General features: G+C 42.5%; 1 protein-coding gene, 1 long non-coding RNA gene, 1 other non-coding gene and 1 pseudogene across 13 annotated transcripts in view; 2 read left to right on the forward strand and 2 right to left on the reverse strand.

The window, feature by feature from the left end:
- Positions 1-4971, reverse strand: part of Gm9603 — a 7344-nt gene extending 2373 nt beyond the window's left edge. Inside the window, exons 1-4 of the transcript XR_001781353.1 lie at positions 4842-4971; positions 3945-4107; positions 2853-2984; positions 1996-2178 (exon numbers count right to left, since the gene is read on the reverse strand). This is a non-coding gene — a transcript (predicted gene 9603). The remainder of the gene's footprint in view (positions 1-1995; positions 2179-2852; positions 2985-3944; positions 4108-4841) is intronic.
- Positions 4972-14345: 9374 nt separating this feature from the next.
- On the forward strand, positions 14346-96977 carry Gm36476. The gene is made up of 3 exons (XR_874112.2): positions 14346-14423; positions 78872-79065; positions 96232-96977. It is a non-coding gene; the product is annotated as a predicted gene, 36476 (long non-coding RNA).
- On the reverse strand, positions 36062-59840 carry Gm3373 (predicted gene 3373). 11 transcript variants are annotated; one of them, XM_030248144.1, is made up of 8 exons: positions 57592-58012; positions 53301-53451; positions 46834-46931; positions 43408-43539; positions 42513-42675; positions 41431-41562; positions 40573-40755; positions 36062-37072 (listed from the first exon to the last, which is right to left on the reverse strand). In XM_030248144.1, exons 3-8 carry the CDS (start codon positions 46925-46927, stop codon positions 37063-37065), a joined length of 714 nt encoding a protein of 237 aa, XP_030104004.1. In that variant the 5' UTR covers positions 46928-46931; positions 53301-53451; positions 57592-58012; the 3' UTR covers positions 36062-37062. The 11 variants fall into 11 exon arrangements, with proteins under 11 accessions (XP_030104004.1, XP_030104005.1, XP_030104001.1 ...); XM_030248145.1 differs by lacking the exons at positions 36062-37072; positions 40573-40755; positions 41431-41562; positions 43408-43539; positions 46834-46931 and adding an exon at positions 59087-59531 and having other exon boundaries at positions 42653-42675; positions 57592-57705; XM_030248149.1 differs by lacking the exons at positions 36062-37072; positions 40573-40755; positions 41431-41562; positions 42513-42675; positions 46834-46931 and adding an exon at positions 59087-59531 and having other exon boundaries at positions 43472-43517; positions 57592-57705.
- On the forward strand, positions 55908-56901 carry Gm3170 (predicted gene 3170; annotated as a pseudogene).
- Positions 96978-106599: the final 9622 nt, after the last annotated feature.

Here is a 106599-nt window from a genome sequence, read left to right on the forward strand (position 1 = left end):
GAGACACACAAACACATATCAATGAAAATATTACTGTTGCCCAGCACATTTCCTGTTGCATGAGCACCTACTAGGACCTCTGATGTGTACGTGTGTAAGGTTCTTAGACTCAGGTAGTCTTTGAGGCCCTCATCTGTAATTAACTCCTCTTCAGAAACTTTTTTCATGCAGATACTTTCTGGTCCTACAAGGAAGTTACAAGCTCTGCACAGATAACCTGGACAACACAATACCAAATTCCCAAGAAAGAGATTCCTAAGAAAAGCCCACAGCAAGCCCCATGTTGACTCTCTTGGTCCCCTCACTATACCTACACTGGTTCCTTGGTAGCATCTGAGGAAGTCAGTGACTTTTGGTCACTACCCAGGAACTTTTCAACCTATTACAATTCATGTGATATTAAATCTTCCTCAGTATCAGTCAGAAGAAAGCTGGTTGAATGACGTGCTGTGACCTTTATAAAATGCAGCACTGTGCCAACTATGAGGGGGAATCTAACCTGAAACAAAGCCATGCCCACGATATAGTTAGCAAAAACAATGTTAGCAGAGTTATGCAGGGTAGGATTCTGTGCATGTTCATGGTGGAGCCAATAAGACAAAACCAAGTTGCCCAGGGAGATAACTCTATGCAGGGAAAGTGAAGAAATCTAACACTTATTTTTAAAATAGCTGTGTCGTTTATCAATTTGTTAAAATAAATAAGAGAGGGGTGCTACCTGATAGTGGACAGAAGATGCAAAGACTACTGTACAGAACAGAACAGTAAATGTCATGTTTATTGAGAGACCAAGGCTCAAAGAAGTAATATAGAGAATGACTGGACAATTCAGATGACATTGACTGGCCTCCCAACATACCGAGAGAGACACAGGTCGGAAAAGCCATGCAAACACAAAAAGAAACACACAGACACACAGTCACAGACACAGACACACACACTCAAGCACACACAGACTTATTCACATAAAATCAAAACTGAGTAGAAAACAATGAGGTATCTGTTATGGTTCAGGACCAAGATAATTCAGACTATGCAGAGGAGTTGTTTCAAGGAAGACCCAACGACTCTGTGATTATTTATAGGAATAAAAGCCACTAGAGTTGCCGGTTCATAGTGGCACACTCCTTTAATCCCAGCACTTGGGAGGCAGAGGCAGGCAGATTTATGAGTTTGAGGCCAGCCTGATCTACAGAGTGAGTTCCAGGACAGCCAGGGCTGCACAGAGAATCCCTGTCACAGGGGGTGGAAAAAAAAAAACATCTAACCAAAATCACTAGAGTACACTCTTCTTTGTCAGAATTGGGGCCATATATTAAGAAATTTTTTCATAAAGCCTCAGATCTCACACCAAACCTCAGCCTGTGAGAAGCCTTTCTGTCATCTCTGGTCATCCAGCCAACACCAGACTCTCAGGCCGGGAAAGATCACTCCAACAACACTGAAAGAAAATAGGACTGACAAGCTGCTACTCAGGCTCTGTCAATGTGAACCAAGATATATGAAGCCTGAAGAGACCATTTTGAGATAGAGGGGGAAAAGGGGGAATAGAGAAGCCGCCAAAAGACAGCAATGAAATCCACTTATTTGTCAATTACACTAGGTGTCATCCCTGCAAACTATTTCCTACCTAGAATCTCACAGGATCCCTGTAAAGCAAATGAGCTACAGGCCTTTACTTCTTCCTTCAAAGCTCTTGCTATTCTCAACAAGGGCTCCAACACAGCACCCTTCAAACTTAAGGCATATAGTGTTGTGATGTGTAATCAACCTATCTCCCTTAGTGATTCTAGCAGAGCAGGAACATTTGCATGCCAAACATGCAGTTTCTTGAACCAGGCTACCTCCACAGAGAGCCCTGTAGATGATCACATAAACAAACACTTGGAGGAAACATAGGTGAGTGCCTGGAGAAGTTGGTGGACTGTGATATTGGATTGTCTATGTTTATGGTTAGAAATGAGGGCAATCTGTCTCTGATACACATCATCCTACCTGCTGTTCCTTTGCACTTGAGGCACAGATGTTCTTGCTGGCCTCCTCAGAGAACCTCTTTCTTCCTCACAGGACACTTGCGTTCCAGCCTGCTCCACCAGCAGCTTTCTGTTCTCATTCAGTAATATCCTTACTTTTTCGTTGAGTTGAGTGCACTCACGGAGGAGGTGGTCCTCCTTAATGCTGATCCACAAAGAAAAATTGGTGATTCCCAGCCAGATTCCATTGGTTTGCCACTCCTACAAGTCCTATGATCCCTGCAAGGGCCCTGATTCCCAGACAGCCCCAGAAGAGTCCACAGTTACATAGAAGCACCAAACAAAGGCAGGTCATATCAAGATACCAGCCATATTCCACAGGACTCAACAAAATTCTAAAAACCCTGACACCAAGAGTGCACCATATACATCACAGAAGAGGAAAAGTTCCTCATGGTTGATTATAGGTCTGTGGTACCATAAAACCTTCAGCAGCGAGAGGGCTTATCCCCTCTGAGAGTTGTAGAAGACCCAAAAGGTGTACACTCTTTTCATTTTTGTCGGGAATCCTATATATTTTAATCTGTGGTCAGAAACCTAGAGGTTCAGGGTGTCTGGATATTCCCAGCAACGTGGAAAAGTTTTCAATGTACAGGATCTTGAATTTGGAAGAATAAAGATTGGAGGGTCTTGGACACTCTTCACACTTAGGACGACTGAGTCCAAGAGGTACAAATCCAAGATCCTTGCCTCAAGGCAGGGTTCCTGGATAAAAAACAGATAGCATAGAACCAGAGCCCTTGCTTTTGTTCAAAGTCCTAAAAGGATAGAAGCATTCCTTGCCTAGTTCTGGGGGTCTCAGTTGTGTCACTGACTCACCTGTAGGAATAGTTATCTTCTATCAGTTCCTTGGAGTACTGCATGGAACCAATTATGGACTGGATCATTTTATTCATATCCAACATTGTCTTCTCATGTTGTGATTTAATGATGTTGAATTCAGTGTTCATCCTGTGTTAGGCCATGACCCAAGAAGCAAATAATCTGCTGAATTAAGGATTCAATAATCATGTGCCAACAGGTTATGTCATGGACTAACAAGCCGAGTGCATGCCAAATCCTGGCTCATTCAAACTGGGTCCCCTTGGTGCTAATTAAACTTACTATCCTGGGTAGAGGACAGCAGAACCAGGGGACCAAATGGAGCTAGCTGACCTTCAAGGGCTTCCTGGACAAGCATGAAGGAATAGACTACTTCTATGACAATTTTCCACAACACTGTGCCACAGGCATGGGTCCAGTAGATATCTGTAATGACTTTCCTCTTGTTTTTAAAGCAGGGATTATCATTCCTTGGTTCCTGTTGTTATTTGAATTCCCAGAGGACACAACTAGTATTTACAGGAGAAAGGCTTTATCACACCTCCTCCCCCAGAAGATTCCTGTGTGACACCAAGGAAACACCAGGAGCAAACTTCCCTGGTGATCACTTTGGACCTCTATGGACTCAACACTATCAGGACCTGAAAACTGTGCTTCACACAAATCCTCAGACCCCATCAAAGGTCCCAGAGCCCCAGTCCTGAACAAAACACACAAACATCTACATTCACACACACAGACACAATTAGAATGCCAAATAAATCCTGTGAGGTGCCATCTCTCAGAATATAATAAACAATATCAGAGTAAAGCCATGATAGCCTGCAGGCATTGCATTCACACACTGAAAGACAGTAAGTGTGAGCAGGTCCTTCCAGCTGTTTACAGCAACAATCAGATTGCAAGCACCCCAAGGTCAAGTACAAAAGAAGATGATAATAAACACACAGCACCTTGTTTATCCAACAATTAAACACAGGTCAAGGCTACTTAATTGAATGATCGGAGATGACACACTCCATTCATGGAAGGAAATTGGGGTAACAGATGGCAGAATGCAATCAATAGGGTACTGGTCATAGTTCCTACCTGTAGTTTAAATCCTCATACATGTAAACATTCAGGATTCCACACATTTCCTTCCTCTCATTGCTGGTCTTCCTTATATGCAATTTCAGTTCTTCTACTTTATTTATATTTGATATCTGATTTGTGATGTTGGAATTTTGGGTTGAAGTATTTCTAGCAGACCCTGCAGATAGATAAACACAAATGAATTTGCATACTTAATGGCCCAGTGGCAGGGGAGACCATTCAGAGTCCCAAGAAGAAGACTGAGGGAGAGAAAAGTTAAAGACAGGGTGAATCCCTAAAAGAGCAGCAAAGCTATCTTCTAGCTGGTTTGCTAAGCTATGTTCCTCTTCCTAACCACCATTGTCAGACATATGCCACACTCCCTGTTACAGGCCCCCTTGCCCTGAAATCTATAAGCTGCCTCAAACATAAAGATATGGGGAACATTGTCAGGTCATATCAGATGTGATGCAGGGAAATCCTGGAGTTCATAGTGCTTAGCACTATCAAGCCCTAATTAATCATGTGTCTTCAAATCCAAAGTGTCTGAGTCCTCACCACATGACATGACCAGGGGAGCATCCTTCTCTGTTCTTTTCATCAGAGACTCAAGTTACCTACAGTAATCTGGAAGATGAAGTGCTTCAACTCCCTTCCATGAAAGGACACACTGTTATTCTCATAGTGCCCACTCCTGGCATTCTTTGCCACTCAAAATGAAATTAAATAGCTCCCAGAAAAGTAGCTGCAGGTTTGTCAATTCCTGGCTCTGTTAAACTAATTATCAGAAATTCTTGACTCTTTTTCTGACATTGACAAAGTCCAAGGCTTCAGCTTGTAAGACCTACTCCTGGAAGGCCCAGCTCAAGCCTACCTCTACCAGGAATTTCCCCAACCTTGCCCAGGACTCACTGTGCCTTCTCCAGAATGATTTCCTTCTTCCTTTTTCATGAGAAAGGATTCCCTCTTCCTTCTTTTTTGGTCTTGTCTCTCCTTCATCGCCATTCTCTTTCTGACATAGCCTGAGCAGCCTGGAAAACATTCCTGCTGGTGAACCCAGAGCAAACAGAAGGGATGAAACACAGGCAGTTGCTGTCACCACAACACAGGTGACAACACAGAAGATTCTAGTTCTATCCTAGATACAAGAGATTCTCCAAGGAAGGCATTACTGATGATGTCACTAGCAACTGCCATGATCTACCTGCTAACTAGTTCTGCCCAGCTTGGTCCTTTTCTGGGGTGCCTCTCCTGGAACCTCTCATGGATCCGTGGGATCCCCTTTGGCAACCTCTCCTTCCAAAGCTGGAGAATTCTACTGCTTCATTAGATGTCATGTGCTTTTGAGGGGGAACGTTGGTTAGGACTCTGACATGCTTAAGAGATTTTGTTAGCACCCAAATCTCTAGGGACTGTGGATGTAGTAGATGTTTCACAAAAATAAATATGCCATCTGAGTCAATTCATGTGACATACACTCCAATTTCCCAGGGTTTTCCTGTCTCACAGAGGCAAATATCTTTTTTCTATATGTTTAATTGTATAAAACCTGGATAAAATTTTCTAACTGTGCATTCCTTTATAGTGTGCATTTTTCCATATATATATATATATATATATATATATATATATATATATATATATATATATATATATATTCATGGGTTTCACAAAATCTCTTATTTACAATCCTATCTTTTACAAGGAAAACTCCCTTTTCTTTGAAACATAGGGGATCAACTCCAGGGCAAATATAAATGGTAAACTTGCTGTCCCATCTTCAAAACATTATCTTGCACATGGTCCTGTTCTCAAATACAACCAGACAATTTAAGTGGGCATCAGAGAGCAAAGGTCATCCCTGACTTTACATTACTACATTGTAGCCTCATTGCAATAACTTCTCCAATATCTGTCTTCCGGAATTGAGAAGTTGAGCAATAAGGATGTTGCTGGTTGTACCATGATACTGTACTTACAGCAAAAATAAGACTCAGGAGGTAGGGCAGGGAGTGCAATGGCCTGAGTTGAGATGAAACCTCAATTTTAATGTGTCTATAAGTTCAGGATGTTGTCCCTTGGCATTATCATCTCTGGCTTCTGTGTTCTTATGCTGGGCCTGCTGAATCTGTGCTATAATGCCCGCTAACCTCACAGATAAAGAGTGAAAAATCATGTATGTCTTCTTTGGGAAACCATCTGAATTTCACTACCTTCTTGAGCCACACAATATCAATATGCAGAGCTAAAAAATCAAGGGGAGATAGGTGATAGATTCAAAGTTGAGGGCTTTTTCTTCCAATTAGGGCGCATATTTTTTTCAATGTCATTTTTCCTTTTCTCTTTCACTGAGGGTAGCTTGTGTGTTTGCTGGCCTAACAGGTCCTGGATCCAACAACAAGGGGCTCACTCTGTACAGGATCAATTTTACCAAGAATAGGATTGTTGCAGAATCATGCCATGGCACCAACAAGTCAACTACACTGTCTTAGGTCGAGCTGACCTGGTATAGGACAGAAGACCTGAGCTATCTGGGGAAAGGAAGCAGCATGCAGTGTCACACAGCTCTCTCTGATGCAGCTGCTAGAACTAGAATAGGGATGTTTGTTTGTTTGTTTGTTTGTTTGTTTATTATTAATTCATTAAAAATAGGGTAGAGTTGTTACATGGCTCTAATCCCAGCACTCAGAAGGTTTTTAAACAATTGTTTTTGTTAGTATTCATGTTGTTTCTATTGGTTTTGTTTTGAACTCTCCCAGCTATTTGCACTGGACCCAGAAAATTAAGTCCATTCTCTGTACAGTCCTATCACTCATTTTAATCAGCGATTTTACTCTTAGCAACCACTCCTCAGATGATCTAATTTCTCATTTTCAAATAAGTAAAACAGTCATAAAGACATTTGTTAACTTGTATGTTCTCATGTAACCAATTCATCATGACTGTAGTGTGGCATTCCAATCTTTGGAATACCCAAGCTTCTATTTTTGAAATGACAGGCCTCTGTGGAAGACTCCATTAACTGGCAGAGGGCCTGGAATGGCTGCTGCCTGAAGGCCAAGGCTGTCCCTCCAGTGTCTCTGGAACCTGAGGCAGAGCTCATCCAACAACACAGGAACACTTGGCCACAGCTGGTTCAGTACTGTATTTTGGATGGGACCTGAGACCTGGATGAACAGAGGTCTCTAGAGTCCTGGTGAAGGTGAGCACAAACACTTAGACTTGAGGAGAATAATGGATCTTTGGGATGCACGTCTTTCTTTTTTATTTATCTTTGCTATGTTCATAGTTTATGTCAATAAAAAAGGCATCCTACTTTACAACATCTAGTCTCTCTGTGTGTTAAAGTGATTCCATTGAATACACACTAGAATTACTAGAACAATACATTTTGTCCCATTTTGTTAAATAATTAATTATTTTTGTATTAATATATTTTTACTTATTCACTTTACACTCTGCTTTTTGCCCCCTGACACCCATATTCTTTCCCCAATATTGCTGGCCGCTTCTTTTCTGAAGGAATATGGAGCAGCTATCTCAGGTCATCCCTTCTCTTACCAAAGCTAAGTGACCCTGTCCTGGAGAAAGGTGCTGAGCGTGGTGGTAATGAATGACTTCTGCTTGGATTTCTTCTTGCTCCACTTGGCTGGCTTTGAGTAGTTCTTGCAGAACTGTCCTTGAACTTGGTACTTTGTCCTGATGGCCCATATGAAGCACTTGTTTTATTAATGTTCTTGAGAGTATTTTTCCATCAAACCTACTCCCACTAGTATACTAACAATGACAAAGAAAATGAGATATGAGACATCTATTCCAGGAGTTTCCAATTGTTCTCATGCCAGCAGTAGAGAAGCCCACAAAGCTGGCAAAGGTAAGTGAGGTCACACAGGTACCTTAGAGCATACTGCTGTTTTCCTGCTGCTTTCCGAAAGAATGTTCTAGAGGATTATCATATCTAGACTCCCATAGATTCGTGTGCACTGGACACCAAAGAGCTCAACATACTTTGCTTTTGTCACTCAGCTTCCTCAAGTATAAAAAGTCCCCCAATTTAGAGGGATTTGAAGGTATAAATAAGTCCCAGTGGCTAGAGGTTCCTCAAAAAATTTGTGAGAACAGAGAACTGCTTGAGAATCAGAGAGACCAAATGCTTACCAAGAGCAAAATCATAGCTCAATAAATAAGAAAATCTGAGTAATAAACCATCAAGTGAAAAAGGAAAGTTGCACGCCATTCACCAGTAAGGTTGGTACATGGCCTTCAGGTAGATCTATTTGGGAATATCTGAGGAACCTCCATATTGATTTCCATAGTTGTCATAGCAGTTTGCAGTCCTACCAGAAATGGAAGAATGTTCCTGTTTCTTTAAATTCTGACCATGTGTTTTCACAGAAGTTTTTGATCTTGGCATTCTTCACTAGAAAGTATACTGCTGGACACCAACCTCAGGGTCATTTTGGTTTTATTCCCTGAAGATTAAGGACGTTGCACACTTCTTCAGTGCTCTCAGCCATTCAAGATTCATTGTGAATTTTTTGTGTAGTTCTATACCCCATTTTTAGATGGTGTTCTTAGCTCTTATGGTGGCTAGCTACTTGAATTCTTTATATATTTTGTATATTAGCCGTGCATTGGATGGGGAGTTGGTAAACATTATTTCCGAATATGTAGCTTGCCAATTTGTCCTATTGGCTATGCCCTTTGTCTTACAGAAGCTTTTCAGTTTCTTGTGGTCCATTTATAAATTTTGATGTTAGAACCTGAGCTATTGGAGTTCGTTTATGATATTTATCTCCATTCCCATGAGTTTGAGGCTCTTTCCTGCTTTCTCTTCCATTAGATTCAGTGGGGATTTGGCTGCACTGATGAATCTGCCTTTAGTTTTAGCTTCAATAGCTGCTTGGCTGGACTTTTTGGTCCTGGAGTTCATAAGCCTTCTGCTTTGGTGTGGAAATTCTGGAGTTGCTTGAGACCATTCTGATCATCACCCCTAAAAGAGAGAGAAGCCTTGCATATTATCAGGTTTATTCTGGCCAAAATGCAGAAGAGTATATTTCTCTTGTCCTATTTTGAAAGGACAGCTGACTATCTCTCTGATGCTTATTTTCTGGATGGAAAGACTTCCTATGCAATAGGTCTGCAGTGTCAAAGACATATAGGTTAAAATACTCATAGATGTTTTTTGTTTCACCAGGCAACCAAGGCATACTATGCTTTCTCTTCTCTCTTCTGTCTTCTCTCTCCTCTCTTCTTTCTCCTCTCTCCTCCCTCCTCCCTTCTCCCTTCTTCCCTTCTCCCTTCCCTTATTCTCATTCTCTCTCTCTCTCTCTCTCTCTCTCTCTCTCTCTCTCTCTCTCTCTCTCTTTCTTTCTTCCTCTATCTCCCTCTCTCCCTCTCTCCTGATGGAGCCTAAACTTTGATGGCCTGATTTCTCCTATTCAGAGAGAAAAACAAAAGATTCCTTGGAGATTCATGTGGAGAAAAGGGATTTTCTGGGACTTCCTGCCATTCTCTCTGTGAGGGAGTGAAATTAAGTTAATCAGATACATTTGGATACATATTAGCTTTATTTAGCGTTATTCTGGCTAAGTCTTGAGCCTAAAGGAGATACTTGCTAGCAGAGTAAGTTTCTTGGTTTTCTTTCTTGCTAGCTTTGGAATATAGTCCAGTGTTAGTGAATATAGGCATAATTTAAATTTTAGCCCAAAAAGTATTTGGGGAATTGGGTGTGGTGCTGCACACCTGTATTCACAACAACTAGGTGAGGAAAGAGGGCCCAGATTGGGGAGCCAGCATAAGCTACATATTGAGACTCTGGATCCACAGACAGAAGAAAAAAATGGGGGCTGGGATGTAGATCTGGGACAGAGCATATGCCAGTGCAAGGCTTGCCCTAGCATCACTAAAGTAAATAAGTAAGTAGAATCAAAGTGTTTTGCTGTTGAGAATGAGTGATTGGAAGATATTTAGCAAAGCAGTCCTTAATCTTGGGTGGGAGTGGGTAGCAGATAGGTAGTTAGAATTCGAGCTCAGTTTAAAAATGTGGGAGTATTTACAAAATACCTTAAGTGGAGAGAGGCTTGACTATACGTCATTGCCTAAAATTGGTTTTTATTTTCAAATGGTTCTGTACCTGTTGGCATTAACTGATGGCAGTATACCAGTTAATAGTCCAGAATTAATGGACACTTAGAAAGAGAAGTGTTTCAAAGCAAAAAGGCCACAATACAAGCTAGAGGTTGTACAGTTCCACATTCTGCCTGGATGGTGAGTCTTTGCCCTGGTGGGCTAGGACCACAGAAGTTCCTGTAATCGACAGCACTGTTGCTCACGGAATGTTTTGTTATCGGCGTAACAACTAAGAAAATTGACCCAGGGCAAACGTTTTGAATGTTAAGTTCTGACTATGGAATACATAGTGATTGCTGAGTCAGTTCCATATTGCTGCCAGGGCAGCCTTCCAGTCTGTGCTGGTTCCATCTGTAGTCCTTTGTTTCTGGACTGATCAGGAACATGAGCCCTGCACCATGGCTTCTCAAGTACCCACTCATGGTTTTCAAGATATGACACATAACTCTTAAGTTCTATCACAATTGAAGGTAAAACCGTAGGACATGGGATTAGACACTTTAAGTGTAGGAAGCCGCCCTCACATTCGCTGTTGCAAGATGGCGCTGACATCCTGTGTTCTAAGTGGTAAAAAAATAATCTGCGCATGTGCCAAGGGTAGTTTTCCACTACATGTGCTCTGCCTTCCCCGTGACGACAACTCGGCCGATGGGCTGCAGCCAATCAGGGAGTAATACGTCCTAGGCGGAGAATAATTCTCCTAAAAGGGGACGGGGTTTCGCCATTCTCTCTCTTGCTCTCTTGCTCTGGCTCTTGCTTCTTGCTCCTGAAGATGTAAGCAATAAAGCTCTTGTGCTCTTGCGCTCTTGCTCTTGCACTCTTGCTCCTGAAGATGTAAGCAATAAAGTTTTGCCGCAGAAGATTCTGGTTTGCTGCGTCTTTCCTGGCCGGTCGCGAGAACGCGGGTAAGATTTAAGTGACTCATGATTCTGCTTGTGAGCAATTGATTAGTTCAAAATACCTGTAAGTAGTAATAGAGTGTTCATAAAGTTTTAATCATCTTTGGCTTATGTCTCTTGTACTTTGGGAGTGATGGTATGGCACCTTATTAAGAAGAAAACTGACTGGGGGTTCAGATTTACTCCTTTCTGTTTAACCCTGACGGTAGCATCTATACACTGTATGGCCAAGACTCTTTCTTGCTTTTGTTTGTTTGTTTGTTTGTTTGTTTGAAACAAGATCTTGCTGTGTAGCCCTTGCGGGCCTGTTACAATGTAGCCCAGACTGGCTTCCAGCTCTTGGGAGCACTCATACCTTAAACTCCAACATGCAAGCTTTCAACAAGATTAGTGATATGTTCTACATGGAAGTTTTATTGTATAGCCCAGGCTGGCTTCACATTTTAGAGGCTTGCTGGCATCTGCCTCTGGAATTCTGCAACCAAAGGTGTGCACTACAATGGCTCACCAATGAAGATCTCAAAGTAACAGTAATAAAAGGGAATTCGTGAGCAGCAGGGGAGAAATTATTTGAAAATCTAAAACACTAAAGAAAGTCAAGGAACTTTTTATAAACCAAATGAGACAATATGCCATGTATTTGAAATGGTAGTAGCCATTTCGAGAAATAGAGTTTGATGCTGGAGACCTGCCATAAATGCCAAGTCAGATTGGGCCTGAGGTGTGCTAGGGGACTCCCTCAAAACAAAGAAACAAACTGAACAAAGAAAACGCAAGTGCATGTCCCTTAGGTCAGAGAACCACTGTGAAAGCTTTTAACTAGGAGAAGCAGTTAGTAGGTCAGAAACTATTTTAAATTGGGGATTCCTTGAAAGTTTCTCAGAAGCAATGGGCTTCCACCAGGCTTTTCCCCTGAGCTGCCTTTAGTGGGAAATGAGGCAGCTTTCCTTTCTTTGCCTACACAGTATTTTCAGCCATCCTGGGTTTCCTCTACAGCTGCAGATGCTGTTGAGTTGCAGTCATTTACTTAGCAGGAACCAGCTTAGACTGGCTTTGCTTTTCAAAGTTACAGGCCTTAGGAGCTGGCTACTGAATTCTGTGTTGATCAGAGTGGGCTGCAAGGCTAGGTTTTTATAAGTAACAGATGCCTGCACTTTGAGGAATTAATTGCCTGGCTCCTGGATGTGAAGCTGTGCAATGTGTCTCTAAGCAATCATCATCCTTTCAAAGAGTAAGAAATGGAACCCGTCTTCTTTCCCAAATAGGCATGGACCTTAGACCACCTTTCACTTCAGTCACCCTTGACTGGATTCTGGGAAATGTTGCTATATAAAACCTGAAAGTTTAATGTGTAGGTTGAAATACAGGATAGCTGCCAAAGTGACCTTTCACTATATAGAGTGTGGGGAAGAGAACATTAGAATCATAATCACATTTTGGTCCCAGCTTGTGCCCTCTGTCTTCTTTACATTAAAAGGAAAAGTCTGAACTGTGTTAGGCCTTTTACTAGGGGTCTTTGTCTTGACTTGTCTGTGACCAAATAGTCAGACTAAGACAAAGGTCAATAAAAGGGCATTGTTTTGTTTTTGGCTGTGTATAGGCTTTCTGTACTCTAGGCACTGATCTGGATCTCCGACCAAGGCCATTTAATGCTATTGTTTCTTAGAAAGTTCTCGGCAGTGTGTACTTGTAGGTACAGAAGTTCATATTATAGGGCCAGAAGGACTTTTGAAGTCCATTTTACCCCATGTTTTCCCTCGCTAAAGGGAATAACTGAAGCACAAGAGAGGCTGTCTCTGTGTTTGAGAAACATGGCAGCACTCTCTTGCTGAATGACCTAAAGGGATTTCACGTTTTCAGTGTAGTTAAAATCTCTTAGAGCTGGCAGGGGATCATTGCTGGGCTTAAGGTTGCACCTGAAACCTGAAAGAATCAAAACCCCAAATCTTAGTTTCCAGGAATTTTCAAGGTCAAGGCTAAGTGACAAACTAAAGGAGGAACCTGAAGGGCTAAAAGAATTGATCTACTGAAGAGAGCACCCGCCCCCAAGTCAGTAGAGAATTCACCATTGGAAAATCACTAACAGCACTGTGAAGTTTTCTAAGGTGAACAGCAGGAAGCCTGTCCTTTTCCTACCCTCTCCCTCAGCCCCTCTTCCCCCACCTGTGTAGGATTTTGAGGTCGAATGTGCATTGTGCACTGCTGCTGCAAGGTAGCTCTTCCCTGTGGCTGTGCTGAAGCAGCTGGCCAGGGAAGCCTGGGAGCTGAGGCTCCAGCCTGTGGATTCTCTTTCCTCAGACTTTAGTCTGGAACAGGGAGAGGTGTTCTCTCCTGTGGATGTGTGTATATATATTCTTTGCTTTGTACTTTGTTCACGTAGTTCAATGCATTCTTCCAGGCATTCTGGATGGGCGCTTTAGCCTAGACATTTATTTCGGCATGTTGTCATCTTGGGCTGCATGCATGTCCTCTCTTGTTTCTGAGTCCTCACCATGCCCTTCCCAGCTTCCTGTTAGCCAAAGGGAATCACTCTTTCTGAACCAAAAGCTCTCAGAGCAGAGCTGAACCTCCCAGAAAATGCTCTTCTCTACCTAATGCGCCAGATGGGGGTGGGCCCAAAGCTAAACAGCACTGTAGAGGTGGCCTAAAGGCCCCGAACCCCCAGGCAGAGGTGCGGAGGTAAGGTCCTAGCAATGGTGCTGAGTGAGGGTCCATGAGACCGAGTTCTTCTCCCGGGCAGAGGGAACTTTTACTTAGCTGGAGTTGTACTTTGTGGTCCGAGTATGTGGAGGGATTCGGGGTCCAGAGTGCACCCCAGAACATAGGAGATAGCTCCATGTCCCCCTTTCCCTCAGGAGCCTTCTCCTCACTCCTGCTGCCTAGAACAAGGGGAGGAGGATCTCCTCTGCCTGGCCTGCTGCATCATGCCCCTTCCTATCTCTACTCTATTTCCTCTGAGCCCTCCAGACCCTAGGAGGAGTGAGAGGGAGGTCCTTCGAGGTATATCTCGACATCTGTCATCTCATTCTGGTGCTGGTCATATCCTGGGTCAGCAACACCAGAACATCCCAAGGCTGGGTACCCAGGCGTGAAGTGCACAGAGGACCCAAGAGGTCTAGGCAGGGGAGGCTTGTGATCCAGGGTCCCGGGTCCAGGGTGCTGCGCGGAGGGGATCGCAGAAGATGGTGCTAGCTAGGGGCAGGGCTCAGACTTTCGGGCAGAGCCCAGCAGCTGACCACAGCCCCTGGGGCACTGCTGTGTCCCTGCAGGAATCAGAGAGGATGCCTGGGCCTGCAGCCAGCACCACCCTCAGGGCTTCACAGGAGGAGCTGTCCCTGAGGCCAGTGTGGTTTGCCCCACTGCTGCAGGACCTGGAGAAGATTCATCCTACAGTGAATTGGAACAGGAGGGGCCCCAGAAGCTGATCCATAAAGTGTCCACCTCTGAACAGATGGGGACCAAGGTAAGGCTTGGCCGTGGACCTGTGAGAGGGCTGTGGGCAGAGGGAATGCTCTGGGAGATCCCTGGAAGTGGTATCCAGAAGAGTGGTGCAGGGGGGCGGGGGGCGGCCTGGATGGGGCGTGGCCTGGCGCAGAGGACTGGAAGGTGCTCTAGGGATTCAAGAGGTGTGTTGAAGAGATATCTACGGTGTGTTCTGGAACACTTGTCTAGCCATCATAGCAAGCATCTTGAAGCATGGTTAGAGCCGGGTGGCGAGATCCCACCTAGGAAACTTAAAGGGAGTTTGGTTGTTCACCCATGAGCTGCATGCTATGGAAGCCCTGCTGGAAGCTGTATTCTGCCAGCCACTGTGCTTTCCCACCCACAGCAAGCTGAGCAGCTTGAGTCTCTCAGTCAGTTTCCCTGGTGTGCTGTGCCCACAGGCTGCCCAGGCTTCTGTGTTGCAGGTTCCCTCAAAGTGTAGGGCTCAGACATCCATGGTGGTTCATCACAAATTAATTTCTTTAGGGTATTTCAGGGTGTGGTAGTGCTTTTGTGGCATTTTTGTGCTGATTAGTCTCAAAGTTGAGCTTTCCTTTAATAATGAAGGCAGAGGCTACTGGATGTTAAGGGACTTAGATATTTTAACATTCTTCTTAGTTTAGAAGTCTTCAACACCTAGACTGTCGTTGGTGGAGGAGTTAAAGCAAGATTTTGAGGAGGGAAATGATTAAATTAGTGGATGCTCCCTCTAGTAACAGATTTGCAAAAGCAATTCATCCACACTCATTTCATGACAATTAACTGCCTAAGGCTTATGGGAGTCTTACATGGAAACAATTTTGATTAGTGTTTGTTTGAGCATGTGCTGGCATGTAAAATTCAGTAGATGTATACATGACAATGACTTCAGTTACCAGAGTCAAAGGTTGCTTCAGCCATGTTTACTCAGACATCTTGGAACTACTGTTTAATGGAGACGGATTTGAAGTTCATAGCATTTGTAATTTTTCTGAATTTCGATTTTTTGAAAACTAAAGCTAACCATACATTTAACTTGTGAAAAATTATTCAAAACAAAATAAAACAAAAACAAAAATAAACAAACCAAAAGACCCAAAACCCTGGCCGGACAGTGGTGGCACAAGCCTTTAATTCCAGCACTCCTGAGGCAGAGGCAGGCAGATTTCTGAGTTCAAGACTGGTCTACAAAGGTTGTTCCAAGACAGCCAGGACTATGCAGAGAAACCCTGTGTCATAAAAAACAAAACAAAACAAAACGAACAAACAAACCTGAAAAAGTGAGTTAAAGAGAAAAATGGCAGGTTTCAAATTTGGCACATCATATACTTATATGCAATGGTCAAAATTCCATGCCTATTAATATCAATATCGGCAAGTAAGATTCATGCCATTTGAAAAAAAATTAGGGATGGCATAAATTGAACTGAGGAAGTAAGATTGAACAAAAAATTTGATAGAGGGAACTATTAAGTTGTTGGCTTAATGAACATGAAAGATTGTAATGTTTAATTTTTGGATAAAGCATGTTTATGACGGCTACAATAAATCTAAGAAAATGTTTTTGTTTCTTTGTTTTTGTTTTGTTGTTGTTGTGGTTTTTCGAGACAGCATTTCTCTGTATAGCCCTGGCTGTCCAGGAACTCACTTTGTAGACCAGGCTTTCCTCAAAGTCAGAAATCTGTCTGCCTCTGACACCTGAGTGCTGGGATTAAAGGTGTTTGGGTTTGTTGTTGTTGTTGTTGTTTTTTTTTTTTTTTTGGACTTTCTGACAAACATTTGCCACGATTATGGCTAATTATCAAGTTTTGGAATACTGCTTCTGATATTCATATCAGAATATCAGGAAATCTGCATTTTATACTGGCTCATATGTCAGTATTTATAAAAAATGGTTTTGTGTTCAAACATCTGAAGTCACAGTAATAAGTTGCTAAGACTAATGGGCCTCTGCCTCATGGCCCACCTCCTGCAGTCCAGGCTGTAACTTGTGCTGTGGTGCCCATCACTGTGGCACTCCAGGCTGTAACTTGTGCTGTTGTGCCCATCATGGTGGCTCTTAGCTCACATACTGCTCCTGAGAGGAGAAAGTGAGGTCTCCACGAATCCAGCCCTTCAAAGGATAATAACAGAAAAAAAAAAAAACAATACAAGAACGGAAACAACGCCCTAGAAAAAACAGGAAGGTAATCCCTCAACAAACCTAAAAGAAGACAGCCACAAGAACAGAATGCCAACTTTAACAACAAAAATAACAGGAAGCAACAATTACTTTTCCTTAATATCTCTTAACATCAATGGTCTCAACTCCCCAATAAAAAGACATAGACTAACAAACTGGCTACACAAACAAGACCCAACATTTTGCTGCTTACAGGAAACACATCTCTTCTCAATGATACCTTGGTCAAGGAAGGAATAAAGAAAGAAATTAAAGACTTTTTAGAGTTTAATGAAAATGAAGCCACAACGTACCCAAACCTTTGGGACACAATGAAAGCATTTCTAAGAGGGAAACTCATAGCTCTGAGTGCCTCCAAGAAGAAACGGGAGAGAGCACATACTAGCAGCTTGACAACAAATCTAAAAGCTCTAGAAAAAAAGGAAGCAAATTCACCCAAGAGGAGTAGACGGCAGGAAATAATCAAACTCAGGGGTGAAATCAACCAAGTGGAAACAAGAAGAACTATTCAAAGAATTAACCAAACGAGGAGTTGGTTCTTTGAGAAAATCAACAAGATAGATAAACCATTAGCTAGACTCACTAGAGGGCACAGGGACAAAATCCTAATTAACAAAATCAGAACTGAAAAGGGAGACATAACAACAGATCCTGAAGAAATCCAAAACACCATCAGATCCTTCTACAAAAGGCTATACTCAACAAAACTGGAAAACCTGGACGAAATGGACAAATTTCTGGACAGGTACCAGGTACCAAAGTTGAATCAGGATCAAGTTGACCTTCTAAACAGTCCCATATCCCCTAAAGAAATAGAAGCAGTTATAAATAGTCTCCCAGCTAAAAAAAGCCCAGGACCAGACGGGTTTAGTGCAGAGTTCTATCAGACCATCAAAGAAGATCTAATTCCAGTTCTGCACAAACTTTTTCACAAGATAGAAGTAGAAGGTACTCTACCCAACTCATTTTATGAAGCCACTATTACTCTGATACCTAAACCACAGAAAGATCCAACAAAGATAGAGAACTTCAGGCCAATTTCTCTTATGAATATCGATGCAAAAATCCTCAATAAAATTCTCGCTAACTGAATCCAAGAACACATTAAAGCAATCATCCATCCTGACCAAGTAGGTTTTATTCCAGGGATGCAGCGATGGTTTAATATATGAAAATCCATCAATGTAATCCATTATATAAGCAAACTCAAAGAAAAAAACCACATGATCATCTCGTTAGATGCAGAAAAAGCATTTGACAAGATCCAACACCCATTCATGATAAAAGTTCTGGAAAGATCGGGAATTCAAGGCCCATACCTAAACATGATAAAACCAATCTACAGCAAACCAGTAGCCAACATCAAAGTAAATGGAGAGAAGCTGGAAGCAATCCCACTAAAATCAGGGACTAGACAAGGCTGCCCACTTTCTCCCTACCTTTTCAACATAGTACTTGAAGTATTAGCCGGAGCAATCTGACAACAAAAGGAGATCAAGGGGATACAAATTGGAAAAGAGGAAGTCAAAATATCACTTTTTGCAGATGATATGATAGTATATATAAGTGACCCCAAAAATTCCACCAGAGAACTCCTAAACCTGATAAACAGCTTTGGTGAAGTAGCTGGATATAAAATAAACTCAAACAAGTCAATGGCCTTTCTTTATACAAAGAATAAACAGACTGAGAAAGAAATTAGGGAAACAACACCCTTCTCAATAGTCACAAATAATATAAAATATCTCGGTGTGACTCTAACTAAGGAAGTGAAAGATCTGTATGATAAAAACTTCAAGTCTCTGAAGAAAGAAATTAAAGAAGATCTCAGAAGATGGAAGGATCTCCCATGCTCATGGATTGGCAGGATCAACATTGTAAAAATGGCTATCTTGCCAAAAGCAATCTACAGATTCAATGCAATCCCCATCAAAATTCCAACTCAATTCTTCAATGAATTAGAAGGAGCAATTTGCAAATTCATCTGGAATAACAAAAAACCTAGGATAGCAAAAACTCTTCTCAAGGATAAAAGAACCTCTGGTGGAATCACCATACCTGACCTAAAGCTTTACTACAGAGCAATTGTGATAAAAACTGCATGGTACTGGTATAGAGACAGACAAGTAGACCAATGGAATAGAATTGAAGACCCAGAAATGAACCCACACACCTATGGTCACTTGATCTTCGACAAGGGAGCTAAAACCATCCAGTGGAAGAAAGACAGCATTTTCAACAATTGGTGCTGGCACAACTGGTTGTTATCATATAGAAGAATGCAAATCGATCCATACGTATCTCCTTGTACTAAGGTCAAATCTAAGTGGATCAAGGAACTTCACATAAAACCAGAGACACTGAAACTTATAGAGGACAAAGTGGGGAAAAGCCTTGAAGATATGGGCAAAGGGGAAAAATTCCTCAACAGAACAGCAATGGCTTGTGCTGTAAGATGGAGAATTGACAAATGGGACCTAATGAAACTCCAAAGTTTCTGCAAGGCAAAAGACACCGTCAATAAGACAAAAAGACCACCAACAGATTGGGAAAGGATCTTTACCTATCCTAAATCAGATAGGGGACTAATATCCAACATATATAAAGAACTCAAGAAGGTGGACTTCAGAAAATCAAATAACCCCATTAAAAAATGGGGCTCAGAACTGAACAAAGAATTCTCACCTGAGGAATACCGAATGGCAGAGAAGCACCTGAAAAAATGCTCAACATCCTTAATCATCAGGGAAATGCAAATCAAAACAACCCTGAGATTCCACCTCACACTAGTCAGAATGGCTAAGATCAAAAATTCAGGTGACAGCAGATGCTGGTGTGGATGTGGAGAAAGAGGAACACTACTCCATTGTTGGTGGGATTGCAGGCTTGTACAACCACTCTGGAAATCAGTCTGGCAGTTCCTCAGAAAATTGGACATAGTACTACCGGAGGATCCAGCAATACCTCTCCTGGGCATATATCCAGAATATGCCCCAACTGGTAAGAAGGACACATGCTCCACTATGTTCATAGCAATAGCCAGAAGCTGGAAAGAACCAAGATGCCCCTCAACAGAGGAATGGATACAGAATATGTGGTACATCTACACAATGGAGTACTACTCAGCTATTAAAAAGAATGAATTTATGAAATTCCTAGCCAAATGGATGGACCTGGAGGGCATCATCCTGAGTGAGGTAACACATTCACAAAGGAACTCACACAATATGTACTCACTGATAAGTGGATATTAGCCCAAAACCTAGGATACCCAAGATATAAGATACAATTTCCTAAACACATGAAACTCAAGATAAATGAAGACTGAAGTGTGGACACTATGCCCCTCCTTAGAAGTGGGAACAAAACACCCTTGGAAGGAGTTACAGAGACAAAGTTTGGAGCTGAGATGAAAGAATGGACCATGTAGAGACTGCCATATCCAGGGATCCACCCCATAATCAGCATCCAAACGCTGACACCATTGCATACACTAGCAAGATTTTATCGAAAGGACCCAGATGTAGCTGTCTCTTGTGAGACTATGCCGGGGCCTAGCAAACCCAGAAGTAGATCCTCACAGTCAGCTAATGGATGAATCACAGGGCTCCCAATGGAGTAGCTAGAGAAAGTACCCAAGGAGCTAAAGGGATCTGCAACCCTATAGGTGGAACAACATTATGAACTAACCAGTACCCCGGAGCTCTTGACTCTAGAAGCATATGTATCAAAACATGGCCTAGTCGGCCATCACTGGAAAGAGAGGCCCATTGGACTTGCAAACTTTATATGCCCCAGTACAGGGGAACGCCAGGGCCAAAAAGGGGGAGTGGGTGGGTAGGGGAGTGTGGGTGGGTGGGTATGGGGGACTTTTGGTATAGCATTGGAAATGTAAATGAGCTAAATACCTAATAAAAAATTAAAAAAAAAAGAAGTGTGCTGGCACTGCCCCAGCTCAGGGCTAAGACTGTGCTTTGAAGGGCATGTAGTTTGACAGTGATCTCCTGTATATTAGTGCCCTCCTCACCTCCATCTTTTTTGATGTCTTTGGTCCATTTTGTTCATCTTCCTATTGACTAGGTACATTTTTTTCCTCTTTACTCATTCTCTGTTTTTCACTTGTATCTTTCCTCCTGTCAGCTGAGTAGGACTTCAGGTAGTTACATTTACGTTGCTATGTGATAAGCAAGATGATTTTGTGTCCAACTTAATTTCCCAAAGGCAAAAAAAATCTGCAGGCTTGAAAGAGATGTTGGCTTGAAAAAGGCAACTGGGAGCAGTAAGGTTTCCATTCTTGGTTTTCCTCTTTACCCTTCTGTATGTTCCCTGTGAGGTGGAATCCCCTTTAGACTCAGTGCTGTAGGTATTTCATATGCATTTCGTAGATATCAATGGTCTGAAAGGACATTGCTATAAACTCTGAATGTGAATAAGTCTGTTTGCGCCTTTTGTTGGCCTGTGAGTACAGTAATCTTTCATTATGCCTCAATGGCTGGAGATTGTTGCTCTACTTTCAGGCATAGTTAATGGTTGGTCATACGGTGGTACACTCGGATGAGAACTGTCTCCATGACTTTCAGCCATTGAATTATCTCAGCCTGCCTGGCAGTGGTGATGCATGCCTTTAATCCCAGCACTTGAGAGGCAGAGGCAGGCAGATTTCTGACATTGAGGCCAGCCTGGTCTACAGAGTGAGCTCCAGGACAGCCAGGGCTACATAGAGAATCCCTGTCTCAGAAAAAAAAAACCAAAATACCAAAAAAAAAAAACACCCAAACAAACAAACAAAAAGAAAAAACAAACAAACAAAACCCCCCAAAACAACAATAAAACAATTATCTCAGCCAAGGTCAGAAAACTTTGTGTGTCAAAAATGTCTCCTGAGTAAGATATGGATTTCTTATTTTGTTTGACATTCATGTATATTCATTGTTAATTCTGAATGGCTTTAAATTGTTCTCTAAATTTGGCAAAAGTGTGCTAAACACAGAACACAGTCAGCTGATGAGTACCTTGCTTTTAATTAATCATGAAAGTAGCTTTAGAGTGAGGCAATTTTGACTTCTGTTTTTCTTTCCTTTATGAGATATAGTTTAGGCAATTAAAAGATTATTATCTGATATGCTTGAGTACGACTTTAATCCCACCACTTGGGAGGCAGAGGCAGGTGGATCTTTCTGAGGTTGTAGCCATCCTGCTTTATGTTGTAAGTTCCCCGGACATCCAGGGTTACACTGACAGACCTTGTCTCAAAAAACAGAACAAAATAAAAAACCCACCACCCCCAAAACTAATAAACGGACAAACAAACAAAGCAACATTCTACCACCGTGGATTATTATTAATTTTTTAATCATGATTTATCCAGGGAGGAGACAATAGGGCATTTGGTCACTGACTTTCAAATTGTAAATCATTTTGTCTTGGGAGGTCATGGGAGTTTCTCCCTAGTGTTTTAAACAGAAACAATAAACTACAAGGTATCATTAAGAATCTCCAGCCTCTGTTTTGTGTGGAAATATTGGGATCTAGGTCCAAATAAGATGAGAAGGGAAAAGTAAGACCAAAGGTTTCCAGACAAGTTGGAGGCCAAGAGGAACATCTGCAATCATCTGGGGCAGAACTCTGCCTACTTTCCTAAAGATCAAGTTCCAAAGAATACTACCTTTGGGGCTATTAGGATTCCCTCAGAATGGCTCATCTCTGAGAATGATGGTCCAGGGAAAAAGGTAGAAGAGGGATGGAGTGATGTTTGTCAGAGGGTTCAAAATTTCTGTCAGACTGATTAAGTAAGGTCTGGAGTATAGAAAAAGTTGATTTTGACATAAACTATGTACAAAGCAAAGATAAAAAAAAAAAGAAAGACTTGGATCCCAAAGGTCCATCATTCTCCTCGAGTCTAAGTGTTTGTGCTCACCTTTACCAGAACTCTGGAGACCTGTGTTCATCCAGGTCTCAGGGCTCATCCAAAACACAGACCTGAACCAGCTGTGGCCAAGTGTTCCTGTGTTGTTGGCTGAACTCTGCCTCAACTTCAGAGACACTGGAGGGGCAGCCTTGGCCTTCAATTGCCAGACATTCCAGGTCCTCTGCCAGCTAATGGAGTCTTCCACAGAGGCCTGTCATCTCAAAAATAGAAGCTTGGGTATTCCAAAGATTGGGATGCCACTCTATAATCATGATGAGTTGGTTACGTGAGACCATACAAGTTAACTAATGTTTGTATGACTGTTTTCCTTATTTGAAAGTGAGTAATGAGATCATCTGAGGAGTGATTGCTAAGAATAAAATCACTGATTAACATGAATGATAGGTCTGTACAGAGCATGGGCTTAATTTTCTGGGTCCAGTGCAAATAGCTGGGAGAGTTCAAAACAAATCCAATACAATCAACAGGAATACTAACAACAACAATTTTTTTAAAACCTGAGTGCTGGAATCACAGGCATGTACCAACTCTGGCTAACTTTTGTATGCTTTTATAATAAACAAACAAACAAACAAACAAACATCCCTATTCCAGTTCTAGCAGTTGCCTCAGAGAGAGCTGTGTGACACTGCATGCTGCTTCCTTTCCCCAGATAGCTCAGGAGATCTTTTCCATCTTCTATGATCTTCTGCAATTTCTTTCTTCAGAGACTTGAAGTTCTCCTTTTTTCCTTTTTTTTATTTGTGATTTTCTTCATTTACATTTCCAATGCTATCCCAAAAGTCCCCCATATCCTCCCCCTACCACTCCCCTATTCACCCACTCCCACTTTTTGGCCCTGGTGTTCCCCTGTACTGAGGCATATAAAGTTTGCAAGAACAAGGGTCCTCGTCTTCCACTGATGGCCAACTAGGCCATCTTCAGATACATACTCAGACTGAGACACGAGCTCCGGCGGAGGCGGGGGGGATTGGGGGGGATGGTACTGGTTAGTTCATATTTTGTTCCACCTATAGGGTTGCAGATCCCTTTAGCTCCTTGGGTACTTTCTCTAGCTCCTCCATTGGCGGCCATGTGATCCATCCAATAGCTGACTGTGAGCATCCACTTCTATGGCAGTTTCTAGATGATACATCCTTTCTTCTCAACTCCAAATTTTGTCTCTGTAACTCTTTCCTGGGTGTTTTGTTCCCAATTATAAGAAGGGGCAAAGTGTCCACACTTCGGTCTTAGTTCTTCTTGAGTTTCTTGTGTTTTGCAAATTGTGTCTCATATCTTGGGTATTCTAAGTTTCTGGGATAATATCCACTTACCAGTGAGTACATATCATGTGAATTCTTTTGTGATTGGGTTACCTCACTCAGGATGATGCCCTCCAGGTCCATCCATTTGGCTAGGAATTTCATAAATTCATTCTTTTTAATAGCTGAGTAGTACTCCATTGTGTAAATGTACCACATTTTCTGTATCCATTCCTCTGTTGAGGGGCATCTGGGTTATTTCCAGCTTCTGGCTATAATAAATAAGGCTGCTATGAACATAGTGGAGCATGTGTCCTTCTTACCAGTTGGAACATCTTCTGGATATATGCCCAGGAGTGGTATTCTGGGATCCTCCAGTAGTCCTATGTCCAATTTTCTGAGGAACTGCCAGACTGATTTCCAGAGTGGTTGTACAAGCTTGCAATCCCACCAACAACGGAGAAATGTTCCTTTTTCTCCACATCCTTGCCAGCATCTGCTGTCACCAGAATTTTTGATCTTAGCCATTCTGACTGGTGTGAAGTAGAATCTCAGGGTTGTTTTGATTTGCATTTCCCTGATGATTAAGAATGCTGAACATTTTTCAAGTGCTTCTCTGCCATTTGGTATTCCTCAGGTGACAATTCTTTGTTTAGCTCTGAGCCCCACTTTTTAATGGTGTTATTGGATTTTCTGAAGTCCACCTTCTTGTGTTCTTTATACATATTGGTTATTAGTCCCCTATCCGATTTGGGATCGGTAAAGATCCTTTCCAAACCTATTGGTGGCCTTTTTGTCTTATTGACGGTGTCTTTTGCTTTACAGAAGCTTTGCAGTTTCATGAGGTACCATTTGTCCATTCTCAATCTTACAGCACAAGCCATTCCTGTTCTATTCAGGAACTTTCCCCCTGTGCCCATATCTTCTATGCTTTTCCCCACTTTCTCCTCTATAAGTTTCATGGTCTCTGGTTTTATGTGGAATTCCTTGATCCACTTAGATTTGACCTTAGTACAAGGAGATAGGAATGGATCAATTCCCATTCTTCTACATGTTAACCGCCAGTAGTGCCAGCACCATGGTTGATTTGCACTTCCTTGGTGCACTTCCTTGGTGCTTAGGGATAACAAACCCTTATCATAGAAATTAACATTTAGAGTCCTACTTGCTATCATGTGCCACCATACATCCTAATAGATTTATTAGTTGGTATGTTAAATGACTTTTTTTTAATTGGAATTTCTTTCTTAGAGCTGCTATTGTGGCAATATCATAACCAAAGTAACTTGGGAAGGAAAGTTTATTTGACTTATACTTCCACAATACAGCTCATCATGGAAGGAATCTGGACAGGAACTCAAACAGTATAGAAATCTGGAGACAGGAGCTGATGCAGAGGCCACTGAGAAATGCTGCTTACTGGCTTGCTCCTTATGGCTTGCTCAACCTAATTTCTTATAGAACCTAGGACCACCAGGCAAGTGACGGCCCCACCCACAATGGGCTGGGCCCACATCCATCAATCTAATTAAGAAAATGTCCTATAGGTGTACCAACAGCATGATTTTGTGTTGGAATTTTCTCCATTGAGGTTCCCTCCTCTCAGATAACTTCAGCTGGTGCCAAGTTGACATTAAGTTAGCCAGCAGAGAATTGTTATGGCCAAAAGTTCCTTTTCCAATGAAAGCAGTGATTCAGTGAGCTCATGTCCCTGGAGTTCCCTGACATCAGCAAGTTGCCATCATCAGAACCCCCTTAGCAAATGCTCTCAACAGAACATTCTTTGAATCAGTGGCCAAAGTGGTGTTCCCCTAACAGCCAGAAGACCAGGACCACCAATCTGATCTGCTTGTAGAAGTCACTCTCTAACTCACTTGCAAACATCTGCAGCTTCATAGCAATCCATGCAGCAACCTTTCCTTTGAAACCTTAAAAACCACTACAAGAACAAACCTGAGAGCTGAGATTGACCTGAATTAATCTTGTGGTGAAAAAATAAACAGAGAGTAGTACTTCCTCCATCTCTGGTCCATGAAGAGATCAGCAAGCCGCTTTAAAAGTGAACATACAATGCAAAATCAAACCTCAGGAAAGAAATCAGTTGAAACAATTTGTCCTTAGTCAGGAACTCTTTCTTGAAAGACTGGAGGACTTTTCCGGATGTCGGCTGGTCCATTTCTCCAGCTGTGAATATGTGATATTTATTGGCAGTAGATGATAGATGAGAGGCTTCATTCAATGTTTCAAAAGATTTTAAATCTCACAGATGAGAACATAGGCAAACCCAAGGATGAAGTGATATATCTTTTAAATTGATTCTTACAACTACTGCATCATAATGTCACTCTGTTGGGTTGGTTATTTATCTTGGTGCATTGGTTGTAGCTGTGTATCGTGCCGTGGTATCTTTTTCAAATATAAAAGATGAAAAACTTCTTCATTACAATCTACAGCTACAAAAACCTCCAGCAAAGTGGCTGGAGGCTCAGTGGTGGAACATTTGCCTGCCGAACATGTCCAAGGCCCCAGACTCTAGCATCAGCAACACAAACAACATCAATAACAACAATCCAACAACAAATGAACCATACAAACTACACACTGTTGGGCTGTAGAGGGAGAGAGTAAACTTAAATAATTTACTGTCACAGAAACGGTAGTTAAGCACCTCAGGTAACTATCACTGTCGTTAGATCCAAAGCACACAAAGATAATAATCAAAATATGGTTCTGAATACAATTTAATGTTTGTTATAATATTAACCGACAAGTAATACACAAATTTGGTAGATACCAGGGAACTTAATACATGTTCATCTCTTTCCTTCTCTCTACCAAAAGAATTATGAAAGAGAGAAAGAGAGAGAGAGAGAGAGAGAGAGAGAGAGAGAGAGAGAAAGAGAGAGAGAGAGAGAGAGAGAGAAAAGACATCAGCTTTTTTCCCCTGAGTTCTTCTGGGTCAGGCCAACTTGAAACTCACTGTATGCTGAGGATGAATTTCTGCTTCCCACATGTCTACCTGTAGAGTTCTGAGATTACAGACACGAGTCACCATACCTACACAGTGCTAGGAATTTAAACAAGGGCTTTGTATATACTAGCTAGGTAAACACTCCACCAACGTTGCTACATCCCAACCTGTAAAATGCCACATTTTACAGAAAAGAAAAGAAACGAAAAGGAAAGGAAAGGAAAGGAAAGGAAAGGAAAGGAAAGGAAAGGAAAGGAAAGGAAAGGAAAGGAAAGAGAAAAGGAAAGAAAAAAGAAAAGGCAGGTACATTTCTAGATAGTAGGCAACAACTTTATTACTAACCTGAGATAAGAGTTGGTATCTGGTTTTATTACCACAATTGTTGCTCCGCAAGGAGAGAAAAATAATTAGGGCTTAAAATAATATGAAAAGTGAAGCCAGCTGACAATCGTATGGAGAAGGAAGCATCTGGTTTGGACTCAGGAAAAAGCCCACTCAGATAGAGCCCCCCTTCTCCCCGCACGCCATGGGTCACCTTGGGTGAAGGAGACTGGGTTGGCTGGAGGAAGAAAAGGCCCAGGAGCTGTCTTCCTGCAGACTTCCAAGAGAACAGAAAGAAATGCCTGGATTCCAGTCAGCTTTGCTGAGTTCTTGGAGAGGACCTTCATGCCTACAAAGGAAAAGGTGAAACCTGAAGATACAGCTCCAAGTGACAAGGCTTGCTCTGAGGCTATGATAGCTGATGAAGAATTATGTTCCTCTTAAAGGCAATAAGAAAGGACCTGAAGAAAAATGAAGACTTAGGTACTCACAAAAGACTACCGCTTGCTTTCTTCCTGCTTCATTCTTAATATTGTCCAAAGATCAAGAGTGAATCACCGGGCTTGTCCACTGGGAATGTAGCAAGGAAATTGGGTGAGATGTGGTCTGAGCAGACAGCCCAAGATAGACCACCATGTGAAGAGAAGGCAGCTGAACTAAAGGAAGAATGAGATACAGGATATTGCATGCCTTGAGAGGGCAGAGGTGATGCAAGATAGAAGGGCCCTAGTGGGCCAGGAGGCTCAAGGAAGAATGAAAAGATGAAGAAGGGGAGGAAGAGGAGAAGGAGAGGAGAAGATGGAGGAGGAAGAGGAAAAGGAGGATGTAGAAGAAGAAGGAGGAGGAGGATGCTAAAGAGAGGGGAGGAGGAAGAGGAGGAGCAGGAGGAAGAGGAGAAAATGAGGCAGAGGAAAACCAAATGGTTAGTCTGCGATTCCCATGGAACTTGTGGAGGCCCAGTTACTTATTTCATTACAAATGTGAACCTTAAGTACGGCTTAACACTGGCTTCTGTATAAATATCATGCAGTTTTTTGTTTTGTACAGGATCCCTACCTACTTCAAGGCTCAGGAAACAGTATTGAAGAAGCTATGGAAAGAGTGAGTGTAAAAACCTGATGAATGGTGAGGAATACTGTGAGAGGCTGGCCTCTGAACACACCATGGCTGTTACACACACACATTCACAGCAGCTGTGTTTACCCATGCAAGCCCTTCACAAGATCCAGAGAGTTAAACTTTCCATTGTGGAGGGGGAGGGATTCTCAAAACCCCAACCCCATCCCTTGCTGAGTTGCTAATGTCAACTGATAAAAGCTAAAGGACAGAGAGCCACTTTTCTTTGAGAAAGGTGGCCATTGGCAGGTTTCCCACGCCCCTTTGTATGCCCAGCAGGCATGCACGAATACAGGCAGCACCAGTTGGACTTAGTGGGTGATTTTATTAAACAACATGAAGTTGGGAGGGATACAGGAGACTTGTTGAGGGAAGGGTGTTGATCAAAGCGTATGGAAGACAGGCTAGGGGCAGGAGGTGATGGTGGTAAGGCTAGAGGGAGTAACCAAGGAATGACTACAACTAAGATACATTGTATACACGTATGAATGGATTTTATTGAATGTTATCAGGATGTAGCTCAGTAGTGGGTGCTTGCAGTGCTAACTTAATATTCACAAGGTCCTGAGTTCAATCCCTAGTACTGTGGTAGAGAAAGAAGTTTTCAATACAGTCTGTAGCTCCCCCTCCCCCCAGGGTTTGTTTATGTGTTCATTTGTTTGTTTGAAGCAGTTTCTCTGTCATCAAGCTAGGCTTACACTCACACATATCCCCCTGCTCCTGCCTCCTTGGTGATGCAGTAATGGTTACTCCACCACCATCTGCAAGCTGGAGGTTTTTTGGAGGCTACTATATACTTAGATTTTTAAAGTTTTGATGTTGATTGTTCATAAATACTTAGTAGTTTCTTTAATGACTTGGATGTGATAACATGGCCAACTTCATAGGCATTCATACTACTAGTATCTCCTTTATAAGGATGTTTGTAATAAAATTGTGAACATTAAAATATAAAAAATATAACTAGAGACCATCATGAATAATGTACATACTAGTTTATAAACACAAGGTAAAATGTGAGGTGTGACATCACTGCTTTTCTTTGCATCCTCCACTCTTTCTCCTTGCTCTGTTCCTCCTTTATATAACCTCATAGAAGTAAGGAAGGGAAGAAAGGAAGGAGGGAGGGATGGAGAGGGGGAAAGAGGGAGTGAGAGAGGGGTGGAGGGGTGGATGGAGGAAGAGATGGAAGTAAATGGAGGAGGGAAGGGAAAGAGGAAACCCACAAACACTGTAATAACAAAAGAATTATTCAGGGGCTCATGGTATCAACACTGTTCTCACAATAATGTATTCATTGTGAAACCATCTAAACATGTTTTCAAACATTGTTATACAATAGTCTCATCATTTCCCTCCAATCTTTAAAGCCACTAAGAACTGATAGACCTCCCTTGCATTTTAACATACTGTTCAACCCAAAACATTCCAAAACTGTGGAAGTGAAAACGAAAAACAAAATAAAACACGACATAGCCTGAGTTCTGCAAGAGAACCCAGTTTAAGGAAAAGGTAATTCAAAATCCCTGATACTTATTCAGTCTGCAGAAATCAATTGAAAGGGTGGGAAGGATCAGGGGTTCAAGGCCTTTGAGAGACATTGCCTCAAAAAGCCAAAGGAATAAAAACTACTTGCACCTTTGTGCCTATGTTACCCAGAACTAATAGTGTCTCACTTGGATCCCCTGAGTGGCAGCTGTCACTCAGTTGAAATCTGAGTTTCTCTATGGGCCTTACAGGAGAGAGTGTCATCATGGTACCCCTGGGGTTGTTATGGTGGATGTGAAGAGAACATCTACTTCATCCCTCAGCAGTGCTGTGAGAATGTCAGGGAGACCACATGGTGTGCCCTTACTGAACGTATTGCCTGATCAACAAAACCTTCTTAGATAACAGTCACCTGTCCATACTTTACCAAAACAAAGCCTGAGACAGAGTGTGAAGAACATAAGAAAAAGAACAGTACACAAAATTAAACCCAGGAGAGAAATGGAGAAAGTGGGCAGAATGACACAGGCACACATTTACAAAGCACCTGCCTTGCTCTGGGAACAGACAGAGTCAGATATGATTGGCCAGAGCAGTGGTTCTCATCCTTCATAATTGTGACTCTTTCATACAGTTCCTCATGGCCTGAACCATAAAATTATTTCCATTGCTACTTCTTAACTGTAATTTTGCTACCGTTATGAGTCTTAATGTAAATATCTGATATGCAGGGTATCCTGTACAGGGGTTGTGACCCACAGGTTGAGAAAGAACCACTGACATTGTGGTTGAAAAAGCTGAGGCTTTCAGTGCATTCTAAACACGTGATATGCAAAACATTAAAATTATGAAGCTGCAGAAACTCCATGCTTACAGAGGCATTATAAGATCCTCCTCTTTAAAAAAGATTTTAAAAGTGGTGATGTGTGGTACAGAAAATGTTTTCAAAAGAATGTGATGGCCGTGGGGGTAAAACTACCATTCTAGGAGCTGAAATAAAGATGGTCACTATTTCTAAGCTCCCCTGGGCTAGCACCACCTCTCTGTCTCTGTCTCTCTCTCTGTCTCTGTCTGTCTGTCTGTCTGTCTCTCTCTCTCTCTCTCTCTTTCTCTGTCACACACACACACACACACACACACACACACACACACACACACACACCTATGCACTTATTTCTCACTCTGGGGCTTTTTGTTTTACAGATGTGGGTGTTTTTTGGGTTATTTGGGTTATTTTTATAAGGAGACAGGGTCTGTTATGTTCTTCCCACCTAATCCCTGACTTCAAACCATTATCCTGCCTCAGTTTCCTGAGTAGCTGAATCTACAGCACACACCACCACGTTTGGGCATTTCAGACAGATGAGAGTACTTTTCTACCTAGTGCTTTCTTGACAAACGTTTATTTTTATTTTTGTTTAGCTTTGCTTTTCTGAGATAGGGTTGAGCTTCATAGTCCTGACTTTGGATCAGGCAGACCTTGACATTGTTGGTGAACGTTTTTTTCCTAATGTGTAGTTTGCCAATTTGTCCTATTGGCTATGCCCTTTGTCTTATAGAAGCTTTTCAGTTTCTTGTGGCCCATTTATAAATTTTGATGTTAGAGTCTGAGCTATTGGACTTCTGTTTATGACATTTATCCCCATTCCCATGAGTTTGATGGTCTTTCCTGCTTTCTCTTCAGTTAGATTCAGTGAATCTGGTTTTATGTTGAGTTCTTTAATTCACCTGGCCTTGAGTATTGTGCCAGGTGACAAATATGCATCTACTTTCATTTTTCTACATACTTACTCCAAGTTAGACCAGCGACATTTATTGAAGATGTTTCTTTTTGCATTGCATATTCATGACTTTGTCCATGATCAACTGTCCATCAGTCTAGTTTAATTTCTCTGTCTTCAAATCATTTCTTTTTCTATTTTAAAACACTTTAATCTTACATTTCAAATGTTAGCTATTTTTCCGGTTTTCTGCCTAAAACCCACTTACCTCATGCCCCTTGAACTGCTTCTATGAGGGTGCTCCACCACACAGTGCTCTCTTGCTAGCCTAGCATTCCTATACACCGGGGCATGGAGCTTTTAAAGGACCAAAAGCCTTTCCTCCCATTGATGTCCAACAAGGCTGTCATCTGGCACACATGTGCCTAGAGCCATGGGCCAGTCCATGTGTGATTGGTGGTTTAGTCCCTGGGATATCTAGGGGATATGGTTGGTTGATATTGTTATTCTTCCTATGGTTGCAACCCCCTATAGCTCATTCAGTCCTTTCTCCAACTCTTCCACTGGGGACTCTATGCTCATTCCAAAGAGGGGCTGCAAAAATGTGCCTTGGTATTTGTCACTCTCAGGTGGAGCCTCTGAGTAGACAACTGTAGCAGGCTCCTCTCAGAAAGCACTTATTGGCATCTTCCATAGTGTCTGGCCTTGGTGTCTGTATGTGGGATGGATCTCCAGGTGGGGAAGGCTCAGGATGGCTTTAGCTTCATTCTCTGCTCCACACCTTATCTCCACATTTCCTCCTGTGTTTGCTGGCCTAAAGGGTCCTGGTACCACCAACAAGGGGCTTACTCTATAGAGGCTCAATTTTACCAAGAAAAGGATTGTTGCAGAATCATACCATGGAACCAAGAAGTTCAACTACAGTATCTTAGGTCCAGCAGACCTGGTAGAGAACTGAAGACCTGAGCTATCTGGGGAAAGGAAGCAGTATGCAGTGTCACACAGCTCTCTCTGAGGCAACTGTTAGGACTGGAATAGGGATGTTTGTTTGTTTGTTTGTTTGTTTGTTTGTTTGTTTATTATAAGGCAGAATTGGTACATGCCTGCAATCCTAGCACTCAGAAGGTTTTAAAAAAGTTGTTGTAGTTAGTATTCCTGATGTTTCTATTGGTTTTGTTTTGAAATCTCCTAGCTCTTTGCACTGGAGGCAGAAAATTAAGCCCATTCTCTGTACAGTCCTATCATTCATGTTAATCAGTGATTTTATTCTTAGCAACCACTCCTCAGATGATCTCATTACTCACTTTCAAATAAGGAAAACAGTCATACAGACATTAGTTAACTTGTATGATCTCATGTAACCAACTCATCATGACTGTAGAGTGGCATCCCAATCTTTGGAATACCCAAGCTTCTATTTTTGAGATGACAGACCTCTGTGGAAGACTCCATTAGCTGACAGAGGACCTGGAATGGCTGCCACCTGAAGGCCAAGCCTTCCCTTCCAGGGTCTCTGAAGCCTGAGGCAGAGGTCAGCCAATAACACAGGAAAACTTGGCCACAGCTGGTTCAGGTCTGTATTTTGGGTGAGACCTGAGACCTGGATGAACAGAGGTCTCCTGAGTTCTGGTAAAGGTGAGCACAAACACTTAGACTTGAGGAGAATATTGGATCTTTGGGATTTGTTAGTATTCCTGCTGTTTCTACTAATTTTAGTTTGAACTCTCCCAGCTATTTGCACTGGACCCAGAAAATTAAGCCCATACTCTGTACAGTCCTATCATTCATGTATTTATTGTAATCAACACAGTCATCAATAGTAAACTAAGTATATTGGTTCATGGTTATAGTCTACTCTACTAAAATAAATGATTTGGACTGATTAACAATTTCTAGTGATTGTGTGAGTACAGGAACACATAAGAAGATATTTAACTGAGAATTAGTAAGTAGTTGCCCCTTTTTCTTAATCCATACATTGTAATATGTAAAGACAGAGTTATTTTGAAAACAAGACCTCTGGAAAAAAAAAAAAAAACTTTCCGCGAGCACATATTCAGCAAAAGTTTAAAGTACAAACCTGAACAGAATTATGACAATGACATCTGGTCCCTACTCTTAGATCAGTCTGCTGACAAGACTTTGAAGGATATTCAACATGAGCCTAGGGAATCACAGTTTGTGCATCTTCAGGAAGTCATTTCAAAAGATTTCAAAGTAAAACTGAAGTGCTTAAGAAAGCATGGAAAAATTGTTTCCCCAAGGAAGAAATCCTACCTCACTTCTCTAAGGAAATAGCAAGATTGAAGGTAATTCTAATTTTTAAATCAGTATATGTCCTTTGAGTGCAAAGATGCATCTGTGAGCCCACATCTGCAGAGCTTAAGAATGTCTAGACAACAGGATCTCAGCGTTGAACATGTCCTGCATCTTCTTCACACCCTCAGTCCCAGCTGCATCCTTGTCCTTGATCATTAAAGCTCTAAGGATACAGGTGTAAAATTCCGGGATCCTGTGACCCTGAGATTCTGGGTGTGTCGCAGTTCCTGGTAGTCAAGTTGCCTGTGAGACTCTAAGATTCTTGTGTGACTAACTCCTGGGATTCTGGGATCCTGGGATCCTAAGATACTGGTCGTGATAGAGTGAGTGCGTGGTAGTGGAGCCTCCTCTGTGGGCTGTGGGACTGTCCACTGTGTTTGTACCTAAGGTAGACAAGTGCTAGAGTAAACATATGCAAGAAATGATGCCAGCAGTCCTGGGAGAGATGGTGACAAACTAAGACTTTTAAGTCTCATCATCCAGATCAGATGGGTAGAGGCTATGGCTCTTCTTGGTTGTTTGTCATGCCACTGAACAACCACCTCCTTATGTATTGTCCCTGATGCAGATGTTGCATGACAATCTGTAGATGCACAAGAATCTAAACTCGCTGATACTCAGTGCAATCTACAGTTGTCAGTTTTATCATTTTGTGGTATTAGGATATTTGATCTCTTTGTCTATTTTTACTTGCTGTAAAAGGAGCCTAGGGCAGCTCCTCATAACTCTCTGTGAGTGCTCAGCATAGCACATTCCTGGTTTGGTAATGTTTTAAATTGCAGGGTTAATCTGACCACTTACACTAGGATTTGTAGAGGCATATAGCACTTAACTAATAACAACCTTTCTAGGGGTCAACTGATTGCAGACTGATAACAGCCACGTTCCTCTTTTGGTCCTCTACTTAAGCTTGTCTTAAACTTGAAAAATCCTAAAAGTTACTCTCAAGACTTATTGTCCCCAAATGACAGATGAGTCTGACTTGCTGTGTCCCTTTCAAGTCAGGTAACAATGATGATTTATAGGCTATGTAGTATATAAATTGCCTTGAATCTGCACTAGCTCCATTATGTTCATAGCAGCCTTAATTATGATAGCCAGTAGCTGGAAAGAACCAAGATGTCCATCAACAGAGGAATGGATACATAAAATACGGTACATTTGTACAATGAAGAACTAGTCAGCTATTAAAAAGAATGAATTCATGATATTTTTAGACAAATGGATGGATCTGGAGGATATCATCCTGAGTAAGGTAATCCAATCACAAAAGAACACATATGACATGTACTTGCTGATAAGGGGATATTAGCCCAGAACCTTGGAATAACCAAGATACAAATAGCAAAGCATACATAACTCAAGAAAAAGGAAGACCAAAGTGAGGATACTTTGATCCTTATTAGAATGAGGAACAAAATACCCATGAAAGGAGTGACAGCAACATAATGTGAAGCAGAGACTGAAGGAATGACCATCCAGAGACTGCTTCACCTGGGGATCCATCTCATAAACAACCAGAAAAACCAGACACTACTACGGATGCCAACAAGAGATTGCTGACAAGAGCCTGATATAGCTGCCAACTGAGAGGTTCTGCCAGTGCCTGACAAATACAGAAGTACATGCTCACAGCCATCAAATGGTCAGAGCACAGGGTCCCCAGTGAAGGAGCTAGAGAGAGGACCTATGGAGCTGAAGGGTTTAGAGCCCCATAAGAGGAACAACAATATGAACTAACCAGTACCTCCAGAGATCACTTGGACTAAACCACCAAACAAAGAAAACACATGATGGAACTCATTGCTCTAGGTAAATGTGTAGAGGAGGATGGCCTGGTTGGTCATCACTGCGAGGAGAGTCCTTGGTCCTATGAATGTTCTATGCCCCAGTAGAGGAGCATGCCAAGGCCAGGATGAAGGGAGTGGGTGGGTTGGGGAGCAGGGGTTGGTGTAGTAAACAGGGGATCTTCAGAGGGGAAACTAGGAAAGGGTTTAGCATTTGAAATGTAAGTAAAGAAAATATCAAATAAAAAAGGCATTTGTTAGGATTTTATAGGATGATACCTAATTACAATCTTCATTGTTTTTGAATGATGTTTTTTGGCAGACACAGGTGAATCATAAAGTAATAAAATGAACATTGAAGGACCCCCACAGAAACCACTTGCAATTACCAGTGATTGTATATTTGAAGGAACGCAGAAGCATACACTGCTGTGTTTTCTGACAGCTTTTTATTCCCTTAGACTATGCTTTGATTTAATGAGAGCTATTACAGAAATACTGATGTATTTGCCATTAATGCGTTCAACACCATCATCCACAGGATTTTCACAGTAGCTAAATATTTGACAGCAACGATGCAGCATGGGTAAGTTTTCCATCATTAAGTTCCTATCCAGACAGTTGGACAAACTCTCCATACTGAATGTATGAAGGACTTTGTAGTTAAGTCCGGCTCAGAAGAAACTATGGAGCCCAAGTCCCATGAAGAGTGCAGAGATCCATCTGGGTCTGATATCTGTGGGATTTCATGATCACACCTGAAATAACAAGGCTCTTAGAGTGAAGAGTTGGAGATCACTGTGTTAGTCATAAGAAAAAATGCAATGTACTCAATTGTAACTGAAAGCTGACAGTCAATATGTACTGTGTATAACCTTATCAAAATATCAAATTAATTAAAAGAACAATAAATAACCAATAAATAACAAAACTTTGAATGAAAACAAGAAAAAACAAATAACTAAACTAATCAAAACTCAAACCAAAATCAAACCACAAAAATTGTGCAAAGCAAAATTCTTAGTCTGCTCATTTTGTAGCACAGACTTACAGCCTGTGGCTGTCCTTGGCAACTTAGTAGAAAAGTAGTTCCTGGAGGTAACAAACTTTGCAGGAGAAATTTAAGCAACACTCTCCTTTTGGAGTGTGGGTCTGAAGGATATGGCCTCCCAAGTCAAAGCAGAACACATGTTGTAGACTTGGATCCAAGGTTTTACAATTTTGTTGACTGATCTCCATGTAATTATTGATGATGACCCATCAGGAAAAGATAAATTTGCACTCAGATTCTTCCTGGATGCCCAGCAGATCTTGATGTGTCTCAGCGTTTCTCTGAGTCCCTTTAAATGTGCACTCTTCCTGGGCCAGAGGCTAGATGAAATTAAGGCCTGTTCATACCAAAGAAACAAAATAAAGGAGGAGCATACAGCCCATTACAGCCATGGTTATTAGGGATGAGAGGCAACAGTGGTGTATTTCCTGTGCACACTCAGTGCTCTTCCTCCAGCACTTCTCTTTGAGGGAGATCATGCCGTGGTCTGTGCCATGTTCTGCTTTCTGCTGGACTATATCACACTTAGGGAAGAAAGAAACAAAGGCCGGTTAAGCATTTGTAAATTGAGCTGTCTCTCCCAGAACAGCTCTATTCAGCTGGACAAACCAACATGTCCTATCAGCTAAGATCATAACGTGCATCCCAAGTGCCATAGAGCACCTGAGCTTGGAATTGTTTCTCACCTATTAAAAACTGCTAGAATTTCATGTGTTTAGCAAATTATATTTTATATCTTGGGTATCCTAGGTTTGGGGCTAATATCCACTTATCAGTGAGTACATATTGTGTGAGTTTCTTTGTGAATGTGTTACCTCACTCAGGATGATGCCCTCCAGGTCCATCCATTTGGTTAGGAATTTCATAAATTTATTCTTTTTAATAGCTGAGTAGTACTCCATTGTGTAGATGTACCACATTTTCTGTATCCATTCCTCTGTTGAGGGGCATCTAGGTTCTTTCCAGCTTCTGGCTATTATAAATAAGGCTGCTATGAACATAGTGTAGCATGTGTCCTAAACACATGAAACTCAAGAAGAATGAAGACTGAAGTGTGAACACTATGCCCCTCCTTAGATTTGGGAACAAAACACCCATGGAAGGAATTACAGAGACAAAGTTTGGAGCTGAGATGAAAGGATGGACCATGTAGAGACTGCCATATCCAGGGATCCACCCTATAATCAGCATCCAAACGCTGACACCATTGCATACACTAGCAAGATTTTATTGAAAGGACCCAGATGTAGCTGTCTCTTGTGAGACTATGCCGGGGCCTAGCAAACACAGAAGTGGATGTTCACAGTCAGCTAATGGATGGATCATAGGGCTCCCAATGGAGGAGCTAGAGAAAGTAGCCAAGGAGCTAAAGGGATCTGCAACCCTATAGGTGGAACAACATTATGAACTAACCAGTACCCCGGAGCTCTTGACTCTAGCTGCATATATATCAAAAGATGGCCTAGTTGGCCATCACTGGAAAGAGAGGCCCACTGGACTTGCAAACTTTATATGCCCCAGTAGAGGGGAACACCAGGGCCAAAAAGGGGGAGTGGGTGGGCAGGGGAGTGGAGGTGGGTGGATATGGGGGACTTTTGGTATAGCATTGGAAATGTAAATGAGCTAAATACCTAATAAAAAATGGAAAAAAAAACTGCTAGAAACTGAACTGTCAACTACACATTATACTGGAGTTCTAAAAAACACCACATTTCCCCAGTTGTGCGGGTACATTATATTGAGTAATAACATTGTAGCAATGTTTGAATGTGAGTTCAAGAGAGATGTGTGCTACCTAGAAACCATGTGGATTCCTTATGGGGTGGGAGCATGCCCTGAACTGAAGTGAAGGCTATGATTATTTCTCCAGTCAGGAACCTCACAGGGTTCCTCTTGTCAATCTTCTATCTGCAAATAACCAGAGACACCATACCACACAATACCCATGGGTAATTCATGGTTCCTAGAATCTGCAAGAGTGTGCTAAATAAAAATATTCCCAAGGCTGGGCAATGAACCTTAAAAGTGATGGTCATGAAGAAACAGAACAACACCCCTGTACATCTATGACTATTGCAGGGCACACTCTCAAACACACATAATATTTGTGTTTATGCAATACAAGCATATTGTTTTGCAGTGACCTTTTTAGTTTCGTGGTTAATACAAATATAAAAATCTCCCAGGATACTTTGCAGGAATAAAAAAACAAATCTTGAATGGGAAAGGTACTTAGTGGGCATAGCATATAGGCAGCGCAGTCAGTGATATGCTTTCCACTCATAAACCGGTCTGGGAATCAGGGTTCTTGTCCTATTATCCAATCTGGCTCAACAAGTTCCCAAGGCTGTGTAGAATAGGTTTGTTTCCCAGCCTAGGCTCACATGTTGGTGGTGGACCAGGCTCTTGTTCTTGTTCCCTGTTTCAGGCTTGTCCTAAAGTAAACAATTTCTTCCAATAGGATCTCCCTTTTCCATCACCTAACTGACTTGGTGTCCAAAGGCATGAGCCCAAAGTAATAGGAACTGTCTACAACCAGGATCCAAAAGAAACGTTTTCTCCCCAGAATGTGACTGTGTCAGGGCTATTTTGAGTAGGATAAGGCTGACTAGTTGAAGGACAAAAGCTTGCATGGATTATCTCACACTGAGTTCATGGAAGGGCTGTACCACACAGGGCCTTTTCATCCTTCAGCAGATGGACATCAGGATAGCTTCTGCTTCAGGGATGCTCTGAGGACCACTACAACCCTGAGCACCCTAGACTCTGTGGATAACTCCTCCTTGTTCTGGAAGCACTGGGTCAAAGTGGACTTCTTTTCCACTTTCTGAACATGGCTTCTAACAGACATAACCAGTTTTATACTACCAGAACTGTCTGAAGGTCCTCATTTCTCTCAGCCCCCACCGAGGCTGATAGAGACACAGGTCGGAAAAACCATGCATACACAAAAAGAAACACACAGACACACAGTCACAGACACACACACACAAGCACACACAGACTTATTCACATAAAATCATAACTGAGCAGAAAACAATGAGGTATCTGTTATGGTTCAGGACCAAGATAATTCAGACTTTGCAGAGGTAATATTTCAAGGGAGACCCAAGGACTCTGCGATAATTTTAGAGGAATAAAAAGCACGAGAGAAGTGGGGTCATAGTGGCACACTCCTTTAATCCCAGCACTTGGGAGGCAGAGGCAGGCAGATTTCTGAGTTTGAGGCCAGCAGGATATACAGAGTGAGTTCCAGGAGAGCCAGTGTGAACAGAGAAACCCTGTCTGGGGAGAGGGGGGGAGGGAAACATCTAACAATGGTGCAATTTGGGGGCATATATTAAGAAATTATTTCATGAAGCCTCAGAAATCACACACCAAACCTGAGCCTGTGTGAAGCCTTTCTATCATCTCTGGTCATCCAGCCAACTCCAGACTCTAAGGCCCAGGAATGACCACTCCAACAGCACTCAAAGAAAATTGAACTGACAAGCTGCTACTCAGGCTCTCTCAGTGTGAACCAAGATATATGAAGCCCGAAGAGACCATTTTGAGATAGAGCAGAAAAGGGGGGAATAGAAAAGCCGCCAAAAGACAGTAATGAAATCCACTTATTTGTCAATTAAACTAGGCTGTCATCCCTGCAAACTATTTCCTACCTAGAATCTCACAAGTTCCCTGTAAAGCAAATGAGCTACAGGCCTTTACTTCTTCCCTCAAAGCTCTTGCTATTCTCAAGAAGGGCTCCAACACAGCACCCTTCAAACTTAAGGCATATAGTGTTGTGATGTCTAATCAACCTATCTCCCTTAGTGATTATAGCAGAGCAGGAACATTTGCATGCCAAATATGCAGTTTCTTGAACCAGGCTACCTCCACAGAGAGCCCTGTAGATGATCACATAAACAAACACTTGGAGGAAACATAGGTGAGTGCCTGGAAAAGTTGGTGGACTATTACATTTGATTGTCTATGTTTATGTTTAGACATGAGGGCAATCTGCCTCTGATACACATCATCCTACCTGCTGTTCCTTGGCACTTGGGACACAGATGTACTTCCTGGCCTCCTCAGAGAACCTCTTTTCTTCCCCACAGGACACTTATGGCCAGCCTGCTCCACCAGCAGCCTTCTGTTCTCATTCAGTAATATCCTTACGTTTTCGTTGAGTTGAGTGCACTCACGGAGGAGGTGGTCCTCCTTAATGCTGATCCACAAAGAAAAATTGGTGATTCCCAGCCAGATTCCATTGGCTTGCCACTCGTACAAGTCCTATGATCCCTGCAAGGGCCCTGATTCCCAGACAGCCCCCAGAAGAGTCCACAGTTACATAGCAGCACCAAACAGAGGCAGGTCATATCAAGATACCAGCCATATTCCACAGGACTCAACAAACTTCTAAAAACCCTGACACCAAGAGTACACCATATACATCACAGAAGAGGAAATGTTCCTCATGGTTGATTATAGGTCTGTGGTACCATAAAACCTTCAGCAGGGAGAGGGCTTAGCCCCTCTGAGAGAGGTGAGACGACCAAACAGGTGTGCAATCTTTACATTTTTGTTGGGAATCCTAGATCTTTTAATCTGTGGTCAGAAACCCAGAGGTTCAGGGTTCCTGGATATTCCCAGCGTGGTGGAAAAGTTTTCTATGTAGAGGATCTTGAATTTGGAAGAATAAAGATTGGAGGGTCTTGGACACTCTTCACACTTAGGACACCTGTGTCCAAGAGGTACAAATCCAAGACCCTTGCCTCAGGGCAGGGTTCCTGGATAAAAACAGATAGCATAAAACCAGAACCCTTGCTTTTGTTCAAAGTCCTAAAATGACAGAAGCATTCCCTGCCTAGTTCTGGGGGTCTCATTTGTGTCACTAACTCACCTGTAGGAATAGTTATCTTCTATCAGTTCCTTGGAATACTGCATGGAACCAATTATGGACTGGATCATTTTATTCATATCCAACATTGTCTTCTCATGTTGTGATTTAATGATGTTGAATTCAGTGTTCATCCTGTGGCATGGCCCAAGAAGCAAATAATATGCTGAATTAAGGAATCAATAATCATGTGCAAACAGGCTATATCATGTACTACCCAAGCCAAGTGCATGCCACATCCTGGCTCATTCAAACTGGGTCCCCTAGGTGCTAATTAAACTTACTATCCTGGGCAGAGGACAGCAGAGCCAGGAGACCAAATGGAGCTAGCTGACCTTCAAGGGCTTCCCGGGCAAGCATGTAGGAATAGAGTACTTCTATGACAATTTTACACTACACTGTGCCACAGGCAAGGGTCCAGTAGATATCTGTAATGACTTTCCTCTTATTTTTAAGGCAGGGATTCTCATTCCTTGGTTTCTGTTGTTATGTGAATTCCCAGAGGACACAACTAGTATTTACAGGAGAAAGGCTTTATCACATCTCCTCCAGGAGATTCCTGTGTGACAACAAGGAAACACCAGGAGCAAACTTCCCTGGTGATCACTTTGGACCTCTATGGACTCAACACTAACAGGACCTGCAAACTGTGCATCACACAAATCCTCAGACCCCATCAAAGGTCCCAGAGCCCCAGTCCTGAACAAAACACACGCAACTATGTTCACACACACAGACCCAATTAGAATGCCAAATAAATCCAGACAGGTGCCATCTCTCAGAATATAATGAACAATATCAGAGTAAAGCCTTGAAGCCTGCAGGCATTGCATTCACACACTGAGAGACAGTAAGTGTGAGCAGGACATTCTAGCTGTTCACAGCAACAATCAGAATGCAAAAACCCCAAGGTCAAGTACAAAAGAAGATGATAATAAACACACAGCACCTTGTTTATCCAACAATTAAACACCTGTCAGGGCTACTTAATTGAATGATGGGAGATGACGCACTCCATTCATGGAAGGAAATTGGGTTAACAGATGGCACAATACAGTCAACAGGGTACTGGGCATAATTCCTACCTGTAGTTCAAATCCTCATACATGTAAAGGTTCAGGATTCCACACATTTCCTCCATGTCATTGCTGATCTTCCTCATATCCAATTTCAGTTCTTCTAGTTCATTTATTTTTGATCTCTTCTTAGTCATTTTGGAATTTTGGGTTGAAGTATTTCTAGCAGACCCTGCAGATAGGTAAACACAAAAGAATTTGCATACTTGATGGACGAGGGGCAGGGGAGACCATTCTGAGTCCCAAGAAGAAGATGGAGGGAGAAAAAAGATAAAGACAGTGAATTCCTAAAAGAGCAGAAAAGCTATCTTCCAGCTGGTTTGCTAAGCTATGTTCCTCTTCCTAACCACCATTGTCAGACATATGCCACACTCCCTGTTACAGGCCCGGTTGCCTTGAAATGTATAAGCTGCCTCAGACATAAAGATATGGGGAACATTGTCAGGTCATATCAGATGGGACGCAGGGAAATCCTGAAGTTCATAGTGCTTAGCACTATCAAGCACTAATTAATCGTGTGTCTTCAAATCCAAAGTGTCTGAGTCCTCACCACATGACATGACCAGGGGAGCATCCTTCTTTGTTCTTTTCATCAGAGACTCAAGTTACCTACAGTAATCTGGAAGATGAAGTGCTTCAACTCCCTTCCATGAAAGGACACATTGTTATTCTCATAGTGCCCACTCCTGCCATTTTTTGCCACTCAAAATGAAATTAAATAGCTCCCAGAAAAGTAGCTGCAGGTTTGTCAATTCCTGGCTCTGTCAAACTAATCATCAGAAATTCTTGACTCTTTTTCTGACATTGACAAAGTCCAAGGCTTCAGCTTGTAAGACCTACTCCTGGAAGGCCCAGCTCAAGCCTACCTCTACCAGGAAGTTCCCCAACTCTGCCCAGGACTCACTGTGCCTTCTCCAGAATGATTTCCTTCTTCCTTTTTCATGAGAAAGGATTCCCTCTTCCTTCTCTGTTGGTCTGGTCTCTCCTTCATCGCCATTCTCTTTCTGAAATAGCCTGAGCAGCCAGGAAAACATTCCTGCTGGTGAACCCAGAGCAAACAGAAGGGATGAACCACAGGCAGTTGCTGTCACCACAACACAGGTGACAACACAGAGGATTCTAGTTCTATCCTAGATACAAGAGATTCTCCAAGGAAGGCATTACTGATGATGTCACTAGCAACTGCCATGACCTACCTGTTAACTAGTTCTGCCCAGCTTGGTCCTTTTCTGGGGTGCCTCTCCTGGAGCCTCTCATGGACCCGTGGGATCCCCTTTGGCAACCTCTCCTTCCAAAGCTGGAGAATTCTACTGCTTCATTAGATGTCATGTGCTTTTGAGGGGGAACGTTGAAGGACTCTGACATGCTTAAGAGATTTTGTTAGCACCCAAATCTCTAGGGACTGTGGATGTAGTAGATGTTTCACAACAGTAAATATACCAGCTGTGTCAATTCATGTGACATACACTCCAATTTCCCAGGGTTTTCCTGTCTCACAGAGGCAAATATCTTTCTCCTATAGGTTTAATTGTACAAAACATGGACAATATTTTCTAACGGTGTATTCCTTGACAGAGGGCATTTTTTCATATATACATATATATATATATATATATATATATATGTATATATACATGAGTTTCACAAAATCTCTGGTTTACAACCCTGTCTTTTACAAAGAAAGCTCCCTACTCTTTTGAACATATGGAATCATCTACAGGGCAAATATAAATGGTTAACTTGCTGTCCCTTCTTCAAAACATTATCCTGCACATGCTCCCATTCTCAAATACAACCAGACAATTTAAGTGGGCAACAGAGAGTAGTGGTCATCCTGGACTGTACATTACTGCATTGTAGTCTCATAGCAATTACTTCTCCAATATCTGTCTTCCAGAATTGCTAAGTTGAGAAATGAGGGTGTTGCAGGTTGTAACGTCATACTGTACTCACAGCAAATATAATACTCAGAAGGTAGGGCTGGGAGTGCAATGACCTGAATTGAGATGAAACCTCAATTTTAATGTGTCTATAAGGTCAGGATGCTGTCCCTTTGGCATTATCATCTCTGGCTTTTGTGTTCTTATGCTGGCTTTGCTGAACCTGTGCCCCCTAACCTCACAGATTTAAGAGTAAAAAATCATGTATATCTTCTTTCAGAAAACATCTGAATTTCACTACCTTCTTGAGCCACACAATATCAATATGCAGAGCTCAAAAATCAGGGGGAGATAGGTGATGGCTTCAAAGATGAGTGCTTTTTCTTACAATTAGGGCGCATATTTTTTTCCAATGTGATTTTTCCTTTTCTCTTTCACTAAGGGTGGCTTGTGTGTTTGCTGGCCTAAAGGGTCCTGGTTCCAACAACATGGGGCTTACTCTATAGAGGCTCAATTTTATCAAGAAATGGATTGTTGTAGAATCATGTCGTGACAGCAAGTAGTTCAACTACACTGTCTTAGGTCCAGCTGACCTGGTATAGGACTGACGACCTGAGCTATCTGAGGAAAGGAAGCAGCATGCAGTGTCACACAGCTCTCTCTGATGCAAACTGCTGGAATTGGAATAGGGATGTTTGTTTGTTTGTATGTTTGGTTGTTAATTATAAAAACAAAAAAAAGTTAGCCACAGTTGGTACATGCCAGTAATCTCAGCACTCAAAAGGGTTTTAAACAATTGTTGTTGTTTGTATTCCTGTTGCTTTTATTGGTTTTGTTTTGAACTCTCCCAGCTATTTGCACTGGACCCAGAAAATTAAGCCCATGCTCTGTACAGTCCTATCATTTATGTTAATCAGTGATTTTATTCTTAGCAACCACTCCTCAGATGATCTCATTACTCACTTTCAAATAAAGAAAACAGTCATACAGACATTAGTTAACTTGTATGGTCTCACGTAATCAACTCATCATGACTGTAGAGTGGCATCCCAATCTTTGAAATACCCAAGCTTCTATTTTTGAGATGCCAGGCATCTGTGGAAGACTCGCTATCTGGTATGGTAGGGGACCTGGAATGGCTGCCACCTGAAGGCCAACACTGCCCCTCCAGTGCCTCTGAAGCCTGAGGCAGAGGTCAGCCAACAACACAGGAACACTTGGCCACAGCCAGTTCAGGACTGTACTTTGGATGAGCCCTGAGACCTGGATTAACAGAGGTTTCCAGAGTTCTGGTAAAAGTGAGCACAAACACTTAGACTTGAGGAGAATAATGGATCTTTGGGACAAACATCTTTCATTTTTATTTATCTTTGCTATGTTCCTAGTTTATGTCAATACCAAAGGCACCCTACTTTACAACATCTATTCTCTCTGGGTGTTAAAGTTATTGCCTGTGTATACACACTAGAGTTACTAGAACAATACATTCTGTCCAATTTTTTTAAATAATTAAATATTTTTTATTGATATCTTTTTATTTATTCACTTTACACTCTGCTTTCTGCCCCCTGACACCTATATTCTTTCCCCAATATTGCTGGCTGCTTCTTTTCTGAGGGAATATGTGGCAGCTATCTCAGGTCATCCCTTCTTCTACCAAAGCTGAGTGACCCTGTCCTGGAGAAAGGTGCTGAGGGTGCTGGGAATGAATGACTTCTGCTTGGCTTTCTTGTTGTTCCACTTGGCTGTCTTTGAGCAGTTCTTGCAGAACTGTCCTTGAACTTGGTACTTCATCCTGATGGTCCGTAAGAAGCACTGGTTTTATTAATTATTCTTGAGAGTATATTTCCATCAAACTGAATCCCATCAGTATACTAACAAGGACAAAGGAAATGAGATATGAGACATCTATTCCAGGAGTTTCCAATTGTTCTCAGACCAGCAGTAGAGAAGCCCACAAAGCTGGCAAAGGTAACTGAGGTCACACAGGGACCTGAGAGCATACTGCTGCTTTCCTAAAGAATGTTCTAGAGGATTATTATATCTAAACTCCCATAGATTCGTGTGCACTGGACACCAAAGGGCTCAACATACTTTGCTTTTGTCACTCAGCTTCTCCAAGTATTAGAAGTCCCCCAATTTAGAGGGATTTGAAGGTATAAATAAGTCCCAGTGGCTAGAGGTACCTCAAAACAATGTGTAAGAACAGAGAACTGCTTGAGAATCAGAAAGACAAGAGCAAAGTCATAGCCCAATAAGAAAATCTGAGTAACAAGCCATCAAGTGAAAACTGAAAGTAGCAGGCCATGCACCAGTAAGGTTGGTCCTTGTCTCTCAGGTAGATCTATCTGAAAATTTCTGAGGAACTCCATTTTGATTTCCAGAGTTACCATAGCACTTTGCAGTCCCACCAGAAATGGAAGAATGTTCCTCTTTCTTCAAATTCTCACCAACATATGCTTTCACATGAGTTTTTTTGATCTTAGCATTCTTCACTGGAAAGTATAACGCTGGACACCACCTCAGGGTCATTTTGATATTCATTTACCTGAAAAAAAAAGGACTTTGCACACTTCTTCAGTGCTTCTCAGCCATTCAAGATGCGTTGTTGTGAATGTTGTGTTTAGTTCTCTACCTCATTTTTAGATTGTGTTCTTAGCTCTTATGAAGGTTATCTACTTGAGTTCTTTATAACATAACAACAGAACCTGAGGAAATCCAAAACATCATCAGATCCTACTACAAAAGGCTATACTCAGGAAAACTGAAAACCTGTATGAAATAAACAACTTCCTAGACAGATACCAGATACCAAAGTTAAATCAGAATCAGATTAACGATGTAAACACTCTCATTTCCCTAAAGAAATAGAAGCAGTCATCAATAGTCTCCCAGCCCCAAAAAGTCCAGGACCTGACGGGTTTAGTGCAAAGTTCTAGCAGACCTTCGAAGAAGACCTGATTCCAACTCTCCTCAAACTATTCCACAAAATAGAAAAAGAAGGCACTCTACCCAATTCTTTCTATGAAGCCACAATTACTCTGATACCTAAACCACACAAAGATCCAAGAAAGAAAGAGAACTTCAGACCAATTTCTCTTATGACCATGGATGCAAAAATACTTAATAAAATCCTCACAAACTGAATCCAAGAACACATCAAGACAATCATCCATCATGACCAAGTAGGCTGGATCCCAGGAATGCAGGGATGGTTTAATATACGCAAATCCATCAGCGTAATTCACAATATAAACCAAATCAAAGAAAAAAACACATGATTATCTCATTAGATGCTGAGAAAGCATTTGCCAAAATCCAATACCCATTCATGATAAAAGTCTTGGAAAGATCAGGAATTCAAGGCCCATACCTAAACATGACAAAAGCAATCTACAGAAAACCACCATCAAACTAAATGGAGAGAAGCTGGAAGCAATCTCACTAAAATCAGGAACTAGACAAGGATGCCCACTTTCTCCCTACCTATTCAATATAGTACTTGAAGTCCTAGCGAGAGCAATTCGACAACAAAGGAAGATCGAGGGGATACAAATTGGAAAGGAAGAAGTCAAACTATCACTATTTGCAGATGATATGATAGTATGTATAAGTGACCCTAATAATTCCACCAGAGAACTCCTAATCCTGATAAACAGCTTCAGTGCAGTAGCTGGATATAAAATTAACTCAAACAAATGAATGCCCTTTCTCTACACACAGGATAAACGGGCTAAGAAAGAAATTAGGGAAACAACACCATTCACAAGAGTCACAAGCAATATAAAATACCTTGGCGTGACTCTAACTAAGGAAGTGAAAGATCTGTATGATAAGAACTTCAAGTCTGTGAAGAAAGAAATTGAAGAAGAACACAGAAGATGGAAAGATCCCCCATGCTCATGGGTTGGCAGGATTAATATAGTCAAAATGGCTATCCTGATGAAAGCAATCTACAGATTTAAACTTCCAACTCAATTCTTCACTGAGTTAGAAAATGCAATTTGCAAATTCATCTGGAATAATAAAAAAAACCTAAGATAGCAAAAACTATTCCCAACAATAAAAGAACCTCTGGGGGAATCACCATGCCTGAACTCAAGCTGTAGTACAGAGCACTTGTGCTAAAAACTGCATGGTACTAGTACAGCGACAGACAGGTAGATCAATGGAAAAGAATTGAAGACCCAGAAATGAATCCATACACCTATGGTCACTTGATCTTTGACAAGGGAGCTAAAACCATCCAGTGGGAAAAAGACAGCATTTTCACCAAATGGTGCTGCCACAACTGGCAGTTATGTAGAAGAATGCAAATTGATCCATTCTTATCTCCTTAAACAAGACTCAAGTCTAAGTGGATCAAAGTACTCCACATAAAACCAGAGACACTGAAACTTATAGAGGAGAAAGTGGGGAAAAGCCTCAAAGATATGGGCACAAGGAAAAAGTTCCTGAATAGAACAGCAATGGCTTGTGCTATAAGATCGAGAATCGACAAATGGGACCTCACAAAATTGCAAAGCAAAAGACACTGCCTCTGGTGCATTCTGGGGGTCCAGTTTCCTGAGGTTGCCTGTTTACATTCTTTCTGCCAGACATCAGGACTTCAGTCATTTTCCCTCTACCAATACCAGTTCTGGTTTCCCTCTCCCCACCCCAACTGCCCCCTACCATGTTAGGGAGGGAGGGAAGGACCTGGGAGGGAAAGTGATCCTGTTTGTTTAAAAATGACTTTCATTATGATGTGTTAGACTTAGGACTAGCTCTGGATGCTGTATGCTGGCTCTTATGGGACTCTGTTACAGAACACTCCTCTGAAGTGCTCTAGGCATCCCTGCAGCAGAGGCTCTGCCTGGGTTCATCCAGCTACCTCCTAAATCTTCTCTATCCAGAGAACACTATTCACTAGAAATAGGCAGAAACTGCAGAGAGCCGGGTTCAAGGGTGGCAATCTCAGGTCTACAGGCAGTATTTCTCAATAAAAGTGTAGTTTCTTCCAACCATGGTTATGCACTCCTTTAAATCCCATCACTTAAAAGTTATAAACAGGAGGATCTCTGTGTGTTCAAAAACAGCAAGCTCATAACATATCAGAGAGTTTGGAATGGAGGAAGACACTCACTGAGTACCAAACATATTGTTTCCTGGACAGAAGGTCCTGAAGACTAGATCCATGTAAACTCTGATGTGTTCTCTTTCTGGCTGTGACCATCAGGTTGTCCATGAGCAGAAAGAAGCCCACAAAAGTCACTCCACAGGATCCTCCCAGGCTTTGTTCCTACTTCATCTGAGAGACAACCAAGCAAGACCAGATTTTTTTTTATTGCTTGTTCTTCTTCTGCATGACCAGGTCCTTCTGCTCAGCAGTACTATAGCCTTTGCTCCAGACTATCCTGTTCCTGATAATTAGAGTATGTGTTCTTAGTGGAGGGGTATCAAAAAGCATGCACACACTGGAATAAAAATGCAAGTGTTTACAAAGGATACCAGTGGTTGATGATCAGCCAGGCAAGCAAAGCAGCCAGCTTCTGGGGGAAAGAGCAAACAGTATTTCAAGACAGAGGCTGAAAATGAAACCCAATGAGATCTTCTAGAAAATGAAGAAAATGCATGAAAAAGTGCATGAAAAAAAAAATACCACATGCCTATACTATACAAAAAAGAAAATATACACACACACAAAAACACACATATCCGCAGCCTATCCACCACACACAGAGTATGTAATGGAGAGCAAAATACCAAAAAAAAGCACCTCGTGCTGCAAGAACACATTCGTTTAGTTATAGCATACCAGCAATTTGAGCGGTATCTTACACTATGCTAAACAAAAGGTGGAAGATACAATTGCTATGGTGAGCATGCTTTGCTTGGCCAGACTATGCTGAAGTGGTTGCATAAAATTTCCTCTTGCAATCTTAAATCTCTGACACCATGTCCCTAGCTTGTCAGAATCCCTACCCACATCCATAGTCATCCAGTCAACAGAAGAATGCAATCTACAGAAAAGGAGAATACTCCAGCCTCATTGACAAAAAACATGGCTAACACTCTGCTAGTCAGAGTTCAGTCAGTTTGAGTCTATCCTGGGCAGATTAAAAAGATTGTCTTGAAATGTAGACAGCAAAGATGAGAAATGCCACATGTCACCCCAAAAAAGATGACATCAAGAACTGCTCATTTGGCATTTGCAAAGGGATTCCCCCCACCCTTGCAAGCTGCTTCTCACATGTGAATTATATGACTGATGCCAAGCAAATAAGCCACAAGCCCTGACTTCACTCACTTAAAGCTCTGTGCACTGAACCCTGTAGGTGTGTGGTGTATTATTGAACTGTACTCATCTTTGGGCTGAAGTATTAAGCAGAGGTGGATTTGCTTGCTGATAATCCACTTTCTCACAAGAAGCTCATTCCCCAGAAATATTTGTGCTTGGACATAGGCCTGAACAATTGGCTGTCATGAGGTATGTACTTAGATTGCTGTGTGGATGAGTAAGATGATGGATGAAAGCACAGGTAGGTGGATGAGCTCGTCTAGAAGTTACAAGGGCAGATGGAGCTAACCATTAGCCTGACAAAGCTTCCTGTCTCTACCTGTTGTTCCTGACTCTGGAAGTCACTGGCCTCTTCCTATTGGTCCTTATGGAGCCCCTTTAAGTCCCACAAGTACTGCAGCACCAGTGCCTCATCTTCCAGCACTTTCTTATTCCTGTGCCTCCTCAGCATGTCTACCTTCTTCTTCAGCTGATTCAGTTCCATCAGAAGGTGGCTCTGCAGGTTTCTGCAAACACCCAATGCATACAAAGCCCCTGCTATCCTTTTCCTATTAACTTATAAGAAATACCATCAACCCCACCAGACCCTGGTTCTCAGGAAGACCTAGATAAGAACTCAGGACATCTAGGTGAGCTGCACTCAGAAAGCAAAAATTAGAGAACAGCAAATTCCAGAAACACTCATGCTACTTCCAAAAGTCCCAACACTAAGAGGGATCCATGTTTCCTAAAAAGAAGAAGTGGACTACAGTTGTCCCTACCTGTCCATCCTAATGGAGAAACATCACGAAGGAATGGGCAAAGGCACTATGAATTGGAAAGGAGAAACAAGGGGAATACTTGCTATACATGGGTCTGCTGGTAACCAGCTCTCTACAGATCCTGACTCAGCCCCAGGGGTCAAGAAGACCTCACATGATACAAATAGTTCTTCTGTCAAGACCAGGGTTTCTCAATTTACCAAATGCTGTGGATGCTTTAATGCAGTGACCTCCCAAACTTAAGATTATTTTCATTGCTACTTGGGTACTATAATTTTTGTACTGTTATAAGCCATAATAGAAGTGTCTGAGATAAAGGATTGTCTGATACACAACCTCTGTGAAAGGGTCCTTTGACCTTTTTTTTTTACCCCAAAAAGTGTTTCAACCCACAGGTTTACAACAGAAAAATCTAAAGGCTCCTGTGTGAAGTGGCAGAAAGCAAGAACCAGAACTCGAGAGTCTCCTGTGCAGGATCAAAAGCAGAGATGGCAATTTTACAGCTCATGTGCTCCCAAGCAAGACAGACAGTTACCTATAGCAGCCTTTCTCTTTGCCAGGAATTCAAATGTCTCTGAGGCCTCAGTGTACACATTCTGTAAGCTCTGCAGGTCCAACATTACCTGCTTAGTCTCCACTTTCAATTTTTCATAGTAAGGATTTGATCTGTGGTTGGGCCTGGCCCCAAGAGCAAAGAGTCCCAAGAACACAGGCTTCAAGGGTCACCTGAATCCAGGATGGATTCTGAACTATCCAAGCTCACAGTATGTTACCTTCTACCTCCTATGTACTAGGATCATCTAAGCTTATTAATCTTGCTATCTTGTCCAAAGGTCTCCAGAGGCTGGGTGTCCAGGTGGTTAGAGTTCTGGTTGTTTGAGCTCCCGCATAGGCCTGGAGGGACAGACGAGGTCTCTAAACTCTCAGTAGTTTATGGCACAGGTGTGGGTATACAGAAACTATGAGGACATTTCTCCTTTTTTTTTTCTTTCAGAACAAGGACTCTTGATCTTTGGCCTAGTCCTATGAATTTGGCCAAACTATATAATCCACATTTCAGGGAGAATTACCCAGAATGAGGAGGTCATGGTGAATTCACCACAGAACTCAAATATTTCATCAAGTTGAACACATAATGCAAGTGCATTGTTGCTTGAAGTATGGTTTCCAGTCCTAAGCATTGGCATTGTCAGCAGACTGTAAGGCAGGCAATTCCTCAGGTCCTACCACATACCCTTATGACCAGAATATAGAGAGAGTCACACACACACACACACATGCATGCACACAGAATCAGGGTGTGTTTGCAGGGAGAATGAGAAAGTACAATTGAAATAGAATCCAGAGGAAATGCAGAGGACATTCTGTTTATAAGACCCAAAATCTGAGAAGAGTATTAATGAGCCCAAGACCTTCCATCATGTATCAGGATGGACCAAATGGGACCAAGCTTTCCTGGTGATATAGCAAGCTTCAGCAAGCAACACCTGCCAGACAATTACAAAGCTTTGCAAACAAACAAACAACGAACTCAAGCAAGCAAACAATCAATCAAAACCTCACAGCAACTAATATCTCACTCAAACGGTCACATGTCAGTGCCTCTATCAATACATGCTGAGACATCACATCCTCTTCAATCCCTCAGTTGTAGGCTTTCATTTTCATATAAAAAAAATAGAATACCCTATGTCCGCAGCTCACTCCTGCTCTGACTTCAAGTTCAGCCTGTGAGAATGTTTAGGGAGAAAAGGTTGGGCACAGTGACACCCTGGAGTTACAGTCTCCAAGTACCATAAAATTTAATAAGAATAAATTGTAGGCTATACCATAGACCCAAGAAATTGACCATGATGTTTGACAGAATGAAAAATACCTCTTGTGCAAAGCTTTCTCACTGATGAAGATCAGGTGATCTTGTAGCTCATTTTTCCCACTGGTCATCGGCTGACTGATTAGACTTTCCACTTTCCTCACCCATCTTCTGAACAGGAGTGTTGGGGATGATGGTGGTACACCAGCAGCCCCTATGGGTAGATGAACACAAGTGAATATGCATACTGTCAAGGAACAGAGCATTGACAGAACAAAGAGTCCTATACAGACATCTGACAAAACAGGAATGCATGTGACCCAGTCAGACCTCTTTCGATTCACTTAGCACATGCATCATGTGACCAAGGACAGGATCCTCAGGCTTATTCATAGCTGCGTATGATTTAATTAGGCAGTACTGTCCATAAGCCTGTGGTATAGAAACCATCAGAAAATTATCATACCCCACAAGCATCACGATGGTGTGGAGATGCCCATATCTCCTGTCAGGTCACTCTAGAAACAAGACTATGGATGGAAAAACAGTGCAAGAGCACAACGTGTTCCCAGACTCACCAAGTCAGTTGCGTGAGAGCCCAGTGTGCCCAGAGTTGGCAAGAAAGCACCAGTCTCTACTCTGGCTCACTATTTTGACAGTCCAGTGAGTAGACTAGAGAACAAACTGGTACCCATACCTGCTACCTATATGGGCAACTTTCAGGGAACACTGTTCAGAGAAGTTCTTCTATGACATCTGAGAAATGAAAGGTCTTCCCTGGGAAGCCAATTTCTTTCCTTCTTAGGAGAACTGGACAGACAGTTCACCTAATGGAGTCCCTGGGGTAAAGGACAGTGATGCCCAGCCCTGAGGTGCTGACATCTCACTCACAGTCCTCTGCCTGCTGCTGCTTTCACTTTTGTCCCATTCAAACCCATTTCCTCTGTAAGAGCAGAAGCCTGAAACTCCCAGGACAACAGCTTTGGCCTTAAAACTTCATTGATCTGGGACAAACTAATGTCCTGCAATCATTGGCAAATTCCCCATCTTCTAACCAATGCTTATGGTGGCGCATTTTCAAGGACCATTTATTTCTTGATGCTTTGGTCTGAGGTTCAAGTGTCATCTTTCTTCCTCTCACTTGTGTCCATTCTTTCTCCTAAGTAGCATCCTTCCTCTGGCCAACATATCTATGGGTGATTAGGAAAGGCAGTGCATGAAGTGGTCCAAGAGCAGTTGGTGTTGCCACAACACAGGTGACATCTCAAACCATACCAGGCCTCTCCAGGATACAAAAGAATGTCTAGGGAAAGAACTGCTGATGTCATGGGGAGCTGACACTGCAGCCATGCTAACTAGGTCTCCTCACAATTCATGCTGCACTTTCCAGGAGCCACTCCTAACACTGAAGGGAATCCTTTCAGTACCTCCTCCTTCCAAAGACCTCCATTAGATTGGTTGGAAACTCATTACTAATTCCCCCATGGGGAACTGATTGTTTATTTTCAAAATTTTACCCAGGAATGTTTCATTTCTTTCTCAAAATTCCCCTATTCATCTAAATGTGAAATAAAATACTCCTGAAAATTCAGATTAGGATGAATATGGATGCAGAAGGAACACCTGCCTCAAGTACTGATGCTTGGAAGCACACCCAGGAAGAGCCTGCAGGGCCTTAAACTCACAGATATCTACTTGTCTCTGAGTACTCCCAAGTGCTGAAATTAAAGGCAGGCAGAACCAGGCAGGCATCCCCCTCACCTCCTTTCTCTCTCCTACTTCAACTTGTGTCCCAACATTTTCTTTGGTCCCTACCTCCAATAGAAAGCAGGGCAGAAGGTACTTGGATTCTAGCTAGTGGCTCTTTTACTGTCATTCTCTTGTGAAGCCTGGACCACATGTGTGCTGTTAGTCAATGTGGTCACATATAGCTTCAAACATTAAAATATACCCTTTGTTACAAGATCCAATCTTTTTGAAACTTAAAACGTGTTCACTGAAAAATAGATCATAAATGGGAGAGAGAGAGAGAGAGAGAGGGAGAGGGAGAGAGAGAGACCAAATTCTTGCATGCATGTAACCACATGCCATAATAGCACAGTAATCCCATTTAGTCAAGTTTGTATGGTAAAATATTAAATTGTCTATATTTAAATTTTAAGAAAGTTTAAAAAAAAAAAAAACACCTCAGAACTGGAATCCCAGTTAAAACAGGTTTGCTTTCTTTTCTGTTGTTTATTTTGTTTTAAGAGAAGAAGGATTTATTTTGTCTCAGAGGATAAATGTATCTTGATGGGAAAGGCATGGAGCTGGGGCTCTAGCTGTGGTTGCCAGAGCATGTACCAGCTGCTTGTTCTGTGCCACCTACTAGGAAGCAATAGGGGGAGGGGACACACACAGGTCTTGAAAATGAGAGTCTCTGAGCACACACAGTCGGGGCTCAAGAAAGCTGTGATTCTACTGTTTAAATCTGATCTCTCTCTCTCTTTCCCCACTCTACCTCTCTCTCTCTCTCTCTCTCTCTCTCTCTCTCTCTCTCTCTCTCTCTCTGTCTCTCTGTCTCTCTCTCTCTATCTGTGTGTGTGTGTGTGTGTGTGTGTGTGTGTGTGTGTGTCTGTGTGTGTGTGTGTTAGACAAACAGACAGTCTGGCTTCTTAAAATTATATATAGGCCCCTCACCGAGGAGGAGAATGGCACTCAAAGAGATTTCCAGGAACAGGTGCTTTGGCGGGCTCCAGAAATTTTTCGAACATAGCAGTGTTGAGCTGAAATGTAAAATGAAATTTGCTGTCTACCTACCACCCCAGGCAGAGAGTGGAAAGTGTCCAGCGCTTTACTGGCTGTCTGGTTTAACTTACACAGAACAAAATTACATATCAAAGTCTGGCTATCAGCAAGCTGCCTCAGAGCCCGGCCTTGTGGTCATTGCCCCTGATACCAGCCCTCGTGGCTGCAATATTAAAGGAGAAGATGACAGCTGGGACTTTGGCACTGGTGGTGGGTTTTATGTGAATGCCACAGAAGATCCTTGGAAAGCTAACTACAGAATGTACTCTTACGTCACAGAGGAGCTTCCACAACTCATAAATGCCAATTTCCCAGTGGACCCACAGAGGATGGTCTATTTTTGGTCACTCCATGGGAGGCCACCGAGCTCTGATTTGTGCTTTGAAAAATCTTGGAAAATACAGATCTGTGTCAGCATTTGCTCCAATTTGCAACCCTGTGCTGTGTCCTTGGGGCAAAAAAACTTTTCGTGGATATTTGGGACCAGATGAAAGCAAATGGAAGGCATACGATGCGACCTGTCTCGTGAAGTCATATTCGGGTTCCCAGATTGACATCCTAATTGATCAAGGAAAAGATGACGAGATTCTTTCAAATGGGCAGTTACTCCCTGATAACTTCATAGCTGCCTGCACAGAGAAGAAAATCCCTGTTGTTTTTAGGCTACAAGAGGGTTATGATCATAGCTACTGCTTCATCGCAACCTTCATCGCTGACCACATCAGACACCATGCTAAGTACCTGAATGCATGAGAACCCTCAGCCAAGAGAATCTCATCAGGAGGCTGGAAGGGAATCAACAGGAGTGCTGACTTCCTCACAGAAGATCATGCCCCTGCAGCTGAATCGCTTTTGTGAATAAATATATCAAACTTTCAAAAAAATTATATATAGACTAGCAATTAATGTTCGAAGTATAGCTTACCGCATGGCGGTCATATCGATTCATTCTGAAGGAAACCAGAACTCACTTCATTCAGATTCTTGAGATCCCTGAATCAAAGTTAGAGACTCTGATTTTGGGGAATTTGATGATGCCTTGTACTCTGCTGAAGCAAGAGCAGGACATGCAGTTTCAGGCCTGCCTGGCCTACCGAGTAAATCCCACAGCAGCCTGTCCTACAAGTGATGCTCTGTCCCAAACATAAACAACACAGATTCGGATGGACCCAGTGTTCCTTCAAAACATATTTAGATTAAATCGTCAACCCCATTGCACCCCATGCCAGAAAATTTAACATTTAAAGCTGTTTCCTCTACTACATTCTTGCTTTCTCTTGAATACACTCCTCTTTTAGTCGTTCAGGTAATACAACTTTCTTATGTAGTTATATAAAGCATTTGAAAAATCCTTAAATATTGTAGTCATTACACAAAGTTCTGAATAAAATCCCTCGTGAGAACTTTTTATGACACATACTTGGATAGATGTCAACCTTCAGCTATAAAGTAAGGTTCTTGGGGACAACGCTTGTCTGAGAGTTAACAGCTTGCCCAACAATCTCAGAACACGACAGGTGTTGGATAAGAATATGTGCTGAACTAATAAAATGCCTTAGCCACTTACATATGCCAAGTTTTGAAGAGTTCAGCAATTAGCCACTGCTCCTGCTCCATCTCACATCTCTGTGAAGGTTTTAGCTTTAAACGTTCATGAGGCAAGACGAGTACTGAAGATTTTCTAGGAGAATAAGAAAGCACTCTGTTTCTTAGCACTTTGGAGAAGAAAGCCTGAGGTTCTCTAATTTTCTAACTGCGGTGAAGTCCTAGCATTCAGCACCCAAAAAGCACTACACATAACTTGGAGCTTCCCGCTGTACGTGGTGGAAGCTGATAAGATTTTATATAGTAAAGTTCAAAACAGGTCGCTGGATTTCATTCCTAATGATCTAAAATGTCAAGACTGAATTGTATGTTTAACCAAGAACACCTTACTTCCTAATAATGATCGCAATAGAACACGAGCAGATGGGCTACCTAACGTGCAAACTCACAAAAGCAAACGCAGTGGCAGATGGATCAAAGTCGAAGGACACTCGTGAAAGGTCAGGAAGCAGGAGGCAGTGAATTGTACCCTGGCAAAATGGCTGGAAGTCTAAGGGTAGGAAAAGGAGAAGCAAGCCTGGCCCCTGACCTACAAGCTCTCAACAGGCAGAGGGCGCACCTGAGCAGACTCAGGAAGTCCCTGGGAAAACGTCATCAGAACATCACCTCAGCATGGATGAAGCCAGAAATTTTGGACCAGGCTTTTGAGACAGTTCACAACGTCAATCAAAAATGAGTAAGAAATACATAGATAGGGTATGCAGAGCCAAAATTCATTGCCCACTCAAGATTACAAGGGTCTACGCAGGGCGGGGATTCCTGCGAGGAATCCCTGAAGGGATGGATGGATAACAGAAGGTTCAGTTTGAGGTGCAAGAAATAAGTTAATGGATTTTAAGGAATAAATCCAAAGACCCCGACTCTCATCTTCTCACACGCAACACTCTGAGCCCCTAAAGTGACTCAATCTGTGCGTGGCGTGTGCTGTGAGATCCAGGCGAAAGCGAAGTTATCTGGGGCTGGATCCCTGGCCAGGTCCTTGACCCTCGGAACAGTTCAGGGCAGCCAAGGCCACCGGAGTCAGAGGAGTGGCTCTGGGCTTCTGGCAGCCGCGGGCCTTCCCAGGCGGCGGTCCTCGGGAACCTGCGTGTCCAGGTGTCCAGGTGACTGCCAGCGCGCGGTCAAGAGGTGAGCCCCGTCCCCTCCCCATGCCATCTGCTGACCGCGCAACCCAGCCCCCTCCACTTCCCTGGCCTCCATGCCACTCTAGGGAATAAAGTGCAAAGCTGAGAAAAGGATGAAGCACGGAAATGGTCCTCTCAGGACCCAGAGGCCGCCCGGACAAAGGCGCTTCAGGCGGAGAGCAAGGAGGAGCCAGGGCGTGGGAGGAAGTGCTGTCCCAGCTGGGAAGCAGCTGGGGACCTCATCCTGGACCGCTTCCTGCACGGAACCTGGCCGGGACGGGGAGGCGGGGAGCAAGGACAAGCGGAAGGGGTGGGCGCGGGCGCGGTACCCACCGGTTCCTCCCAGGCTGGGCTCTGGGCTCCAAGCACACGGTGCACATGCTGCGGCTCCATCGTGCCGGCCCGCGCCTGGTGACCGATGGAGCGCAGGGACACGGAGTTCTCTGGCTTCCGACGTGCTCGCCCCCCGCCCCCTCGCGCCGGTCCCTTCCTCCGCCACCCGCTCTGAAGCGCATGAGTGCAGCTCCAGGGCGCGGTGGCGAGCGCTGGGCTCCTCAAGCCTTTGCCGCCTCCCATGGCCCCAGAATCCGCCACCACACCTGTCTCCTGTCTCTGCCTTCGACCCCCTCCCCTTTTTTCCCGCCGTCCGCCCCTTCCCCAGCGACCCCTCCAGGCCGGCGGCCCGGGATGCATGTGACCCCCCCTGCCAGGCCATATATGGCGCCGAAAGGAAAGCAGCCACCCGGCGGTCACAGGCACCTGGCGGTGGTGCAGCTAAAAGAGGAAGCTTCACCAAGGACCCAGGCTCAACAGGAGCATCTGGGATGTCAGGGGCAAGTAGCTCACGAGGGGTGAGCAGGACCTGGCCCCTTTCCTTCAGGCATTCCTTGCCTCGGGTGCCTGTAGCTCCAGGTGGTCGCCTCCTGAGCTGAGCCTGGAGCCAATTGCCCAGGACAGTACCTGGCCTCAACAGAGCAAGGCTGTGCTTTGCGCTCCTGAGCCCCTCCCAAGCACCTATTCTGGCAGCTTGGATGTCTGTCTGGGCTGTCTGGGGAGCCCTGCTTTTATTCATTTTCTATGGCTGAAGATTTTGTGGAAAGTAAACCAGCTAAGGAGCAGGTCTGTGGTTCCCTGTGAGCTCTCAACTCAAATTAGGGACAGGGGCAGTTCAGAGACAGCAAAAATGTCAACTGTCTCTCCTGCTGCTCTCTGGGAAAAAGAAAATATAATTGCAACTAGCAAGTTTTTCAATCATCTTTCCTGAAATCATCTTTACTGGCAGTGGAGACAGTTTCCATCTAGTTGCAAACAGAGGAGTGACTGCATTTGCATGGGTCATTTCCTCTCGCATGGACTTCAGACTCCTGCCAGCACCATCTCCTGGCTCTTAGTCTGGTAGACAGATGCATTCACACGTTTTGAAACCGAAAATTCAAAACACGTACTTGATCCAGCATGCTCCCACGTCATACTAACTTCCAAGGCTAATATTCCACTGGAGCTACACCTATAAAGGTCACTAAGGATTGTGGAGAGAGCTAAGCCACTGGATGGTTTCCAACCCTCACTTTCTGTGACTTGACTGACTAGATTTGCATTCCTGAATCTCTCCTTTAAAGGGGCCTTGGAATGTTGGGTCCTCTTTGTTTGTGACTATACTTTGTTCAGTGGCCTCTTACCTGCTGCCTAAGTAGCCTGTCCTTCATTTACTTTGAATGAGGGTTAAGTGGGGTGAGTGAGCAGTCTACAAGTTCCACCCTTGCTTTTAGTTAGCAGCCAGATGATAACTCACAGATCTCCATCATTCTGACCATGTTGCCTTTACCTCAGCACTGGGATCACAGATGAACACTGGGGCTCACTCAAACCCAGCCCTTCATGCCTCTAGGCCAACTGAGCTATCCCAGACCAGAAGCGAACTGCTGTTTTTCAAGCATGTTGTTACACTTTTTGACTTTTCTTTTTCACTTGGGTGTCTGTGTCTGTGTGTGGGTTTGTGCACAGCAGTGTGAATTCTCATGGAGGCCAGAAGCATCCAGTACCCCTAGAGCTGGAGTTAGGAGGCACCCAGTGTGGGTGCTCCAAAGCAAACTCCCTGCCTCAGAGAGGACAGTGTGTGCTCTTAATCACTGAGCCATCTCTCCAGCCCAGAAGCCTGCCAACTTCCTAACCAGGAATGTCTGCCTTTATCCCCTGGCCTTATTTTCAGCCTGTGTAAAATGATGTGCTTTCCTGACAGCTGACTTTTCTCTCTAGCCTTATGTAAATGTCACCACAATTCACTTAGTCCTGCAAAGGAAAAGAAAAAAAAAAAAAAGCCTGGGTTACCCCCTTCTCTCCTTGCTTCCCCTTCCTGTCACTTTCTCTCCCCCACCTCTCTGGCCTGCATTATGTTCCTTACTAATTTTGAAGTTTTTACTCTATTTTTACTTATTTGTGTGTGGGCCCCATGTGCAAGTGTGCAGAGGTCAGAAGACAGCTTGCAGGAATTGTTTCCCAACTTCTGCCATAAGAGAGCTGGGTATTGAACTCAGGTGGTCAGGCTTGGCCTCAGGTGCCGGACCAACCAAGCCCCACCCCACCCCCGGCTCCCCTCATTGGTTGTGTCCTCTCTAAGCTGCTTATATGTCATCCCTCTTGCCATGACCCAAGTCACAAGTTGAAGTCCTAGTATCCTCAATAGGAGTCCCTTGGACAAGGAGTTCCATGTAGGTGGTTATCCTAAGGCCACTTGTCTTTATGCTGCACCCTGTTCTGGAATGGTCTTCCTCTTACTCAGCCTTGTACAGCACCTGTTCATCTTTCACAATTCACCCTAAGGACTACCTTTCTCATAAAAGTATTCCCGACTTTGCTGCATGGTAAAAAAAGAAAGAAAGAAAAAGAAAGAAAGAAAAAAGAAAGAAAGAAAAAAGAAAGAAAGAAAGAAAGAAAGAAAGAAAGAAAGAAAGAAAGAAAGAAAGAAGAAATAAAGGAAGGAAGGAAGGAAGGAAGAAGGAAGGAAGGGAAAGAAAAGAAAAGAAAAGAAAAGAAAAGAAAAGAAAAGAAAGAAAAGAAAAACAAAAACCTGTCTGCCCTCTCTACACTAAATGGCTACACACCATCCTGTCATGATGCCTGAGAAGACTTATTTGAAGTCAGCTTTCACATATCGTCTTCCTGGTAGCAAATATTATAACTGACATCTTCCATCTTCCTGGCTCTGGTACAGTTCTCAGCACACTCCATGTTTCTCAAGTCTGTTGAAAGAATGACTTGTGATACCCTATGAGTTATGTTTCCCCTGCATCGTCCCACTTCGTTCTCACAAGGGTCAGTGCCATTCATGGATAACCAGAGCAGAGGCTGGTGATGTAACTCAGGAGTAAAGGCACTCACTGACAAGCCTGCCTTTCAGACTCCCAAAACCATCTGGCAGAATGAGCAACCCAACTCCAAAAAGTTGTGTTTCCTCTCTCTCTCTCTCTCTCTCTCTCTCTCTCTCTCTCTCTCTCTCTCTCTCTCTTTCTTTCTCTCTCTCTGTCTCTGTCTCAAACACACACATACGTTATTTTTTTATAGAAAGAAAGAAAGAAAGAAAGAAAGAAAGAAAGAAAGAAAGAAAGAAGGAAAGAAAAGACATTAAAACTGGAAAAGAAGAATGCAGCTTGCCCAGGGACCTGTGTAAATTCCAGAGCCAGGGTTATAATCCAGATTGCTTCATTAATGTGACTACATATACAGCTGTTTCTATGTTCTAAGTGTTGGTATCTCCCCAGTTCCCGTTGAAGTCCTAACTTGCATGAGCACCTAAGGAAGGGGTCTGGTTATGATAGCAGATTCTGTATAAATGGAACTGGTGTCTTGTAGGTGGAGGGGCTGGAGAGATGGCTCAGTGACTAAGAACACTCAGTGTTCTTCCTGAGGACCCACGTTCAGTGCCCAGTACCCACCTTGGGCAGCTCACAGCTACCTGTAACACCAGTTCCAAAAGATCCAATACCCTCTTCTGTCCTCAGGTACCTGCATGAACATGATGCACAGATAGACAAGCAGGCACACACTCACATAAAACAATTCAAAACATAAAGCAAGAAACAGAATACCATCTCCATTGTCTTATAACATTAAATTCTGTCCTGTATAATAAAAATGTTCTCTTTGCTCCTGAATGCACAGTATAACTAGTTCTGTTTTTCAACTCTTCCAAGTCATTGTGTTTTAAGGATGTCCTAAAAATACGGTTTGATCTCACTACTACCAGACCATCCTAAGAGCACTACTTTTAGCATGACTGTTTTCATTCATTGTGTGTATTAATCAGACTACAGGGCTCTAGGAAAGCCTTGCTGCCACCGCCCCTCCCCCTCACCTTGTTTCCTTCTCAGGGAACAGTACACTTTAGGAGATTGTGGGATGTGTCCTCTGTTCCCCATTACCATCCACCTTCTAAGGCTTTGCCCTCATACAGAGGAGGGAAGTGATACAGAGTCTGCAGTGGGAGACAAAAAAGGCAGGGAGGGGCATTGCTTCACAGAACTCTAGACACTGGTGTGTGTGTGTGTGTGTGTGTGTGTGTGTGTGTGTGTGTGTGTGTGTGTGTATGTGTCTCTGTGTGTCTGTGTGTGTGTGTCTCTGTGTGTTTATGTGTGTGTGTGTCTCTGTGTGTGTGTCTGTGTGTGTGTGTCTCTCTCTGTACGTGTGTCTGTGTGTGTCTGTGTGTGTGTGTGTGTGTGTGTGTGTGTGTGTGTGTCTGAGAATGTGCTTTTCAATTTTTTTCACCAAAGGCCTCTGAGTCTTGTATTTTTATTTCCTCCTATGCCTGAATCAAAATTTCAATGTCTACAGAATTCTACATGGAAAGTGTACACCAACCCTTCATAACAACCTTTTGGCACCTCGGACAAGCAATGAGATGTCTACTCTCAGTTCACTATGTTTCTGTCCAACAAGTTTTAATATTTTCATTTTGTGTTTGGACTAATGGTTTGAATCTAAGTGGATTTTAGTTTTAGGATTGTTTGTTTCTTCTTATGAAATTGATATTCATTTTACCCTGAAATATAAATCCTTCTTTAAATCTGAAAATGTTTTTTGGGTTTGGGGGGTGGATTTTTAATTAATCATTTTATTTGCTTACATTTCAAATGATATCCCCCTTTAACTGTCCACAACCACCCCCACCCAACCCTCTTTCTCCTGCCTCCTCTTTGCCTATATGAGGGTGATCCCCCACTCCCCCAACCAGTCCCACCCTTCCTCTAGCATCCCCTTACACTGGGTCATCAAACCTGCACAGGACCAAGGGCCTCTCCTCCCACTAATGCCGAACAAGGTCATCCTCTGCTACTTATGTATCTGGAGCCATGGATCCTTCCATGTATACTCTTTGGTTGATGGTTTAGTCTCTTGGAGCATGGGGTGGTCCAGTTAGTTGATATTGCTCTTCCTATGGGGATGCAACCCCCTTCAGCTCCTTCAGTCCTTCCCCTAGCTCTTTCACTGGTATCCTCATGCTCAGTTTGATGGTTGCCTATGAGTATTTGCATCTGTATTGGTCAGGGGACAGTCACACCAGATTCCTGTCAGCAAGTGCTTCTTGGCATCAGCAATATTGTCTGGGTTTGGTGTCTCCAGATAACTAATATCAACAATCGGCAAATGGGACCTCAAAAAATTGCAAACATTTTGTATGGCAAAGAACCCTGTCAATGAAACAAAATGGCAACCAACAGATTGGGTAAAGATCTTTACCAATCCTATATACTATCAAAGGCTAATATCCAGTCTATACAAAGAACTCAAGAAGAACTCCAGAGAACCAAATAACCCTATTAAAAATGGGGAACAGAGCTAAACAGAGAATTCTCAACTGAGGAATACTGAATGACCATGAAGCACCTAAAGAAATGTTCAACATCCCTCGTCACCAGGGAAATGCCAAACCACACAACCCTGAGATTCCACCTCACACCAGTCAGAATGGCTAAGATCAAAGATTCAGGTGACAGCAGATGCTGCCGAAGATACAGAGAAAGAGGAGCACTCCTCCATTGCTAGTGGGACTGAAAGCTGGTCCAACCACTTCTGAAATCAATCTGGTGATTCCTCAGAAATTTGTAAATAGATCTACCTGAAGACCCAGCTATACCACTAATTGGCATGTACCCAAAACATACCCCAACATATAACCAGGACACATGCTCCACTATGTTTATAGCAGCCTTATTTATAATAGCCAGAAACTGGAAACAACCCAGATGTCCCTCAAGAGAAGACTGAAAATGTTTTAAATTCAACTGTTACTTATCTTCATTCCTGTTCCATGCAATTTTCTCTATTTTGAGTTTCTATAACTAGATTTGACACAGAGATTTTATACTATCCTCCAAATCTCGATCTTTCTTTCACCGTTCTCCTCTTTGTTGTTGTTGTTGTTGTTGTTGTTGTTGTTGTTGTTGTTGTTGTTGCTGGTGATGGTGATGGTGATGATGATGATGATTTGTTTTGTTTTGTTTTGTTTTGTTTTGTTTTGTTTTGTTTGTGTCTGTGTGTGTTTTGCTAGTCTTGGATAATTTTCTCTGATATATTATCCAATTCCCTAATTTTGTTTGCAACAATGTTCAGTTGCCAGTGCTGATTTCTTGTCCTTTTGAGGTAAGGTTTTGCTATGTAGTTCTGGTGATTGGCCTGCCAGTCTCTACAGAGATGGGACTGGCTTCAAATTTGTAGTAATCTTCCTGTCTCCGTTTAGCCTGCTTCTTAATTTCTTAATATGACCACTGTCTTCTCATTTGTTAATCTCCCTACAACTTTCATCTCATTCTTTTAAAAAGCTGTTAGGTCTTTTTAAATATACTTTGTGTTTTATTTATCTTTTAAACCTGTGTGTGAGCATGGGTGGGTGGGCATGTATGTACAACAGGATCTTTCTACATAGGCCTGGCTACCCTGCCACTTGTTGACAGGGTTAGGGTTAGGATTAGGCCTCAGATTCACAGATATCCACCTGCCCCTGCCTCCCAAATGCTAGAACTAAAGGCATGTGTTACCACGCCTAGCATCTCATTAACCATTTTAAGCACTTTTATTTAGAAATATTTCTTTTATTTATAGTTGCCTGAATAAATTCTCCCATTTGTCCACATATGGGCCCCATTTGTGTCAGCTTGCTTTCTTGCATGCTTAGTAGTGTTTTGCTGGGCAGTTCTCCTCAGTGACCTTGTTTGCTTTAGTTTGGAGATTTTTGGTTTTGTTTTGTTTTTGGTTGTTTGGTTTGGTTTTTGTTGTTGTTTGCTTTTTGCAGGGGTGAGGGTAGGGAATAAAGCATGCATCCTGGAGGTGTCTACCCAAAAGGGTTTGCTCTGGATTTTTCCAGGAGCCACCAGATTTTCTTGTCTGAGTAGAGTTTGTAGTCCTTAATGATTTGAGACTCAGGACTCTGAATACATGCAGGGCTTCTTAGGAATCTGCAGCTCCAAGGCCAGGCTCTCACTTGTTCTAGCATGCTGGCTTCGCAGTATTGAATGGAACTTTGTACACCGAAAGTCAGGTGTCCCAAGATTTATTCTGAGATAGAAAGAGAGATATACTCACACTGCACTTTGAAGTCTCAGAAGTCGCATAGCATCATTGTCACCAAATGAGTCATTTGAACCTGTCATAAATCCTTACCTAGACTAAGAGGGCCAGAACATACAGCCTTCATAAAAAAACTTGTCAAACGAGCATGTGGATTAGATATGTATACATGACTATATATATATATTGGAACAATCTGTCACAATGCTCTCTGTACTTGATAAGTTTTGACATTCATGCTCCAGGCAACCAGTGTCCATTTTTTTTCATGCTCATCAGTGTGGGCTATTTCTTCCCTCTAATGCAGCCCCTGGAGACCATGGTGAAGGCAGTCCCCCAGAAGAGAGGCATGTGTATCTCCCATTCAAACAACAAAAAACAGTAGTTTCTACCTTTCTAGCCAGACTTCAGTGGAACGTGCTGGAGACGAACACTTTCCCACAGAAATAAACTGATAAAGACTCTAAAGTGAGGACTGCCCTTGAGGGAGGCTCACAAGCAGATTGCATCTCAGTACTGATAATACATCTGGTGCAAGGAAGGAGAACTCTGGTCTCAATCCCACTTTATGAAGCCCCTGTGGAGCTCGCAATGAAGGAACAGCTACGCTTTAGTTGTGTGGGCGAGTATCATTCCTATGGTGCTTCATAGAGTACAATGGAGCTTTTCCTTTTTTCTTCTTTCTTCACAGGTGCTGAGATTGCAGGCATGTAAACATGACCATCCCACATGCACTGTTACTTCCAGCTCATAACTCAAGGTGTAAATTCTACAAATGACCTTATTTTCCTGTTGTCCTCATCTCACCTAATTATCAAGAGAAACAAAAAAACTAAATGTCATTTTAAAATGAAAGACAGATTTTTTTTTAAAGCACAATATAGGGGTGGTGAGATGGCTCAGTGGGTAAAGGCATGGGCCACACAAGCCTAATGATGTCAGTTAAATAGATCACTAAATGCACATAAATGTGGAAGGAGAGAACTAAGGCTACAAAGTTGTCCCCTGACCCCACATGTCCAGGATAGCATGTTCTTCTGCACACACACACACATTACTAATAGTAAAAAAAATTGTTATTATTAAAAATAAAAAACTGTTAAATATTTTAACTACCTAAAGCCCAATGCGTAAAAAGTGTACATATGATAAAATAAGAATTTTTGAATTGGTAGGTTATGTCTCAACATGGCTACTGGTTATTAATGTGCAACAGGATTCCATAATTGCATGTATTTTTTTCCTTCCTTTTGGCTAAAATATGGTAAGATGATGTATTTTTTTTTCTCCGCACACTTGATGTTGCTTATAAGAGAAGAAAATGATTAATAATTACAAATGATTCATCTAACAAAGAGATCAGTATAGAAAACTATGAAAAAAGTATTCCATGACTGCTGGGTGAGATTGTTAACGATGCAGAGAAAAGAACAAACCAACATGAGGTCTGCTTTCCACAGAGAGAGGATGAAACAATTGAGTCTAAAATAAATATAAATTGTGACAGATTTAGTTGTAGTTCAAGAAATGACACGTTCAGGGCAGGAGAGTCAGCTATAGGTTAAGAGCACTGGTTGTCTTCCAGGGGACCCAAGTTGGGTTCCTAGCACTCACACAATGGCTAACATTCATCTGCAACTCCAATTTCAGAGGATCTGACACCCTCTTCTGGCCTCTACGCATACAGCAAAGTCATGGTGCAAAGACATATACTGTGGGCAAAATGCTCATATACCTAAAATAAACTTGAAAATAAATACGTTTTCTTTTAAAGAAATAGAAAACACAAGGTTCCCTCCAAATGTGCAGGGGAAACGCCAGGGGCAGCATGGGAAAGCTAGCTCTTATGATCCCCTGAGAATACTTCTAGCAGAACCCCTCTATACAGTGGTAGTACCCAGCACTTCAGATTCCAGCTTAGAGCTCCAAAGACAAGACACGCAGTTGCCAAGAATCAACCCAGGTGCTCTCGGAATCAATAATTCTGTGATTATTCTCTTGGAATCAACTCTGGAGAATAATCACAGAAGGAGCCTGAAGGCGGCTGTAGGTGACTCAGTAGCCAGCATGACATCTACCAGGGAGGCAGGAATCCAGGAGACTAGAGAGGGCCTTTGAAACTAAAGGGCTGGGGAAGGCACTTCAGGAAAGGTCCCCAAGCAGTCCTGGGCTGCATAGTAATGGCAGTGGAAATGGAAGACACAGCTCAACATTGGCAACTGTCCCTTAGGGGGACTTCTACTCACTGAAAAATGAGACTCTTAACTTACACCACAAAAGAGAAATTTAGTACAAGTCTGTATGAACCATAAATGGAGTTTACTGAGAACGACTGTGTGGGGGTTGGGTGGTGGTAGTTGTACATATCAGGGGGGCGTCTTGGTTACTTTGCTACTGCTATGGAGAGAAAGCATGACCAAGGCAATGTATAGAGGAAGGCGTCTACTGGGGCTCATGGGTGCACAGGGCTAGTCCATGACTCTTATGGTGGGGAGCATGGCAGGAGACAGGCATCATACTGGAGTGGTAGCTGAGAGTTTATATCTGATCCACAGGCAGGAGACAGGGAATGCTATGGGCTTTTGAAACTCCTCCATTAGGCTACATCTCTTAATCCTTCCCAAATATATGGGGGCTATTTGCATTCAGACCTCCACAGTGCCCATGGACTGCTCAAGAAAGAAGTTATCAAAGTCACATCTACGTGTCTTAACAATAAACTCTCTCTCTCTCTCTCTCTCTCTCTCTCTCTCTCTCTCTCTCTCTCTCTCTCTCTCTCCCTCTCTCTCTCTCAGAACACACACACACACAGTATTGTTGATCTCACACCTGCCCATTTCCCTGTAGCTCAGACTAGTCCCAAACTTGTTATGAAGCTGAAGAAATTGACTTACCTGTCTCCATCCCCCTGAGTTCATGCTAGGGAAGTACTCTACCAACTGAACAAATGCTTATAAAACAAACTTTGGTTTTGCTTTATTTTGTTTCGTTTTGGAGATAGCCTGATGTAGCTCAGGCTGGCCCTGGACTTGTAATTTTCACACCTTTCCTGAGTCTTGGGATAAGAGTAATGTTCCATCACTTCTGACTTAAAGAACTTCTCTTTAGTACATGAGGTTACAAAGTGGTATGTCAGGTATGTTGTCTGTGTTTAAAGACAGATAAAAGATGCATAGGCCAGAAGGTCAAAGGGATTCATAAGGTACTTAGGTTACAGTGTCAGCGCCTGTTTGGTGTGCCTGTACACCTGTGTGTGGATGCATGTGTACAAATTTGTGTTCAAATTTGTGCTGAGGCAGGAGGACACCTCATATCCATCCAAAGACTTCACCTGGGGATCCATCCCATAAACAACCACAAAAACCAGACACTACATCGGATGCCAACAAGAGATTTCTGACAGGAGCCTGATATATCTGTCTACTGAGAGGCTCTGCCACTGCCTGACCAATACAGCAGTAGATGCTCACAGCCATCTATTGGTCAAAGCACAGGGTCCCTAGTGAAGGAGCTAGAGAAAGGAACTATGGAGCTGAAGGGTTTGCAGCCCCATAGAAGGAACAACAATATGAACTAACCAGTACCTCCAGAGATCCCTGGGACTAAACCACCAGCCAAAGAAAACACATGGTGAAACTCATGGATCTAGCTAAATATGTAGTAGAGGAAGGCCTGGTCGGTCATCACTGGGAGGAGATCCTTGATCCTGGGAAGGTTCTGTGCCCCAGTAAAGGGGAATGCCAGGGCCAGGAAGAGGGAGTGGGTAGGTTGGGAAGCAGGGGTTGGGGGTAGGAAAAAGGGGATCTTCAGAGAGGAAACAAGGAAAGGGTTTAACATTTGAAATGTATGTAAAGAAAATATCAAATAAAAAAGCATTTGTTATGATTTTATAGGATGATAACTAGTTAAAATCTTCAACATTTTTGAATGATGTCTTTTGGCAGACACAGGTGAATCATAAAGTAATAAAATGAACTTTGAAGGACCCCCACAGACACGTATCCCCAAAAAGATTTTGGAATTTTTTATCTCTACTCCCAGTTTCCAGTGATTGTATATTTGCAGGAAAGCAGAAGCATACATTGCTGTGTTTTCTGACAGCTTTTTATTCCCTTAGACTATGCTTTGATTCAATGAGAGCTATTACAGAAATACTGATGTATTTGACATTAATGTGTTCAACACCATCATCCACAGAATTTTCACAGTAGCTAAATATTTGACAACAAGGATGCAGCATGGGTAAGTTTTCCAACATTAAGTTCCTATCCAGAGAGTTGGACACACTCTCCACACTGAATGTATGATGGACTTTGCAGTTTAGTCTGGCTGTAAAGAAACTATGGAGCCCAAGTTCCATGAAGAATGCAGAGATCCATCTGGGTCTGATATCTGTGGGATTTCATGATCACACCTGAAATAACAAGGATCTTAAGAGTAAAGAGTTGGAGAACACTATGTTAGTCATAAGAATAAATGCAATGTACTCAATTGTAACTGAAAGCTGACAGTCAATATATACTGTCTATAGACTTACCAAAATATCAAATTAATTACAAGAACAAATAAACAAACAATAAATAACAAAACTTGGAATCAAAACAAGAAAAAACAAATAACTAAACTAATCAAAACTCAAACCAAAATCAAACCACAAAAATTGTGCAAAGCAAAATTCTTAGTCTGCTCATTTTGTAGCACAGCCTTACGGCCTGTGGCTGTCCTTGGCAACTTAGTAGAAAAGCAGTTCCTGGAGGTAGCAATCTTTGCAGGAGAAATTTAAGCAACACTCTCCTTTTGGAATGTGGGTCTGAAGGATATGGCCTCCCAAGTCAAAGCAGAACACAGGTTGTAGACTTGGACCCAAGGTTTTACAATTTTGTTGACTGATCTCGATGTAATTATTGATGATGACCCATCAGGAAAGATAAATTTGCACTCAGATTCTTCCTGGATGCCCAGCAGCTCTTGATGTGTCTCAGCATTTCTCTGAGTCCCTTTAAATGTGCACTCTTCCTGGGCCAGAGGCTAGATGAAATTAAGGCCTGTTCATACCAAAGAAACCAAAATAAAGGAGGAGCATACAGCCCATTACAGCCATGGTTATTAGGGATGAGAGGCAACAGTGGTGTATTTTTTGTGCACACACAGTGCTCCTCCTCCACACTTCTCTTTGAGGGAGATCATGTCGTTGTCTGTGCCATGTTATGCTTTCTGCTGGACTATTTCACACTTAGGAAAGGAAGAAAGAAAGGCCTGTTAAACATTTGTCAATTGAGCTGCCTCTTCCAGAACAGCTCTATTCAGCTGGACAAACTAACATGACCTATCAGCTGAGATCATAACGTGCATCCCAAGTGTCATAGAACACCTGAGCTTGGAATTGTTTCTCACCTTTTAAAAACTGCTAGAAACACAACTGTCAACTGCACATTATACTGGAGTTCTAAAAAACACCACATTTCCCCAGGTGTGCGGGGAATGGTTCTATTTACTTAGGGGTTGTAGGACTGCTTAGATGGTTATCTGATCCTGATTTAATCTTGGTCCCTAGTCTGTCTACAAAATTGTCCATTTCATCCAGGCTTTCCAGGTGTGTTGAGTATAGGCTTTTGTAGTAAGATCTGATGTTTGTTTGTTTGTTTTATTTCCTTGGTTTCTGTTGTTATGTCTCCCTTTTCACTTCTGATTTTGTTAATTTGGATACTGTTTCTGTGCTCTCTGGTTAGTCTGGCTAAGGGTTTATATATCCTGTTGATTTTCTCAAGAACCAGCTCCTCGTTTGGTTGATTCTTTGTCTACTTCTTTTTGTTTCTTTGGTTGATTTCAGCCCTCAGATTGATTATTTCCTACAATCTTCTCCTCTTGGGTATTGTATTAGTCAGGGTTCTCTAGAGTCACAGAACTTATGGATAGTCTCTAGATAGTAAAGGAATTTATTGATGACTTACAGTCATCAATATATATTTGCCTTTTTTGTTCTAGAGCTTTCCGATGTGCTGTCAAGTGCTAGTGTATGATCTCTCCACTTGTTTTCTGGAGACACTCAGCGCTATGAGTTTTCCTCTTAGCACTGCTTTCATTGGGTCTCATAAGTTTGGGTGTGTTGTACCTTCATTTACACTACACTCTAAAAGGTCTTTAATTTCTGTCTTTATTTCTTCCTTGACCAAGTTATCATTGAGTAGTGCATTGTTCAGCTTCCATGTGTATTTGGGCTTTCTGATCTTTTTGATGTTAGACCCTGGTGATCTGAAAAGATGCATCAGATTATTTCAATGTTCTTGTATCTGTTGAGGCCTGTTTTGTGAACAAGCACTGGTTTGATTAATGTTTGAGAGTATATTTCCATCAAACCTACTCCCACTAGTATACTAACAATGACAAAGAAAATGAGATATGAGACATCTATTCCATGAGTTCCTAATTGTTCTCAGACCAGCAGTAGAGAAGCCCACAAAGCTGGCAAAGGTAAGTGAGGTCACACAGGGACCTGAGAGCATACTGCTGCTTTCCTGCTGCTTTCCTAAAGAATGCTCTAGAGGATTATCATACCTAGACACCCATAGATTCGTGTGCACTGGACACCAAAGGGCTCAACATACTTTGCTTTTGTCACTCAGCTTCCTCAAGTATAAGAAGTCCCCCAATTTAGAGGGATTTGAAGGTATAAATAAGCCCCAGTTGCTAGAGGTACCTTAAAAATTGTGTTAAGAACAGAGAACTGATTGAGAATCAGAGACCAAATGCTTACCAAGAGCAAAGTCATAGCTCAATAAATAAGAAAATCTGAGTAATAAGCCATCAAGTGAAAACTGAAAGTAGCAGACCATGGACCACTAAGGTTGGTCCATGGCCTTCAGGTAGATCTATGTGGGAATTTCTAAGGAACCTCCATATTGATTTCCATAGTTGTCATAGCAGTTTGCAGTCCCACCAGAAATGGAAGAATGTTCCTCTTTCTTCAAATTCTGACCATGTGTTTAAACATGAGTTTTTGAACTTAGCATTCTTCACTAGAAAGTATACTGCTGGACACCAACCTCAGGGTCATTTTGGTTTTATTCCCTGAAGACTAAGGACGTTGCACACTTCTTCAGTGCTCTCAGCCATTCAAGATTCATTGTGAATTTTTTGTGTAGTTCTATACCCCATTTTTAGATGGTGTTCTTAGCTCTTATGGTGGATAGCTACTTGAATTCTTTATATATTTTGGATATTGGCCATGCATTGGATGGGGAGTTGGTAAACATTATTTCCGAATATGTAGCTTGCCAATTTGTCCTATTGGCTATGCCCTTTGTCTTATAGAAGCTTTTCAGTTTCTTGTGGCCCATTTATAAATTTTGATGTTAGAACCTGAGCTATTGGAGTTCGTTTATGATATTTATCCCCATTCCCATGAGTTTGAGGCTCTTTCCTGCTTTCTCTTCCATTAGATTCAGTGGGGATTTGGCTGCACTGATGAATCTGCCTTTAGTTTTAGCTTCAATAGCTGCTTGGCTGGACTTTTTGGTCCTTGAGTTCATAAGCCTTCTTCTTTGGTTTGGAAATTCTGGAGTTGCTTGAGACCATTCTGATCATCACCCCTAAAAGAGAGAGAAGCCTTGCATATTATCAGGTTTATTCTGGCCAAAATGCAGAAGAGTATATTTCTCTTATCCTATTTTGAAAGGACAGATGACTATCTCTCTGATGCTTATTTTCTGGATGGAAAGACTTCCTTTGCAATAGGTCTGCAGTGTCAAAGACATATAGGTTAAAATACTCATAGATGTTTTTTGTTTCACCACTCAACCAAGGCATACTATGCTTTCTTTTCTCTCTTCTCTCTTCTTTCTCCTCCCTCCTCTCTCCTCTCTCTCTCCTCTCTCCTCCCTTCTCCCTTCTATCTTCTTCTCTCATCTCTCTCCTTCCTCCTCCCTCCTGCTTCCTCCATTCTCCCTTCTTCACTTCTCCCTTCTCTCTCACTTTCTCTCTATGTCTGTCTGTCTCTCTCTCTCTCTCTCTCTCTCTGTCTCTCTCTGTCTCTCTCTACCTTTCTTCCTCTATCTCCCTCTCTCCCTTTCTCCCTCTCTCCTGATGGAGCCTAAACTTTGATGGCCTGATTTCTCCTATTCAGAGAGAAAAACAAAAGATTCCTTGGAGATTCATGTGGAGAAAAGGGATTTTCTGGGACTTCCTGCCATTCTCTCTGGGAGGGAATGAAATTAAGTTAATTAGATACATTTGGATACATATTAGCTTTATTTAGCATTGTTCTGGCTACGTCTTGAGTCTAAAGGAGATATTGCTAGCATAGTAAGTTTCTTGGTTTTCTTTGTTGCTAGCTTTGGAATATAGTCCAGTGTTAGTGAATATAGGCATAATTTAAATTTTAGCCCAAAAAGTATTTGGGGAATTGGGTGTGGTGCTGCACACCTGTATTCACAACAACTAGGTGAAGAAGGAGGGCCCAGATTCGGGAGCCAGCATAAGCTACATATTGAGACTCTGGATCCAGAGACAGGAGAAGAAAAAATGGCGGCTGGGATGTAGATCTGGGACAGAGCATATGCCAGTGCAAGGCTTGCCCTAGCATCACTAAAGTAAATAAGTAAGGAGAATCAAAGTGTTTTGCTGTTGGGAATGAGCAGGTAGGAAGATATTTAGCAAAGCATTCCTTAATTGTGGGTGGGAGTGGGTAGCAGATAGGTAGTTACAATTCTAGCTCAGTTTAAAACTGTGGGAGTATTTACAAAATACCTTAAGTGGAGAGAGGCTTGACTATACTTCATTGCCTAAAATGGATTTTATTTTCAAATGGTTTTTAACCTGTTGGCATTAGCTGTTGGCAGTATACCAGTTAATAGTCCAGAATTAATGGACACTTAGGAAGGGAAGTGTTATAAAGCAAAAAGGCCACAATACAAGCTAGAGGTTGTACAGTTCCACTTTCTGCTTGGATGGTGAGAGTCTTTGGCTATGTGGGCTAGGACCACAGAAGTTCCTGTAATCGACAGCACTGTTGCTCACAGAATGTTTTTTTTTTTAATCTGGGTATCAACTAAGAAAATTGACACAGGGCAAATTTTTTGAATGTGAAGTTCTGAGTATGGAATACAAATTGATTGCGGAGTCAGTTTCATATTGCTGCCAGGGCAGCCTTCCAGTCTGTGTTGGTTCCATCTGTAGTCCTTTGGCTCTACACTGATCAGGAACATGAGCCCTGCACCATGGCTTCTCAAGTACCCACTCATGGTTTTCAAGATATGACACATAACTCTTAAGTTCTATCACAATTGAAGGTAAAACCTTAGGACATGGGATTATACACTTTAAGTGACTCATGATTCTGCTTGTGAGCAATTGATTAGTTCAGAATAATTGTAAGTACTAATAGAGTGTTCATAAAGTTTTAATCAGCTTTGATGTCTCTTGTACTTTGGAGGTGTGGTATGGCACCTTATTAGGGAGAAAACTGACTGGGGGTTCAGCTTTACTCCTTTCTGTTTAACCCTGACTGTAGCATCTATACACTGTATGGCCAAGACTCTTTCTTGCTTTTGTTTGTTTGTTTGTTTGTTTGAAACAATATCTTGCTGTGTAGCTCTTGCAGGCCTGTTACAATGTAACCCACACTGGCTTCCATTCTTGGCAGCACTCATACCTTAAACTCCAACATGTAAGCTTTCAACAAGATTAGTGATATGTTCTACATGGAAGTTTCATTGTATAGCCCAGGCTGGCCTCTGCCTCTGGAATTCTGTAACCAAAGGTATGCTCTATAATGGCTCACCAATGGAGATCTCAAAGTAACAGTAATAAAAAGGAATTCGTGAGCAGCAGGGGAGAAATATTTGAAAATCTAAAACACTAAAGAAAGTCAAGGAACTTTTTATGAACCAAATGAGACAATGTGCTATGTATTTGAAATTGTAGTAGGCATTTTGAGAAATAGATTTTGATGCAGGAGACCTGCCATAAATTCCAAGTCAGATTGGGCCTGAGGTATGCTAGGGGACTCCCTCAAAACAAAGAAACACACTGAACAAAGAAAAGACAAGTGGATGTCCCTTAGGTCAGAGAACCACTGTGAAAGCTTTGAACTAGGAGAAGCAGTTAGTAGGTCAGATACTATTTTAAATTGGGGATTCCTTGAAAGTTTCTCAGAAGCCATGATCTTTCACCAGGGTTTTCCCCTGAGCTGCCTTTAGTGGGAAATGAGGCAGCTTTCCTTTCTTTGCCTACACAGTATTTTCAGCCATCCTGGGTTTCCTCTACAGCTGCAGATGCTGTAGAGTTGCAGTCATTTACTTAGCAGGAACCAGCTTAGACTGGCTTTGCTTTTCAAAGTTACAGGCCTTAGGAGCTGGCTACTGAATTCTGTGTTGATCAGAGCGGGCTGCATGGCTAGGTTTTTATAAGTAACAGATACCTGAACTTTGAGGAATTAATTGCCTGGCTCCTGGATGTGAAGCTGTGCAATGTGTCTCTAAGCAATCAGCATCCTTTCAAAGAGTAAGAAATGGAACCCGTCTTCTTTCCCAAATAGGCATGGGCCTTAGACCACCTTTCACTTCAGTCACCCTTGACTGGATTCTGGGAAATGTTACTATATAAAACCCGAAAGTGTAATGTGTAGGTTGAAATACAGGATAGCTGCCAAAGTGACCTTTCACTATATAGAGTGTGGGGAAGAGAACATTAGAATCATAATCACATTTTGGTCCCAGCTTGTGCCCTCTGTCTTCTTTACATTAAAAGGAAAAGTCTGAACTGTGTTAGGCCTTTTACTAGGGGTCTTTGTCTTGACTTGTCTGTGACCAAATAGTCAGACTAAGACAAAGGTCAATAAAAGGGCATTGTTTTGTTTTTGGCCGTGTATAGGCTTTCTGTACTCTAGGCACTGATCTGGATCTCCGACCAAGTTCATTTAATGCTATTGTTTCTTAGAAAGTTCTCGGCATGTGTACTTGTAGGTACAGAAGTTCATACTATAGGGCCAGAAGGACGTTTGAAGTCCATTTTACCCCATGTTTTCCCTCGATAAAGGGAATAACTGAAGCACAAGAGAGGCTGTCTCTGTGTTTGAGAAACATGGCAGCACTCTCTTGCTGAATGACCTAAAGGGATTTCATGTTTTCAGTGTAGTTAAAATCTCTTAGAGCTGGCAGCGGATCATTGCTGGGCTTAAGATTGCACCTGAAACCTGAAAGAATCAAAACCCCAAATCTTAGTTTCCAGGAATTTTCAAGGTCAAGGCTAAGTGACAAACTAAGGGAGGAACCTGAAGGGCTAAAAGAATTGATCTACTGAAGAGAACACCCCCTCCCCCCCCCCCCCCCCCCCGCCAAGTCGGTAGGGACTTCACCATTGGAAAATCACTAACAGCACTGTGAAGTTTTCTAAGGTGGACAGCAGGAAGCCTGTCCTTTTCCTACCCTCTCCCTCAGCCCCTCTTCCCCCACCTGTGTAGGATTTTGAGGTTGAATGTGCATTGTGCACTGCTGCTGCAAGGTAGCTCTTCCCTGTGGCTGTGCTGAAGCAGCTGGCCAGGGAAGCCTGGGAGCTGAGGCTCCAGCCTGTGGATTCTCTTTCCTCAGACTTTAGTCTGGACCAGGGAGAGGTGTTCTCTCCTGTGGATGTGTGTATATATATTCTTTACTTTATACTTTGTTCACGTAGTTCGGTGCATTCTTCCAGGCATTCTGGATGGGCGCTTTAGCCTAGACATTTATTTCGGCATATTGTCATCTTGCGCTGCATGCATGTCCTCTCTTGTTTCTGAGTCCTCACCATGCCCTTCCCAGCTTCCTGTTAGCCAAAGGGAATCACTCTTTCTGAAACAAAAGCTCTCAGAGCAGAGCCTAACCTCCCAGAAAATGCTCTTCTCTACCTAATGCGCCAGATGGGGGTGGGCCCGAAGCTAAACAGCACTGTAGAGGTGGCCTAAATTACCGGAAGCCCCGGACAGAGGTGTGGAGGTAAGGTCCTAGCAATGGTGCTGAGTGAGGGTCCGTAAGACCCAGTTCTTCTCCTGTGCAGAGGGAACTTTTACTTAGCTGGAATGGTACCTTGTAGTCCGAGTATGTGGAGGGATTCGGGGTTCAGTGTGCACCCCAGAACATAGGAGATAGCTCCATGTCCCCCTTTCCCTCAGGAGCCTTCTCCTCACTCCTGCTGCCTAGAACAAGGGGAGGAGGATCTCCACTGCCTGGCCTGCTGCATCATGCCCCTGCCTATCTCTACTCTCCATTTCCTCTGAGCCCTCCAGACCCTAGGAAGAGTGAGAGGGCGGTCCTTCGAGGCTTATCTCGACATCTGTCATCTCATTCTGGTGCTGGTCATATCCTGGGTCAGCAACACCAGAACATCCCAAGGCTGGGTGCCCAGGCGTGAAGTGCACAGAGGACCCAAGAGGTCTAGGCAGGGGAGGCTTGTGATCCAGGGTCCCGGGTCCAGGGTGCTGCGCAGAGGGGATCGCGGAAGATGGTGCTAGCTAGGGGCAGGGCTCAAACTTTCAGGCAGAGCCCAGCAGCTGACCACAGCCCCTGGGGCACTGCTGTGTCCCTGCAGGAATCAGAGAGGATGCCTGGGCCTGCAGCCAGCACCACCCTCAGGGCTTCACAGGAGGAGCTGTCCCTGGGGCCAGTGTGGTTTGCCCCACTACTGCAGAACCTGGAGAGGATTCATCCAACAGTGAATTGGAACAGGAGGGGCCCCAGAAGCTCATCCATAAAGTGTCCACCTCTGAACAGATGGGGACCAAGGTAAGGCTCAGGCGTGGACCTGTGAGAGGGCTGTGGGCAGAGGGAATGCTCTGGGAGATCCCTGGAAGTGGTATCCAGAAGAGTGGTGCAGGAGGGCCGGGGGGGTGGGGCGGCCTGGATGGGGCGTGGCCTGGCGCAGAGGACTGGAAGGTGCTTTAGGGATTCCTGAGGTGGGTTGAAGAGATATCTACGGTGTGTTCTGGAACACTTGTCTAGCCATCATAGCAAGCATCTTGAAGCACGGTTAGAGCTTGGTGGCGAGTTCCCACCTAGGAAACTTAAAGGGAGTTCGGTTGTTCACCCATGAGCTGCATGCTATGGAAGCCCTGCTGGAAGCTGTATTCTGCCAGCCACTGTGCTTTCCCACCCACAGCAAGCTGAGCAGCTTGAGTCTCTCAGTCAGTTTCCCTTGGGTGCTGTGCCCACAGGCTGCCCAGGCTTCTGTGTTGCAGGTTCCCTCAAAGTGTAGGGCTCAGACATCCATGGTGGTTCATCACAAATTAATTTCTTTAGGGTATTTCAGGGTCTGGTAGTGCTTTTGTGGCATTTTTGTGCTGATTAGTCTCAAAGTTGAGCTTTCCTTTAATAATGAAGGCAGAGGCTACTGGATGTTAAGGGACTTAGATATTTTAACATTCTTCTTAGTTTAGAAGTCTTCAACACCTAGACTGTCGTTAGTGGAGGAGTTAAAGCAAGATTTTGAGGAGGGAAATGATTAAATTAGTGGATGCTCCCTCTAGTAACAGATTTGCAAAAGCAATTCATCTACAGTCATTTCATGACAATTAGCTGCCTAAGGCTTATGGGAGTCTTACATGGAAACAATTTGGACTTCAGTTACCAGAGTCAAAGGTTGCTTCAGCCATGTTTACTCAGACATCTTGGAACTACTGTTTAATGGAGACAGATTTGAAGTTCATAGCATTTGTAATTTTTCTGAATTTCGATTTTTTGAAAACTAAAACTAACCATACTTTTAACTTGTGAAAAATTTTTCAAAACAAAACAAAACAAAAACAAAAATAAACAAACCAAAAGACACAAAACCCTGGCCGGACAGTGGTGGCACAAGCCTTTAATCCCAGCACTCCTGAGGCAGAGGCAGGCAGATTTCTGAGTGCAAGACTGGTCTACAAAGGATGTTCCAAGACAGCCAGGACTATGCAGAGAAACCCCGTGTCATAAAAAACAAAACAAAACAAAACGAACAAACAAACCTGAAAAAGTGAATTAAAGAGAAAAATGGCAGGTTTCAAAAATGGCACATCATATACTTATATGCAATGGTCAAAATTCCATGCCTATTAATATCAATATCGGCTAGTAAGAATCATGCCATTTGAAAAAAATTAGGGATGGCATAAATTGAACTGAGGAAGTAAGATTGAACAAAAAATTTGATAGAGGGCACTATTAAGTTGTTGGCTTAATGAACATGAAAGATTGTAATGTTTAATTTTTGGATAAAGCATGTTTATTACGGCTACAATAAATCTAAGAAAATGTTTTTGTTTGTTTGTTTTTGTTTTGTTGTTGTTGTGGTTTTTCGAGACAGCGTTTCTCTGTATAGCCCTGGCTGTCCAGGAACTCACTTTGTAAACCAGGCTCTCTTCAAACTCAGAAATCTGCCTGCCTCTGACTCCTGAGTGCTGGGATTAAAGGTGTTTGGGTTTTTTTTTTTTGGACTTTCTGACAAACATTTGCCACGATTATGGCTAATTATCAAGTTTTGGAATACTGCTTCTGATATTCATATCAGAATATCAGGAAATCTGCATTTTATACTGGCTCATATGTCAGTATTTATAAAAAATGGTTTTGTGTTCAAACATCTGAAGTCACAGTAATAAGTTGCTAAGACTAATGGGCCTCTGCCTCATGGCCCACCTCCTGCAGTCCAGGCTGTAACTTGTGCTGTGGTGCCCATCATGGTGGCTCTTAGCTCACATACTGCTCCTGAGAGGAGAAGGTGAGGTCTGTGGAGGAGGTAATTTAAGTAGAGCTACTAAAGGTAACAGTGGGTTCCTAGTCTTTGGGAATTATCCAGGTAAGAAGAGAAGCACCCTTAGGAGAATGAAGATATTTCCTCATCTTCTCCCTAGGAGTATAAGGTGAGAGAGGCTTGAAAGGAGGCACAGGCCCCAGATTTGGCTAAGGCTTAGTTGGTTTTGAGGCCACACTAACAGTGTTTTCTCAGTTATCCTGAAGATACATCAAGACCCTCTAAGTATGATGGGTTAGGATTACTAATAGTGCGTTTAGTTCTGCATTCACACACTTATACATACTACATGCTTACATATAGATGTGCAAATGTGCTCCTGATCGAGTTGTGTAGTTAGGTGTATGGCCCACAGGTGAGTGTGTTGTTCATAGAACTTGAAAATATTTGAGGGGAGGAGCAAGGACTCAGACTGTAAGGTGCTTGCTGTGTAAGTGGAGGAACTGAGGCACATCCCCAATACTCATGTGTCTTTGTTGCCTTTTTGTTGCTGTGATAAAAAATACCTTGACCAGCAGAGCTTATAGAAGATTGTTTTGGGGCTTTTACTTCCAGAAGCATAAGAGGTCATCCTGGTGTGGAGGCATGGCTGCATGAGGCAGGCATAGCAGTAGAAGCAGGAAGCTGCAGCATGATGCACTGAAGGCCTGGAACAGAGAGAGCCAACTGAGAGCAGTGTGAAGCTTTAAATTCCCAGACCCTGCCCCCCCCCCAAGTGAGGTACTTCCTCCAGAAAGAAACTCCTAATTCCTTCCCAAATAATGCCACTGACTGAGGACCAAGTGTTTACATTCCATAGACTGGGGGCATGCTTGTGTGGAGTGGGGGTAGGGAGGGGTCAGGGATGGGGGCAATCATTCTTATTCTGACCCCTCTACCACATTTGATAAAAGACAGGTGCTGGGGAGGCATTCACAGGAGGATCCCCATGAGTTGTTGGCCAAGCCAATCAGAGATTCAGGTTTAAGGATCAACCTTGTCCAAAAATTAAAGAGCAAAGTGACTAAAGAAGACAGCTGCAGGTCATAGTGATGCCAGCCTTTAATCCCAGCACTTGGGAGGCAGAGGCAGGTGGATTTCTGAGTTTGAGGCCAGCCTGGTCTACAAAGTAAGTTCCAGGAAAGCCAGGGCTACACAGAGAAATCCTGTCTCAGAAGAAGAAGAAGAAGAAGAAGAAGAAGAAGAAGAAGAAGAGGAGGAGGAGGAGGAGGAGGAGGAGGAGGAGGAGGAGGAGGAGGAGGAGGAGGAGGAGGGGGAGGGGGAGGGGGAGGGGGAGGAGGAGGAGGAGGGGGAGGGGGAGGGGGAGGGGGAGGGGGAGGGGGAGGGGGAGGGGGAGGGGGAGGGGGAGGGGGAGGAGGAGGGGGAGGGGGAGGGGGAGGGGGAGGAGGAAGACAGCTGACCATGACCTCATCGAATATGTGCTTGTGACGTGCACGCGCGTGCGCACACACACACAAATATCTTTCCATGAATGACTGCATAGTTATTAAATACTTGCAATGTGAATATTATCATTAGAACAAGCCCACTGACTTTAGTTCCCATTGAAGATCCCCGGGGTCATTCCCCTGTTTGGCAGGCAGTGAACAGTGCAGAACAGTTTGGGCTGGGGAGGCAGCTCACTGGTAGACTGCTTTGCTAGCATGCATGAAGCTCTGGATTTAGTTCCCAGTATTGCATAGAAACAAGGTGCAGTGTCACTCACCTGGAATTCTAATGCTCAGGACATAGAGGCAGGGGATCAGTGCTGCAAGGCTCTCCTCATTTACAAAGGGAGTCCCAGGCCAGCCTGGGCTACATCAAACTCTGTCTCAAAACCAAACTAACAAAAGGCCAGAGTTTAAGTAATTAACCTTGTTTGAAATACTTTTTGTAAATATTTCATGATACACTAAAGGATTTGCATACTAAAATGGACATTGCTTTACTTGAGACATTTGAAAAGTGTCTAGGCATTCTCTTAATTGAAAACATTGTACAAGCTGGCAATGGGTATTTTAATTATACTGCTCAGAAGGCTGAGGCAAGAGGATGGTAAATTTGACTATAGTCTGGCCTATCTTGTAAGGCCCTATCTCAAAACAACAATAAGACATGTATGTAGTCAGACATACTGTCTTAGTTAGGGTTTCATTTCTATGAAGAGACACCTTGACCAAGGCAACAGAGGGAGAGCATTTAATTGGGGCTGGCTTACAGGTTCAGAGGTTCAGTCCATTATCATCAAGGCTGGAGCATGGCAGTATCCAGGCAGGCATGGTATAGGAATATTTGATAATTCCACATCTTGTTCCAAAGTCAAGCAGGAGAAGACTAGCATCCAGGCAGCTAGGAGGAGAGTCTACAAGACCACCCCCACACTGTCACACTTCTTCCAATAAGGCCATGCCTTCTTTAACAAGGCCATACCTCCTAATAGTGCCACTCCCTGGGCCAAGCATATTCAAACCCACACATACTAACAATACAAGAGGCTACAGGAAAGGATTCTAGCCATGAGAGAAATCCCATCTTCCACTGATCTCTGGTTTCCTCTCAGAGGCAATCGTAAGTGATGTTTTCTTGCGGTGCTTCCAGAAAATCTCTATGCACTTACAAGTGTTATATATTATTTATGTACAACATACACGTAAGAATATATATATATATGTATATGTATATATACACACATATAAACACACACGCATATATATATGCATTTATACATTTTTTTAAGATAACCAAATAACATGGTATATACCTGTAGTCCCAGCACCAGGGAAACTGATGCAGGAGGATTGCCTAAAGATCAAGGCTAACTTGGGTGACATAGTGAGACCCTCTCTCAAAAAATAAACATTTAGAAAATAACACTGTCTATTTTTGTATTCGTAGATATTTCTACACACACACAATGTGTATATATTCTGTTTAAAAACTGCTAGTAGGACTATTCCCTAATGGCTTTCTGAATATTTACTTCCTTCTTTTTAGTGATAGTAGGCCATTCAGATGAGCTGTGCTAAATTGCTTTCAGCAGTTCAAAGTTGGCAAAGTGTAGACAGTTTCATTTGGTTGAAATAACACGGTATGAGATCATTTAATTAATCATTTTAGTGGGAGGAAATTGGTGGTTTTAGGACAGTACACTAATCTCACCATTTTGGGGGGCGGGGTAGTGTATAGGACAACTTTTAATGTAAAGAATAGGATGTGTGTGTGTGTGTGTGTGTGTGTGAGAGAGAGAGAGAGAGAGGGGGAGGGAGAGAGAAAGACACGGAGGAGGGAGAGGGAGGGAGGGAGAGAGAGAGAGACAGAGACAGAGAAACAGAGAGAGAGAGACAGAGACAGAGAAACACAGAGACAGACAGACAGACAGACTGACAGACAGAAAGACAGACAGGCAGAGAAAAAGAAGTGTGCTGGCCAGCCGGCCACCATCCGGACCAGAGGACAGGTGTCCACCTGGCTTGGGAGGCGGCCCCAGCCTCAGCAGCAGCGGTCGCCATCTTGGTTCCGGGACTCAGCAGAACTTAGGAAATTAGTCTGAACAGGTGAGAGGGTGCGCCAGAGAACCGGACAGCTTCTGGGACAGGCAGAAGCACAGAGCCGCTGAGGCAGCACCCTTGGCGGGCCGCAGACAGCCGGCCACCGTCCGGACCAGAAGACAGGTGTCTGCCTGGCTTGGGAGGCAGCCTCAGCCTCAGCAGCAGCGGTCGCCATCTTGATTCCGGGACTCCCTGGAACTTAGGAATTTAGTCTGCACAGGTGAGAGTCTGCACCACAGAAGCTGACAGCTTCTGGGAACTGCCAAAGCAACACAGCTTCTGAGAAAGTCCCTGTTTTGGGCCTCTTCTTAGGCCAGCAGGAGGTCCAAAAACAAGATATCTGCGCACCTTCCCTGTAAGAGAGCTTGCCAGCAGAGAGTGCTCTGAGCACTGAAACTCAGAGGAGAGAATCTGTCTCCCAGGTCTGCTGATAGATGGTAACAGAATCACCAGAAGAACAATCTCTAAACAGAGTCAACTATAACTACTAACTCCAGAGATTACCAGATGGCGAAAGGTAAACGTAGGAATCTTACTAACAGGAACCAAGACCACTCACCATCATCAGAACCCAGCACTCCCACTTCGTCCAGTCCAGGACACCCCAACACACCTGAAAACCTAGACCTAGATTTAAAAGCATATCTCATGATGATGGCAGAGGACACCAAGAAGGACTTTAATAAATCACTTAAAGAAATACAGGAGAACACTGCTAAAGAGTTACAAGTCCTTAGAGAAAAACAGGAAAACACAATCAAACAGGTAGAAGTCCTTACAGAAAAAGAGGAAAAAACATACAAACAGGTGATAGAAATGAACAAAACCATACTAGACCTAAAAAGGGAAGTAGACACAATAAAGAAAACTCAAAGTGAGGCAACACTGGAGATAGAAACCCTAGGAAAGAAATCTGGAACCATAGATTTGAGCATCAGCAACAGAACACAAGAGATGGAAGAGAGAATCTCAGGTGCAGAAGATTCCATAGAGAACATCGGCACAACAATCAAAGAAAATGGAAAATGCAAAAAGATCCTAACTCAAAATATCCAGGAAATCCAGGACACAATGAGAAGACCAAACCTAGGGGTAATAGGAGTGGATGAAAATGAAGATTTTCAACTCAAAGGACCAGCAAACATCTTCAACAAAATTATTGAAGAAAACTTCCCAAATCTAAAGAAAGAGATGCCTATGAACATACAAGAAGCCTACAGAACTCCAAATAGACTGGACCAGAAAAGAAATTCCTCCAGACACATAATAATCAGAACAACAAATGCACTAAATAAAGATAGAATACTAAAAGCAGTAAGGGAAAAAGGTCAAGTAACATATAAAGGCAAGCCTATCAGAATTTACACCAGATTTTTCACCAGAGACTATGAAAGCCAGAAGAGCCCGGACAGATGTTATACAGACACTAAGAGAACACAAATTCCAGCCCAGGCTACTATACCCAGCCAAACTCTCAATTACCATAGATGGAGAAACCAAAGTATTCCACGACAAAACCAAATTCACACATTATCTCTCCATGAATCCAGCCCTTCAAAGGATAATAACAGAAAAAACCAATACAAGAACGGGAACAACGCCCTAGAAAAAACAGGAAGGTAATCCCTCAACAAACCTAAAAGAAGACAGCCACAAGAACAGAATGCCAACTTTAACAACAAAAATAACAGGAAGCAACAATTACTTTTCCTTAATATCTCTTAACATCAATGGTCTCAACTCCCCAATAAAAAGACATAGACTAACAAACTGGCTACACAAACAAGACCCGATATTTTGCTGCTTACAGGAAACTCATCTCAGAGAAAAAGATAGACACTACCTCAGAATGAAAGGCTGGAAAACAATTTTCCAAGCAAATGGTATGAAGAAACAAGCTGGAGTAGCCATCCTAATATCTGATAAGTTTGACTTCCAACCCAAAGTCATCAAAAAAGACAAGGAGGGGCACTTCGTTCTCATCAAAGGTAAAATCCTCCAAGAGGAACTCTCAATTCTGAATATCTATGCTCCAAATACAAGGGCAGCCACATTCATTAAAGAAACTTTAGTAAAGCTCAAAGCACACATTGCACCTCACACAATAATAGTGGGAGACTTCAACACACCACTTTCTTCAAAGGACAGATCGTGGAAACAGAAACTAAACAGGGACACAGTGAAACTAACAGAAGTTATGAAACAAATGGACCTGACAGATATCTACAGAACATTTTATCCTAAAACAAAAGGATATACCTTCTTCTCAGCACCTCACGGGACCTTCTCCAAAATTGACCATATAATTGGTCACAAAACAGGCCTCAATAGATACAAAAATATTGAAATTATCCCATGTATCCTATCAGACCACCATGGCCTAAGACTGATCTTCAATAACAACATAAATAATGGAAAGCCAACATTCACGTGGAAACTGAATAACACTCTTCTCAATGATACCTTGGTCAAGGAAGGAATAAAGAAAGAAATTAAAGACTTTTTAGAGTTTAATGAAAATGAAGCCACAACGTACCCAAACCTTTGGGACACAATGAAAGCATTTCTAAGAGGGAAACTCATAGCTCTGAGTGCCTCCAAGAAGAAACGGGAGAGAGCACATACTAGCAGCTTGACAACAAATCTAAAAGCTCTAGAAAAAACGGAAGCAAATTCACCCAAGAGGAGTAGACGGCAGGAAATAATCAAACTCAGGGGTGAAATCAACCAAGTGGAAACAAGAAGAACTATTCAAAGAATTAACCAAACGAGGAGTTGTTTTTTTGAGAAAATCAACAAGATAGATAAACCATTAGCTAGACTCACTAGAGGGCACAGGGACAAAATCCTAATTAACAAAATCAGAACTGAAAAGGGAGACATAACAACAGATCCTGAAGAAATCCAAAACACCATCAGATCCTTCTACAAAAGGCTATACTCAACAAAACTGGAAAACCTGGACAAAATGGACAAATTTCTGGACAGATACCAGGTACCAAAGTTGAATCAGGATCAAGTTGACCTTCTAAACAGTCCCATATCCCCTAAAGAAATAGAAGCAGTTATAAATAGTCTCCCAGCTAAAAAAAGCCCAGGACCAGACGGGTTTAGTGCAGAGTTCTATCAGACCATCAAAGAAGATCTAATTCCAGTTCTGCACAAACTTTTTCACAAGATAGAAGTAGAAGGTACTCTACCCAACTCATTTTATGAAGCCACTATTACTCTGATACCTAAACCACAGAAAGATCCAACAAAGATAGAGAACTTCAGGCCAATTTCTCTTATGAATATCGATGCAAAAATCCTCAATAAAATTCTCGCTAACTGAATCCAAGAACACATTAAAGCAATCATCCATCCTGACCAAGTAGGTTTTATTCCAGGGATGCAGGGATGGTTTAATATACGAAAATCCATCAATGTAATCCATTATATAAACAAACTCAAAGACAAAAACCACATGATCATCTCGTTAGATGCAGAAAAAGCATTTGACAAGATCCAACACCCATTCATGATAAAAGTTCTGGAAAGATCGGGAATTCAAGGCCCATACCTAAACATGATAAAAGCAATCTACAGCAAACCAGTAGCCAACATCAAAGTAAATGGAGAGAAGCTGGAAGCAATCCCACTAAAATCAGGGACTAGACAAGGCTGCCCACTTTCTCCCTACCTTTTCAACATAGTACTTGAAGTATTAGCCGGAGCAATCTGACAACAAAAGGAATCAAGGGGATACAAATTGGAAAAGAGGAAGTCAAAATATCACTTTTTGCAGATGATATGATAGTATATATAAGTGACCCCAAAAACTCCACCAGAGAACTCCTAAACCTGATAAACAGCTTCGGTGAAGTAGCTGGATATAAAATAAACTCAAACAAGTCAATGGCCTTTCTTTATACAAAGAATAAACAGACTGAGAAAGAAATTAGGGAAACAACACCCTTCTCAATAGTCACAAATAATATAAAATATCTCGGCGTGACTCTAACTAAGGAAGTGAAAGATCTGTATGATAAAAACTTCAAGTCTCTGAAGAAAGAAATTAAAGAAGATCTCAGAAGATGGAAGGATCTCCCATACTCATAGACTGGCAGGATCAACACTGTAAAAATGGCTATCTTGCCAAAAGCAATCTACAGATTCAATGCAATCCCCATCAAAATTCCAACTCAATTCTTCAATGAATTAGAAGGAGCAATTTGCAAATTCATCTGGAATAACAAAAAACCTAAGATAGCAAAAACTCTTCTCAAGGATAAAAGAACCTCTGGTGGAATCACCATGCCTGACCTAAAGCTTTACTACAGAGCAATTGTGATAAAAACTGCAGGGTACTGGTATAGAGACAGAGAAGTAGACCAATGGAATAGAATTGAAGACCCAGAAATGAACCCACACACCTATGGTCACTTGATCTTCGACAAGGGAGCTAAAACCATCCAGTGGAAGAAAGACAGCATTTTCAACAATTGGTGCTGGCACAACTTGTTGTTATCATGTAGAAGAATGCAAATCGATCCATACTTATCTCCTTGTACTAAGGTCAAATCTAAGTGGATCAAGGAACTTCACATAAAACCAGAGACACTGAAACTTATAGAGGAGAAAGTGGGGAAAAGCCTTGAAGATATGGGCACAGGGGAAAAATTCCTGAACAGAACAGCAATGGCTTGTGCTGTAAGATCCAGAATTGACAAATGGGACCTAATGAAACTCCAAAGTTTCTGCAAGGCAAAAGACACCGTCAATAAGACAAAAAGACCACCAACAGATTGGGAAAGGATCTTTACCTATCCTAAATCAGATAGGGGACTAATATCCAACATATATAAAGAACTCAAGAAGGTGGACTTCAGAAAATCAAATAACCCCATTAAAAAATGGGGCTCAGAACTGAACAAAGAATTCTCACCTGAGGAATACCGAATGGCAGAGAAGCATCTGAAAAAATGCTCAACATCCTTAATCATCAGGGAAATTCAAATCAAAACAACCCTGAGATTCCACCTCACACCAGTCAGAATGGCTAAGATCAAAAATTCAGGTGACAGCAGATGCTGGTGTGGATGTGGAGAAAGAGGAACACTCCTCCATTGTTGGTGGGATTGCAGGCTTGTACAACCACTCTGGAAATCAGTCTGGCAGTTCCTCAGAAAATTGGACATACTACTACCGGATGATCCAGCAATACCTCTCCTGGGCATATATCCAGAATATGCCCCAACTGGTAAGAAGGACACATGCTCCACTATGTTCATAGCAATAGCCAGAAGCTGGAAAGAACCCAGATGCCCCTCAACAGAGGAATGGATACAGAAAATGTGGTACATCTACACAATGGAGTACTACTCAGCTATTAAAAAGAATGAATTTATGAAATTCCTAGCCAAATGGATGGACCTGGAGGGCATCATCCTGAGTGAGGTAACACATTCACAAAGGAACTCACACAATATGTACTCACTGATAAGTGGATATTAGCCCAAAACCTAGGATACCCAAGATATAAGATACAATTTCCTAAACACATGAAACTCAAGAAAAATGAAGACTGAAGTGTGGACACTATGCCCCTCCTTAGAAGTGGGAACAAAACACCCTTGGAAGGAGTTACAGAGACAAAGTTTGGAGCTGAGATGAAAGGATGGACCATGTAGAGACTGCCATATCCAGGGATCCACCCCATAATCAGCATCCAAACGCTGACACCATTGCATACACTAGCAAGATTTTATCGAAAGGACCCAGATGTAGCTGTCTCTTGTGAGACTATGCCGGGGCCTAGCAAACACAGAAGTGGATGCTCACAGTCAGCTAATGGATGGATCACAGGGCTCCCAATGGAGGAGCTAGAGAAAGTACCCAAGGAGCTAAAGGGATCTGCAACCCTATAGGTGGAACAACATTATGAACTAACCAGTACCCCGGAGCTCTTGACTCTAGAAGCATATGTATCAAAAGATGGCCTAGTTGGCCATCACTGGAAAGAGAGGCCCATTGGACACGCAAAATTTATATGCTCCAGTACAGGGGAACGCCAGGGCCAAAAAGGGGGAGTGGGTGGGTAGGGGAGTGGGGGTGGGTGGGTATGGGGGACTTTTGGTATAGCATTGGAAATGTAAATGAGCTAAATACCTAATAAAAAATTAAAAAAAAAGAAGTGTGCTGGCACTGCCCCAGCTCAGGGCTAAGACTGTGCTTTGAAGGGCATGTAGTTTGACAGTGATCTCCTGTATCTTAGTGCCCTCCTCACCTCCATCTTTTTTGATGTCTTTGGTCCATTTTGTTCATCTTCCTATTGACTAGGTACATTTTTTTCCTCTTTACTCATTCTCTGTTTTTCACTTGTATATTTTCTCCTGTCAGCTGAGTAGGACTTCAGGTAGTTACATTTACGTTGCTATGTGATAAGCAAGATGATTTTGTGTCCAACTTAATTTCCCAAAGGCAAAAAAAATCTGCAGGCTTGAAAGAGATGTTGGCTTGAAAAAGGCAACTGGGAGCAGTAAGGTTTCCATTCTTGGTTTTCCTCTTTACCCTTCTGTATGTTCCCTGTGAGGTGGAGTCCCCTTTAGACTCAGTGCTGTAGGTATTTCATATGCATTTCGTAGATATCAATGGTCTGAAAGGACATTGCTATAAACTCTGAATGTGAATAAGTCTGTTTGCGCCTTTTGTTGGCCTGTGAGTACAGTAATCTTTCATTATGCCTCAATGGCTGGAGATTGTTGCTCTACTTTAGAGCTGGCATAGTTAATGGTTGGTCATTCGGTTGTACACTCGGATGAGAACTGTCTCCATGACTTTCAGCCATTGAATTATCTCAGCCTGCCTGGCAGCGGTGATGCATGCCTTTAATCCCAGCACTTGAGAGGCAGAGGCAGGCAGATTTCTGACTTCGAGGCCAGCCTGGTCTACAGAGTGAGCTCCAAGACAGCCAGGGCTACATAGAGAATCCCTGTCTCAGAAAAAAAAAACCAAAATACCAAAAAAAAATACCCAAACAAACAAACAAAAAGAAAAAACAAACAAACAAAACCCCCCAAAACAACAATAAAACAATTATCTCAGCCAAGGTCAGAAAACTTTGTGTGTCAAAAATTTCTCCTGAGTAAGATATGGATTTCTTATTTTGTTTGACATTCATGTATATTCATTGTTAATTCTGAATGGCTTTAAATTGTTCTCTAAATTTAGCAAAAGTGTGCTAAACACAGAACAGAGTCAGCTGATGAGTACCTTGCTTTTAATTAATCATGAAAGTAGCTTTAGAGTGAGGCAATTTTGACTTCTGTTTTTCTTCCTTTATGAGATATAGTTTAGGCAATTAAAAGATTATTATCTGATATGCTTGTGTACGACTTTAATCCCACCACTTGGGAGGCAGAGGCAGGTGGATCTCTCTGAGGTTGTAGCCATCCTGCTTTATGTTGTAAGTTCCCCGGACATCCAGGGTTACACTGACAGACCTTGTCTCAAAAAAACAGAACAAAATAAAAAACCCACCACCTCCAAAACTAATAAACGGACAAACAAACAAAGCAACATTCTACCACCGTGGATTATTATTAATTTTTTAATCATGATTTATCCAGGGAGGAGACAATAGGGCATTTGGTCACTGACTTGCAAATTGTAAATCATTTTGTCTTGGGAGGTCATGGGAGTTTCTACCTAGTGTTTTAAACAGAAACAATAAACCACAAGGTATCATTAAGAATCTCCAGCCTCTGTTTTGTGTGGAAATATTGGGATCTAGGTCCAAATAAGATGAGAAGGGAGAAGTAAGACCAAAGGTTTCCAGACAAGTTGAAGGCCAAGAGGAACATCTGCAATCATCTGGGGCAGAACTCTGCCTACTTTCCTAAAGATCAAGTGCCAAAGAATACTACCTTTGGGGCTATTAGGATTCTCTCAGAATGGCTCATCTCTGAGAATGATGGTCCAGGGAAAAAGGTAGAAGAGGGATGGAGTGATGTTTGTCAGAGGGTTCAAAATTTCTGTCAGACTGATTAAGTAAGGTCTGGAGTATAGAAAAAGTTGATTTTGACATAAACTATGTACAAAGCAAAGATAAAAAAAAAAAGAAAGACTTGCATCCCAAAGGTCCATCATTCTCCTCGAGTCTAAGTGTTTGTGCTCACCTTTACCAGAACTCTGGAGACCTGTGTTCATCCAGGTCTCAGGGCTCATCCAAAACACAGACCTGAACCAGCTGTGGCCAAGTGTTCCTGTTCTGCCTCAAGCTTCAGAGACACTGGAGGGGCAGCCTTGGTCTTCAAGCGCCAGACATTCCAGGTCCTCTGCCAGCTAATGGAGTCTTCCACAGAGGCCTGTCATCTCAAAAATAGAAGCTTGAGTATTCCAAAGATTGGGATGCCACTCTATAGTCATGATGAGTTGGTTACGTGAGACCATACAAGTTAACTAATGTTTGTATGACTGTTTTCCTTATTTGAAAGTGAGTAATGAGATCATCTGAGGAGTGATTGCTAAGAATAAAATCACTGATTAACATGAATGATAGGTCTGTACAGAGCATGGGCTTAATTTTCTGGGTCCAGTGCAAATAGCTGGGAGAGTTCAAAACAACTCCAATAGAATCAACAGGAATACTAACAACAACAATTTTTTTAAAACCTGAGTGCTGGAATCACAGGCATGTACCAACTCTGGCTAACTTTTGTATGCTTTTATAATAAACAAACAAACAAACAAACAAACAAACATCCCTATTCCAGTTCTAGCAGTTGCCTCAGAGAGAGTTGTGTGACACTGCATGCTGCTTCCTTTCCCCAGATAGCTCAGGAGATCTTTTCCATCTTCTATGATCTTCTGCAATTTCTTTCTTCAGAGACTTGAAGTTCTCTTTTTTTCCCTTTTTTTATTTGTGATTTTCTTCATTTACATTTCCAATGCTATCCCAAAAGTCCCCCATATCCTCCCCCTACCACTCCCCTACTCACTCACTCCCACTTTTTGGCCCTGGTGTTCCCCTGTACTGAGGCATATAAAGTTTGCAAGAACAAAGGGCCTCTTCTTCCACTGATGGCCAACTAGGCCATCTTCAGATACATACTCAGACTGAGACACGAGCTCCGGCGGAGGGGGGGGATTGGGGGGGAGTGTACTGGTTAGTTCATATTTTGTTCCACCTATAGGGTTGCAGATCCCTTTAGCTCCTTGGGTACTTTCTCTAGCTCCTCCATTGGTGGCCATGTGATCCATCCAATAGCTGACTGTGAGCATCCACTTCTATGGCAGTTTCTAGATGATACATCCTTTCTTCTCAACTCCAAATTTTGTCTCTGTAACTCTTTCCTGGGTGTTTTGTTCCCAATTATAAGAAGGGGCAAAGTGTCCACACTTCAGTCTTAGTTCTTCTTGAGTTTCTTGTGTTTTGCAAATTGTATCTCATATCTTGGGTATTCTAAGTTTCTGGGATAATATCCACTTACCAGTGAGTACATATCATGTGAATTCTTTTGTGATTGGGTTACCTCACTCAGTATGATGCTACCTCCAGGTCCAACCATTTGGCTAGGAATTTCATAAATTCATTCTTTTTAATAGCTGAGTAGTACTCCATTGTGTAAATGTACCACATTTTCTGTATCCATTCCTCTGTTGAGGGGCATCTGGGTTATTTCCAGCTTCTGGCTATAATAAATAAGGCTGCTATGAACATAGTGGAGCATGTGTCCTTCTTACCAGTTGGAACATCTTCTGGATATATGCCCAGGAGTGGTATTCTGGGATCCTCCAGTAGTCCTATGTCCAATTTTCTGAGGAACTGCCAGATTGATTTCCAGAGTGGTTGTACAAGCTTGCAATCCCACCAACAACGAAGAAATGTTCCTTTTTCTCCACATCCTTGCCAGCATCTGCTGTCACCAGAATTTTTGATCTTAGCCATTCTGACTGGTATGAAGTGGAATCTCAGGGTTGTTTTGATTTGCATTTCCCTGATGATTAAGGATGCTGAACATTTTTCAAGTGCTTCTCTGCCATTCGGTATTCCTCAGGTGACAATTCTTTGTTTAGCTCTGAGCCCCACTTTTTAATGGTGTTATTGGATTTTCTGAAGTCCACCTTCTTGTGTTCTTTATACATATTTGTTATTAGTCCCCTTTCCGATTTGGGATAGGTAAAGATCCTTTCCCAACCTATTGGTGGCCTTTTTGTCTTATTGACGGTGTCTTTTGCTTTACAGAAGCTTTGCAGTTTCATGAGGTCCCATTTGTCCATTCTCAATCTTACAGCACAAGCCATTCCTGTTCTATTCAGGAACTTTCCCCCTGTGCCCATATCTTCTATGCTTTTCCCCACTTTCTCCTCTATAAGTTTCATGGTCTCTGGTTTTATGTGGAATTCCTTGATCCACTTAGATTTGACCTTAGTACAAGGAGATAGGAATGGATCAATTCCCATTCTTCTACATGTTAACCGCCAGTAGTGCCAGCACCATTTTTTGAAAATGCTGTCTTTTCTCCACTGGATGGTTTTAGCTCCCTTGTCAAGGATCAAATGACCATAGGTGTGTGGGTTCATTTCTGTGTATTCAATTTTATTCCATTGGTCTACTTGTCTATCGTTATACCAAGACCATGCAATTTTTGATCACAATGCTCTGTAGTACAGCTTTAGGTCAAGCTACCAACAACAATTTTTAAAAAACCTTCTGAGGGATGGAATTACAAGCTTGTACCAAATCTGGTCAACTTTTGTATGTATTTCCACCAGAGGTTCTTTTATCCTGGAGAATGGTTTTTGCTATCCTAGGTTTTTTGTAATTCCAGATGAATTTGCAGATTGTCCTTTCTAATTCATTGAAGAATTGAGTTGGAATTTTGATGAAGATTGCATTGAATCTGTAGATTGCATTTGACAAGATAGCCATTTTTACTATATTGATCCTGCCAATCCATGAGCATAGAAGATCTTTCCATCTTCTGAGATCTTTAATTTCTTTCTTCAGAGACTTGAAGTTCTTATCATACAGATCTTTTACTTCCTTAGTTAGAGTCACACCAAGGTATTTTCTATTGGTTTTTACTCTTGTGAACAGTGTTGTTTCCCTAATTTCTTTCTCAGCCCATTTCAAAAGACCAAGTCAGAATCAGTGTCAATCTCTTACTGCCTGCAGATCAGGATGTTAGTTAGCTCTTAGCTGTTGCTCTAGCACTAGGCCTGCCTGTCTGGGGGCCATACTTCCAACCATGATGACCTTGGACTATATGAAACTCTAAGCAAGCCCTCAGTTAAAAGCTTCATTGTATCTTACTTTGTTTGTAGTATTTCATCACAGTAATAGAACAGTGACTACCACAGGCAGGAAAGAGTTTCTCTCAGCTTACAGTTATAGACCATCATGAACTGAAGTCAGCGCATGACGCCATGGTGGAGCCCTGCTTACAGGCTTGCTCCTCATGGCTTGTTCAGCCTGCTTCCTTACACCACAGGACCACCTGCCAAGGCAACCCACTTCTTGCAGTGGGCTTAGCCTTACCACATCAATCCTTAAACAAGAAAATGCCCGACAGACTTGCCTACAGGCGAATATGAGACAATTATTTCAAACACCTCATGAGGAAGCTACATCTTTTTTATATTTCTTTTCAGGAACTTCCATGTTGTTTTGCCTGTGGCTCCACCAATTTACATTCTTGCCTGGAGTGCACACAGCTATCCTTTGTGAGGCAGTGGACTGTGTCACCAGAGGACCATGACAACCGGTGACATTGCATAGAGTTTTCTATTGTGATGGGGTATCTAACTAGGCTCTAAGTGATTAGCCAATGAGCTTCCCTCCAATTCTGTGAAAGATATTCAATCTCTGGTTCACCCAGAGTAAGACTTGTGCATTTTCATCTACCCTGAATAAAACAGTTTAGACAAGCAAGGACTGTCTTCTTCATCAAAGACCTGAAGGGTGTGGGGGACAGTGGGCTGTGTAGGGATGGGGATGGTGGGGGGTAAGGCTTAGACACACAGAGCTGTGGTTAAGTCTCCTGTAGAGGACCCCTCTTCTAGCCCCTCCATAGTCCTGGCACTCACCTGGAGCTAAGCTGAATTCCCCACACTGGGTTCATATATGGCTACTGGCTCCTGTTCCCAACTACTTGAAGTTCCCAGTGGTATCTGCATACACAAGCGGATTGGGACCACCATTTTCAACTCATCATGGTTCCCAGGAGCTTCTGGGTGCATAGGACTCCCCCTCCCCCCAACCCTGCTGTTTTCAGCCAGAGAAACACAGGCTGGGCCCCCTATCTGAGACTGTTTCAGCCTTCCCTGAGCAATGTGGCTCAGCACCCCAGGGGCTAGGAAGAAACACAGCCTAATATCCCTGAGTTTTGCCTTCCCCAAGTGGCACGTTGGTGACATTCCTGACCCCCAGAGGGAAGGCAGAGACACAGAATGATGCCTTTACTGTATGCTGTCAGCAGGGCCTGATCTCTCTGCTCTGTTTTTGATATCTGTGCTCACAGGTATGGGGTATGAAGCAGAATGTCACTGTGGTTGATTTGCACTTCCTTGGTGCGTAGGGATAACAAACCCTTATCATAGAAATTAACATTTAGAGTCCTACTTGCTATCACGTGCCAACATACATCCTAATAGATTTATTAGTTGGTATGTTAAATGACTTTTTTTTAATAGGAATTTCTTTCTTAGAGCTGCTATTGTGGCAATATCATAACCAAAGTAACTTTGGAAGGAAAGTTTATTTGACTTATACTTCCACATCACAGCTCATCATGGAAGGAATCTGGACAGGCACTCAAACAGTATAGAAATCTGGAGACAGGAACTGATGCAGAGGCCACTGAGGAATGCTGCTTACTGGCTTGCTCCTTATGGCTTGCTCAACCTAATTTCTTATAGAACCTAGGACCACCAGGCAAGTGACGGCCCCACCCACAATGGGCTGGGCCCACATCCATCAATCTAATTAAGAAAATGTCCTATAGGTGTACCAACAGCATGATTTTGTGTTGGCATTTTCTCCATTGAGGTTCCCTCCTCTCAGATAACTTCAGCTGGTGCCAAGTTGACATTAAGTTAGCCAGCAGAGAATTGTTATGGCCAAAAGTTACTTTTCCAATGAAAGCAGTGATTCAGTGAGTTCATGTCCCTGGAGTTCCCTGACATCAGCAAGTTGCCATCATCAGAACCCCCTTAGCAAATGCTCTCAACAGAACATTCTTTGAATCAGTGGCCAAAGTGGTGTTCCCCTAACAGCCAGAAGACCAGGACCACCAATCTGATCTGCTTGTAGAAGTCACTCTCTAACTCACTTGCAAACATCTGCAGCTTCATAGCAATCCATGCAGCAACCTTTTCTTTGAAACCTTCAAAACCACTACAAGAACTAACCTGAGAGATTAGATTGACCTGAATTAATCTTGTGGTGAAAAAATAAACAGAGAGTAGTACTTCCTCCATCTCTGGTCCACGAAGAGATCAGCAAGCCGCTTTAAAAGTGAACATACAATGCAAAATCAAACCTCAGGAAAGAAATCAGTTGAAACAATTTGTCCTTAGTCAGGAACTCTTTCTTGAATGACTGGAGGACTTTTCCGGATGTCGGCTGGTCCATTTCTCCAGCTGTGAATATGTGATATTTAATGGCAGTTGATGATAGATGAGAGGGTTCATTCAATGTTTCAAAAGATTTTAAATCTCACAGATGAGAACATAGGCAAACCCAAGGATGAAGTGATATATCTTTTAAATTGATTCTTACAACTACTGCATCATAATGTCACTCTGTTGGGTTGGTTATTTATCTTGGTGCATTGGTTGTAGCTGTGTATCGTGCCGTGGTATCTTTTTCAAATATAAAAGATGAAAAACTTCTTCATTACAATCTACAGCTACAAAAACCTCCAGCAAAGTGGCTGGAGGCTCAGTGGTGGAGCATTTGCCTGCCGAACATGTACAAGGCCCCAGACTCTAGCATCAGCAACACAAACAACATCAATAACAACAAGCCAACAACAAATGAACCATACAAACTACACAGTGTTGGGCTGTAGAGGGAGAGAGTAAACTTAAATAATTTACTGTCACAGAAACGGTAGTTAAGCACCTCAGGTAACTATCACTGTCGTGAGATCCAAAGCACACAAAGATAATAATCAAAATATGGTTCTGAATACAATTTAATGTTTGTTATAATATTAACCGACAAGTAATACACAAATTTGGTAGATACCAGGGAACTTAATACATGTTCATCTCTTTCCTTCTCTCTACCAAAAGAATTATGAAAGAGAGAGAGAGAGAGAGAGAGAGAGAGAGAGAGAGAGAGAGAGAGAAAAGACATCAGCTTTTTTCCCCTGAGTTCTTCTGGGTCAGGCCAACTTGAAACTCACTGTATGCTGAGGATGAATTTCTGCTTCCCACATGTCTACCTGTAGAGTTCTGAGATTACAGACACGAGTCACCATACCTACACAGTGCTAGGAATTTAAACAAGGGCTTTGTATATACTAGCTAGGTAAACAATCCACCAACGTTGCTACATCCCAACCTGTAAAATGCCACATTTTACAGAAAAGAAAAGAAACGAAAAGGAAAGGAAAGGAAAGGAAAGGAAAGGAAAGGAAAGGAAAGGAAAGGAAAGGAAAGAGAAAAGGAAAGAAAAAAGAAAAGGCAGGTACATTTCTAGATAGTAGGCAACAACTTTATTACTAACCTGAGATAAGAGTTGGTATCTGGTTTTATTACCACAATTGTTGCTCCGCAAGGAGAGAAAAATAATTAAAGCTTAAAATAATATGAAAAGTGAAGCCAGCTGACAATCGTATGGAGAAGGAAGCATCTGGTTTGGACTCAGGAAAAAGCCCACTCAGATAGAGCCCCCCTTCTCCCCGCACGCCATGGGTCACCTTGGGTGAAGGAGACTGGGTTGGCTGGAGGAAGAAAAGGCCCAGGAGCTGTCTTCCTGCAGACTTCCAAGAGAACAGAAAGAAATGCCTGGATTCCAGTCAGCTTTGCTGAGTTCTTGGAGAGGACCTTCATGCCTACAAAGGAAAAGGTGAAACCTGAAGATACAGCTCCAAGTGACAAGGCTTGCTCTGAGGCTATGATAGCTGATGAAGAATTATGTTCCTCTTAAAGGCAATAAGAAAGGACCTGAAGAAAAATGAAGACTTAGGTACTCACAAAAGACTACCGCTTGCTTTCTTCCTGCTTCATTCTGAATATTGTCCAAAGATCAAGAGTGAATCACCGGGCTTGTCCACTGGGAATGTAGCAAGGAAATTGGGTGAGATGTGTTCTGAGCAGACAGCCCAAGATAGACCACCATGTGAAGAGAAGGCAGCTGAACTAAAGGAAGAATGAGATACAGGATATTGCATGCCTTGAGAGGGCAGAGGTGATGCAAGATAGAAGGGCCCTAGTGGGCCAGGAGGCTCAAGGAAGAATGAAAAGATGAAGAAGGGGAGGAAGAGGAGAAGGAGAGGAGAAGATGGAGGAGGAAGAGGAAAAGGAGGATGTAGAAGAAGAAGGAGGAGGAGGAGGGGAAAGAGAGGGGAGGAGGAAGAGGAGCAGGAGGAGGAGGAGAAAATGAGGCAGAGGAAAACCAAATGGTTAGTCTGCGATTCCCATGGAACTTGTGGAGGCCCAGTTACTTATTTCATTACAAATGTGAACCTTAAGTACGGCTTAACACTGGCTTCTCTATAAATATCATGCAGTTTTTTGTTTTGTACAGGATCCCTACCTACTTCAAGGCTCAGGAAACAGTATTGAAGAAGCTATGGAAAGAGTGAGTGTAAAAACCTGATGAATGGTGAGGAATACTGTGAGAGGCTGGCCTCTGAACACACCATGGCTGTTACACACACACATTCACAGCAGCTGTGTTTACCCATGCAAGCCCTTCACAAGATCTAGAGTTAAACTTTCCATTGTGGAGGGGGAGGGATTCTCAATACCCCAACCCTTTCCCTTGCTGAGTTGCTAATGGCAACTGATAAAAGCTAAAGGACAGAGAGCCACTTTTCTTTGAGAAAGGTGGCCATTGGCAGGTTTCCCATGCCCCTTTGTATGCCCAACAGGCATGCACGAATACAGGCAGCACCAGTTGGACTTAGTGGGTGATTTTATTAAACAACATGAAGTTGGGAGGGATACAGGAGACTTGTTGAGGGAAGGGTGTTGATCAAAGCGTATGGAAGACAGGCTAGGGGCAGGAGGTGATGGTGGTAAGGCTAAAGGGAGTAACCAAGGAATGACTACAACTAAGATACATTGTATACACGTATGAATGGATTTTATTGAATGTTATCAGGATGTAGCTCAGTAGTGGGTGCTTGCAGTGCTAACTTAATATTCACAAGGTCCTGAGTTCAATCCCTAGTACTGTGGTAGAGAAAGAAGTTTTCAATACAGTCTGTAGCTCCCCCTCCCCCCAGGGTTTGTTTATGTGTTCATTTGTTTGTTTGAAACAGTTTCTCTGTCATCAAGCTAGGCTTACACTCACACAGATCCCCCTGCTGCTGCCTCCTTGGTGATGCAGTAATGGTTACTCCACCACCATCTGCAAGCTGGAAGTTTTTTGGAGGCTACTATATACTTAGATTTTTAAAGTTTTGATGTTTATTGTTCATAAATACTTAGTAGTTTCTTTAATGACTTGGATGTGATAACATGGCCAACTTCATAGGCATTCATACTACTAGTATCTCCTTTATAAGGATGTTTGTAATAAAATTGTGAACATTAAAATATAAAAAATATAACTAGAGACCATCATGAATAATGTACATACTAGTTTATAAACACAAGGTAAAATGTGAGGTGTGACATCACTGCTTTTCTTTGCATCCTCCACTCTTTCTCCTTGCTCTGTTCCTCCTTTATATAACCTCATAGAAGTAAGGAAGGGAAGAAAGGAAGGAGGGAGGGATGGAGAGGGGGAAAGAGGGAGTGAGAAAGGGGTGGAGGGGTGGATGGAGGAAGAGATGGAAGTAAATGGAGGAGGGAAGGGAAAGAGGAAACCCACAAACACTGTAATAACAAAAGAATTATTCAGGGGCTCATGGTATCAACACTGTTCTCACAATAATGTATTCATTGTGAAACCATCTAAACATGTTTTCAAACATTGTTATACAATAGTCTCATCATTTCCCTCCAATCTTTAAAGCCACTAAGAACTGATAGACCTCCCTTGCATTCTAACATACTGTTCAACCCAAAACATTCCAAATCTGTGGAAGTGAAAACGAAAAACAAAATAAAACACAACATAGCCCGAGTTCTGCAAGAGAACCCAGTTTAAGGAAAAGGTAATTCAAAATTCCTGATACTTATTCAGTCTGCAGAAATCAATTGAAAGGGTGGGAAGGATCAGGGGTTCAAGGCCTTTGAGAGACATTGCCTCAAAAAGCCAAAGGAATAAAAACTACTTGCACCTTTGTGCCTATGTTACCCAGAACTAATAGTGTCTCACTTGGATCCCCTGAGTGGCAGCTGTCACTCAGTTGAAATCTGAGTTTCTCTATGGGCCTTACAGGAGAGAGTGTCATCATGGTACCCCTGGGGTTGTTATGGTGGATGTGAAGAGAACATCTACTTCATCCCTCAGCAGTGCTGTGAGAATGTCAGGGAGACCACATGGTGTGCCCTTACTGAACGTATTGCCTGATCAACAAAACCTTCTTAGATAACAGTCGCCTGTCCATACTTTACCAAAACAAAGCCTGAGACAGAGTGTGAAGAACATAAGAAAAAGAACAGTACACAAAATTAAACCCAGGAGAGAAATGGAGAAAGTGGGCAGAATGACACAGGCACACATTTACAAAGCACCTGCCTTGCTCTGGAAACAGACCGAGTCAGATATGATTGGCCAGAGCAGTGGTTCTCCTCCTTCATAATTGTGACTCTTTAATACAGTTCCTCATGGACTGAACCATAAAATTATTTCCATTGCTACTTCTTAACTGTAATTTTGCTACCGTTATGAGTCTTAATGTAAATATCTGATATGCAGGGTATCCTGTACAGGGGTTGTGACCCACAGGTTGAGAAAGAACCACTGACATTGTGGTTGACAAAGCTGAGGCTTTCAGTGCATTCTAAACACGTGATATGCAAAACATTAAAATTATGAAGCTGCAGAAACTCCATGCTTACAGAGGCATTATAAGATCCTCCTGTTTAAAAAAGATTTTAAAAGTGGTGATGTGTGGTACAGAAAATGTTCTCAAAAGAATGTGATGGCCGTGGGGGTAAAACTACCATTCTAGGAGCTGAAATAAAGATGGTCACGATTTCTAAGCTCCCATGGGCTAGCACCACCTCTCTGTCTCTGTCTCTCTCTCTGTCTCTGTCTGTCTGTCTGTCTGTCTGTCTGTCTCTGTCTCTCTCTCTCTCTCTCTCTCTCTCTCTCTCTCTGTCACACACACACACACACACACACACACACATACCTATGCACTTATTTCTCACTCTGGGGCTTTTTGTTTTACAGATGTGGGTGTTTTTTGGGTTATTTGGGTTATTTTTATAAGGAGACAGGGTCTGTTATGTTCTTCCCACCTAATCCCTGACCTCAAACCATCCTCCTGCCTCAGTTTCCTGAGTAGTTGAATCTACAGCACACACCACCACGTTTGGGCATTTCAGACAGATGAGAGTACTTTTCTACCTAGTGCTTTCTTGACAAACGTTTATTTTTACTTTTGTTTAGCTTTGCTTTTCTGAGATAGGGTTGAGCTTCATAGTCCTGACTTTGGATCAGGCAGACCTTGACATTGTTGGTGAACGTTTTTTTCCTAATGTGTAGTTTGCCAATTTGTCCTATTGGCTATGCCCTTTGTCTTATAGAAGCTTTTCAGTTTCTTGTGGCCCATTTATAAATTTTGATGTTAGAGTCTGAGCTATTGGACTTCTGTTTATGACATTTATCCCCATTCCCATGAGTTTGACGGTCTTTCCTGCTTTCTCTTCAGTTAGAGTCAGTGAATCTGGTTTTATGTTGAGTTCTTTAATTCACCTGGCCTTGAGTATTGTGCCAGGTGACAAATATGCATCTACTTTCATTTTTCTACATACTTACTCCAAGTTAGACCAGCGACATTTATTGAAGATGTTTCTTTTTGCATTGCATATTCATGACTTTGTCCATGATCAACTGTCCATCAGTCTAGTTTAATTTCTCAGTCTTCAAATCATTTCTTTTTCTATTTTAAAACACTTTAATCTTACATTTCAAATGTTAGCTATTTTTCCGGTTTTCTGCCTAAAACCCACTTACCTCATGCCCCTTTGAACTGCTTCTATGAGGGTGCTCCACCACACAGTGCTCTCTTGCTAGCCTAGCATTCCTATACACCGGGTCATGGAGCTTTTAAAGGACCAAGGGCCTTTCCTCCCATTGATGTCCAACAAGGCTGTCATCTGGCACACATGTGCCTAGAGCCATGGGCCAGTCCATGTGTGATTGGTGGTTTAGTCCCTGGGATATCTAGGGGATATGGTTGGTTGATATTGTTGTTCTTCCTATGGTTGCAACCCCCTATAGCTCATTCAGTCCTTTCTCCAACTCTTCCACTAGGGACTCTATGCTCATTCCAAAGAGGGGCTGCAAAAATATGCCTTGGTATTTGTCACTCTCAGGTGGAGCCTCTGAGTAGACAACTGTAGCAGGCTCCTCTCAGAAAGCACTTATTGGCATCTTCCATAGTGTCTGGCCTTGGTGTCTGTATGTGGGATGGATCTCCAGGTGGGGAAGGCTCAGGATGGCTTTAGCTTCATTCTCTGCTCCACACCTTATCTCCACATTTCCTCCTGTGTTTGCTGGCCTAATGGGTCCTGGATCCACCAACAAGGGGCTTACTCTATAGAGGCTCAATTTTACCAAGAAAAGGATTGTTGCAGAATCATACCATGGAACCAAGAAGTTCAACTACAGTATCTTAGGTCCAGCAGACCTGGTAGAGAACTGAAGACCTGAGCTATCTGGGGAAAGGAAGCAGTATGCAGTGTCACACAGCTCTCTCTGAGGCAACTGTTAGGACTGGAATAGGGATGTTTGTTTGTTTGTTTGTTTGTTTGTTTGTTTATTATAAGGCAGATTTGGTACATGCCTGCAATCCTAGCACTCAGAAGGTTTTAAAAAAGTTGTTGTAGTTAGTATTCCTGATGTTTCTATTGATTTTGTTTTGAAATCTCCCAGCTCTTTGCACTGGAGGCAGAAAATTAAGCCCATGCTCTGTACAGTCCTATCATTTATGTTAATCAGTGATTTTATTCTTAGCAACCACTCCTCAGATGATCTCATTACTCACTTTCAAATAAGGAAAACAGTCATACAGACATTAGTTAACTTGAATGATCTCATGTAACCAACTCATCATGACTGTAGAGTGGCTTCCCAATCTTTGGAATACCCAAGCTTCTATTTTTGAGATGACAGACCTCTGTGGAAGACTCCATTAGCTGACAGAGGACCTGGAATGGCTGCCACCTGAAGGCCAAGCCTTCCCTTCCAGGGTCTCTGAAGCCTGAGGCAGAGGTCAGCCAATAACACAGGAAAACTTGGCCACAGCTGGTTCAGGTCTGTATTTTGGGTGAGACCTGAGACCTGGATGAACAGAGGTCTCCTGAGTTCTGGTAAAGGTGAGCACAAACACTTAGACTTGAGGAGAATATTGGATCTTTGGGATTTGTTAGTATTCCTGCTGTTTCTACTAATTTTAGTTTGAACTCTCCCAGCTATTTGCACTGGACCCAGAAAATTAAGCCCATACTTTGTACAGTCCTATCATTCATGTATTTATTGTAATCAACACAGTCATCAATAGTAAACTAAGTATATTGGTTCATGGTTATAGTCTACTCTACTAAAATAAATGATTTGGACTGATTAACAATTTCTAGTGATTGTGTGAGTACAGGAACACATAAGAAGATATTTAACTGAGAATTAGTAAGTAGTTGCCCCTTTTTCTTAATCCATACATTGTAATATGTAAAGACAGAGTTACTTTGAAAACAAGACCTCTGGAAAAAAAAACTTTCCGCGAGCACATATTCAGCAAAAGTTTAAAGTACAAACCTGAACAGAATTATGACAATGACATCTGGTCCCTACTCTTAGATCAGTCTGCTGACAAGACTTTGAAGGATATTCAACATGAGCCTAGGGAATCACAGTTTGTGCATCTTCAGGAAGTCATTTCAAAAGATTTCAAAGTAAAACTGAAGTGCTTAAGAAAGCATGGAAAAATTGTTTCCCCAAGGAAGAAATCCTACCTCACTTCTCTAAGGAAATAGCAAGATTGAAGGTAATTCTAATTTTTAAATCAGTATATGTCCTTTGAATGCAAAGATGCATCTGTGAGCCCACATCTGCAGAGCTTAAGAATGTCTAGACAACAGGATCTCAGCGTTGAACATGTCCTGCATCTTCTTCACACCCTCAGTCCCAGCTGCATCCTTGTCCTTGATCATTAAAGCTCTAAGGATACAGGTGTAAAATTCCGGGATCCTGTGACCCTGAGATTCTGGGTGTGTCGCAGTTCCTGGGAGTCAAGTTGCCTGTGAGACTCTAAGATTCTTGTGTGACTAACTCCTGGGATTCTGGGATCCTGGGATCCTAAGATCCTGGTCGTGATAGAGTGAGTGCGTGGTAGTGGAGCCTCCTCTGTGGGCTGTGGGACTGTCCACTGTGTTTGTACCTAAGGTAGACAAGTGCTAGAGTAAACATATGCAAGAAATGATGCCAGTAGTCCTGGGAGAGATGGTGACAAACTAAGACTTTTAAGTCTCATCATCCAGATCAGAGGGGTAGAGGCTATGGCTCTTCTTGGTTGTTTGTCATGCCACTGAACAACCACCTCCTTATGTATTGTCCCTGATGCAGATGTTGCATGACAATCTGTAGATGCACAAGAATCTAAACTCGCTGATACTCAGTGCAATCTACAGTTGTCAGTTTTATCATCTTGTGGTATTAGGATATTT

This window comes from Mus musculus, chromosome 14, assembly GCF_000001635.26.
Source record: "Mus musculus strain C57BL/6J chromosome 14, GRCm38.p6 C57BL/6J".
NCBI classification, from domain to species: Eukaryota; Metazoa; Chordata; class Mammalia; order Rodentia; family Muridae; genus Mus; species Mus musculus.

Excerpts from the sequence above, each read along its gene's own strand:
- Gm3373 (XM_030248140.1), bottom strand. The coding sequence starts at position 59,825 with ATGAATAAAAGCAGGGCTCCCCAGACAGCCCAGACAGACATCCAAGCT. Across the intron at positions 53,452-59,086 it reads GCCCAGCCTGGGAGGAACCG|GGGCTGCTGGTGTACCACCA; the intron begins GTGGGTACCGCG and ends ATCTACCCATAG. Across the intron at positions 49,780-53,300 it reads GAGAAAGCTTTGCACAAGAG|GATAGTCTGGAGCAAAGGCT; the intron begins GTATTTTTCATT and ends TATCAGGAACAG.